We start from the raw sequence: 144,179 nt of genomic DNA, 5'->3' as shown, positions 1-144,179 counted from the left end.
ATTTAACTTTTCTCCTTGACTCTTCAATATCATTTTTGCTTTTCAATCTACAGGCCCTGCCCTTAACCCTGCGGCATACTGGAAAAATAATGTAACATACTCACACTTACCTTACCGAACCGCATCTGCCAGGCACCCAAGACTGATGGACAGTCCAAGAGGAATGCAGATGCAACTCCCAATTTGGCAATATAGTATTTTTTTCTCTTTATTCATCATTACAATTGGTGAGTTGTTTATGTTTGTTACTTTAATCCTACAGACATTTAAATGTTATTGGACTTCTTTCAAAGCTCGGTACAACAGTTACAGAACATAATTAAACTTAGATCTCTCTGGGGACAGACGGACAATTTGATTTGGTTTACCTGTACTACTACTCATCATCATGCATGCATTTCCTTTTCCTCTCATAACAGATTTATGAGGGTCGGCTGCCAAGATGAATGTGTTGTGTAGTGTTTATCTTTGTCAAAACATTCCCTCAAACCCCCCTTCTCATCAATTAATCGAACCCTTAACACTCTTCCCCTGGGCTGAGTGATCTATTGAGGGGTGACTAAATTAAATTTACTGTGTAGTTGAGTGGGCCTGCACACCTATTCTGTGTACTTATGTATATTAATATGAAAAATTATTTCCTGTGTTTTAAGCGTGCTTTCACGTGAAGGGATGTGAGTCAACGTCCCTATCAGTAACAATGAGTGGGGGAGGTTCTGGATTGACCAGGGCCTACGTGAATCACAGCTCGGACCCTCAGGTCTCAAAAAAAGTAAACCCAAAACATATACAAACTGTGCGAAGAATTTACAGTGAAGTTAGATGCTAATGGTAAAATATAAAGGACAGCAAACAAGTTCTGTTTTACCGTTTTTTTTGTATTGAAAAACAAGTTCACTAAAACAGAACTTGTTTGCTGTCCTTTATATTTTACCATTAGCATCTAACTTCACTGTAAATTCTTCGCACAGTTTGTATATGTTTTGGGTTTACTTTTTTTGAGACCTGAGGGTCCGAGCTGTGATTCACGTAGGCCCTGGTCAATCCAGAACCTCCCCCACTCATTGTTACTGATAGGGACGTTGACTCACATCCCTTCACGTGAAAGCACGCTTAAAACACAGGAAAGAATTTTTCATATTAATATACATAAGTACACAGAATAGGTGTGCAGGCCCACTCAACTACACATTAACTTGTTCCTATTGAGTCCCAGTGGACCAGCACCCGGCAATCATCATGTCGTGGAAAGACATTGCAGACTTGACTACTAATCAGGCATCTACGAAAGCCTATACATCTGATGAAGCAACATCTATCTATTCCCTTGTAAAAGAAACACGCACTTTCAGTTCCTCCACCAGAACTACAGCACAACAGCTACGACAACTGGAATACATCATGAGGAAGGAAATTAACCAACGTCTCCACGCTACAACGCTCATCGAGTACCACAAAGTTAAAAGAATTCCAAGGGGCCTTAGAATCGCGTTAAAACCTATGCTCTTTAAATTCAACAAACACTTTATGTCCCGTTGGTACGCCATCTTGAACAAATGCTCGCTGGATCTCATACTACTCATTGTGGAAGAAATCTCATCGATACTTCAGGAATTAGACCAAGATATCAACAAATTGAAGGATGAAATAATTGAACACATGGAACAGGAAGACTGGAATAAAGTTTTAGAAGACATCAATACCAGACTGGATGTCCATGCCAAGGAAGTACACGAGCGCAAAATTAGAAAATTTAAAAGGGACACAATCGATTACAAACTTGACGAAGTTTACTCTTGGGCTGAAGTTTACACACAAAAACGTCCTTTCAAAAAGACCGGTAATTCGTCTTCTGAGGAAAGCGTCGCTACTGAACAAGATTTGTTACTCCACAGACCGACAGTCGGGTCACACTCTCAACCTGATAACACAATGGAAGAACAAGCAACCACCTCTACTACTAAGCCGTCTTTTTTAGCCGAGGGCCAATCATCGAAATCTCCTCCGGACAAAACCACCACACCAGGAGACAACGCACCCGCAGGGGAAAAATCCAAAAAAACCATCGAAACGGGCAGACCTCAGCGGAGTACCAAGAAGACAATTCCCTAGTGGTAAACATCTCCAACAAACAACTGAATACTGATCAACTTCAAGTATTGAACAGAGGGATTTCGTTCATACCAACCTATACATCAAATAGCTTGGAAACAGAGATTGCATTCTTCAAGTTCATGCGTAAACTACGACTGAAATGGTTCTTCACGATCAATCCTAGAACCGAAGATGCGACAACCACCACGCATTCATTTCGTCCAAAAAGTAGATTTATGTCCCCGTTGACACACAAAACTCTTGACACCTTTGAGATTTTGGTCAAAAAGGACCTGGAGAGTATAAAGTACACCAAACCAAAGCACTCAAATCTTTCACAAAAAGAAGCACGTATCCTAAATGCCTTACGACAAGACATGTCTATTACATTTCAACCAGCCGACAAAGGTGGAGCCTTGGTGGTAATGGACACCGAGTTCTACGCAAACAAAGTTGATGAGCATGTAAATGATCTCAACACATACATTGCTATGGATCTAGACCCCACTAAGGATTTTTTGACTATTCTTAACACCATTTTACAGAAAGGTGAGGAAGATGGTATCATCGATGCAAACACACGCCAATTTCTTTTCCAATCCACACCAAAGGTTCCGCATATATACATGTTGCCAAAGATACATAAAAACAAAATGAACCCTCCGTTCAGACCTATAGTAGCAGGCTGCGGATCGATACATGAGGCAACAGGCCAATATTTGGACTACCATTTGCAACCTTTGGTTCAATCTTGGGAAACATACATCAAAGACACCACTGATTGTCTTCTTAAGTTAGAATCGATTAAAGAACATCCTGACACTAACTATCTCCTCTGTACCATCGACGTTGTGGCCCTTTATACATCTATTGCCCACGAAGAAGGTCTCGAGGCTGTAGAATGGAGACTCCTTAACTCATCAATTGCAAAAGAAAAAAGCATTTTCCTTTTGGAACTACTACATTTCGCATTGTTCCATAGCTATTTTTCATGGAAAGACAGATACTACCTCCAAATCACCGGCACATCGATGGGCTTTCCAGGAGCCCCAGCTTACGCGAATACCTTCATGGCCTACTTTGAGCACCAATTCATTTTACACAACCCAGTCTGGCGCGCCAATTCAATTCTCTTCTTGAGATATATTGACGATATTTTGGTTATTTGGAAGGGTTCCAGAAATCTTTTGGAACACAGCATCACTGAGCTGAATGAATGCAATCCGCGAATACAATTCACCCATGATATACAAGAGGACAAAATCCATTTTCTGGACATTGAGATCCTTAAATCTACTCAAGGTCTTATCACTACCATTTACAGAAAGCCAACAGATGTCAACAACGCACTGCATTTTAGCAGTGCTCATCCATACTCCCTGAAGAAACATCTACCGGTGTCCCAACTCACGAGAATAAAAAGGATCACTTCAAACGATCGACAATGCGAATTGAACATTAAGGAGCAACTGGAGAAATACAAAAACAGAGGTTATCCTGATAACATTCTTCTAGAGGCTGAACATAGGGTAGCACAAAAAAAACGAGAAGATTTGCTCATTACCATCCCGAAGGTTTCCCTTAAACGTGAAGTTTTTGTATTAAGACACTCGATGCAATCTAAAATCATCAAAACCATCATTCATAAACGATGGGACATAATTTCGCAAGAAGCTGATTTCCAGGAGTTGTTTACGGACCCCCCCTTGTTTGCGCACACCAGATCGAAGAACTTGAGGGATCTCCTCAAAAACAAGATCAAACCGCAAGCTGTGAAATACAGTGGGATGAAAAAATGTTACAACTGTGGCCAATGCGGCAACGTCATAGTAGGCAAAGTTTTCACTCATCCACATACAGGCAAAAACATCACATTACAACACACATCTGACTGCACCACTGAATGGGTTATTTATGCCATTAAATGCCCTTGTGGCTTGGTATATGTCGGGAGAACTAGTCGCAAAATCAAGACTAGAATTATCGAACACAAAAGTAGAATTCGTAACAGGAACATGACTTCCTCCCTTGTAACACACTGGATCAACACACCACACACCATTCCTCAACTTCGGTTTACCATTCTGGAACATCTCCCCATAATGTCAGACAGAGACATGAATACAGTTTTAGCACGCAGAGAAACACACTGGATCAAATTTTTAGGAACAGTGATCCCAGGTGGCCTCAATGACCACTACGAAATGTTATGTTTTATTTGAAATTGCTCGATTATACACTTTATTGTAAAGGATCTTGCACTCTCACTCCGCCCCTTTTTTACATACTCTTTTCTTTTTCTTCTTCAGAAAACACACACGCGGTGATCTGGTTTTTATTTCCCAAACCCAGGGCATTATGGTTATATGAGTTCACTTCATGACTAGACAATCCTCTTTTCATTTTGACTACTCCAATTGGACGTTGGTCCTTCGTTTATGTCTTTCACTCACTCCAGTTCCCGTTATAACTGACACGGCTTTCACACACACGCATGCGCTAGCAGGAGGCTTGCTGTTTGTTAAAACTTCGCGGAAAGACAGGAATACTTCTCGAGTACGGTAAGCCTCGCTCACAGTTATGGCATTCACAGACGGTATTACAACCACTTGGTTGTTTTGTTAACCCCAGCCCTTGCTCATTTCAGATATTCTTTGACCGGCTGACACCCTGACCCTGATTCGAATATCCCTGGCGTTTTAGCTGGGTGAGTCGCGGCTAGACAGTTCTTTCGTTAAAATACGGGTGGCGGTTTAGCTCAAATATGCACGCCTTTCACGTTTCTTAAACGCATGACTTCACTTGGTTGGTTGCGAATCCCGCGGCTACAGCATAGTTTATTTTACACACACCTTGAAGAGACTTCACGTTCTTTGCTGCTCTCGTTTCCTTTAACACAGTCACTCTCTTATTTTTGGTTACGGTTCTTTATCCCCTGATCTATTGTCGAGTGCAAATCCTATTGTAGCAATGTACATGCGATTTCCTTAATTGGATTTATGTGGCTTTTGTTGCAGCTCCGGTGTGAGACTGATAAGAAGTTCAAAAAGAATTACAACATTTACTATGATGGTTTTGTGAATGTATACATCCCCTGACGAAGGGTTTGAGTTTAACCCGAAATGCATTGGGACCTCATCTTTGTAATTGTTGAACGAAATCATTCATTGTGAATTGAAATACGTATTTTTTACTGAATGTATTGTGATGATAACAATACCCAGTGAACTTGTTTTTCAATACAAAAAAAACGGTAAAACAGAACTTGTTTGCTGTCCTTTATATTTTACCATTAGCATCTAACTTCACTGTAAATTCTTCGCACAGTTTGTATATGTTTTGGGTTTACTTTTTTTGAGACCTGAGGGTCCGAGTTGTGATTCACGTAGGCCCTGGTCAATCCAGAACCTCCCCCACTCTAAATTAAATTTACACCATTAATTGATCACACACTTGGTGAGCAGAACTTATGCATAGCTTCTGCTGCGAGGATTCTCCCAATGCAAGTACTCCACATTGACCTCGCAGCTCACATCAGAACCAACGATGTGCAAAGCTATAACACCACAGGCCCTCTCACCACAAATCTTTTATTGAGGACAGCCTCGACGATGGTGCAGGATCTCGCATAGTATCCTCACTTCTCTTTGGAACTGTTGCATCCCCTCAACTGTGAAACACGTTCTCGACGCCGGACTTGGCATCACAAGCCCTCGTCAATGGGATCCTTGATGGTGATGCAACAGGACCTTGCACTGCAGCCTTGCTGCATCTCCGAACCATTGCATCTCTTCAGCTGCGCAGTGCTTCCTTGACCCAGATCCAAACAATGCTCCGCAATCAGTAATTAAGTATTTACGGTACTGTTCACCGGGCCTAACTGGGTCCCTGTAGCAGGCCCGCGCTCCATCATGGTCAGCCTGAACTTGTGACTTGTGAGCTGGGTCTGGTGGCTAAGTGGACTAATGCGTCCACTGTAGGAACCTTTGTTGGACCTCATGGTCACAGGTTCAAATCGGCCTTTGATCCTTCTGGGGTTGATAAAAGGAGAACCATTGAGTTGGGTAACAATAAGTATCTGTTATCTAGCCCCAAGATACCCTCGGTGAATGGGTGCTTTACAGATACACTCGTAATGTTATGTTACTTGTCCTGGTACTGGGCGACCACATGTCCACAGTTGGCACTATGTGCTTTTTGATACTATTTTCACTGAAATAATTTAACCTATATATCTCTGATTCTATTGATTGGATTTTTGTCATTTTGGTCTTGTTTTATTTATTAAAATCTACTGTATTTGTCTAATTTGGTGTGGGATCATTTTTTGTGGTGCGTTTTCATTTTATCATTGTTTAAAGTATTGCACGGATACTTTACACATTACTTCTTAATTAAACCTGACATCTCGTTGTCTAGCTACCAGAGGGTTGAACACAGGTTAATTCGGAGTTTGCTTGTGACTTCACCATGACAAGGATTGTGGTTGCTGCTTAAAAGGGTTTTACCCCTCTAAACCAGTAACCCAGTGCTGGAGCAGAAATCAATTAAAAAAACAAAACAGTTTAACATCTCTATCTGACACCAAGACTGGGTTGATCCCCTCTCTCTGTTGCTTTATCTGAGTTTCACTTCTCTGCAACAGACTTTTTCAGTTGTGTATGAGAAAATCAGGAGCTCTATATCACGAAATTTGCAATCACAATACTGTTTTTAAGTTCAGTCAATAATGAGATTTTTGATTAGTTTTAAGGGTTTTATTTTCATTAACAGGTGTGGTAAGGGGGCGTAGCTTGACGCGCGACCGGGATGGCGGTGCCTTTGTGAGACTCCAAGGGACAGTGCTGGCTGCAGTGGTGTTTCGGTGGCATTTTGGCTTTTTTGATCTTGCAGATGACTGCTCTTCATGGGTGTTATGTAGTGACGGCTACATACACCTGTTTCTTCACCTTTGGAGCAGATTTTGGTGAGATATAGGTGCTGTGTTTCTTCTCTGTTGAGAAGCGGTCGCCATTTTGAAATGTTGTCACGAGAATGTTCCTGCACATTTTTCTCAAAAATGGCCTGAGGCACTCTAATATGACTTTTTCTGGCCTCAACCAATATATTTTTGGAGTGACAGGATATGTTTTCATAATGGCTTTCATCTCTGCATAATCTGAGCCTCCTGTCTCCAAGGTATTTGACTTATTGCTCATTTTTGGATTTGGCTAATTTATTGGGTGACCTGGTGCCTGCTTGTGCTGTTGTTTTTAGTTTTTCTTGTTTATTCAGAAGCTTTATGGGCAAATTGTGTCATCTTAAGAAGCCTCTCAGGTTCTCTTCTGTTAAAACCTTCAAGCACCTGCCTGCGCTTTTATCTAATACTGTCATGGATGATAATTCCTCACAAAATGTTTGTACCTCTTCTTCTAACATGGCGGGTATGCCTGCGCATCTTATTGGTGGTAAAGCATCGACCAAAAGGCTGATAAACATCCTCCATCTCCTAAAAAGACAATGCCTTTGATCTCTCTAAATCTTATATTAGATTAAATAAATGCTTTGCATTCCTTTCATGAAAAAGACTAACACCAGATTTCAGACTCTCAATGAAAGATGGGTACTTATTGAAAAACGCATCTCTAATGCTGAACAGCAAATAACCAATTTTTAATGCAACCTGTACTACAGTGGCTGTCCTTCAAACGCAGGTTATTTCCCTCCAGAAACAAGTTGAAGACCTCCAAAATCATAACAGACGCCACAATCTAAGAATATATGGTCTTCCTGAAGGGACGAAAGGGTCCCACCCAATTACCTCTTTCAAAACTTTCTTGTCTCAGCTTCTGAATTTGCCTGACGGCCTATACTTAATATTGGACGCGCACATAGGTTGGGTCATCTTGCTATGGCTTCTATGACCTCTAAAAAGCCTTTAGTGTTATCCTTTACTTTCTAGAATTGACAGAACTAATGCAGGTCATCTCGGCTGCGAAACAACTCAAACACATTTCTTCGTCAGATCACAACATCTACTTCTCCCTGGACTATGCTAAAGCTACAGCTGATCGTCTGAGACCTTTTTTGAGAATGCAACCTGAAATTCGTCCTATTGGAGCTCGTTTTGATCTTTTTCACCCCAGTCTTTTTAAGGTCACGTATAAGAATCAGACAACAGCATTCGAGGATCCATCTTGTTTGAGGACTTTTCTGGACACTTGTAAAGCAGAGACTATGGAAGTTACTGCATCAACCAGTTAATCTCATTGATATGTCATTAATGTAATTGCATGTTATGGTTTATTTATTGTTGAGATGCTTCTCTTCTACTTGTTCTTAATCTCTTTTGTATTTTCTTCCTATATTTAGTTGGTGTGATATTATGATTTGTATATCTTATGTATATGTGTGTGTACATTTATATGTACACATATTTATACGTTTTTGTTTCCTAATTGGGTCATTATTTTAACTGTTTTTCTATTTAGTGCAGATGTTGTTCCCCTATTGTGTCCTGCTACGCACCTTATTGTTGCTCCTGCACTGTGTCGCCCACCTCCAGTTTAGACGTGCTGTCTCATGATGTGGTCTCCCCCCCTCCTTCATCAAAATACTGTTAGATATGTTGCCTTTTTCGTTGTTTATCTTGTTTATTCTTTATGTTACTGTACCAGTTTCTTTCTTAGTCTTTCCTTTTATTTCCCTCTTCTCCTTTCTTACTTATTTCTTTCATTTTGCTTTTCCTCCTCTTATTTTAGTTTTCTCTTTTCATATTTTCTCTCTCATACTTAGAGTTTCTCTTCCCTGCATAAAGCTTCATTTTCTTTGGTCTATTTTCATGTTTGAATATATTTCTATTTTACTTCAATGATTTTGACAATGGTTTCATGGAATGTCAGCAGTCTGAATTCTCCAATCAAAAGACAGCGGGTATTAACACATTTGTCTAAGCTCAATGCTCTAATAGCTTTTTTGCATGAATCTCACCTTTCTGAAACCAAATTCCTGAAGTTACGTAAAGGGTGGGTTGGTGAGGTTTTTTCTCACCAGGAACAAGGAAAAAACATGGAGTTCTTGTTTTATGTCGTAAATCTCTAAATGTCCAGTTGATATCTCAAGAAAAAAATGATGATGGAAGATTGCTGTTGCTTAGATTGTGCACTGATAAAATTCCTAATGTTCTTTTTTTAATGTTTATGGCCCTAATGCTTCAGATAGTCAGTTTTGGTATCTGATTTCACAGAAGTTCATGCAATACCCTGATGATAATTTGGTTCTTGCAGGAGATTGTAATTTACCAGTTGAACAATTCCTTGATAGGCGATCATTGTCCCCATGTATTCCGAATAAGCAGCAAAAAGCATTCACATATACACTACATCATCATTGCCTCACTGACACATGGCAATTGTGCAATCTGACTTTACAAGAATATACATATTTCTCACCAGTACTTCATACACAGTCCCGAATTGATTATTTTTTCATCTCACATCATCTTACTCAATCTCTTCAATCGGTGGAAATTGGTTCTATTCTAATCTCTGACCATGTGCCAGTTTCCATGCGTTTGGATATTTTACCCAAGTCTACCTCACTTCACAGGTGGAGATGTAACGATTCCCTTCTATTAGATAATACTTTCACTTCCCATTTCACTACCTTTGCCCAGGAATATTTTCTTTTTAATTAGATGGAAGGTATCTCTTTTCATACAGTATGGGATGTGTTTAAGGTCTCTGCCAGAAATTTCATAATCAATTTTGTTTCTTAGAAAAAGCACTCTTCTCACACTCAATCTAAAAGAATTCTTGATGAAATAAAAAGACTAGAACATTCTTATTACACATCTCATTGACAACATTCATTACAGCAACTGATTAATGGCAAGCTTAAGTTTGTTAAGATTTCTACTGACAATTCTGCATCGTATCTACTAAAGTCCAGTGCTAAATACTTTGGGGGCCAAAATAAATCTGGAAAACTTTTGGCAAATTACCTTAAAATTAAACAAAGCAAATTATTAATTGAATCGTTTATTGATGACAATGGCTTCCCTTATCATAAAGATTCTGATATTCTTGTTCAATTTTGGAAATGTTAAATTGTTCTCTGTACACCAGATTCTAATCCCTATGATCAAGATATTTTGGATTATCTATCTTCCTTTCAAAAAACGAATTCCTCTCAGATTGATTTTTCTTCTTTGGAAGCAGATGTTACACAATCTGAACTTCATCCTACATTGCTCTCGCTCTCAAAAAAGATAAAGCTCCTGATGCTGCACCCCTTGAAGACCGACTCCTCGATGGATACTTACCAACGAAGGCCATCTCACTCACATATAAAAAGTTAGTGAACCACACGGGAGACCCCCTGTTGAGATTGAGGGAGAAGTGGGAAAGGGATGGCATAATACTAGACGAAGAAGATTGGGTGGCAGCGGTATCTTCGCCACGAGAGGTAGCCATTGCAGCAAAGCTGAGATTAGTACAACTCAAAATTTTGCACCGAATCTACATCACGGGGCCAGGGATGGTACTAATGGGTAGAGCACCTGATGGTAATTGTAGGCGGGGTTGTGGGAACGAAGGTACCTTCCTCCATATACTGTGGGAGTGCCCGCATATCCAGAGGTACTGGAAGAAAATACATGAGATTCTGAGCGAAGCGTTAAATCATACACTCCACCTGGAAGCTAAGAGATGTCTCCTGAATGTGTGGGAACCAATGGACCTAAACAGCACACGCATGACCTGGGCCACACTGGTACTAATGATAGCCAAAAGCAACATCGCCCAGAAGTGGGGGGCATCGCACGCACCGGCTGTGAGGGCATGCAAGAAAGACATGGATTGGTGCATGTTTCGGGAGAAGGATGTCTATGTAGCTAGGGGATGTCCCAAAAAGTGGTCCCACATATGAAAAGACTGGAACGCTTATAGGGAAAATCTCTGTACCCCGCCACTGATCCCAGCTCAAGATGAAATGTTGCAGACATGACACGAATCACCAGCTACCTTTGCATTGTGTATTTATAAATGCCTGAGAACCTTGTAAAGATAAGACATGATAATAATAATGTACTCTGCCTTGTGTTATTGATTCCTATTGTTAATAAAAAGAAACCTTAAAAAAAAAAATAAGATAAAGTTCCTGGCCCCAATGGCTTTACAGCAGAGTTCTATATTTGCTTCCCTAAATTACTCCTTCCTAAAGTATATACTCTTATTAATTCCTGTGTTCAATCCGCTTCCTCTTCGGCTTCATTTTTAGATACACTTATCTGTCTCATTCCAAAGGAAGGGAAGGATCCCCAGTACTGTAGAAATTATAAACTCATTTCTTTACTTAATTTGGACTATAAGACTTTTTGAAGCTTTGGCCTTTAGGATGAAACCTTTTCTCTCTGACCTTCTAGCAAAGGAACAATCAGGATTTGTCAAGGGAGATATCTCTCGGATAACACTTGTTTATTTTTTTATATTATCTCTAAGTCATCAAGTATGTCTGAATCTATGGCAGCTATTGCCTTTGACACAGAGAAAGCTTTCAACCATGTAAATTTGTCTTTTATATTTCATACGCTTACTTGGTTTGGCTTTGGTCCAAGAATTGTATCCCTCATTCCTTTTTTATATACCTCTTAACAAGCAGCTGTCAGTGTCAGTGGGCTGACATCTTTCTATTTCTACTTTTATAGAGGGGTTTGTCAATGTTGCCCTTTGTCTCCATTTCTTTTTAACCTGGTACTAGAGCCTTTCCTGTCTAGGATTCGACAAAACATGAATATTCAAGGGTTTACTTGTAATTCTCAGCAAGTTAAATTAGCAGCTTAAGCAGATGATATTTTATTATTTATGTCCCAACCTCTTTCTTCTCTTCCCCCTATTCTTCAGTTGTTTTCTCTTATGCATCTTATGCATCTGTTTCTGGATATAAATGAAACACTGATAAGTGTTCGATTTTACCTCTTAATAAATTCACTTTCAAGCAGGATTACTCTTTGTCAAATTTTACTTGGCAATCCAAACAACTTCAATTTACTCAGTCTTTCTCTTCTTAAATTTCAATTAATATGGATGCTTGTATTCATAGACTAACTTCCTTGACTGCTAGATGGCACCCTCTGTACTTGTCTTGGTGGGGTAGGCTGACTCTATCAAGATGATGCTGGTTCCCATTATTCTCTTTACTCTCTTGAAATTCCCTTAAAAATTCCTATGAAATTGTATGCAAAAATGTATTCTATCTTATCTTCCTTTCTTTGGAAAAGCAAAAAACCTTGTATGTCATTACTTAATTTGAAACTACCCAAGATTGAAGGTGAAGTAAATTTCCCTGATTATGTTCATTATCATAAATCCTTTTTATTATGCCAATCTGCTCATTGGATTAACTCCTCATCATCTCACACCACATTATGGGTAGATTTGGAACGTTCTTTTCTATATCCTTTCTCATTTGAAGAATACTTATCCTTTACATGAAAGCCTCGGAAACATTCCACTCCTATATTTAAGAATACGTGTAATTTAATAGCTTCTATTGTTTCTTACCGGCCAACTGATTTACACTCTTTCCTTAAATATACTATTTGGAATAACTGTTTTATTCAAATAAAGGGGAGAACTATTAACTGGCGCGCTTGGAGAATTAATGGCCTAATTTGGGATCAACCAATTGTTTCACCAGGATTCCATTAGTCCCTTTTCTCAGGCTCAGATACATTTCAACTTACCATCTGCCTTTCGAAACAGATTTGCACTTCTACAGGAATCCATACCTCGAGCGCACGATCCCTTAAAACAAGTTCACCTCCTTCTGCTTTATTGCCAAAACCTTTAGCTATTCATTTACACACACATCCTAGGGTGTCTTCTATATATGCACATTTACGAGTTGTTTCCAATATCAGATCCAAGTCTAATGCTGAATTGGCATGGGAGAAAGATCTTGATATCACTTTATCTCTATGTACTTGGGGACAGATTTGAATCAAAATTAGAAAGTCCCCTTGCGCAGCCAAAACAACACAATCACATTTCTTCATTTATAATAGACTTTTCATGACATCGATATTCCTCCATAAGTTTAAACCAGATAACCCAGATACCTAAGGTGAAAGCTCTTGGCTGGGCCTCATTGGTGACATGCATCAGAGGATGGTGATGTTTAGAAGACTGTCTGAACAAGCACTAGGGTGACCTCCTGTTCCCAGAGTGGCGTAGCCCAAAATATCTCCCACAGGTGTAAAGGTTCACTGGTTTTGGACCTGTAAGCCAAGCTTTCATTCTGAAAGCTGCAATATACCTTGTTCTTGTTCATGTATATGTGGCTCACTCTTTGCAGATTGATCATAGCAGCAGCCTAATCAGATCTGAATCATGATTATTCCAGGCCTGGAAGAAAGGTAGTAGTTTGTAGGACTCTGCACCTGGAACAAAATCTCAATTACATTATTGTACACCATCCTTGGATTATGTGGAACCCTCTGATGGTCAGAGCACCTGGTACCTAAGATCAATGGCATATTTTGCAACCTTGAGGACTCCCCAGTCATGAAGAAGCATGACCACTGCACTGAGAGGTCATTGTGGACTCTGGTTTTATCCTGGGCTGGTTTTAACTGGTACCTGTAGACTTTCTGACCACCACAGACAAGATTCAGTTTTACGAGCAATTCAGATCATGACAGGAAGAGGAGGGGGAGCTGGTAACATGCTAGTAGAGCACTGCAGCTACTTCCAAAGCTCAGTAACTTACACATCCCACTCAAATAAACACCAGTACTAATGGGATAGGAAGGACAACAATGTCGACATGCAAGCTACAAGATTCAAAATGACCCCTGGGAGGCTGTCCACAAAGCCAGCCACCATCTTGAATGCCACACACAAGGAATCCAATGGACTCCACCATGCACTCAGTCAGGTATATGCACAGAGCTTATGCTCACCTACAGACATAGACAGCCATGTGCATGCATACTGTATACATGTCCCAGACATGGTACAGATAAAGAACCCTGGTAGACTGGAGAGATATTTTCCCTAAGGGAGGATATTAGGCATGTCTCCCGAAGACTACCAATAAAGCTTGTTTGTAGTGGTAAACAGCAGTGGCCGGTGCAGGTAAGCGTGGTGGGGAGGGGCGAGGGGAATATCGACAGACGGCGAAATAGGGCAAATTAAATAAATAAATCCTATTCCGTTGTCTGTCGAAATCCTCCCCGCAGTGTCCTGGCACACTGTGCTTACCTGCACCGGCTGCTGCTGGTTACCACTACTTTTCGTACGTCATAGCTGGGGAAGAGAGGGCACCAGCTCCAGAGGGGTCCACTTTCAGTGTCTCCTCATCTTCAGAGCAAGTAGCGTTTTTTTAAAGGTTAAACTATTAAGATTTTTTAGAAATTATAAAACGATTTTGGAATTCACAAAGTTGTTTTTAAGCTTGAAAAGGGTTTTACGCGTACAAAGATTTTTTGTGACTATATGTACTATCGATTAGGGGTTGCAGTCGGAAAAGCCCGGTAAGATTGTGCACACTCACAAACTTACACGTTTGTGGCTATTGACGCGTGCAATGAGCAATGCTGCACTATGCACGATTGTACATGTGAAAATACATCAGCACAAGGTAAATGCAAATTCACAAAAGTGCTAGGAACGTTTTTCACGAATACGCCTGGAAACCTCTGACTATAAGTGAAACAGATGTACAGAGATTTTTAAATTGGACCCTGCATCTGTGTGCAACTCTGCCTTGTCTGCGTTTGTCAAATGTCTTTTGAACCTCAAGTTAAAGGCAGCTTGAGCCCACCATTAAAGTATTTACCAATGCAAAGAAAGACAGGAAATGTGGCATGCGCCTGGGACTGACAGGGGGTATTTTCCTTTTGGTGTTTCAGATGATGGATGTTTCAGATGAAACCAAAAGACACATCATGGTATCCCGCTAGAATTTGACATCTAGTTCCTGGCTGCTGCCTGCAACCACCAGTGATTGCATTTCAGTGGCTTCTGGTCCTGAGGTTGCTGACTTTGGTCTGTGTGTTCCATGTTTCAGACCCATAAATGTGATGGATCGCTCTCCTGAGTCAATTTCTGATTTATTTATAGATCTGTTGGGATCCCTGGATCGCCTGCCACAGGCACGTAGCCCATGACTCCAGACACATGGCGGAAACAGACCACGACCATACAGAGGCAGTGTAAATGTTTGATGTTGAAAACTTACATATTTTCTGATTCTTAAAAAATGTAAAGATCAACAAAGTAAAAAAACTACGCTTTTTATTCAAAGAATCAGTGAGTTACACTGTCTGCCTACTGTTAGAGTACTGTGTGATGGTGATGAGGGAGAAGGTCGGAGAGACTATATATATATGGAATAAAGTACGCCCCACATAGATTTTAAAGATATTGCAAGTCATAGAGGAGTTCCACAGCCACATACAGGAACGATGCTGAAGGCAGAGTTCCTCTATAAGGTCCTGGAATTCGGAGGGGACTTGCAACATCCTTATCTTACATGGCAGGTAGTATTTTGTCCCATAAAGTACATGGTATACCATCACTTTTCCCAAAAAACACTTAAATCCTTGGTGCGTAGCTCTTTCATATATTAGAGCGAACATGTTAGCAAAAAAAGAAGAAGAAATATAGAATCCCTAATGCAAAATTAAACACATCTAAAAAGCTGTTAGATACTTGTTGCAAAATATATTAGAATTAGTTAGTTAAATAGTTAAATACAAGCCACAGTAGCTATCATGTGTAGAAACATGCAGAAAGAGTCTAGGTTTTCTACAATTACCTAAGGAGTGCAAGAAATAAACTTGTTGCCATAAATATCTCCGTTTTGCTTGTCTCAACTCGAAATAAAGAGCTGAAGAAAGAAAAGCCATGTTTAATTTTCATTCGTTAAACAACTGCTTTTATTATGCTTCGTGAACTGACCTGTCTTTCCCCTGGGCTGCTGGCTTTGGCAGCAGGCTTTTGACGTCAGTACTCAACTGTAATAAGTTATTACAGTTGAGTTCTGACATAATTTCTTTATAAATGCAACCGGGTGCATCTCACGTCACAGTTATAGAGAAATTATAGACAAGTTAAAAAAAAAAAAAAAATCAACTATGCATGCTTATGTGCTCTCAGCACCCAGAGTTGAATTTCTTTGATTTTGGAATCTTTGAGAGCAGTTTGCTGGAGGGTGGTCAGCAGCTATTAGTGCTGTCACTGACTGGTGTTTCAAGTTTGGAATAAAGATAATTTTCACAACCTGCTGTGGAGTTAAACATTACGGGGCAGATTTATGTTGCCTGGCGCATCTCTGCAAATCAGCAGGGATGCACCAGGAAAGATGCGGCACGCAAGTTTACCCTTGCGCCAGGAATAAACAGATGCGTGCCGCATCTGGGGTGTAAAGCTGGCGCAGTGCTGAAGTAGTGTTGCGTGCGACACGCAACTCCAGCACTCTTCCAACTTGCCCTATCTGTAACGTGGTGCGTCAAGCCTTACGCCTGCTTCAAGCAGGCGCAGGGTTTTGACGCATCAGCGTTGGAAAAGCGACTCAGTGAAATTTTGTAGATTTCACTGAGTCACTTTTCAGGGGTGTTCCTGCGACGGAACGCCCCCCCCCTGCGTAGAAACGCCCACATGAAACCTGACGCAGGTTCCATGTGGCGCAGGGCTTTACACCGTGACGCATCTCCATAGATGCGTCACGATGTAAATAGGGCGCAACGTGGCGCAGGGTTTACGCCGCCGCTGCGTCACAAAAGTGACGCAACGGCAGCGTAAAAGTGGCGCAAGTCCAACATAAATCTGCCCCTACGTTTTTTTTATCCAGGGATTGCAGAATCACATGTATTATTAGGGTAATAACAGGAGGTATTTTCAATGTAAATACCTATTTTTCCTGGTGGTTGTGACAGAAAATGGCGGTAAGTGCCCCAGGGCGTCAATGATCTCATGGATGCAGTAACCCATGATCTAAGGGTGGCCAACTGGCTTGGTGAGTTAAACCCTTGCCTCTGATGTCTGCTGTGATATGCAGATCACAAGTTTAAATACCAGCAGGCCACGACTGGGTTCTATCTGAATTTGCTATACTGAGTGCCTTTAACCAGGCTAATTCTAATACCTGTTATTTACAGCCTTTAGAAATGGCAGAAGAGCAGAGTGAAGCACCATATAAAATAAGATTTATTATTCGTTTCTTTACTCATTATTTATGACCTGACCATCTTACAATTTTCTCCAATGTCAGAGGATGACTGCTGTGTTGACAATTCCCGAGATATTGGTGGGATCATGCCATTGTTTCTAGTGTGAAGCCATGGACAGTCTTTCTGGTTTTCATTTTTTGTAAAACATCTTATTAAGATACAGTCAACAAATAGAGCAAAGCATCTTTTCTAAGTTACAGCCATATGTTATTACGGAAAGCAAAGGCATTGATCGAATATAATATATATATCAGCCTTGAGAAAAAGCAAAGTTCTCAACTGCCACTGCTATTTTCTTTTAATATACCCATAGGTGAAAAAACAATGGAGCAGGGGAGTACAGAAAGAAACCCACAGGAAAGGGATTTTTTCTAAATTTTCTTTTTACTAATCAATTATACAATTAGAGGCTGATAACACTGCGGTTTTAAAAGGCTCCGACACTTGGTCAGAGCCTTTTCGACCGCATCGTAATATGCCGGTCGGATTCCTTTCTGACCGCCTCATTACAATGGAGGCGGTCGGAAAGGAATCCGACCGGTCATTCCGGCTGGCTTCCGACGGGCTTAGAGAGCCTGTCGGCTAGTCAGAATGCAGCCTGTAATCCCAGGGGTGGCTCTTTCCCCCTTGGGATTATGATGTCGGGTTTCGGCAGCCTTTCCGTGCCAGCCTTTCCGACACAGAAAGGCTGTCGGAACTTGCATTTGTGGGCCCCCAGCAGGGCCCCCTTGGGGGCACGGGCCCCTGTTGATCCCTGCACCCCGTGGCAGGCACCTCAAGGTACCTGCCACGGGGAGAAGGGATGAACTGTACCTTCCATTTTACAATGGGAACATGCATTCCGGGTGGCCCCCATTGTAAAATGTAGGAATGCGACTGAACAGTGTTTTGTCGCATCCTAATGTGATGTCGGTTGATCACATGACCGAGACGATGTCGTGCTGAGGCAACTCCGCCCAACATCGTAATCAGCCCCTTAGAGTTCCTGAGGCAGGCTTTTTTATTTTTACTTCCATTTTCTTGAAAAGTTCCAAGTTTTCTAAATATATCTTTCAGCATCAGGACAAGTGTTTCTACTGGCTTTCTAGTTCAATCTGAGAAGTTTTATTGTAATTGGATGGAGTGAGTCACCTGAGCTACAGTCTCTGAAATATTAAGTTATACCTCATTTTATTTTGACTCACATCCATAAGAAAGAAATATACTATTTGTGTATGGGGTTATAAGGCTGAATCTGTTTAATATTATTCCAGAATATTAATCACATTTGAAGAATGGTGCCAGTGTTTGGGAGGGCTAAAGGGGATGCACTTCAGTGATTTGGAATGAGGGAGTATTCCGAATTAATCTTGCTGATCACAGTTAAAAGATTTGTTGCTATGAATAGCCAGGATCTATTATTTAAATCGCAAGATGTGCGTGTAAATGATCCATCAGCCTCAGGCAAACAGTTGAATAATTGCTTCCTTCTGATCAAACTTATATTGCACATGGACATCCTCAGAAATGATAAGGCAGCTGGGCAGCTGGAACACAGTTCTCAGTTAGTTACATACTGAAGGAACAAGAGTATTAAGAATACCACTGTCTCTAGCCATTTACATCATGGAAAATCAAAGAGTAGAGAAACGGATAAGGTCCCAGATCTTTAGGTCTTCTCTAAGACAGCATATGCTGTGAGATATATTGCTAGCTTACAGTGGGCTTAGGGTCAGTCCATTGCTTATCATTGATTGGCTTCATTGTCACTCTCATGTCATTTGATTGCTTTTTAGTAATCAGATTCCGTAGGCGTTCCTTTCTCTTCTGATGTTTTTCCCTCCCCTGGAGCATGGAGGTTACCTTTGCCCTTCCACTGCTTCCTGTTAATGCTCTGTTTTGTTCTTATTGGTTAAGCACTCGACAAGCCTGCAAGCGTTTTCCAGCTGTCTCCCTTGTGTGCTTCATGTTCCTCTTTCTTGCCAGTGTGAAGTCTCATCACCCTCCCACCCCCACTCTCAGGGGTGGTTCTTGCTTCCTCCTCATCTGCTCACATCCCATTGCCATTTTTGCTTCCCTATTGTTGTCTGTGTGCTTCCCCATCCCTGTACACCCACCCTCCATTGCCTGTGTAGTTCCAATCCCTCCCTGACCCTTTGTCGTCTTTGTGCTTTCCCATCCCTGTAGTTACACCGTCTGTTCTCCACCCTCTATTGAGTTCTTCCCTATTCTTGGCTGATGCCAGGGCTTCCCCAATCCATTGTCTGTTCATCTTCCATTTTCTGTGTGCTCCCTCATCCTCCACCCTTGTTATCCGTATGCTTCATTATTGCTGTCTATCACTTATCCTTCTCCTCTCCAGCCCTCCCGACCTGTGTGTTGCCTAGTTTCTGCCCAATCGCCACCCAAACCTACTCTCCATTTTTGTTTTGTTTTATTTTTAAAAAGAAAGTGTATTAACACTATATCAAGAAGCCATACTACCGTTATAGCAAAAAAGCACACTTTATGCAACTTGTTATTAACCAATTGATCTCAGATTGGTACATTAAAAGAAAACAATTGCTCGTCTTTTGTAGGTGCGCCTATCTGTATTGGCGTGCACCTCCATAATGAAACAATGACTGAGTCATTGCTTTTTTTTTTAACAATATTTTCAGCCATGCTGCTGTGGAGTACGGCTAAAAATCACTGTGAAGGCCAAGAGGGTCCGGCGCTTTGTTTGCTTTAAGCCCCCAAGGTGGGCCAGGTCCTGGGGGCAATAGAAAAAGGGATGTGGGGCCCTGAAGCCCCGGGGACCACCACCTCCATGGGGTTTAAATTAAAAAATCAATGCGTGTTGGTGCTTCTGCCACCCCCATGCAGCCCCCGGGACCTCCACCTCCTCGGAGCTATGTTTTTGGAATGTGAGGGGCCACGCATCCCCTGCAGCCTTGGAGACCGTCACCTACCCAGGGCTATTTACATAATTAGGCGTGGGGGGCTCCTGCCCCCAACGCAGCCCCGGGGACTGCCACCTCCCCAGGGCTTTGTTCAAAATAATGTGTGGGTGGCTCAAGCCCCTCCACACAGCCCTGGGACAACCACCTCCCCGGGGCTAATTTGAAATTTGGAGGGGGGCCACGCAGCCCCCCTCCTGGAGCCATAAATTGCCCTGGGGACCACCACCCCTCAGGGCCGGCTACAGCACAGTCCCGGGGTGCCCACCTCTGGGATATTGCAGTTTGCTATGGCTTGGTGGGAGCACTGCTCTCGCCGAGCCATAGCAAACTCTGGTCTGATTCGAGAGCAGGAAAAATGTTCTTGCTTCCATGTATCGGAGCAGAATTAATTTTGGGCAGAGGGGGCTGCATGTTTGCAGCTCCTACTGCCCAAAAGCAGTGCCGGCTCCTGCAGGTGGTGGGGAACCAGCAGGGGCAGCGGGAGCTTGAGACCCCTCCACGGTCCCTAACATCGTGGCCTGGGGGGATGGGGTCCCCGGGGCAATATCAGCTTAGGTAGGGGGCACACTCAGGCCCCCTACCCATTTTTATTATTATATCAACAAAAAGGATAAGGCCTGGCAGGGGATGGGGTGCCCAGGCCAAAATTGGCCTCAGGAGGGGGCCATGCGGCTCCCCTCCAAAAAACGTTAAAAAGTACTGGGCTTCTTGGCGCACTGCTGGTGGACTGATGAAGTCCCCTTGTCTTCTGAGGGCCTCAGGACTAAAGTAGACTTCATCCCGCAAGCAGCAGTGCGCCAGGAGGTGGAGAAATAGGGAGTGGCCCGCGACCACCCCTCAGCAATCCCACTGTGTGGGGCTTACTGGAGGTAACTGGTAGGCTCGTTGGCCCCTAAGGACCACGAGCAGTGAAGGAGACTTCATTCCCCAACCAAGAGTGCGCCAGGCGGTGTGTTTGCAGACTGGTGGAGAAAGGGGGCATGGCCTGTTATCAGAACTCAGTAATCCTGCTATGTGGGACTTACTGGAGGTAACAGGAGGGGTAGTTGACCCACAAGGACATCCTTGGGGCCAACAACCCCTCTTGTTACCTTCAGTACGTCCCACACAGTGGGATTGCTAAGAAGTCTTTGGAGGCCACGCCCCCTTTCTCCACTACTCTACAACACACCTCCTGGTTCACTGCTGGTTGGGGGGTGGAGTCCCCTTCACTGCCGAGGGACCTCCTGTTACTGCCAGTAAGTCCCACACAGTGGGATTGCTGGTGGGAGTAGGAGGTTTCCTTGCCTCCTGAGGGCCTCAGGACTAAAGGGGACTTCATCCCCCAACTAGCCTCGGTTCTGCGGGATAATGGATTTGGGCTCATTATGTATGTAGCCAGGGGATAGAGTGATAGAGCCACACATAATATGTATTTGAAAGCACTAAATTAGACACCCACATACATTCAGGTGTGCCAGGATATTATTTAATCATTTTCCTTTGGGTATCAAGTGATGTGGGAGTTGTTTGCATTTTTCACATAAATGATTTGCCCAGAATCCCACGATTTTCAAAGACAACAGCTATACATCTAGAGCACATCTCAGAAACATGCTTAGATCACAAGTTATGAATGTCCTATGATCTGCAATAGCACAGTGAACACATTGTTCCTGTTAATTAATGAAAATATTAGAATTGTGAATGTCAGCTTTGGATGTCATGGAATACTCACAGTCTTGTAAAACAATAATAATTTAAGAAGGGGTCAAACAGGGACGGAACTTCAATTAGCAGTCACATTGACCTTATCTTTCAAGGTACTACTTCGCCAGAAGGTTCTGGAGCAGCTTGGGAGATGTTTGGATTACTGACATCTGACCATCATATGAAGGGTAGCAAGTAAGGTATCCTGTATAGGTCCTTGTGCTAGGGATGGTGTTAGGAATACTTGTGCCAATGTTTGTAGGATAGTTACATTTCTATATTTGTGCCAGAATTCAGAATACATTTGTAAAGTACACCTTAACCCAGAAAGTATTTTGGATCTGAAAAATGACCACTGTTTATCTTTACCTAACAGTGCTCATTTTATTGACCTAGGAAAGATGAAAGAGTGAGTTGACCCACTGGGATCCGTGCCTGTGGCCATGAGCTCAAACACAGATCCCTCCATTGGATGTATCAGTCCAGTGAGCCACTAGACCAAGCAGCTGGGAGCAGAGGTGCCCTAGATGCTGATTTTCCCAATTATCACCAACAATAAACAAGGCTTCAGAGAGGCAGAGCGCAGATGAAGGGGGCACAGTGAATATTGCTTTACACTTGGGCATAATTTTCCTGACGCTGGATTAGGACATTGCATTAGCCAAGAGAAAAGTGAGAGTTTTTGTCCTCTGGCCATCATCTAGAAGAAAAGTCCTGTGTTACAAAGTCCAGAAAGAGATTCGCATGTAGTAAGCACTTGTACAAATAGCCCATAATTTGAGGCATGTTATTTAATTAAATAAGTCATCAATTCTTTGAACCATCTTCGTGGTAATAATTAAAATGTGTGCCCGGCCCCCTTTTTGTAAAGTGTGTATGACAGATGTTGAATCAAACATGACATGTAATTGCATAAGCTGTCTGGAGTCTACTACTGCTTATTGTTAGACACTCCTCTTGTGAAAAAGTTAAAAGGCTCTCTTCTACGACAAAAGTCCTAAATTAAGTGCACACGTTAACTTTTTTACATCTTCATTTTTGGCTTCCGAACAGGGTTTGTCTTTGTTCCTGCCCGACATTGCTTTCCAGAGTAGCCAGTGTGTTTCCTCATTCCTGTGCAACTTCAATTTGTTATTGTTATAATTATGGTTTTAAGTAGCTTGTGTTTGTGGTAGAAAAAAACGGGGGCTGTGATAGTTAATTCCCTTAAAAACACAGAGTGTAATCATTGATTCTACTTCAGTGTTATTTAGCGGGATTGTTAATCTGTTGTGACCTGCTTAAGCATCTTGCCATACTGCTGTTTTTAGGTCGAGCCTGGGCAGCGCATGCTCTTCTCTGCAAGGCATGCTGTATTAAGGTATGGCATAGAAGCTCCGCCATTTCCCGCCCATCTTTTCAATTGGCTCCTGTTACTGTCCTTTCAAAATCTTTGCTTTTCATTCGTGAATCGGTTCAGTAGTCCCTCCTTGGTATCGCCTTCTCTGCATTTGTAACCTCCCATAACAACCGGACTTTTTACTTGTGTTGTTACATGGTCTGCTTTTTCTAGTCGCTGAGCACTATTTTCTTTAATGATCTTCCCTATTCCACCCATGACATCGCAGCACACCACCACCTTTTATATTATTATTAGTCATGTATTTCTTCATTTCCAGCATGGTCCGCTTTAACTATAAAGGCCGCGCTTATTTAATTTACGGCGTGGTTCCGCTTTCACTTTAGTGGCCGCGCTTATTTATTTAATTTACAGCATGGACCGCTTTCACTTTAGCGGCAGCGCCTATTTATTTATTTAATTGACAAAACAACCGCTTTCACTTTAGCGTCCACGCTAGAACAGCTTTATTTATTTATTTATTTTTACACTTTGTGTAAAAGCGCCCCATACTGTAGTGTAGTTCCTATTTCCCTTATAAGCTCTGCGCATTGGAATAATATACACTATCGTTTTTGCATAGGACTAAGGTCAGTATGCTCCCATCGAGGACATTAAACTTAATTACTTGTGTGTGCCAGCTAACACAGAGGTCACTAGAAACTTGTCAAATGAACAAGAAGGGATTAGTTTCTGACAACCGCATAAACATGACAACTTTGTTTCCCTTAGAATCGGAACGCGTCTCAGAATCGTGGAAACAATAGATAACAGTTTCACTCAGTCAATCGTGCATGCTTAGTTTCTTCAGAGTTACACAGAAATAGATAGACAGGCGTTTCAATAAAAGGATTTATTGAACAGTTTTGTTTCTCGTGTAAGAGATATGAGCTGTTGCAATCATTAGACAGTAAGCAAGATCTAATACGCACAGCGTAAGCAGTAAGAAGAAATAATACTGCAATAGCATTGTCTTTTAGCTAGGACATATATTCATATATACATACATAAATAACACAGACTAAAAAGTGAATACTCGTCTGGTGCTTCTAAATAGTTCTACCCCGGTGTACCTAACCTAAGTGTAGTACGAGGTAAGAGTAGGTGCTGTTTTCTATAGTATAGTATATACTAAGTTTGTATGCTAGAGTCCCTCTAGGTTTTAGTCTGCTCCATACCTTTAGAATGAGAGAGGTGAGAATCTCTTTGCGGGTCTCAAACTCTAACACCCTGCAAAGGGAGTCAGAACACTGGAAGCTGGATTCTCTGCGAGCAGGGATGACAGCGTCTGATCAGTGTGTCAGGCCGGGATATGGTCTCTTCCGAACTTGCCGTGGCGAACCGTGCAGTCAAGTTGTGCCGAGCCGTGGTTTGCCATGGTAAGGGAAGGTATATTTATATCTAGAGGGTGCTTAGGAATGCTAGCATTGACGTAAAGTCGGGCAGAGGAAGACGTCATGGATGAACCCCTAAGGAATAGTAGTTCATGCATAATAGAAATCAATAATCCTAGCTAGGGAAAGTCCCAATGGCTTAAGGGTCTGCTTTCTAAGAACTCGTTGTGACATGGGATGGACGGATGTAGGTGACCATGCTTGTATTTGGATAGCATGGCTAATGCCTAAATAAGGACTGGGATTCTATGCCTAAATAAGGGCAATGTGAATTGTGCCTATATAAGGACATGATTATGGGGAACCTATGTACGGGCATCTAAATCAAAACACAACAATACGCGCTTTCACTTTAATGTTGGCCATGCTCCTTTCTTTAGATGCTGTTCACTGTAACCTGAATACAGCGAGCAGCAGTCTAAAGAAAGGGGCACGGCCACCATTAAAGTGGTTTCACGTTTGTGAGAGTTTGAGCTATTAGCATTAGAAATGACAATGCCTTTTATATATGTGTTGCTTTGAAAAAACACATAAAAAGGCATTATCATTTACAATACCAAAAGCTTAAAATCTCACAATTGCGAGACTTATTGCATTGAAAATGCTTGTTTAGAATTTAAAGAGGCTGTTGCATCCTGATACAATACTATTTGAATAGTTTAATTTAATTCAGTATGTACACACTTGGATACGTGGAAGCACTCATGATTAAACCTGAAGATATTTACATCTAGCTCACCAACATCATTATCTACTGGATTATGAACAATTTGACCATTGGAAGGAAACTTCCTAGTCCACTATGTGGAAGCATGTCTTAATCCCTTGTACTAAAACCTCTCTGTACCAGCTGGATCAGAACATACCTTCAACTACAATAATGAATCACTCCTTATGTTTAGGGTCAAAATACGTTTTCATGCATTTAAGGGAAACACTTTTGTAATCCACTGGTTTACAACATGTTTTATCTAGTGGAGTTTAATGTCTTTACTTTGTTTCTTTATTTAGAAGACATTCATTAAGCGCACAATTCCCACGCCAGTTTACAGATGAACTAGGTTTGAAGTAATTTAGAAAAGGCTATGAGAGGGGGATAAAACACAGATTCGAGGAAATGAGTCGCACATGTCAGACAACTGATCCGAAAAGTTTCAAGCACCAATAGGGCGAACCTAAATTCGAGCACAGAAAGGAGACCTAAGGTTGGTCTTTGAGTGTGTGTCCGAGTGAAGTGTTACCCGACCGGTATAGCACCTAAGTACTTCTTCTAATTCTTTAAAAAATCCCTTTTTTAAATACATAATGACTCCTCCCTCATCACCTCCTTCTGTTTATGTTCCTGTCCGTGGAGTAGTAAGCACATTTTTAGTATCATTGAACCAGTAAGATTGTAGCTGGTTATGTGAATCAACGATGTGCATTTCTTAGATGCGCATTGGGTGGGGGAAGGCAACAAGGTTATCTGGTAGCCAGATCTCACGAGATTTGTTCTGGTTACCTTGTAACTGTATAAAAACAGGAAGTAAATGCAGCATTTATCACGTTGTGGTTCTTCCAATGGGAAATAATGGCGAAGCGTGTAGAGAAGCAACATAATCTTCAGCCCTATGAGCAAGGTGAATCTGAAGAATTATTGCCAGAGGGGATATGCAGTCCCTTGTTAGGGAGTCTGTGGATGTGGCCTTTAAGGAAAAGGAGCTTCCTACCAAAAAACTAAGGTTGGAGGTTGATCCAGAGAAGTCAGAGGACTCTAAAGGCAGATATATGCACCCTAATTAGCTTAAGGATATCCTGGCTCTTATTTGAGACTCACTGGGCTTTGCTACTCCAGCTTTTGATGAAGAATAGTTTCTGTCACAGTCTAAAACAGTGAACATGGACATTTTACTTTTACACAACGTCATCCAAAATATGCATTATAAAGAGTGGAAGGACATTAATAAGGCTACTATTTTATGCTTCCTAACAAACATTATATATTGGAAGGATTTGAATATCAGTTCCCTCAGATTCAGAGGTGTGGCGCCGCGGCTAGGGCGACTGACTCTGGAATCTGGGGATCACGGTTCGATCCCTAGCGCCGGCGGCAGATTATCCCAGCACTATGTGACTCTGGGCAATAGCTTGCTTAATCTTCTCAATGGCCCCCAGCGCCTAGAGACCCTTACAGGTGATTGTTCGCGCTTTACAAACGTGGATTATTATTATTATCTTGGCCTCTATGTCATGCTAATTCACTTTGGCGTCTAAGAATGGTTTGTTAAGTGATCCGGTGGATAAAAGTGTGGAGCGGGATTTAAAAGAGCATATACTGCCTCGGCCTCTGGTATCAGGGCAAACACTTATGTAAGCCTGGATGGAGTTCGCAGAGTTCTGTTATGCGGAACTCCGCAAAGTGCAAAATAATTTCTGCCGTGCTACGCGGAGCTTTGCAAGCGGTAGAGTGCTTTGGATAAATGCTGTTTGCTGTGATTTTCAGTGCCATGTGCTTGTCTGCACTGTGCAATCATCGCGAACAGCACCATGCACAGCACAAGCGGGCGCTGCTTCCTTTCTGCCATTCGAGTAGATTTTTACTCGAGCGGCAGCTTTCTCAACGCGAGCGGACAGTTCCTCAACGTGAGTGGTCGCAAGCATACGCGACCACTCGCAATGAGAAATCTGACCGCTTGTGTTGAGGAATCTCACCGGGAAGTTGATTTTCCTCACTCGCGCTCGCTAACTTGACATTGATGAAAGCGAGAGAGGGAAAAAACGACGCTCCGCGGAGCGGAGTTTTTCACAACTCCACGAGGTCCACGTAACGTGGAGTGCGGAAATCTCTGCAAACTCCGCAAGCGGAGCAGACTTCACCACCCACACTTACACCTATGCAACATATGCTAATCAAACTCTCCTTAAGGATTTTTATGCTCTGTTTGATTGTCTTCAGGCAAAAGAGGACCCTACTACTCTTTTAGCCAATATGGAAATGGGGTCTGAATTTCAGTCCGACTCGGTGTTTGAAAGTCTTTTGGTTTATACGTCTTCAGCAGGTGCTTCCATTTTGTGATGCAGAACTCTGTGGTTAAAACCATAGAGGTTGGAGGCTAGTCAGTGAGCCATGATTTATACACTGCCCTTCCTGGGTCCAAAATTGTTTGGTTCTGAATTGAGGGACATGGTGGAAGAATAAGCAGTGGAGAAAATGGTTCTAAAACCATTTAAACATATTCCAGATAAGAAACAGTTTAGGTACAGAAAGAGTGTTTTTCAGACTAGTGTCCCTTTCGAGCAGGGCCATACCGGGCATTGGGCATTTCCTCAGTCGGCTGGAAACCAGGGGGCTGATTTTCACGTAAGGGGGTGATTTTAACCAATCTGGTCACTCTCACTACAGGCTTGGACAGGTCACAATGATTCTAGCAGGGAAGTGCAATGAAAATACAAGACTCAGCACAACTGAACAGAACTGCCTGAGACTGACTATGCAGTGAGGGGGCAGGTCTGACAAAATTTGCCCAGGATGCTTGTGGCTCTCAGTCCAGCCCTGCTTTCGATGCCGGGTCCGTGGTCAGGGGGCTGCCTTCTATAGCAATTCCTGACCAACATCCTCATGCAGTCATGAAATCCAGAACCACAAATGACTATACGGTGGAGGGACGTCAGATCAAGTTGTTTCTACACCATTGGAGGAAGCAAGGTGCAGACTCATGGGTCCTTTTGATAGTGGATCTTGGCTATCAAATCAAGTTCAAAGATCATCCAGCCAATCCTCGCTCCAAAGTTACTACTACTCCAAAGTACCCTTTAAAGCTTAAGAGTCTAATCTTCGGAGTACAGGTACTCTTGCAGAAGCAAGCACTAATCAAGCAATAAATCAATCAGTAGATTTGTAGATTGCTGCTTGTCACACTTGAAGGTATCCAGGCTCTGGCAGGGTCCAGTTGCTTAGCCAAATAGCCAGGTTTTCATGGACTTTGGAACTTTGGAAGAGATGAAGAGGTCTGAAGATGACAGGGTAGCTCATTCCATGTCTTCACTGCTAGGCAGGAGAAGGAGAGACCTCCGCATCTGCTACGTCGAATGTAGGGAGTGAGGATTAGAGAGAAGGAGGTGGAGCGGAGGTGTCTGGAGGGCTGATGGAAGATCAGGCAGTAGTTCAGGTAGGCTGGTCCGCAGTTGTATAGGTCATTGTATGCTTGGGTCAGTAGCTTGAACTGGCATCTTTTCAGTAACAGGAAAGTGGAGTTCCCTGAGTTTGGGGTTGATGTGGGTTCATCTAGGAAGATAAAGGACGAGTCTGGCTGTGGCATTCTTTATAGTCTGTAGTCATCAGAGGAGGTGAGCTGCAATCCCTACATAGAAAACATTGACATAGTCCAGTCAGCTGGAGATGAGGGCTTGGGTGATGGTGCGTCTTGAGCTTTGAGGTAGACATTTGAATATCTTGCAAAGCATGTTGTGGGTGGAGAAGCATGAGGAGGAGCTGGAGTTGACCTGAATCTTCATGGTTAGCTTGTCGTCCAGGATGATGCCTATGTTCCTAGCATGGTCAGTGAGGGTAGGAGTAGGTCTGAGTTCAGAGAACCACCAGGATGTGTCCCATGGGGAGAATTAGTTTCTAAAGATCAGAACCTCTGTTTTGTCTGTGTTGAGCTTCAGGCAGTTGTCCTTCATTCAGTTGGTGACGTCTGTCATGCAGTTGTGTAAGTTGGTCTTGATGGTGTCTTTGGAGAGGATGAGCTGTATGTTGTCAGTGTAGGAGATGATGTTAAGTTTGTGTGTTTTAAAGATGCTGACCTTGGTGTCATATAAGTGCTGAAGAGGGTGGGCCTGAGCTAGGATACTTGCGTTACTTTACAGATGATTTCCTTGAGTTCAGAGGTGAAGGGGGTAAGGCAGATTTATGGTGTTCTTCCAGTGAGGAAAAAGGCAATCCATCTGAGAGTGGCTCATTGGATGCCTATGTTATGCAATCTTGTGATGAGAGTGTGGTGGGAACCCATATCGAAGGCTGCTGAGAGTTGTAGGAGGATCAGATAATTCCCATACCAATGATTCAAAGAAGATTTGTTTTTTACTAAAACCTGCCTCTTGTGCAAAAAACTGGATGGTTCCTAAGGCCTGATTTTCAATCAAAAAGCGTTAAATTATTTTGTTCTCATAGAACATTTCAGGATGATTTCTCTCCAATCCATCATACCCCTGCTCATGAAAGGAGAATATTTGGCGACATTTGAGCTAAAGATGCCTTCTTTCATTTGCCTGTGCGTGTAGAGAGCCAAATCTTTTTGAGGTTTGCAGTGGACGACCATGATTTTCATTTCCAAGTCCTGTGTTTTGGCCTGGCAACTGCTCCTTGCGTCTTCACTAAGGTTTTTGCTGCAATTATTGCATTCTTACAATTGAAAGGTGTTGTTCTGTATCCTTACTTTGATGATTGGCTTTTGACTGTCCTCTCTTTTTTCAAGACACACCAAGATGTGACTCTGGTTCTACAGTCCCTGAAGGATTTCGGGCTTCTGCTAAACCTACAAAAATCACATCTGACTTCATCTCAGGAAAAGACTTTTATCGGAGCTCGATTGGATACTTGCGCAGAAGCACCTTTTCTACCTATCGACAGAATGCAATCTCTCCAGCCAGGTGTGAGAGACGTGTGGACACTTTCACTGAAATCTGCAAGATCCTGGTTAAGAGTGCAAGGACTGTTGGCAGCCTCAACAGCTGTGGTCCTATGGGAAAAGTTTCATTTGAAACCAGAGGTAAATCACATTCTCAAACGCTGGGATCTCAGCTCACAGAATTACGAACTAATGATACTTCTTACAGATTAGATTTCTCAGGATTTCTCATGGCTATTCAAGACCACCTGTTGAAGGGGGTACCTTTCTACCTGCACCCTCCTGTGCTCCTGACTAAAGATGCCAGTATGTGGGGCGGAGGAGCGGTGTTGGGTCAATAAGAGAAGAAAGCTCCCAGGTCATATTGGGAAAGTTTCCAGCCCTCAAATTGAATGGAACTGGTGGCTATCAGGATGGCCTTGGTAGTTTTTCAGGACCTCTTAATAGGGAAAAATGAAATGGTATGAACGGACAATCAGGTGGCTAGGACATACTCAAACAGACAAGGGGGTACAAGGAGCATGTCCCTCAATCTGATTGCATCCCTGATTTATTCACAGGAAGAGATGCATGTTCTGGGACTCGGGGAGAGTTGAATTCCTGGGCAGATAGTCTAAGCAGAAATGTACCTTCCTCAGTGACGTATCAATTGTCCCTTCCTCAGTTTCATTGTGTCTGTCAGAGGTTTGAGAGTCCGTGGTGGGATCTATTTCCCTCCCCAGAGAATGCACAATGTCCTCTTTTGCACAGAGATACTGTCTCCTCTAGCATGGTCAGTTGATGCTCTGGCAATCCATGGCCTCTGGGGTCGCTGTATTCTTTTCCTCCAATTCCTCTCCTGCCAAATGTTCTCCTGAAGATCAGGATGGAGAAGGCCCAGATCATCTTGATTGCACCCTATTGTCCCAGACGTCATTGGTGTCCTCTCCTTGTAGCTCTAGCCAAGGGGTCTTTTTTCATCTCCTACATGACCAGTCTCCCCTTCAATATCCTATGCTGTGTCACCAGATGGTAAAGTGGCTGTGCCTGATGGCCTGGCTGTTGAACGAGTAGTGTTAGAGAATTATGGCTGCTCTTGACAAGTAGCTCTGGAGATACAATCATCTCGTAAACAATCTACCTTGAAATCCTATGAAAAGCACAGCGATTCTTTTTCAAAGTGGTGTTCTGCTATATCTGAGGATCCTACTGTTATTTATTCCTTTAAGATTCTGGATTTATTAAGGGGTAAGAGAAGGCTGGTAAAATCACTGTTTCCCCTTTTAGGCAATCAATTACGAAGTCAGGTGGCCAATCTTTTTCGACCAGTAAAATGTCATAACCTTTTGTGAGTTCCTCCCAAAGAGAACATTTTTAAATCTGTTCACGTCCCCTTCCAACTGTAGTTGGACTTCGTATACACGATGTGGAATGATTACCCTGGTATCCGGTGTTTCCACTGTGATATACTTACTCAGCGCTTCTCACACCGAACATTTCATCAGGTCCTGATGACCTATTGTGACTTCTGACTGACTGTCCAGCATCGTCAATGCCCATTCCCGTTCAGAATCAGAGTCCTCAAAATCTGTGGCATGCCTGACTTTTAGTCCAGCTAACTTCATCTTTTTAGATTGATATTTCGAAATTTTAGGTTTGTGTTTATGTTTTATTATGTATTCAGATGAGCGTTGTGAGTTCTTTCTTGATTTCATGTGCTGATCTGAGCTCTGATCGTCCTCCTTTCTCTGAACGTTTACCGAATGAATCCTGAATGGAATGAAAAGAACATGCATCAGTATCCTGAAACCTATCAGGTGGTTTAACATTATTACGATTATGTATATTCAAATGTTTTTTGGTAGATTCCTATGGAGTAGACCCACCCCGTGACTTTTCTTATTGTCTTCAGTTGTGGTTTTCCTCATCTGACTCCCAAATTATCTCCACCCAGTGTAGCATATGTTTCTTTGATAATTTTAGGTAATTCGCGCTCCTGCTGGGCAGGAGTCAGATCCATTAGGCATTGGCGTATAGCTAACACTGCTCCTTCTCCTTTAATGTTACTCAACATTATGATGGATACTGCAGCACAGTTGCCTGTCAGTTTCATCTCTAAGGCCTGGGTAGGTTCTGCCCCTTTCTCACTCTGTACCTGATTTAATACCTCCGAAAGAAGCATCAACAAAGGGGTACCGTGTGTTCTGGTATATACTGCAGGAAAGACTGTACCCCACAATCCTCTACCGGGGGAGCCCTCCCCATTGGTAAGCAAATTGTTAGTATTTTGTGTTTTTCCTGCAGGCCTGTGTGGGGAAACACTTCTTCAAGGTGGTTTGTTTTTTGTGTGATCCAAAACAGAATTTCTGCCCTTTTGGTGGAAATGTTTCCCATTACTTCATTCAATGTTTGTGGGCTAATGCCTGGTGTAGCTAATTGTGTACTACCGCTTGAACAGTCAGCACAAGAGCGAGTGTTAATGTTCGCATCATGAATTGTGTAAGACTTCTGTATGTTGTTGCTAGATTATTATATAATCCCCGCAGGTGTCCTGCGTTTAAACGATCAACACCAGAATGCAGTGTGTAACCGGCTAGGACTGGCCATGTCACCCCTTCATAGTTGAGTGCGCCCAGTCTCATGTTTTGTACACTATGGGGGGGGGCGCCTTTAAACCAATTAATATATTTTCTTTTGTTTTAATTAAGGGTGGGCGGAGTTTGTGTGCGTAATTCCGCAGAGTTACCTGAAAACTCCTTGTAATTCCGCGTAGTTCTGCTCCTCACGAAGTGAAAACAAAGTCCTGCTTGGTGACTCCTAATTGCTCTAAAACGCTGCACGCCCACACCTTCTCCCCCGCCCCTATCCTTGGGGTGTTCTGTACAAATGGCACGCGAAGTACCTGATCACGGGCTTGATAAGCAGATCCTGGAGTGCTTCCCTCACTGGCTCCTTTCACCACGGCACAGTGGCGCCGAATCACACAGTAAACCACACCCTTTCACTGTAGCAGTAATTTTTGCAGCAGCACCGTAATTATACCTGCAAAAGTAAATTGTGAAATTTATAATAATGGTTGTGGCTCTGTGCGAATGTTTCTCCATCTCACTATCGTCATAACCATCGATCCCGCAGCACCCTGCACATGCGCAATAAGGTCCGCGCTCCCTTTCCACTGTGACCCTGAGGCTGCTGCATCGCCATAATGGGTACTTACAGTTGGTATTCTCTGTTCTTGCGTACCAAGAGAGTCCATGTAAAAAAGAAATCATGGAGGCAGCAGCTGTGGCCATAGGCTCCAGACCGGGGCAGCGATGGCGGGCGAAGCACGGCTGGCTGCCTGCGATCACACATAGTGGCAGAAGGATCAGCATAACCTCCACAGTGAGTAAGAGCCAGGAGTCAGACTGACGTCAGAGCAAGCAAGCAAACCAAGACAATCACACAACAAGCTGTGTTGTCTTTGAAAAAAAGCCCCAAACAAGTCCAACCCACAAAGAAAACTGAGAGCACAACTTGGTTGGCCCTTAGTCGGCACGCTGTGAAACCCATGGGCTGGAGGAACTGCTCCAAAGAGATATTGCCCATGCGCTTGGGCAGTAAGCTCCGCTACGCCGGGTCGGCAGAGTTTTTGCCAAAACTCTGCACTCTAAGCGAAGTGCGGAGTATGCAAAATGTCAAGAACTCCATGAGCGATGCGGAGTTGACCGCCCATGGTTAGTTTTATTCTGTTTATTTACATTTCATACTGAGCAATAATAACTGAACAATAATAGCATGCACAATATAACCACAATAGTGACCCATTGGTATCGAGACTATAGGGCCATTAAGCATGCAAAATGTCATGCAAGGTAAATTCAAAAATCATACATTGGAGGATCACATGCCCTTAACAATTGTGACATAGGAGTTGCCATGTGGTACGTGTAATGCAGATAATCCAATCTGGTTATGTCACAGATCTGAACATTGGGAGTAGGGTTCAAAAGAATGGGGACAAAGTAAGTTGAAGGAGGAGAGGGGCTAACCACCATTGACTTGCTGCTGTGGTGCACTGCATTGGATATCTATCCACATGTATAAGATGTTGAGCATCCATGAGCTAGCTAGCTGACCAAGTAAGGTGGAAATCTGCCAAGGATATGTTACCGAGAACATACATAGTGAGAAGTATTCCCCCATTATGACATTGGAACTGTCTAGTCTCCTGCCCTCTCTTGAACCAATAAATATAGTCTTGGTAAGTTAGAGGGATTTCTATCTCCTCATAAGGAGTGTATTGCGCTGGTATTTCACCAACATAAAATTTATTAAATACCCGTGTAACATCTGCAGCAGGGAATTTAAACCAGGAGTAGAACACCTCTGTTTTAAATACCTCATGTGTCTTTACCATGAAGGTAAAATCCCGACCTTCCAGTGTGAGGCCATGTTGAAGTAATTTTTGAGTGACTGCATGTTTGCAGTTCTCGAAATATTTTGTGCAATGTTGTGTAGGAAATGAATTACAGAGTTCAGCTAACACAGTGTGAACAATATCCTTTTAAGCTTGAATTTAGCCACAGCCAATACATAGGATATACCTACTCAGCTGAGGAGGATATTCACTGCAACCATGGACTTCTCCGGGTTTAAAAGGTGCAGGGATCTCGGAGGAAGCACGATTGAACTACTCAGTGGATCAGTACAACATAAGAAACCAACCAAAATTAGCGGCGCCATGTCATGTAGTTTCCACTAATCAGCAGGAACTGCCCGTTTGCGGATGACATAAACTTTAGATGGTGCCAGACAGATTCCAAGCACCCCCACAGGATATGTTGTCCCTTGGACCAGCTAGCTTGCAGTGCCACCATTAGCCCCCACTAAGCTTAGGCAGGGAGCGAACAGTTCCAGCAAGTACACAATTAAAAGACAGCTCACACAAATCTGTTTGGTTAAAATCTCTAGAAGAACACAATTACATTTCAAAATTTTCCAGAGAAAAATGTGTCATCACTGTGTACTACAAAACATTGTTAAAACCAATGAATAAAAACAATATATTATCTAATTGTGTCTGAATAAACTGGATTGTTAAGACAATATCTGTGCTATACACTCATGTTTATAACTGTAGTTTCGAAATACTGTCAATGATATTAATTATTCAGGTTATATAAATAATTACACCAATTCACCTAATTTTCAGACCAGAGTCAATTTATAGAAGTATCAAAGTTTTTATCACACGTAAATTACAAATTATCAAATCATGATATGAATCACAAAAACATGTCGACGCGGCGTTTCGGTGGTTTGTTTTCGATTTGCTCCACATTCTTCAGGACAAAATGATAAAATCAATCAAGGTATATGTTGAGTCATCGGAAATGTCCTCTCCTTGATTCACACAGTTTCACTTTTTTTATCACTTTTTTTCTATTCTAAAACAGTACATTTGTTTATTGACTGTCTAGATGAGAATCAGTATAGATAATTACTTCTGTCGTCTGGTTCAACATTCGTTAATCAGTTTTGAATTACAGAGCATTATTTGTAATTCCTTTAGTCTTCCTTCATGTTAACCAGCAGTATCATATATTTCTTACACATCTCCTTAATCATACACCCGTTGGCGATTCTTATTATTTTTATGTTACGCCTTATATTCGGACTTTGTTTCTTTTGAGTCTTGTGTACTTGTTGTATTCTCATCAGATTTTATCGAGCCAACATAGCTGGACCTACCAACCTGAATAGAAAGTTGCTGCTGCAATTTTATCGTCCAGGATCGGTTCCCAAGACTGAACATTTGTGGGAAAGCTAACATAAGGGGTCAAGATGGAGGTACCCTGACCCCATGTTTGAGAAATGGTTGTGATCTTGACACAAGTTATGTGTCCAAAATTAATTTTTTTAATTGTGAGCAATATTCGCAACGACATTGTGACCAACAGGATAACCCCCATGTATCATCACAGGGATATTGCAAATATTGCAATGTCCTCGTAAATATTGTTGAAAATATATTTAAGAAAATAAGTGAATCATTAATACGCATTGTTATAGAGATAGCGAGATTCTGATAAATGTTTTATAGAGTTATCTAGATAGTGATTTAACTAGTGTGATGGTTAGCATTAATTATATGATTATATTTTTTTTAATGTGGTGGTGGCTATTGAATTCCTGCTTTTGCTTTCCGCTTTCCCAACGTATTCGCTGGGATCGGGAGTATTGACGTCACTGCGATGTCAGGTCTCACTGCGGAAACGGAAAATAGGTTTTAGAGATGGTTGTTCTAGAAAGACACCAGAAAACATGAGTTTTAAGTGTACAGTAATAAACCCCTAGTGTGTAAAATACTGTAATATGTGTTTTTCACTTTATGGAAAAGGTACGATCGTCACGGGTAACGTCACGGTTGCGATCGTCACGGGTAACGGCATTGTCGCGACTCCCCGAATAACCGTGAAAACAGAAAATAGGTCTTAAAGATGGATTTTATAGAAACTTAGAACCAAAACATGAGTTTAAACAAGTTTTTAAAGAAGCATGTATATAGTAATATGTATAGCACTATGTTTAGAATGGATTTTTTTACTTATTACGTTTGGATGTGCTGGTGGCCGAATGTCAGCTTTTGTTATGCGTTCTCGAGACGTATCTGTGACCATCGCGATGTTGTCGCGATAATCCCCAAAACCTGAAAAAAAGGATCATTTTAAAGAAAATTAACAATATTTCTGAAACTAGGGTGGCTCTGACAAGAGCCTTTGGGTTGATTGTGTGTATATAACAGCTACATGTAAGACCGGATGCAGAGTTTCAGTTTACTTAGAAATCCCCTGTTGCCTTCATCTGTGAAGTGCACTCCATCATTTCTATAAATTCCATGCATATCAAAACACAGATTGTTGTTATAGATACAGCCCATGCGATGGTCTCTGAGGAATGCAGAAACTGTTTTATTAACATTTTCCGGGCTTTGTCAATCTGTGGACAGGATTTATTTTACACTTCTATTTCTGTCTTTGGCATATATTAGAGTACGCCAAGACAGTGTAAGGGAAAAGCAACATCAGTTTTGCAAAGATATCTTTCATTAGGATTTCCAGGCCTACCACAGTCAATGTACCTAGGTCACTACCACCACAGTGCACAATGATAAGGTGAGGAGCTCGGCAATCCTCAAAGGATTTAACCAAAGCCAGCACTTGATGAAACTTTAACCCTCTCTGGCCAAACCAAGTAATCTCCACATTTGACAAACCCAAGTCCCTGTCAATACCTCTGATTTTTGAAGCCTCTTTAGCCCAATAAACATAGCTGTGACCCACAATCCACACTCTAAGCATTTTGAAGTGAAGGAGCAATAGCAGTCAGGTGAAGGCTGAATGAGGTAATTTTCCAAATGTAAAGTAGTTAAAATGGAGGAGTTTAAAAAAAAAATATATATATATATATTTTATTGGATGCTATCATCATGAAAGTGAATACAAATTAAGTAGTGTGTTGGATGCTTTAGCAAAAAGTCATATTATTGGCTTTTGAATCTGTGGAGTAAATTACACCTGCTATATCTCATTTGCAAGTAGCATGTTCCTTCTAGAATGTGCTGTGAACTTGTGACCTTCTGGTTCCACTGCGTTGCTAGGTACACTGAGCTAAGATTATATTGGGGGAAGGGTGTTAAAGAGACAGAACATTTTTTTTAAAACTTGAGGAGTAATAACACAATGTAAGTAATGGCAAACTTTAATTTCCAACTCAGGGCTATGTAATAAACTGTTGTGCAGTATTTAAATTTAAAAAACTGAAGCTAAATATCAGTTTGGACGAACACGCGGGGACATGAACCTCATTTTGAAACAGAGGGAAAGGGTTAACAGATGCTAAACATTCACAAGTGGAGCTAGTGTAGTCTAAAATGAAAGACATGGTTTCATTTGCTGCCTTCCTCGTGATCATAAAGTTGAAAGTTGACGAGGTTGCCATTGTATAGTTGCTTTGTAAGATAGTGGTGTACACTTCTTGTGCTTAGTTTTTACAAATCTTAACAGTGTCAAAACTATCCAGAAAAAGCAAAAACAACAATATAATCTACAAACTGAATTCACTGGTATGTATATAACTTTTTAATTATTTAAAAAATGTAGATTAGAAATGAAGATGTAAATGGGAGTTTGACAAAAACAGTATCACAGTGATATGAAAATAAATATATCAGATGAACTGTATCTGGCAGAGGGTATGTGTTGAAGATGTTAGTACTGTTGAAAGTTACCATGAGTAAAGCTTTTAAAAATGGCAATTTTTTAAATGTCTAAGCATCATGTGCAGAACAGACAGATCTATGTTATTTGCATTCTGGGAACTGTAGTAGTTTTAGTCACATTGTTAAATAAGATTAGTGTAGTCATGAATAAAACATAAAATGTGAAATGCCTGCATTTAAATTAAAAAGTAGAAATACTTGCTAGGTATGTATTAGGAAGTGTTTGTTAATGAGGTTTTTAACTTATATGACAGTTTCCATATATTTAGATAGTGAGATATTGTTTTTCTAGTTGCAGATATTTTTATATGTACGATGAGTCTGTTGAGTTTACTTAAAGATGGAGAAAACTATATATTTTTCAGAAGATGGCCCAAAGTTGTATATCTATTATGAAACCACATATATGTTTACATGGGGATCTATGTTCTGCAAGGCTGTTGAAAATGTAATGTATATAGCTCGGGTGGTGCATTTCTTTCAACATGCTCTGTTTAAAATTGGGGACTTAGTAGTGCAGAATGTTTTTTGAGAGTTTGTGTGCTAGCTTCACTTGGCATGTAACTTTTATTTGTGGAATGCTGAATATATTTTTTAAAGACACAAGAAATATTTGTGAAATTATGTAGGTATGCCGTAAAGAAAAGGTTTTGTGCTATCAAAAGGTGTGAATTGTTGTTTTAGAAACTTACTGATGCATGTGCGTGCTGAGTAACAGAGCAATGTATACTCTCAGAGAGGCATGTATGGAATTATATATCAAGTGTTATATCTAGACTTATTCAATCACCCAGCTACTACACATGCACTCTTCAGATCACATAGGCACTAATTATGTACTCATTGAATTATGCAGGTTACGCCCATGCGTTTTTCCAACCAGCCACATAGTAGCAATATAGTTATGTGAATACACAGGCACGAACTATGCAGATATAGAACCCCTGCTGTAGTTCCTACATACTCAGGAAATCATGCAGACAATACCTAGATTCTGAGGGAATCACCTAGTCACTATCTATGCACTCATCCAATCATCCAGAGAGTGCTGTTATAGTCAACCAGAAACACATGTATTTACAAGTTTTAGTGAGAAATATGTATTCTTTTAGAACCATTTGGTGAATTATATATGTAACCTGTCACACACTGTTTGCATGTACATGGAAGAATTAGTGAGCTGTATGCTGTGATACAGATTAATGTGCAGATTTGTATATGCAGTGTTTCTCAAAATTAAAAATGACACATGTAAGTAGAGAAGTACTGAAACACTAAATCTACCAGTGACACAGTGGTAGAGAGGCACAGAAATAGTCTTATGTTGTGTTTTCGGATTTACAGTATTGAGACACTGTATGCACTTTTGCACTTTGGATGATGTCTATTTTAAAATTACTACAAAAGGGATAAATTAGAAGATGATAAAATGAATAGCACATAGATATTAGATACCCATTTTGTAAGATAATAAAATACCTGCTAATGTAGAAAAATAATGAAGGGCCAAAACTAAAAAGAAATCAACATTTATGATTCTTTGCAGCATTGTGAACTTCTCTCAGCACTCACTACAGCTCCACAATCCATGCAGTATGATGCCATCTGGGAAAACTTTGGAGCTAAATCTTGAAGTTGAAATTACATCTCTGAAGGGACTCTCTGTTGTGGGGTTGTTGTGGCTGCTATTAAAGTTGATGGTCCTTCAGCCTCGCATTGCCTTCTTGCTGCTTTTAGACGATTGCCATGGTATGTTTTTAGATGGTAATGCATGGACATAGTCCTGCAAGACTATTTTTTATTTGTACCCCTTGACAATGTCTTGTCACATATTGTGCATTGCGCACTTTTAGTTGTAAAACTGTGTAAAGCAACAACATTTCTTTGTTTGGTAGTTATGTTCTATTCGTGAGTTCCAATGTTGAAAGTTATTTTTTGAAACTGTTGTTTTTTTTTCAAATGTGTTGTTAATATAAAATTAAACCATTATGTTACTAAACACCTAGACACAAGCTGTCTGTAAAATATGTCTGTATATCTGTTTTACACTTTGTCATTTATATAAGTGACTGCTGACGTCATTGCAACTTCCAGTGTTGCTGTGAAAAAGGAAAATGCATTTTTGATGTAGTTATTTTGACAAATGAATACAAAGGGGAAAGTTACATTTGTATCTTACTAGATAGCTACACTGACATTTAATGTATAATATGTCTATACATGTATTTTACACTTTGTCAAAAACACCGGGTATTCACAGTGTGTCCTTGGCAATTGCACTCATAGACCCATACAGCCGCTCACACACCCAGTCACCGACCTATACAGCCACTCACACAGGCACTCTCAAATTTTACGGGTTGCAGTTCAGAAATAAAATTTTAAATACCTTTGAAGTTCACTGAAAAAACCAAAGGTTACAGGGACGTTATAGTTAGGCAATATCATTAAAAAAACCTTAGAAATTCACTGAAAAAACAAAGGTTACAGAGACGTTATACTTAGGCTCAAGTTTCACTCGTACAAACCCAGAGAAATTCAGCCGTTATAGTTAGCTGAGTTACACTCACCTATACTGCCTTTCACATATGCAGTTACAAACCCATATACCACTGACAAATCCATTCACTCACTGACACAGCCATACACACACTCACTCACCCATACAGCCCTTTACACACACACTTACTAACCCATAGTCGCTGACTCACCCACTCACTAATCCATACAGGCAGTTACACACACCCTCACCCACCTACGTCTATTAAAATCCCAACATGTGCCCTTCCTTCCCCCACCGCCATTTGCATTATTGGCAGAACCTGTACTACCCTGCGACCGAAAGGAATGAAATGGCTGAAAAGGCTGGGGTGACTGGCTTTTTGTAATATTTTGTCCTTCCCCACCAAATAGACCTAGCCATGCTATTGTGTCGATGCGGTCCCAAGATAGCGATGGGTCAGATGCCTTAGCTCTCCTGAAATTCTTGTAATATTCCATCCACCACCCCCCCCCCCTGCAAATTTATCATGTGCCCGAACTATCCTGTTCTGGTGACAAGCCATTTGCGCCTGTAAGTTAGGGAAATGCTCAGCCATCACTGCCATGAATATGGAATAACCTCTGATCCAATTAATCAAGTTCTCCTCCACCCTGTTCTTCTGCAGCTGATTTGCCCACTCCCTAGGGAGCATCCAGTCTTTATCTTTTCTCGCATCCTCCCTATCTCTTTCGCAGATAAGCAAGGAGAACATATTAACGTACTCCCCAGACTAAATCCTGCTTTTTACTTCTTGCGAAACATGTCTCCCCAAACACTCCCGCTCTGAGCGGGACTCCCCTACATCCAGCATTGGCAATGTCGGCAGCTTACCTACTGCAGTGGCCCCAGCTGCCTCCGGCTGCTTCTCATTTGTCAGACTGCACCCTGGCAATCCCTTGCTGGTCTCAAGTGTGCCGACACCACCCGCTGAAATGACAGGGAAAGGTGCACCTGGTCCCTCAACAGTTTTTACCACCGGCACCATATGAAACTGAGAAACTATTCAGTTTGCCTCTGCTAGTGCATCAGTACCTTACCTATGTCCTTAGCCCCAACCGTTGAAGAGAGGATGCCTGCTTTCCCCAACCATGGCAGGATTGCCGCCAAGTGGGAAACTATGTCCTGCGGGATCTCATTTCCCCCTGGCAGGGGGAATACCGGAAGCTGTGGGCTTCCCCCCGGTGGGGCCTCCCCTGCGGGCCTGGGCTCCCCTGTGGGCTGTGTGACTGGCACAGGGACTCCTGGTTCAACCAGGACTACCCCTGTGGGTGCGGGTTCCTCCATGGGCTGGGGAGCTGGCACCGGGGCAGCTGGTGTCACTGGATGGGCTGGTACTGGCACATGGGCAGCCAGTGTCACTGGATGGGCTGGTACTGGGGCAGGTGGGACCCCTACCAGAGGTACAGGTGGCACAGGTGGGACTTCCCTTACGGGAACAGGGGCCATGGGCGCAACAGGTTCCTCCCCACCTGCTTCTTTGTTCTAACTCTTTTTGGGATAGGAGGAAATGCCGCCTTGGGGGACACAATGCTGCGCCTAGCCCTCTCTTCTGTCCCCTCCTGCCCCTCTACTTTCTCCCTGAGATCAGCGAGACCATGCCCCAATTCATCCACCTTCTTCATCATTGCCTCCATCAGCTTCTCCATATGAGAACGCTGGTCACCCCTCTTCGCTTTCCCAGCCATTACTATAAAACCTATTGCAGTATTACTGGAATGCGCCGGCTAACACTACAAAAAATCCCTACAATGGCCTGTTATAATCAGCCAAGAGGCGAGGAACATGTGTACAAGCCTGACTTAAGCACTTCCACGTCCTGTAATGATTTGGACCACAGTCCAATCGCTTACCTTAATAAGTTGGAGGTACACAAACCGGCCGTAAACATCCGCGCAACCAGAGCCCACCACTAGCTAATCCAGTGGGTCAGGTGATCAACTCCAAACCTGTGCGGCTCCCGGAAGCGCTGGAGTGCGGGCCTGTCTGTGTCCTCTTAGGAAACCTGTGTGTTTCAACGGTTGTCCAAACCCCGAGGAAGACTCTGCGGTCCTCTCCGTGTTCACTGATGTTGACTGGTATCTATAACATATAAATGAACAGAATAAATGTGTCCCACCCCCGTGAGGCTATGTTGCGCTCAGCACACACTTGTTAGGCAACTTGATTTCCTAATATATGCCACTGGTAACCTCTAATAAACCAGCAAAAACACAGCCTTGTTCAGGTGATCACTCCTACTTCTCAATTCTAGCAAAGTTCCCCACACAATTGCGTATTAAGAGTACACACTGAGACCTTAGATTCAAAACCAACCAGGCTCAGTGACCATAGAACAGAAACTCTGGGAATTGAACATTTAACCTTGGAAATACAAGTCCTAAGATCCCAACCATTCGGCCACAGTAACTCTCGCTGCCAGGCAATACGGGTTGTGAAAAGCACTTGCTGCGCGCACGATTTTACTGATGCGTGCAGCCTACACAATGCGGGAGAAGACCGGAGGGGTGAGCGCTCTAACTAAGCACAAGCGCCACCTCTACCGGGTATCTGTACCGGGCTCCACTTGCCCGTAACCGCTTCCCATTCTCCGGCAGCACTCCACTTCGACTTCACCAGCCCGCCCTAGAATGCACGATCCTTCCACCTACCTGCCGATCCCCGACGTCGTCAGAAGGCTGCTGGCGACAGACGACAATACGCAGGCTCTCCGACGCACAATCCTTCCACCTGCCTGCCGATCCCCCATGTCCTCAGAAGGCTGCTGATGACAGACGACAATACGCAGGCTCTCCAACGTCGACGATGACGATAAACCTGCAAAACAAAGAAAAATCAAATTACAGCTTCCTAGCGAGGCTGGTGTGGCAGGATGGGGAGCAAGGAGACTGACTCCTGTGCTCCCTAGCCTTTTATCCAGTTTTCATGGCAGGGAGGTTCTAACCGGCCTGGCGTTGGCCTGTCATGCGACCCGGAAGTGATTCCAATCACTTCTGGGTCACGCCCCCGGACCGGGACCAATTGCTGAGGAAGCGCGCCTGTCACATCACCAAAGTGCGCGACAGGCTTGCCTCCCGGTCTGGAGGGGGCCGGCACAACCGCCATACTTTTGGCGTGGCCGATGCCAGCCCCGCTGTTCTCTAGTCGCTGACTCACCCACTCACTAATCCATACAGGCAGTTACACACACCCTCACCCACCTACACAGACATTGAGACACCCATACACGTACTCAGACAACCAATCACTCACCCAAACAGAAACTCACATTCCCACTCACACACATATGCAATCACCTAGACACCAACTGACAGACAGATACAAACATTCACACAAGTCTCTCACCCATACATTCAGTGAGACACCTAATCACTCACTTATAAAGTTAGACACGCACCCACTAAATCATCCATACAGGCACTCATCGAGGGAGGCCATAGAGACTCCCCAGCATTCCTTTAAAAAAAAACCTCTGTGTGCCCCGGGATGGTGGCGTCCCTGGGGCAGAAGGTGAGCTGCACGGCTCCCCCGCCATTAATTTACATTTACTGCCCTGGGGAGGTGGCGGTCCTCTGGGCTTAGAATAGCCTTAGGAGGGGGTCCAATGCACCCCCCCTCCTATATATTTTACACATGCTCCCAGGACCTGTCCCACATGGGGGCCGATTACAAATGAAGCACGGGATCCATGCTTTGTTTTATTAAACAATTTTGACAGAAATCAAGGATCCAGCGCTATTCCCCCTGAATTCTTAGAAACTTTTTGGGCCCTGTGGGACCCCCGCCCTCCAAGAGGCATAGGAGGTCAGGGTGTTTCTACCCTGCCCCCTTTTCTTTTTTTCTTAATGTTTTTTCTGTGACTCTGTTCAACCGAGTCACAAGATGACTGCCAACACTTCCTGGCCATGAACAGTCGTCATAAATTATATAAATTCCGTTGTCATCAGTGATGTTATAAATGATGTCATAAGTGATATAATATGTTAGGTTATAAGCAGTGCATGGCGAGGGACCGAGTTATACTTACTTCACTTGCATTGCAACACATTTTTATTCATTGTAGTGAAGTGTGTTTTAAACCAACTGTTCAGAAAAACTTAAATCATTTTCATCCACTGGAGTGAAATGTGGTAATCTGCTGATCAGGCTGTGTGCATCATTTAAAGTTTGACACAGTGGGATCCCTGTCATAAAACAATGTGACTCCAACCCTGCCACATTTTATGGTTGCCCAATTCCTTTTAATCCCACCCACCACCTCTGTGCAAGACAAAGGGTGGAGTCATTCCACCCTCATCCTAGTGTAAGGGGAGAGAGGATGTTTACGAATACTAAAGAAACATATCTTATTTTATCTTTTGTAATATGTAGTTAGAAAAAGGTAAAAATAGAAACTTGTCCCGCACAAAGGATCCTGTGTTCCAAGGTCTAGTAGATGGAGAAGTGTAAGCAGATTCCTTCTGCTGCAACATGAGCTGCCAAGTGGGGCGAGCTTTGGACAGGCGAAGCAGGTCCATTTCAAAGATCACATCTGTTTTTTTATATTCCAGCCCTGTGAAGAGGAAGATGAGGCCTATAAGTAAATACGTTTCCATAATGTCTCTCCAAACAGATATAAACAAAAAAAATATTCCTACATCTGAGTTATGGAGTGAAACCCAGGAGACTGGAGTCTGCACCCGAAGTACGCAAAAGGGGACTTCACAGCATCTGTAAAAAGTTAAGGCCACGTATTGAGCCTCTTGCAGTTAGAGCAAACAGAAAGTAAACACTAAATTCTATGAGAGCTATTATATGCCATCCGAGGCCCCCAAACTCACAGGCTTCACTTCATAACTCAGAGGAAGAATTGTTTGTTGTAAATTTTATGGATTTGAATATACTCAACTTGTACATCACGCGTGAACTACGAAAACATCACATTTCTATGGAATGGGATATCATGTTAGAAGAATTCAAACAGATAGATTTCCTACCTATACACATCAATCCTACCCCATGAACTACCCTGTTATAAATAGGGTACACGAGCCGAAGACCCCATACAGGCTCTACCTACCATCCTACCGCACACCAGCAGCAATGTATAGATAATGATATCATGCTAGGCGTACCAGGTCGACAAACACAAGAAGAACGGCAGACCAGGAAGGAGGGTGGAGGGAGGGAGGGAGGGAGTTTCTGTTAACGGAGTAGTTCAAAATTACAGAAAGCAATCATCTTCTGAGTTTTATTACATCTTATATGTTTGTAGTAAATGTCCCTTATTCGTACTGACTGTGTAATGATATACTGTTACGTGCAACTCGACTTATAGTCTGTACAAAGTTGATATTTGTAAATGATTGGAACACAAACAACAAAAAGCACCGTATGTACTTGATAAGACACATTGCAACCAACTTAAGGTTTTCAATAAAGTTTGTTTTAAAAAAAAACTTGTACATCACTTTGGAGGGTTTTTATGCAATGGCGGAATGGAGGTTTTAATGCAATGGAGGAACCTTTCCACAATATTACAGAAAGAGCATTCATTGCCTTCTTTGCAAGCTAAGTCCAGATTTTTAGCTGTGTCCGGAATTACAAGCGCTTTGCGAGAGCCGAGAGGCCTTGCCTGGGATGTTTGTCTGTCCAGCCTGCCCGTGCCATAGCTACATCTAGCAATGCTAACTTTCGTTTGCAGGCCAGGTGCAGAAAGAAGTGCTCTTCTCTTGTAGCAGATTGCGAATGAGTCACAAAACTAATATAAACACCTCGGGGCTGTATCACAGATACAGCGTAATGAGAGTGGTGCACCTTTCAAACGGTGCACCCGGCAAAATAAGGAAAATGCTCTGTATTAACATGGATGCACTGCCATACCACCCCCGTTGCTCCTCCAGAGGGCTGCCATCAGGGGGCGCACTGATTGTGCACCTCCTTTTATGTGGCGCACTGTCAGAGCGCCTCCTGACAGCTTCTTTGCCTCTGCGCCCGTGTCTATAATACAGCAGGGATGTAGAGGCAAAAGGATACCCTCATTTGCCTGGGGCCACACACCTATGCAAATGAGGGAACGCCCTCTGATGATAGCGCTGGTGCATTATGTACGCCAGCGCTATCGGTATTACAGAAGGGGATGCACAAGCCTTTGGAGCCCCTTCTGTAAATACCTAAGTGCTCCAGGGGCGCGCAAAGAGGGCGCAAATGCCTGTTGCACTCCCGGGGCACTTCCGTAATATGGTCCCTGCTGTGCCAGGTTAGAAAGCTTTCTCTCTAGTGAATATTGGAGGCACTTAACAATAAGAACTAATATACCTTTTTTTATCTAATAAACTAAGTACATATCTTTGTTTTATGAAACACTGAGGCATCGTTAGCCACATTGTAGCTGATCAGCAAATTCAACAATATGACAGATTCTCTCTTGTGCAGTTTGCCAACTAATGCATGGAAGCTGCAGATAAGTGGATGGAAACCCTGCACGTGCCGTTGGTAACAAGTTTTTTTTTTTTTTGAAGAGCAGTCTTTCCCTGTGAATTCCCTGCAAGAACATCTTGGTGCTTGGCTCAAGTGACTGTTGATACAAGCGTGACTCATTAATCTCAGCGTCAGACTGTTAGCGGTTTTTGCAAGGCATCTTCAGCTGGCAGGAGTTCAGCTGGCAGTGCCAGATTCCAACAATGTGTAGTCGTCACCACCACAATATGTCAGCAGAGCACTCATGCGTAGCCACTGCTAGTAAAGTTACAAGGAAGTGAGGAGTCAGCTTTCTGTTCCTTAAAGGAGCCATCCGGTGAATGATGTCACTATAGATCTCAAAACCCCAAATGACGTCATCATACCAACATTCTAGAATCCCTACTGTTGCTTAGTGCTAGAGATGCAGGACCAAGCAAAAGGAACAGTTTTTTTCTCTAAGCTGGAAGGCCCCTTTAAGGATGGGTGCCTCAAAGCTTGGTGAAAAATGTTGTTACAGATAGGTAAGTGGCAATCAAATAATAGGGTATCTCACTAAAATTCCAGAATCCCTGTTAGTTTGCTATATTTAGCAAGCCGATTTTATGGCAAGATATGAGGCTAGCATTATGCATTAATCAGGTTTTCCCTACTCTGAGCAGCAACACTTCAAAGTTTCTAGGATTATAACATTAAATGAACAAGCAAAGAAATAGAACTTTGTAGTCCCATATAAACTCCATGTCCATCATCATGTCCATCATCATTTTCCTCATTTATTTGCTGCTAATGACCAATTAAGTGTGCTTCTAGTCTTTAATTATATGTATTATTTCATACTTAAGTATATTTTCGAGAGAATGAGAGTTTATATTTGATGATTAATAAATATATGGGTGTTGGCGTGAACGTTATTTAATTTAGGTTAATTAGTAAAGTTCTGCTGTTTAAAAGTAATTTAGGATGGATTGGAAAGAGGAGCGCTTGAGCTCATAGGAACTCGTGCTGTAAGCTCAGCTTGACGCATTGGTATGGGCATGTCTTGCTTGCTTAGCAGAAGAAGCATGCAGACAGCCATCTTTTAATAGGGCGTTGCCTGGCAACCCGATGTTACGATACGCCACGTTCGAAAGAAAATTGAGCTTAATCTGAGCATTGCTAGGACATGCAAATTTTGTTTTCAACCACAACTCGGGCACATCTGGTCGCGTATGAGAAATCCGTTCATTGACAGTTTCAACACATCAACTGTCCACTGATTTGAAAACAAAATGTGAGGACATTCGTAGGTAAAAAAGGAAGCGAGTTTGAAAGAATTGGCTCAAATGAATGGCCTTCTCTCTTTCTCAATTCAGACACTGTTTCCAGGGCTTTTACATTACAAAGCTTTACAACGCTTAAGACTCTGTCAAGAAGACCCTTGTAGGGAGACAAAGTAGTGGTTACATAAGAAGAAAAGGGGTTCCTTTAAAGGTTGGGAACATGGAATGGCTGTAAAGTAAAGGAGTTGCTTTGATGGATGGGAGCATGGAATGGCTGTAAAGTAAAGGAGTTGCTTTGATGGATGGGAGCATGGAATGGCTGTAAAGTAAAGGAGTTGCTTTGATGCATGGGAGCATGGATTGGCGGTAAAGTAAAGGAGTTGCTTTGATGGATGGGAGCATGGAATGGCTGTAAAGTAAAGGAGTTCCTTTGATGGATGGAAGAATGGAATGGCCTTGCAATATTTAGATCATTCACAGATTTGTTTTCATTTCAGTTTCAAGCAACTTAGATTGGGGTGCAATGTTACATTGATTGGAAATTGAAAACAGAAATGTTTCAGAAAATTCGAAGGTTTTGAGGTCCTTCAGAAGTAGATAGTTTTGCTTCCTAATTGACCTTTAAGAACAACTTCAGTTGGCATCCAGATCCAGGGACTTTGGCAGTAGATGATTTCAGTCGGAATTGGAAAGGAAGGAAAGGTCATGCTTTTCCGCCTTTGGTGATGATTCAGAGAGTATTGCCACAGTGGGGAGACAGAGATGTCAGATAATGTTGGTGAACCCATTTCTGAACAGCACAGGCCTGGTTTCCATCAATTGTGGAAATTATAGTGGAAATACCTTTTCTAATTCAGCCTGGCAAAGGTTTTCTGATAGGTATGGAGGTAGAGGAACATCCTTTAATAGAGTTTGAAGTGCTCAGCCTTCTAGTTTGGAAAATATCTGGACTTCTGGAAGATTCACAGAACGTTTGGGAGAGGCTTCGGAACTCACCAATGAGTTCCTGGGGACCAGGGACAAGGTAGATATATGTGTGCACCTGGAATGAGTGGTTAAGTGGGTGCTTGGCAAGGGATTTGGATCCTGCCAGAATTAATTAAAAGGGTTTGAGTTATAGATCAGTTAATAGTTGAAGGTCATCTGTGGCAACAGGACATTATTTTATAGATGGGATCTCTGTGGGCAGCAGTCCTTTGAGTTACAAAGATATGAAGGGAATTTGGTTAAAAAGACTGCCTAGGTCTAAATAGGTTTAGATAGAATTTTACTTTGATTTTCAAGTTGCATAAGAGATGACCAATTAATAGATTTTACAGTTTAAGAGAGTTAACTTGGAACTTAGCAACTATGCTTTGGTTAATATCTTTCAGTAGGGTGTCTGATGTGAAAGCCTTGAAAATGAATTATCAATCAATCTGGATTTGTATAGCGCTGTTAATCACCTATGAGAGTTTCCAGGAACTGAGGGTACTGCTGCAGGGGGCTCTTTTGAACAGCCAGGTCTTGAGTCCTTTTCAGAATACCAGCAGAGATGATGAGGTCCGTAGGTGAAGTGGGAGGTGGTCCCAGGACTTTGCCACGAGGTAAGAGAAGGATCCTCCTCCACTGTTGCTACAGTGGATGCAGGGAGTATGGGCAAGGCAGAGGGAGGCGGAGCGCAAGTGTCTGGAGGGAATTTGGAAGTTTAGACTGTGATTGATGCAGGCTGTACCCTGATGGTGAAGGTTTTTGAAGGTGTGGATCATCATCTTGAACCGGCATCTCTTCTGATTGGGGAGGCAGTGGAGCTTCTTGAGGTGGGGGTGATATCTGTCAGTTTAGGGAGGTCAAGGATAAGTCTCGCCATGAGTTCTGTGTTGTTTGCAGTCTTTTGAGGAGGACCGAGGTGATTCCTAAGTAGAGTGTGTTGCCATAGTCCAGTTGGCTGGTGACCAGGGCTTGTGCGACAGTGTGTCTGTTGTCGATGGCAAGTCACTTGATAATCCTGCAGAGCATGCGAAGGGTCAGTAAACAGGTGTCTGAGACTGTGTTGATCTGTCTTTTCATGGAGAGCTTACTGGCCAGGATGATGCCAAGAGTGCAGGCGTGATTGGTGGGAGTGGGTGAGGGTCCTAGTTCATGGGGCCACCAGGCATTGTTCCAAGAGGAGGTGTTGTTCTTGAAGATCAGCACTTTTGTCTGTATTGAGTTGTAATCAGTTGCCTCTCGTTAAGTTGGCGATGCTCGTCATGCTCCTGCAGAAGTTGGTCACTATGGCAGAAGGGTCTTCTGATAGTGAGAGGATGAGCTAGGTATTGTGGGCGTAGGACATGATGTTCACTTCATGCGATCTGACGACGTTGGACGGGAGTCAAGTAGGTGTTGAACAGGGTCTGGCTTAGGGTCGAATCTTGAGGGATGCTGCAGATGATGCTCTTGGGTTACAAGGTGAATGGAGCAAGACAGATTCTCTGGGTTCTTCCAATGAGGAAAGAGACGATCCACTTGAGGGTGTCTCCTTGGATTACAATGTTGTTAAGCCTTTTGATCAGGGTATGGTGTGATGCTGTGTTGAACTCTGCTGAGAAGTGGAGGGGGATCCAGGCTGCCGATTTTTCCTTGGTCGAGGAGGGATCTGATGTCATCTGTGGCTGCAATAAAGGTGGTTTTGGTGCTATAGTTGGTGCAGAATCAAGATTGGGAAGTGTCCAGAAGAATGTTGATCTCCAGGTGTTCTGTGAGTTGGCGGTTGATGGCCTTCTTGAGACTTTGGTGGGAATGGGGAGCAGAGAGATGGGGCTATAGTTCTTGACTTTGTTGGGGTCAGGGATGGTTTCTTGAGAAAGTGCTTACCTTCAGGGAAGGTGGCCATGGTGATGGATGCGTTGTAGATGGAGGAGAGCTTGCAGCTGATTGTCTTACTCCCGAAGTTGAAGAAGTGGTGGGGGCAGAGGTCCATGGATGCTCCAGAGTGGATGGAGTTCATTATGGCTATGGTGTCTTGCTAACTGAGCTGGTTTCAGGTGGTGAGCAGGTGGTCGAGTTCCTCATTCATGGGTGCAAAATGGCTGAGTATGTCAGTGGGTTGGAGTTTGAATCTTCTGTAAATGGTGGATATCTTGTTGCGGAAGAAGTTCCTGCGAAGGTGTGATAACATTTTAGTGCCAGAGGGGCTGGAGAACTCTCTGACGATGTTGAATAGTTCCTTGCTGTACTTGAAGCTTGATTCAAAGCATTCGGCCAGGGAACTTCTTTTCGTCCTTTTCAGGAGTTGATGGTATTGGTTGAGGACTGTTTTAAAGGTTATTCGGTCTGTGGGCTCCATTGTGGTGCTCCATTTACGTTCGTGTTGTTTGCAGGTGCACTTTATGGTTCTTAGTTCCATAGTGCACCAGCAGGCTTGCTTGGAGAATCTCTTGAGTTTGGTAGGTTTGGGGTGGGTGACCCTGCTGGTGCAGATTAAGATCCAGGCAGAGAAGATCTTGACTGCCTGTTCTAGGTTGGTTGTGGGAGGTGTTAAGGGCATCAGTCAATTGGCTCACTGTGGTCTAGTTCCAGCTGCAGTGTGAAGTGCTGGTTGGTTTGGGGGTGGTGCCGGGGATCCCGAGATGGTAAAGTGAACAATGGAGTGGTCTATCCAGGTGAGCTCAGTGACATGGCTGTACTTGGCTCTGTCGCTGGCCGTGAAGCTTGAGTGCAGTGTATATCCTCCAATGTGCATGGGGTTGATGCCAATTTGCATGAGCCGATGTTGCTCATGCTTTTGAAGAAGTTGTAAGTGTTGGTATCATTGGGGTCGTTGAGATGAAAATTTAGGTCACCAAGGAAGATGTGGTTTTCTGAGTCGATGGCGAGTGGAGAGATGAAATTGGGAATGGAGTTGCAGAAACTGAGACGAGGTCCTGGCAGTCTGCATGCGAGGTTGCCTCTGATGGTGGTTTTAGTGTCGGTTCGGAGTTGGAAGTGGAGATGTTCCATGATCGGGATGATGTCTGCGGTAGTGGTGCAGTGGATGGTTTCCTTGTGGATGATGGTGATTCCAACTCCGTGCTAGTTGATGCAGTCGTGGTATGCAATCTTGTAGCCGTCAGGTATGGCTGAGGTGATGTTGGGTGCCGACTAGGGTTTGAGCTAGGTGTTGGTGGGGAAGATGACTTCAGGGGTGAAGGAGGTGATGGTGTCTTAAATCTCAGTGGCGTGCTTACAAAGAGATTGTGCCTTGAGCAAGAGGCAGTGGTGATGGTCTTGGGTGCTCGTGGTAGGCATGGTAGGCATGGTGGTGGTCCCATTCAATCAATCAATCAATCAATCAATCAATCAGGTTTCTTGTAAAGCACAACTACTCACCCGTTAGGGTTTCAAGGCACTGAGGGGGCTAGACCTACCGTTCAGTCGAAGAGCCAGGTCTTGAGGTCCTTCCTGAATTGAGGCAGCAACAGTGATTGCCTCATATGTAGAGGCAGGGAGTTCCAGGTCTTCACAGTGAGGTAGGAAAAGGATTTTACGTCACCCATGGTTCTGCGGATCCGTGGGATGGTGGCCCGGGCGGGTTAAGCAGAGTATAGCTGTCTGGTGGGTTTGTAGAAGGGGAGGCCGAGGTTGAGGTATGTAGGTCTGGCATTGTGGAGGGCTTCGCAGGCATGCATGAGTAGATGAAAGTTAATTATTTTGCTGCTCGGGATCCAGTGGAGATCTCTCAGGTGATCGGTGATGCGGCTGTGGTGGAGGATGAGTCTGGCGGAGGCGTTCTGGATATTCTTCAGGTTGTTAAGGAGTTTTTGGGTGGTGCCGGCATAGAGTGCATTGACCTAGTCGAGTCTGCTGCTGACGAGTGCATAGATGACTGTTTTTGCATGCTGAAGCTCCAGGGTTTCAGTGCTGGCAGGTAAACAGTACTATTGTGGATCGGGAAGAGGTGCGGCAGCAGTTGTTGCTGCAAAGTCCTCGGTCCATGGCTTGGAGCTCAGTGGTGGTGCATCTTTGGGTGCTGTTTGGACCAGGGTTCATAGCGCTTGGCGAAGTCCAGGCTTGGACGGGCACATACAGGCTAGACTTTGGCACCCCAGGAGTGCGTCACTGGCACATCTGCACTGCAGCCTCCATAAATAGTCCTGGAACGTGGGAGGGACTGACAGGAGCCAGGAGAGAAATGGTGCAGGAAAAAGAGGTGGGACCAGAGTCGAAATAAATTCATCAAAGAAACAGTAACCAGAAAGCCAGGAAGTTAACAATACATGAAAACAAAACTGTAAATAATACAATAGATTACAACTAAACAAAACAGATAAGTTACAGTGCAAAAAGAGGATTTATTGTAGAGTCTAAAGTGACCCGAGTTATCCGCAAAAATGGGGGAGCAGCACGATGACCAAGACACCTGGAGCTACTCCATTTTACCAATCGAATGGGCCATTCTTTGAGATTTGGAAAAGAACAAAGACTATGACAGAATGAGTGCTTTATCCAAGTTTTGATTATTTTTTAAAATTATGTGTGGTGATAAGCATTAAGGAATATGAAACAATAGTCCAAGAGTTTAGAGGAGACAGAATAGATTAGATGTTGATTTAGTTTGTGAAACCCTAAGGAGCAGTGTCTTCAGCAACCATTTCTAAATGGGTTATGGTGGTAATGAAAGAGACCAGTGTAAATCTTGCAATATTAATAAAGCACATTCTGGAAGAAGTGCTATGGCCTCAAGTATTTTGTGCTGGAGAAAGCATAGAGGAAATTTTGAAAGCAGCAGATTGGTCTAATGCAGAGATTTTCATGATGTTTTATTACAAACAAATTGAGAAGGTTATGCTTTGAAATGCTTCAAACATGCATAATGCTAGCCTCCTGTCTTATCATAAAATGTGGATTCTCAGAGCTTTAATGTGTAGTGAATCGTAATTTCATTATAGACAAGGAGCCTAACATTATACCTCCCACCCGCTATAGTTGGACGGAGGGGAATGAGGTATATGAAAAAAAAGAAATAGTATATCTGTTGTATTATTAAGCTATAAAAGATATAATGATGAGAATTAGATGAGCTTTTAGGATTTAAGTAGTCTGTTATATTTACTAAAGGATGTTGGATAGTTAGGAATAAGGGACATTATTGTTGAGCAATATAGTAGCACTAAAAGAGGAAGATGATGATGGTCCTGGAGCTTCTGTGGTATTACAGAGTTCTATTTCTTCATTTGTTCATGTAATGTTCTAAATGTAGAAACGTTAAGGTGTTGCTGCTACGAATAGTTAATAAAAGATGTATACATAATGCTAGCCTCCTTGTCTTTAATAAAATCACAATTCTCTATACACTAAAGCTCTACATATTGGCATTCTTGTGTAGTTCAGCACCTCTGCTTCTTGGTGCCATCAGCTTTTCAGTTACCAGAGTCTGTCTATGGGACAGGCCCTAAAGGTGTTATGGAACCAAAACAGTGCTGTCTAAAGATTGCCTGATAAAAATAAGATGCCCTAAATATTGTTTTTAAAAAATATTGCCCCATAGCAGTTACTAATAGGAAATTTACACCCATAGGAGGGATATTATTGTACATAATATTTAGGCCAATATATTTTTGTCACATGATATTTAGACAATATTGTGACACAGAACTCAGTAGAGAGACTGGGTCCTCTAATTTCCCTATACTTTATGTAAGTTGAGTGTAACTGTGGGTGGGTCATTTCGACGCGTGCAGAGACATTATTGGTTTGTGCAAGGAAAAGTCCAGTGACTGTGTCAGTATCTCTGTCTCCCAAGACTGTTTTGGATGGTAGAGTGGCATCTACTGATTGCGGTTATGCCTACAGAAATTTAAGTCAGCAGGTGTGTGACCAGAATTTGTGATTTTCTGTAAGTATGAGGTAGCCTAGCTTTTGTACCCATTGTGTGGGTGCTGGTGGATGTCTTTGCGGAAGCTGCCAAAGTTTACATCAAGTCTAAAGCAGAAAATCGAGCTCTTTTTATCACCAGCAGTAAGGATTATGTAATGTCTCTTTGTTGGAAAATATTTACTTAAGGAGTAAACATTTGTGATGTCATTGACTCGATTCCTCCTTTAATAGGGACCAGAAAAAATAACTTAATGAAGTAGAAATTTCACTTTTATGTGCAATAGAAAGTGCTCTGCAATGGTCTTTGAAAAGCAGTACAGCAGAACGTTACTATCCTCCATGTGTGTTTGCTAAAGAACTTGCTATAATAGTTGGCTCTGGGCGACACATTTTGCAAAAATATTAAGATGGCAGGCATTTGCGGAGCACTGAGTTTGCCTATAAGAGCTTGAACACCCAAACACCGTGGCTTGCATCTGACAGCATGTTCCTTTATTGGGCTATCAAGATGCAGCCTACCTATCATTGCCTATCATGTAGCTAAAAGGGAGAGAAACTGTATTGTTTTTGTATGGGCTGCATGAATTCCAGCATAGGAAAAGGTCAACAAAGGATTGTTATCTGACCCTTGTGCCCCAGGAAAGTAAAAGTGGTCCACACTTCATATCACTTTCACTTGACAAATGGTTTCCAATCTTTTGTCCATTAATGAGGTCTAGCAAGTCAGTAACCAATCTGGATCTGCTTATAGACCCTTGTGTAGGAGGTCTTGCCTGGGAATTCGGGATGGACTGTTGTCATGAAGGCATGGCCAGTGCTGATTTGCATAGGGTGGCCCCCTGTCTATAGTTGTACAAGGGTCAAAAATCGATAGGTTGAAATGGTATCGCGAGTGCAAGCATTCCCCCCATCACATTTTGTGTGCTATATGGTTTCCCAATGAAAGGGCATTAGTGTTAATCATTACTTCTCACATCATAAGGTTTGTCAATGCTTCCCTAGCACAAGGAGAGGTTCCCTTGGAATCTAACAGTACCCTTGTCACCTCTATAATAGAAAACATAAATGCAGATCTAGAAATCTTGGTCAACTTCCTGATAGGATTCTTGATTATCTTATGGTGACACCCACTTCCTGTCTTACTGCAAGAGAAATACTCTACTGCCCTGATGCCGCATCCCCTAGGAAAACTGTCCTCACCTGTTCTAGGACTCAGGGCAGGGCCAGACTGGGAACCAGCCCTGGCAAATTGCTGCTCCATCGGCCCTGAGAGGAGGGGGGGAGGGGTGTTGGGTGGAGGAAGAGTGCTAGCAAAAAGCACTGCTCCCGGTTTTGTGATAGGGGGTCGATATTGCAGCATTGCTGCAAAACCGGCCCCCAGTGACAAAACCGGCCCCCGCAGCCACAAAAGCAGCCCCCACCCCTCTGACTCACAAGGGAAATGCCCTGTGACCGCTACGGCCAGACCAGCCCTGACTCAGGGACACAATACACCAGCTGGGTCACCAAGAGACATCCCCTGTGGATTTCAGGCTCCAGAGGGCATCATGACACCTGCAGGTCCTGCTACACTCTCCTGCAATTGGCTGTGAATAGGAAGCCAGACTTCACACAGTGCAGGCACACCACAGCCTTGGACTGGGTCAAGGGTAGAACCTTCTGTGAGAAGCTGGAAGCGATTTGGCCATGCTCTTTTCATTTAATTTCCTGTAATTCATATTTTATAACATTTGTTCTGAAGTGATAATATGAATATCATTCTGTGCACTGGCATAACGAAAGTTGAGGGAGCCCCCCCTTCAAGGTACATGAAGGGGCCCCCACTCTGTATTTAATATGGAGCTCTCAGGCCTGAGTATGGTGCTGAGGGGGCCCCCTGGAGCTCGGGTGCCCCCCCACACCGCAGGGGCTGCAGGGGCCTGTGTTCTGCCTCTGATTCTGTGCATATTAGGAGCCAGTGAATTTGTATTTTTATAGGAAAGTCATACACATCCCAAATATGACTTCCATCGTTGAATGTAGCATAAAGGCAACTTCTGTATTAAGGGATTTAAGTGGAGCCGTGCTTTCAGGGTGGGTAGATATATACACACCGTCCAGATTGCAAAAATACTCAGGCAGACACACCAAACACTGAACTATCTGTATCAGGGCCTGCTGTACTATCTCTCAAATCAGTGTCACATGATTGCTAACTTTGTCAAGCCTCTCTGCATTACCTCTCACCTAGACATCTAACCTCCTACCCTTACTGTTCTGTCCTTTCTTTTCCGGAACACTGTATCTTAAATTTGTATTGTATTGAATTGCAACATTTATATAGTGCTCACTCTCCTATGTAGGGCACTGAAGCACTTGCCTACAAGGGTAGCATGCAACACTGTGTAAAGCGTGTAGTTGGAAGTGTATTGTCTTTGATTTGATTCTGTGAGGGAAGTGCTTCCACGTTGTGCGTGATAGACACGAGGTGTGGCTGTCGTGTTATAGGACACAACCCTTGGCAATGTGATGAATAAAGAAGTGTGAGGAGTGGCGTGCAGTTTATGGTATTGAGTAACTTGGCAGATTTTAGCAGCTCTGTTGGTACTTTTATGATATTTCTTATGATTATGGTCCACTTAACTGGTTAATTCACTGGGTTGTCAATTCTGAGATATTTTGTTTACAGTTTATGGTCTTAGGAAGGCATACATTGGAGGGAGAAATGATGGAGAGATCTGTTGGGGCAGACTTTGTTAATATCAACCTATATCCGGTTGTCATTTTGAGGTGTAAAGAAGCGGTCATAGTGGGTAGCTTGGCAGGACCTGCAGTGGTGAAGTAAATTAAAGTCCTCCGTTGGCCAGCGACACGTGGCAGAGCTCTTCAGTTATTCTATGCCTGTTCAGTTTTTAATGGGTGGTTTAATGCTGTAAACTAGTAGACTAGTGAAACAAGCACATGAGCTACAGTAGTTTTGACCCATGTGAGTGTAAAAATGTCAAGTGTTATAAGGGGACTATTATGCAGCCTGTATGAGCCAGAATTGACTGCCTGACCACTGAGTGTTATTTTATTAGTATTAGTGTTGATAAGGAGGATTATATATTGTATTGTATTTGCATTTATATAGCACTTACCACCCTTGACAAGGCATTAAATTGCTTTATGATGAGCAGCACGGTGCTCCATAACTCAAGATTAGGTTTTTTTCCGTTGGTTATTGGGATTAGTCGAATACTCTTAAGGGAACCATTCCATGCATTTGTGCCAGTTTCTATGTGGTAGATTAAATTATTAGGAGTTAGGCGGGAGTGGGGTATGTCAAATCATGCACAAGTTGTACAATATTACTAGATGTTCAACAAAGGATTAGTTACTGTTGTGTTGCAGGGTCATGACTATTTAAAGGGTACTTTGTGAGCTTTGAAATAAGGTGTGGGCAATTTGAAGAAATAAAATAATTGGGATTAAAGCAAACATGCATGTGATTTAGAGCTGTGCTCGGAGAAAGGAGGCATGCAGAGAATGGAAAGTAAGTAGAGGGTCATTTGAAAGAAAAGGACATGCAATAAATCAAACTTTCAACCTCTTAAGTGCCTGTGTCAGCCATTGGTCGACACGGGGGAGGTATGTAAAGGTCCTTCATTCCATTTAAATCTCAGGCTACTAGGGAAGAGCTTCCCAAGCAGCCTGGGTGTTTTTTTCACTGTATTGGCAATCAGCATGCAGGACACACTGACGTCATTCCAGAAAGCGAAAGTGAAATAAACCAATGGGCTTGTTTTACTGTCACTGAATCAGTGCTCACAGGCATATTTCAGCCCATCGAGCACTGATTGCTTTGGGAGCATTATTGTTGGAAAGGGGAGAATCTCCACTTTTCAATGATATATCTGAGCAGTGGATCTCTGCTTGAAAATGCAGGTAAATACACCTGATATGCCCCCCCCCCCCCCCGGGGACAGAAAACTCACTAGACACCAGGGCATAATATGAAAAATATGTAGGGATGGGGGCTGCCCACCATGGGCATGGTCATGCCCTCTTCCCAACAACAAGACAGACTATTTTTTTGTAGAAAAATGTGATGTGTTCATGTTGCCTTTTGGGCCCTTTGCTGTCGTGGGCCCTCGGCCTACCCACACAAGTGAAGTACTATTTTTATTGTGCGACTTGGGGGCAATGCTATGTGGAAGGGAGTCTCTGCATGTTCCTAAAAGCTGGCTAGATGGTAATTTTGGCACAGCAAACCTTTAGTTAATGCCATTTTTAGGTAAAAAACAGACACTTTTTTGAGGAGAGCTTTTTTCCTGTTTTGCCCCCAAAACTCAAAATGTAGCTATATGTTGGCCATTTTCTTAGTCCCGTCCAAGGGAAACCATAAACCCTGGGTACCTTTATAATACCCAGCATGTTGGGGAAAAAAGGATGCTAATTTGACATGGATATCTTATGTGGAGTAAGTCATGGAGCCCTAAGCGTACCCCAAATAGTTAAAAAGTGTTCTGCACGGGGAGAGGGGGTCCGGAGAGGGTGTGTGGGGGGGGGGGGGGGTAATTGGGTCGAGCACAGCAGTTAAGGGGTTAAGCAAGGTCAATTTTCCTGTGACTTCAGAAGAGGTGTTTTTTGAGATGTACATAAACACTGCATTACTTTTATCATGTGCTAATTGTTAGGCATACAAGCAGGCATGACAGAGTGCTACATTCCAGCACTTCCAGCACTTCCTGCCATCTAGTGCAGTGTCTTTCCTATGAATATCCTTGACTGCAATGCTATAGCTCCCTTTGGCAAGACTTAAAAATTGGTTTTGAACCGAGTGAACTTACTGAAAATGCCTTTGCGTGCTTCCTCATGAATCGTTCGTCACCGCGGAGATTCCCTCTCTGCTGATAAAACCTCGAGCCTAGACTAATGAATATACAAGCAAGCACGCTTAAAGTGGGATGTGCAGGCCTGCTCACATGCTGCGCTCGCGCAGACATCTGCTCGGCGTGCGCGCGGAAAATCTGACCACCGCACTACTCAGTCTGATGCCATGTGGGGTCCCGCAGACATAAAGGTAACACAGGCGGTTTGATCATCCCAGTGTGGGAATTTTGATAACCGTTCCACATGTTTTTGTAAAGACAGAACTTGCAGTAAATTTAGCCCCGAGCTTGTTTCAATTCGCGTTGCCCGGGGCCTCAGCCAAGACCGCAAAGAGAAGTAAACTGAGGAAAAAATGACCTTTGAGTCATACAGCAGACAGACCACACGCTGCCCCGCTACCGGCAGTCCTCTTTCGAAGTGATTGACGTTTATCACCAGAGTGACCCTCTAAGTGTTTTCCAAGGCTCATTTCCGCCATTAATCCTACGTCAACTACCTCGTCTCCATCCTCTCTGGCATGGGGGATATTCTGAAGAAAGATGCCTCCTTTAATGGTAAAAGCATATTTTTATTAAACCCGGCCTAGTGTTTTCAAGGCATAGGTGGTAATTTCAGAGTTCTGAAAAAAATATTTGCTCAGCCAAAACGCGACTCTCCAACCAAACATCATGTCAGTTGTATGTTAGTAAATTATATATATATATATATATATATATATATATATATATATATATATATATATATATATATATGTATATATATTGTTCGGCGGAGTATTGTCACCGAATTGGAATCGAAGTAATATATATATATATATATATAATATAGTATTCATTTCTTGTATATTGGTTTGCTCCCTTTTTTTGTCTTTTCCAGTTCTTCTTTGTGGAGAGAGTTCATTTTAACAATGTCTTTGGACAGAACTCACCACACATCCGGTCTGTGGTCGGCAAATTTAGGCGTACCACTAGATGTCGGTGGGCCTCTTGAGTAGTTGGGACATTTCCGACAGACTGACATCTCTGAAAGGACAGCCTGACAGTATGAGTCAGCCAAGTGTTAGTTTCATATCGGAAAGGCCGGTAGGGCTGGAGAAGAGTTGGCCTGGTGTAAGGTTCTCTCCCGAAAGGATGGGTGGTTGGGGCAGTCAATGGCAATCACGTGTGACGCTAACCCTAGCGCAGACCTGCCCGCCTTTTAAGAGAGATCAGCGTGTCAGAAAATCCCACCAGCATCTACTAGAGTGGAAGCATAAACTGAGTTCTTTCAGAAAATATTCGTAATCACCATTTTAAATAGGGGCACAGATGACTATTGTTAGTGAGAGGACAAAGAATGTAGTTCTGTCTCCATGTTTCTGTTTGGGATTGTCAGATTTTGACACAGTTTTGATGCAAGGCCTAAAGGCGGTGGCTGCTTGGTAGATGATCTCTTGTCTTGGATGGTCTGTGTCAAGTTTCCATGGAGTCCTTTCTCTTTAGTTTTGTTGCATTGACCTTTTAGCCCCACCAGGGAGAAACTATTGTATTTGTATTACAAGAGTCAGACTGAAAGTTACAGTAAGCACAGGGGCATAATGGAGGCTCCTGACACTGCGGGGGGCCCCAAGCCTTCAGAAAGTCTAATTTAGGCCAAAACCAGTGAATAGCTGTGAGATATGGAAGATTAATGGGTCCCTCTTCCCAGTCTGCATTGGGGCTCCACAATTTTGCTTTATGCCACCGAGTATGCTTCTCATGTAAACAGTCCTTGGTTTATAGTCAATCATGACACGGTACATATTAATATAAGCTTGGCAGACAGACTTTTGTATTCAAATAAATCTTAACCCGAGCAGATGTTGTTGCTTTTACCTGAAGGAATGGCCAGCAGCAGAGCTTCTGCTGACCACCATGATGAATCATTGATAGCCACAGGGGACCCCCACCACACTGACTCACACATGAGATCACTTCCCTCCCATGCCATACTGTTGAGTGCTCCCCAGCAGTTTCCACTTTATCACAGTCTCTTCCTCTTCATCCATCCCATTCCTACGACCCTTCTCCTCCCCAACACTAAATATGCCCCTTTCGATCTCTGTTCATCTCCTGTCATCTTTTTATGTTTCTGAATGAAGTCTGCACAGCTGCACTAGTTCTTTGTGAAGGAATCATACACTAGTGTCTCTCATACTATGCCTGTTCTGTGTTATTGAAAAGAGTAAATCTCTTCTACTGTACAAAACTCTTGGCTTTGTCAATGTAAGATTTGGATACCTCTTCATAAAAGAATAATCTGTCTGGAAAGCACTGTGAACTTTTCCGAAATTAACTGTAGCTATTTTGGTGATATGTGAGGTAAATGAAATGTGCTGTCCCCACACAGGAATCAAACCTGTTCCATGCAGGTCACAAATAAGACCTCTACAGCGAATATTCATTTATAAACTAGGAACCCTGTAGTGGCGACAGGTTCTCCATGAAGAGAGTTGAACATAAGCCAAAGATATTGAGGGGAAGAAATATCCACAGTTCTCCACTTTCACCCAGCAGTGAAAAGTCTGATGTTGTCCTGATTCGCATGTGTTTTATGCCTCGCTAGTCTTGTATTAATATACAGTCCAGACTGTAGGCACATTTCCGCAAGAAAAAAAAAACATCAACCTAGTTGCCATGTTTCATCATAGGACTGACTCATTCACCAGAAATGGTTATGGTGATGAATGGGCTCCCTATTTTTAGTGAGTAATTTCTATGATGATAGTGTGGGATCTAGAACTGTGGATCAGAAATCTTGGCCTTCTTCCAAAAGATATTACTTTCTTACTGGAATACCATGAAGCTCAAACAGAGTCAGGATGCTTAGGAGCGTTATTCCTCCAGCATCGTATAGGTCACTAATAATTTCTGAAGAATGAGACAGCCCTATTTGGAAGGATGACCCCTAGATTGGCGTGTGAGGGCTTGCCTTACAATTTTTGAGAATTCTGGATGTTCTCTGGACACATACACATGACCCGCTAAATTTCTCATGCTATTGGAAATTTTCACTTGGGATATGTACAACTCTACTGTGAATGTCTTTTTGTTAGTTTAGCAATACATAAAGACCAAGAGTCTGGTCCATCTAACAGCCACTGAGCTTGCTATTTTGTGTAATAGGTAATATGGCAAGAAGTTTAGGTGTACTCAAATTATGTGAAATTATACAACTAGAACAAAATGTAGTTTGCTTGTAAATCACATGAAATCTTTATCGTACGGCATACATTAAATTAAAAATGTCACATGAGATATGGGCGGAGGAGGCTGTCAGCAAGATGGCTGATGATTGAGAGCGAAGTTCCCACTCCACTGCACTTATCCTGAGTGTTAACACAGCCCTGGGCGAACCTCTGGACTGTGAAGTAGGTGCCCTGTCTCATGGGGATCCCCTGCAGTCACCACAGCTGATGCAGACTGACGTTGGGACCTGGCTGTGGGCCTGCAAGAGAGCATGGCCGGGCGGCCACTGCTGTTGATGACCAGCACGGGGTGAGGCACGATGAGAGAGCAGGGAATACAGCAGCGACTAAGAGTTGTTGGCCCCGCTCCGCAAGGCCTGTGCACTCCCAAGGAGATTAGATTCCAAACCGGAGCAGGGTGGCTCTGCAGCTAAAGTGTCCATGGGAGAGTAGTGAGAGGTGTGACAACTGGTGGCAGTGGCCCCCACGAATATGTGATGAAGGCCAGGTCTACCCCTTGCGTGGAGAGGCTCCACTATACTGGGGAGTTGGGTGACTTCCCTCACTCCCTCCTTCCCACTTACTGGTGCTGCACCAGGGACACCCACTAGACTATTTGGGCACCCGGAACCAGCGCGAGCATCCCCGCACTATGTGGATGCAGCCTGTGCTGGGGTTAGGATGAATGAAACTGGAATGGGGTTCCTAAAACTGCTCCGGGTGCCACCAGAGAAGAACAGGCACCTCAGGGGTTTGGGTGTGAAAACTGATGCCCACACAATCTAAAGTGTACGACTTGACCAATTATTGTACACGCGGAGACACAAAAACAGAGACCTTTCTCCCTTTCCTTACTACAAACTCTTCCATATAACCCCTCTGGGGGCCTAAGAACTGGGCGACGGTTGGGCTGGTGGCGGCACAGGAGACTGCCCTACTGGGATGCACCCCATGCACCTATACATTAAAATGTGACTGGAATTGGTACCGCTGGCATGGGGGTGTGTGGCACAACCTCTGCCAGAGCCCTGGCTACATAACCTAACCATGTGCAAACTTGGCAAATAAGCCCCTCATGGGAGTGCACGAGAGGACTACCAAGAGATTCAAAGTACGGCTGAGGTCACAGCCCCTGAACTGTTACCAAAAAGAGCACAAAGAGAAGCAACTGCTGCAAATAATTTTGAGATAATTCTGCAAGCCATAGGCGACTCCTGAAATGCCCTGGAGCAGAAAATCAATGCAATCGCTACAGATGTGGGCTTATTATGGGCAAATCACTGAAAATTATCTGATAGAGTGGAGGAAAAGGATTCCACTCTTGTCACGCTGTGACCAATGGTATCTACGTTATAGCTTCAGCTGAAAGAGCTGTGCCAAGAATTGAAGACCTTGCAGGAAAGGGCAGAGGATGCTGAGGGTTGTTCCAGAAAGAATAATATCAGTGTGGTGGTCTTGACAGAGTGCGTCGAAAACCCCTCGGCAGAACTGTTTCTGGAAAATTGATTGCTCTCGACAGGGCTCATAAATACTCAATCCAAGTTCTTGGCTGACTGCCCCTCCATGTACCCTCTCAAAACCCTTGGTCACCAGGTTATCGAATTACTATAATCAAGATGATCTTCTAAAGAGAACCTGTTTCCATGGCCCATTGGACTTTGAAGGCCACAAAATACGTATTCCCTGACTACTCCACAGTGATGCAAAAGAAACGCCAAAGTTACACAGGTGTGAAGCAATCGCTCAAGATTCTGGGACTACCCTATGGCCTCCTTTACCCAACAAAGCTGAGTGTAACATTTAATAACAAAACGTTCTTTGTCACCGCCCCTGAGGCAGTCTGGACATGGCTCGAAGATGAAGGCCATGACCTGTCCTGCCTGCAAGTCAGCAGGACTGATAATAAGTGAGCACAACACCCAAATTGATGCAGAATGAGACCGAGCTCTCACAAAGGAAAAAGTGACGGAGACAAGAGAGTCTCTGCTGTCAGACGTTAATATAAGGAGAGAGCTGGGTGCCCAGTCAGGATCCAGTGCAGCCGAGGAGACAGAAGGTGAAACAGAGAAGATGCTACCAGAGGAACAGGAATCACCAATGAGGGGCCCACCAGTTACTCCCAGATTGGTCAATGAACTGCTCTGACCTCCCCCACACTAAGCAGGGATACACTGCAGGATGAACATCTGAGGGGGCGTGGAGGACTTTCTGTTGAGATGGAGGCACACTTTTGCTCTATTTGAATACAATTTCGCCCTCCACAGAACACTGCAGATGAGCATCTATTCATGGACTAATGTTATGCTGTTATTTTTGTTGGTATGGGTTTTTGTTGAGGTGGTCAAAGCATGTTTTGCATTCACCAGGGCAAAGTGGAATAACCACAGTCTGACGACAAGCTAATTATTATTACCTAGGGTGCACACCACACTCACTACACTCTGCAATGACTAAATGCAAAGCCAGAATTCCTCTGAAGTGGGTGCTAGAGCCCCTCCAAAGCAACCTTGCCACATGACGCCCACGGACATGGCCCAGAGGTACAATGTTTTCACCTGGAGCGTCCAGGTATTAGGCACCCCATCAAAGTGCCAACGAGGATATGCCTCTCTACTCAGAAGGAGGGCATACATCGCCTGCTTTCAGAAGACCCATATGGTAGATACAGAGCTGCAGAAACTAGGGAAATGCTGGCAGGGTCAATTATTTGGAACAGTTTACTCAGCATTCACGAGAGGCATATTGATATGGATAGGACCGGGTGTCCCCTCATGCTTCACCAAATGAGCATATAGGAAAGATACATAATCCTAGATGGAATATCAGTTAGGATATCAGTGTTGATTGCCAGTATATGCGTGCCAGGCACCAGACGACAACAGTTCCTAGACTCCGTAGCACCACACCACGCCTACTCACTGACCTCTAACAAGATATGGGGGTGACTACAACACTGTTCCCTTGAACATTTTTTACCGCCCCTCCCGTTGGGTCCCAGTATGCCGTTGGTCAGGGGGTTTCGCCTATGGTCAGAAAGATGGGAGCTGGCACATCTTTGGAGGGAGGGTCATCCAGTGAGCAGGGAAATCTCACATTACTCCAGGTTGCATGGATTGCACACATGCATAGACAAAATACTGGGATCTATAGCACTCATACCACGCCTGCCTAACACCGAATATTTATGTTGCACAGATTCTGATCACAGTCCCTTTCTGATGACATTGGAACGGGGGAGGATGATGACAGCAAACCTGACATGGCGACTACAGCTAGAGGCACATTAGACCGCCCTTTAATGGACATGATTGGGATGGTGATATATGACTATTTTAAGGAAAATTAGGGCATTCCTCCATTCCCACTCACACACGGAGTGTAACACCTTTAAAGTGGTCATATGTGGTCAATGCATTGCACCAAAAAGACTGTAATGGGCTAAGTCCTAGAAGTGGAGTGTAGACAGAGAGAACTGGAAATATCAGTGGTATTCCACCACCCACCCCAGGACCTACCTAATGCAGGCCACATCATGACTGCACTGCTTGTGCACCAATGGCATGCCAAAGGCAAGCAAGTCATGTCTCTGTCTGTCCGTGCCTGGACTGTGCCCAGTGCCAAGAACCCTGGCCTAACAACCATCCAACACAACACCACAACCACCACCGGAACCAACGAACACTGCCATTACTCCTCTGCCATCCCGTGACCTGAACAACACACTGGCAAACACCTGCTGCCACGCATTCTACAGCACCATAGTAGACCCTTTCTCCTACACCCATTGCAATTTCACTTGTGACATTTCAGACACCGACACCACTACCTCTAAGTAACTGATGCATGCCACCACCACCCACACCAACTTTATACCATGCTCCTCAATGTCCGATCCCTCTGGAAATATTCCACCAAAATCTGGGACCTCCTCAACAACAAAACACCCAACCTTCTCCTCCTGACCGAAGCATGGCACAGCTCAGCCTCCAACCCGGACAACGCCACAGCCATTCCACCCCCCTACAAAATTATACACCAGCATCGAACCAACAAATCAGGCGGAGGACTCACTATCATCTCAAAAACACGATTGACTGCACCACCTCCATGGAATCGGACACCAACCTCATGGAACACCTCCACTTCATAATACAAACTGATTACAATGCCACCCTGAAGGGAATCCTTGCCTACCGTCCCCCGAGCCCAAACGGAAATTTGCAACCACATTGCAGAATTCATCGCTCCCCTCTCCATAAGATCAACCTACTTCATCCTCCTCGGACCTCAATTTCCACCTGGAAGAAACCCAACTCCATGTCCCTCCTTGATAGCCTTGGCAACTTCAGACTCACCCAGCTAGTTTAAGGACCAACCCACACAGAAGACCTATTTTCTCCTCCAACAACAGAATCACCACCACCCACACAACCCTGCACCCATGGTGCGACTGCTACATCATATATTTCAAGATACCAGCCCACCAAGCCACCTGCCAGAAAAACCCTAAGCACCATCAAGACACTTGGGCAAAATATCTGAAGAAAATTGGACCATGACACTTGAGGAATACCCACCCAGCCACACCGAGAACCACAATTTTGACACCAAGCTCTTCAATAAATGGCTCAAAGACTGCATCAACCGCACCACTCCCATCAGAAACAAGACCTCCATAAAAAACAAACAACCAAGCTGGTACACAAATGACCTCAGGGAGTCCAAGCACCTCTGCAAACAACTTGAGAAAAAACAGAGACTAAACAGAAACACCACCACAAGATCCACTTACAAAGCCTCCTTCAACCTTTACCACCAACAACTATGGGATGCAAAGTAAAAGGCACTTACTCTCAGAAACAAAGCCAGCTCTATCAACGGCAAAGAGCTTTTCACCACCATCAAGAAGTTCTTCAACCCTGCAGCTGTCAACAACAACATCATCCCATCCCAAGCACTCTGCAATGACCTCCCAAACTTCTTCTAACAGAAGATTGACAAGATCTCCAACACATTCATCCCACAGCTTACTAATATGAACTCCCATCAGGACAACTCCCACATTGCCAAACAGCAGCTAAGCAACTGGTAGCTCCTTGCAAATGAACACACTCCCACCCTAATAAATACCATCCACTCAGGAGCCCTCCAGACCCATGCCCCTACTTCATATGCAACCTAAGAAGAACCATCATCTCCCCTGCATTCACTGCTATCATCAACACCTCTATAACCACTGCCACCTTCCCGTTGTGCTGGAAAAATGCAAAAGTCAGTGACCTATTAAAGAAATCAACGGCGTACCCCAGCACACTCAGTAGTTACAGACCCATCTTGCTCTTGGAGTTTCCAGCTAAAGTCATGGAGAAAGCCATCAACAACCAACTTGCAGACCAACTAGACCTCCATCAGCTCCTAGACAGCTCTCAATCTGTCTTTCACACCAACCACAGCACAAACACAACCCTCATTGCAGCCAGCGATGACATCTGACGCATCCTCGACTTATGAGAAACAGCGACACTCATCCTCTTCGACCTCTCCGCTGCTTTCATTATGGTCTCCCACAACTCCCTCATCAGAAAGCTTCAGCACTTGGATATCTGTGGACCGGCCCTTAGGTGGAAATCCTCCTTCCACACAGACATAACTCACTGAGTCAGACTTCCCCCTACACCTCAGAACCCAAGAAACTCATCTGCAGACTCCCCCAAAGTTTGTCGCTCTGCCCAACAATCTTCAATGTCTACATTACGCCCTTCGCGGATATCGTCAGAGCCCACGGCATCATCATAGTATCCTATGCCAATGATGCACAGCTCATCCTCTCCCTTATCAACTGAACCAGCACTGCACCAGAGAACTTTGCCCACTGCATGAGCAACATTGCTGCTTGGATGAAAAACAACTGCCTCCAGCTCAACACAGACAAAACCAAAGTCCTAATCTTTGGCAACGACCACTTTCCCTGGGACGCCTCTAGGTAGTCCTCCAAACTTGGACCCCCACCCAGCCCTGCAGATCATGTCAAGAGCCTTGGGATCATCCTGAACACCACTCCCCAAGAGCAGACAGTTCAACACCATCGCCTCATCATGCTTCCACAACCTGCGAATGCTACGCAAGATTTTCAAGTGGATTCCATTTAACACCAGACGAACAGTTAGCCAGGCTTTTCTCACAAGTAGACTTGAGTATGGAAATGCCCTCTACATGTGAATCCTAGTTCATGTCATACACCAAGTCCAAGCTTTGGGTGGGCGGAGCTCACGGAGTATCACTCAGCAGAATTCCGCGGGTTGCCAAAAAAATCCACCAAATTCCGTGGAGTTCCGCGTACAGGCAGAGTATTGCTTAGTGAACCCCACTGTTATGAGTTTTTCCTCACCCCACGCAGCGATGTGCAAAAAAACAAACCGCAAGCTGCGTGCAGTCAGCAGGCACTTTTGCCACCAATAAAATAGTGGGGCACAACACAGCTGTGCGAGCGGCACTGCAATTAACACACGCAGCCTTTAGATTTGTTGAGTCACTCACTCCTGCCTCTCAGGTTTTCTCTGTTGCTGTTTTGTTGTTTTGCCCTCGACCAGAGATTCCCCTCCCAATACCTCCCCACCCTTCCCTCACCGAAACCACAATTGATCTTGTACCTGGCTGGCTCAACCACTCTCCTCCTGTAATATGACCTCTGTGTTCCTAGCTAGGACCTCAGCTCTCCTGCTTTCACTCTGCCTCATTGTCAGGTTGCTCGGTTCCTCTTCCGGTGAGTTTCTCCTGTTCTTGTAAAGCACTCTGATGCCTTCGGCACATGTCCGCGCTATATAAAATAGCAAAAATAAATCTGCCTTCCTCAGCATCCTTGCTCCACTTCCCTGCTGTCTTCACATCCTTCGGCTGGTGCGTGTTCAGCAGCTCTCCCTCCACCTCTGTCCTTGCCTTGGAGCTGAAGTCCGTCTTCAATTTCTCCTGCCAGGGCTTTTCCCTGCCTCTGGGTCCTTCATTTAGGTTCATTGGCATTTCCAGTGCATCCGTTTTTGACTGCTATGGCCGATAAACAAGCAACACGAAGCCACTGTTACTGAGGTGAGTCGCCAATGCTCTAACGATGGCCATTCATTCTTTCTTGGATTGCATCTTCCCTGAGCGAAAACTGTAGGGCAACTGGGCCCATATCATATATACTTGAGAGCCTCATGCCGGTAAACTCCGCTATGCCTGGGTTGCCGGAGTCTTTGCGGAACTCCGCATTCCAAGCGAAGTGGCAAAAACTCTGAATTTCGATCACAATGCAGAATTTACCGCTCAGCCCTACTTCAAACCATCCAAAACACCACCACCAGACTCATCCTGAACATCCTTCAAAATAACCACAGCTCTCTACACCTCAACAATCTCCACTGGCTTGCGCCCCATCCTGGATGAGCAGCAGCTGTCTGAAGGTCAACTCGGAGAAGACAGAAGTCCTCGTTCTCGGACCCACCCCCTCAGCATGGGACAACACCTGGTGGCCCACTGCTCTCGGCAACCCCCCCACTCCCGCGGACCATGCCCGGAATCTCGGAATCATACTCGACTCCTCCCTCACCATGACCTGACAGATCAACGCCGTCTCCTCCACTTGCTTCAACACCCTCTGCAACCTTTGCAAGACCTTCAAGTGGATCTCCCCCGAATCCAGAAAGTTAGTCACCTACGCACTCATAACAAGCAGACTGGACTATAGAAATGCCAACTACACCGGAATCAACAAATTCCTGCTCCGCAAACTCCAGACCATCCAGAACACTGCAGCCAGACTCATCCTCTGCATCCCACAACATGAACACATCACCCAGCACCTTCGATACCTCCACTGGCTCCCTGTCGAGAAGAGAGTAACCTTGAAGCTACTTACTCACGCCTATAAATCCCTCCACAACACCAGACCCTAATACCTCAACGAAAGAGTCTCCTTTCACGTACCCAAGAGAGACCTCCATTCCGCCGTTCTCGCCCTCGCCGAACCCCCTCGCATCCGCAAAGCCAGAGCGGGTGGAAGAGCCTTCTCCTACATCGCGGCAAAGACCTAGAACAAGCTACCGCTCAACATTAGACGTTCCCCCCCTGCACACCTTTAGGAAGAGCCTAAAGACCAGGCTGTTTGGCTGACTCTGAGCTGCACGCCCCAAGCACCTTGATACACTCACAGGTGAGTAGCATGCTTCAAAAGTCCCTGATTGATTGATTGATTGATTGATTGACTGATCCCGTCTGGTGATCCGACTGCACACTATGGACAAAGAGGTGCTACAGAAAGGGCTGCTCCTGGAGTTTATTGGGAAAGCCACTAAAGTGGTGCTGCTGAAACACGGGCGGTGCCCACTTCACATTCCTTCATACAGACTGCTCTCCCTTTTGACCACTGACAACAAAATATTGGGGAAAATCTTAATGAATTAACTGCTCCCTTGTATGCCAGGGCTGATCCACCCAGATCAGTGCAGTTTGATCCCGCAACATAACACAAACACAAATGTTAACATCTGCGGACTATTGCATATTATGGACCAACTCGAGAACTGACTAAGAAGCCCCAGCAGCGGTTTCCCTGCACATCGAAAAGACCTTTGACACCCTATTGTGGTCATAGTTTTTTGAGGTGCAGAACATAATGTGAATCAAGAGTAATCTCCCGAAGTGGATACTCCTCTCATACTTGGACCCTAGCTCAGGTATGCACAGGAAAATCATATTCTGAGAGATGGTGGCTCCACAGGGGCACTCAGTAGTGAGACCCTCTGGCCCTTATCCTGCTATCCTGGCCCTTGAGCCCCAGGCTTGTTTGATACATGACAGAAGCCAGATGTGGGCAATCCAGATATAAGTCACATATCATGCAGCTGCACTTTACGGAATTGATGTGCTACTTTTTCTGCAAGACCAGAGCACAGCCTTCACCAGCTGAATTTGGAGAACTATCTGGGCTCCGTGTCAAGTCCTGTTTATTCTCACTAACAAACGTTCACACACCCAACCACCCTAACCTACATTGATGACTCCCTGAGGTGAGAACCTACTTCTTTCAGATTTTTAGGAGTTCAGATTTACCACACAGATCTAGATCTACGGAGCAGCAACCCGTAGTCCTTCCATATGTCCATTCAATTTGTATAGATGACAAGGTGGTTTGAGGTAGAAGCAGACCCAGAAGGACAGGACATCCAACAGGTTCTGGGCAACAGACACCTCTTACAGACATTGTATGCTAGAGAAAGTCCCAGAGACACTTACCCATGGGAACTAAGAGTCCTTAAAACTTGCTAGGACAAATATTTCAAAAGACTGGGCAGGGAAGTGCCATACTCACCAGTCTTGCCACTGTGGGTAATACCTAGCCAAGTATCACTTGCTAATATTCAGGCCATACAGACATGGAGTTAGGCCGGGCTGGCCATGATGGGCAATTTATACGTGAATGGCAAGCTCCTTACATTCAAGGAGATAGTGGAGGACTTTGACCTCCACAGAGGACAATCATCAGGCAACTCTGCTTGTCCATCAAGAAGTACTGGTGGTATGTTGTGCAGGGCAAGTGTGTCATCTGACTGATGGCAAGGCACATCTATGGAGGTTCTCAATGGACAGGGTGTGATACCAGATGAACTGCAGATTTTAAGAGGGTGATCAAACCACACTACCACAAAGCTAGGGAGCTGTAGTTTGAGATCAAAGGCCCTATTGTGAAGGCAGCAGTCAGAATTGTGGGACCTATTCACAAGCTGCATTTATTAGTAATGAAAGGAGTACTACAGTATTACTACTGACATACTGCAAAATACTATTCACAAACCTAAAGTCAGAGACCTCTAACTGCACTAACCTTTCTACTCAGAGATCTCTGCTTTGGTAATCAAGATCTCCACACATGCATGTGTATCTTTTATAAGTAAATCTGGGTGGGAGGGGCAAGGTTGAGTGATTGAAAAATGGTGGGTAAGTACTAAATGAGAGGAGTTTGGGAAATTTCAGGAGGTAATTAGGTAGGGGCTTGCTCATACAAACACCCACCCACAAATGAGTAAGATCACTGTAATTCACAAAACAGGTGTAAATATACTCAAGACCAACCCTGGAGTGAGTCAAGCACCACACACGGGTTCTCACACGTATTGCAACTCAGTCCCATAGAAAATAATGGAGGCAGGGAAATAAAAGAATACCTTATAAGAACTAATGATAAACAATGGTAAGTTAATTAAATGATTTTGACATTGAAAATAAATATATATTTGATATATATATATTTATATTTATACACACCGGGGAGTTCCAAGTTGAGTCGCACTCGAACACGTGCCGCCTTCCCCAAAGCCTTTAATGGTATGGACACAGTGTTGTATAAATCTATGAGCGGCCGTCCTGCCGCTGAGCCCACACCACCCCAGGAGAGCAATAACAGGGGGCCACGGAGTTCGTGATTTTTCGAATTATACTGAGGAGCATGTGCCATGGATAAGGACAGTGCTTTGCCGGGGCTCATGGTGAGCTTTTGAGACAATTAATATGAGTGCATCCATTCAGGATTTATTACGGACCCCATCGCCCAGAATGCAACCTATAGCCTCATACAGAGCAGCCCAATCAGGGAATGCGATATTGGCATATAAGGATGACGGAGACCGCCATGCACTCTTTCTTACAACATCAGCCTCTGATGAAGAGTGGAACTTGAAACGCATCAGGCTGTTTTAAGATGTCCTGTATGACTGGCAGAACACTGTGTCCATACCATTAAAGGCTTGGGGGAAGGCGGCACATGTGCGAGTGCGACTCAACTTGGAACTCCCCGGTGTGTATAAATCTATGAGCGGCCGTCCTGCCGCTGAGCCCGCACCACCCCAGGAGAATAACAGGGGGCCACGGAGTACGTGATTTATCGAATTCTACTGTGGAGCATGTGCCATGGATAAGGACAGTGCTTTGCCGGGGCTCATGGTGAGCTTTTGAGACAATTAATATGAGTGCATCCATTCAGGATTTATTACGGACCCCATCACCCAGAATGCAACGTATAGCCTCATACAGAGCAGCCCAATCAGGGAATACGATATTGGCATATAAGGATGACGGAGACCGCCATGCACTCTTTCTTTCAACATCAGCCTCTGATGAAGAGTGGAACTTGAAACGCGTCAGGCTGTTGTAAGATGTCCTGTATGACTGGTGGAACACTGTGTCCATACCATTAAAGGCTTTGGGGAAGGCGGCGCGTGTTCGAGTGCGACTCAACTTGGAACTCCCCGGTGTGTATAAATCTATGAGCGGCTGTCCTGCCGCTGAGCCCGCACCACCCCAGGAGAGCAATAACAGGGGGCCACGGAGTACGTGATTTATTGAATTCTACTGTGGAGCATGTGCCATGGATAAGGACAGTGCTTTGCCGGGGCGCCTGGTGAGCTTTTGAGACAATTAATATGAGTGCATCCATTCAGGATTTATTACGGACCCCATCACCCAGAATGCAACGTATAGCCTCATAAAGAGCAGCCCAATCAGGGAATACGATATTGGCATATAAGTATGACGGAGACCGCCATGCACTCTTTCTTATAACATCAGCCTCTGATGAAGAGTGGAACTTGAAACGCGTCAGGCTGTTGTAAGATGTCCTGTATGACTGGCGGAACACTGTGTCCATACCATTAAAGGCTTTGGGGAAGGCAGCGCATGTTCGAGTGCGACTCAACTTGGAACTCCCCGGTGTGTATAAATATATATATATATATATATATATATATATATATATATACATACATATTATATATATATATATATATATATATATATATATATATATATATATATATATATATATATATATATCCTTCAAACGTCAAATTTCTATTTTAGAAGGGTGTACTCTATACTCGATGCCAACAAACCGCTTCAAATGCGCATTTTACTTTATTGCTTCTGTGGCGCCATTAAGGATGCTTATATAACTTATTCAAACAGCATAAGCATAGATAAACTAAATTCTTTGTGCATTTTCATGTTGTTTATATAATTTCACAACAAATATTTCAATTGAAATAATAAGTTTCATAATTTCTTGGGGGAGCCCACCTAATCTGGGATGCAACTTGGTGGCCCCAATCATTAGGATCCTCACCTGCACCCAAACAGGTTGCAAAACACCTGGGCATTCTTATTGACAATGCAATAACCATGCAGGACCATGTCCACGCACTGTGCGGGAAAAGCTTTGCCACACTAAAACTCATAAAAAGGCTTTTCTTATGGTACCCTCTGGAATATAGGAAAACCATCACATAGGCCTTACTCATAACCAAACTGGTTTACGGGAATGCGTTCTTAGTGGGGATGGCTGACTATCTTTTCTCTCGTCTGCAGGTAATCGAGAATGCGGCTGTCAAGCTGGTATGCAACAAAGCAGGTATAGCTCAGCATCGGAATGCCTTAGAGAGCTCCATCGGTTCCCTGTGCGTCAAAGGGCCAGATTCAAGTTCCTGGGCCATGCACACAAAGCTCTACACCATCGTGATCCAAGAATTCTACAAGATAAACTCAAATTCTATACCCCTACACAAAATCTAAGGTCGTGCAACCAGGCACAGGCCAAAACCAAACACATTAAGAAACCCAGGGCAGGGGGCCGCTCTTTCTCCAACTTGGCAGCAACTCAATGGAATGAACTACCTCTAGATGTTCGTCTTATTGATGACTACATGTAATTTAGAAAAAAGCTGAAAACCCATCTGTTCCCCAGGGTTAGTTCCGGACTCAGTGGCCTCTAACATTATTTCACCCTCTCTCTGGATCTCGCTCTCCTAGCGCCGTGATATCCACTTCGGATGAATGTTGCGCTTATAAATAAATAAATAAATATTTCCATAGTGTGAACCTTTGTGTGAACCTTTGTCAAAATATTAGCATAGTGCTATACAAGTTAATTTTGCAACTGCTAATGCAGAAATAGGGAAACATTGGCAACTGCACTAAATTATTTAATGTCTGTGCTGTATTATTGCATCACATTTGCGGCAAAAGATAGTGTGCTATTGATTACTACCAATATATGATTTTTTCTATGCTGGGTGAGTTCCTATAAAGTTATTATACAGGCTATACATCTTATATGATATTCAGTATTCATGTGGCGGTCCCTCCTAGTGTACCTCTAAAATTGAGAGAAGTGTGTGTATCTAGTGCAGACAAACAGATTGTATGCATAGTGCTAATACAAAATTGTGTAAATCTTCTTCCATGTTCAATCCATCGGGTTTAACCCTATCACCTCCTCTTATTTTTAACCCTGGGCGTAGTTCGCGAGGCTTCGCGAAGCTTCGCGAACATGTACTTGCACTACGCGACCTTCGCGTAGCTTCGCGAGCTTGCGTAGTTGCTTGGTGCGCCCGTTCGCGATGGCTTTTTCTTGTTCGGGAGCGCGGTGAGCGTGTTCGGGGAAGTGTTTGCATGCTCGGGGGATATATCTCGCGATCTTACCCATGCGGTCGCCAACGGGCGCGGCCATCTTGTTTTTCTATTGTCCCGCCCGCTCGCGATGCCTTATTTCCTGTTCCGGGTCGCGGATAGCGTGTTCGCGATGTGCATTGACGTGTTCGGGAGCGCATTTTACTTGTTCGCGATGAATAGTACATGTTCGCAAGAAATATCGCGCGAACTTATCCACGCGGTAGCGAATGGGCGCGGCCATCTTGTTTTTCACTCTATTCTATGGTTCTGGGCCTACTTTTGTATCCTCCCTTTATCTGTTCAATCCTTTGTCTTTAAAACATTTATTCTGCCTTTTTTTAGTTATTATCTATCTCTCTCTTTGCCTAAGTTTATATTTTGCATTTTATTTCTACTTTTACTGTGTTTTTGTTACTTTTATAAAGTTCTTTCTATCTTCTTCCCCCTAACTTTTTTTTCCCCTTCTAACTTTTCTTTTCTGCCTCCCACCCACCCCAGAACCATGGCCAAGGGCAGACCGAGTGGCAAGGGCAAGGGACCTGCAGGAGCAGAGAAGGGCCGCCTGCCTTGCGGCAGAATGCGTCCTGCAGGGGTGCAGGCCCGGCAACTATTTGGGGAGGAGGAGGTGGCCGCCCTTGGTTTTTTCATCCAGCGCCACCTCCCCTTGACCTTGGCAGCAGGCGGCAGGCCCGGCTCCGGGTACGCTACCCAGGAGCGGCACCGTCGGTGGGCGAAGGTGCGCCGGGCCGTGTTCCGGTGCTCTGGGGTCCGTGCACCCACAATCAACTAGCCCACTGGTGGTCCGACATCCTGGACCGGGAGCAGGACCTGTTGGACCTGCTAGGTGTCGAGGTCGTCAGGCTTGGTGAGTAACTTATTGTGTATATTATTATTAAATTTGATGAACAAGATTACTGCTGCGTGCCAAGCGTTACTGGTAAATTAAGTTCCAAAAAGCAAAATGTTCTTTGATTTAACTAGGACCCAGGTGCTCGGTGGTACTCTTACTTGTTTGCAACTTAGTTTGCGCTAGCTTGTGCTGATTCTGATTATATAAGAGTTTATTTTACAGAACTGAAGTTAGGTAATGCGATTTGCTAGATAGACTCTAGTCCTTCCATTGTCCTATTGTGAAATAGTGGTGGATGGATATTGTATACTAGGTTTAGTTTGTTAGTATTAGTTAATAATTGTTTTATGCGGTCTGCCTGATGCCTCCTCTGTCACTGAGTGCTGCTTACCCCAGTCCTCTGTCGAACCTTTTGTACTTTGTTTAGTGAGTGGTAGGCTTAGCAGCATGGTCAGTCAGTAGCAGAACTAGATCAGAATCATGCAACCAACCCACAATTTGTTGTATGTATGTATGCACTAATGTATGCATGTGTCCTCCATCTCATCTATGCATTTGATGGCTGAAATAAAAAAGGAAATGCAGACTTAGTGAACAATTGGCCCGTCTGGAATAGGTGGTATAGGTCAGGTGGTACTTACTAGGCTTCGTTAGTATTTGTAATCAGAATGATTATGGAACACTGGAGTGTTCCTAAATAAGCAGACGATCCGTGAATGCAGGAAGAAGCCAGTAGTCGATCCATCTGATTAGATAGGTCAATTTTATTGCAATTGTTGTTTCCTAAAATGTTGTTTGACTTATTTTTCCAAATGATTCATTATTATTTCTTTCACAGCACTCCTTAATGTTTGTTTCTTTCTTTATTATATTTTACATGATCATCAGCACCACCCAGGGGCAAGAAGACGGGGTCGGAGTCGGCGGGGGAACCAGAGGACCGCTCCTCTACCGGGGCTCCTGCTGCTGGCCCCAGTAAGTCCTCCAGTGGTTATATTGACATTTATATTTCCCTAACTTTTATTGCATCTTTTTTTTCCGAACTATAAATTATGGTTCCACTTTCTAATTCTATTTTTTACAAAAGCTTACTTCTTTGACCTTGACTATCTGTTTCCAAATTCTGTTAATACCTGCCTCTAACTAAGTTGCTTCTAACTGCCTCTGCTATGACTCTCTGTACTACTACTACTACTACTACTACTACTATTATATTACTCTGTCTGTAGCGAAGCTTGCACAGTTGCCCACTCTTTATAGAAGGTTTTCTTTGGAATAATAAAACTCTGATTGACCAATAGCTCTAGCCACTGTGTCCTGTCCTTTGGGTTGTCCTCTTCAAGTCTTCTCAATGTTGAGGCTTTGACAATTACCACAAACAAAATGGCCAACCAGATATTTGACTAGTATTTTTGATCGGATAGTACATGATACTACTCTTGTCTAGTGATTCTGCAGAGCCACATACAGAACTATGCACAACAAAATAGGATGTTGCTGATGGGAGGTTGGACCTTACTGATCACACCTCAGTCCGAAGAACCCAGGATCCCCTGACCGACTAGCTATAATGTGAGTGTCTCACAATAGGGTCCCACTCCCGACCCCCCCCACGAAGAAGATACACGATGTTGATGATGACTGAGACAGACAACTCAGAACATAATAACACCATTTTGCTCACTCACTTGTGTAAGTCCACCCCACCACACCAAATACCACAGAGTCTATGCGTAAGTTCAAAAGGTTTATTTGAAACAAGTATCAAACTCTGTACATCGTTAATATGAAATTTAAGTTACTACAGCCATAGTCAATAAGCCAGCAAAAAGCCAAAGATTAAAACAGTAAACATTTACAAGTGCATGACAACAAGAACAAGAGCCAAGATCTTTAGAATCCTGGAAGACCCCTCACCGTAGAACGTAGAAATACTGGTTACATCATCTTGCATCATAACATGTTCTGTAAATCTCTGGTTTGTAGAAGGGAATCTTCTATTATATGAGAAAAATGCTGTGAGTTAGTCGTTAGATAGTATACTGGTGAATACTAGCATTTTGCAGTCATGGCAAAAAGTGTAACATGTATGTGATGGCTAAGCAATATGAACTAAACAAACTCAATAAGTGTTTTTTTTTCCGACCTCTTCACTTGTACGCAACAGTCAAGTGGCCTCAAAGGCATCTACTGCACATGTCAATAAGCTGGCAGGTATAATTAAATATGCGCAAAAAGAGTAGTAGTCGACATGATGAATCTAAAAGGGTTGCACATGGCTCAGGCTAACTTTCAAAAGAGTAGAGTAGGACGAGATGACCCTAGGAAGTGGAACCATAGCACTACTACTAGTGTCTGTCTACTGACTGTACTTACTGTCTAGTGCTGATGTATGTTGTATTAACTTTTTTTTTAATGTTCCAAGTGAACACTTAAAATAGGGGGAGGTTTCCAGGCATCTAAAAATTTGTGATGTTTTTTTCTAGACACACTACCATCCACCAGTGCCGTCGGGGCCAGCGATGCGGCCATTCCGGAGGGGGCAGGCGAACTGGCAGCACCTGCAGGAGAGACAGGGGGAGATCCAGCAGCAGTGGCCGGCGGCGGTAAGTTATATTTATTACTTCTTGACATTACTACTGGATGGAAGTGTGTTCACTATTTCACTGTACTGTGCGACTTATTATTATACAACGGTTGAAGAAGACACCCTTTACATAGCATTAGCAGCGTAAGTAGAGTAACCAATGGCCTCTTCTATTTGACTCCAAAATCAGCTGTGAAGGTTTTATGGAGAAGACAAACTCAGATCAGATGACCTTGATGGATGTGTTGAACAAAGAGGGAAAGAACTAAGGGTGGAAGGACGGGCGAGATAAATAATATGACTAACTGGCAGAGAAGGATATGTTGTTGGAAGCATGCATAGGTGGCTGATAGTAATCAGATCAGATGCATGGGTTGTTGAAGGATGGGTGGAAGGTGAAAGATTGCCTGCCTGAGTGGGCGACACAGTATGGGTGGATAGTGCTAGATAGCAAAAATCAGCGTTGTTTGGTTCAAATTCAAAGCCAAGGCAAGCAAGGAAGGAGCGGAAGCATGGGTGGTTGTTGGTGAAACCAACTAAGTATGAGAGATATAAAAAAGAAGGATAAACGTTTACTTTAATGGATGTATGCCTGGGTGTACTATCATCAATATAGACAGTATAGGTGGAAAGTGTCACTGGAGATTCTTACTTTGAAGAAAATGTAAAAGAAACTGCGCGACAGTAGCAAAGCCTAGGGGAATATAGGTAGTATTTATCAGAATGCAGTAGTTTGCAAGCACGTCATATATATTTATGTATATATATCTATCTATTATCAAGCGGAAGCCCCTTTCTCCCACTCTGGGGACCACTCCCTACCTAATATTATTAATGTATGTTCGATTGGGGCAGCCAGCCTGCAAAGGGTGGGCTATCTGTTGTTTATGGTTATTGGTTACACAATCAATGAAAGCAAAGTACCCTCTGCAGTAGCGGTTGGTGGTGGGAGTGTTGGCGAGCGGTGACATGGGTAGGGGACTGGTGGGTGGCACTGGCGAGTAAACTGTGTATTACGGCCAAATACAGGTAATAATCAACATAAAAATAAAGAAAATTATTTTCAATGTGCGCACTGCACCGCCGAATGCGATGCAGTGCATGCAACAATTTTTTTTTTAATGTATTGTTTAATTACCTGTGATTGTCCTTTATCCATAGTTTACTATCCCCACCCTGCACCTTCCCACGTCACCGACTCACCACCCGGCAGCACTCCCACCACCGACCGCTACTGACCTGATGTCGTATCGTATTAGCATCTATAATCTGAATATATAAGCAATGATCATTGGATCAGATAAATAATCAGCCTTTTTGTAGTACCCATGGCAGGGTGTAAGTGAAATTGTGCATGCCATTTGCCATCATGTAACAGAGTATGGCCAGTGCCAACGGCCGTAAGGCGGCATACAAAAATATGAGCTTCCCCACCTGCAGACAGTAGTAGTAAATAAAACTAACGTGAGTGTGCATCATGTGGCTCATATCTGTTTCTCTTGGGTGCAAGCTTAGCTGACTGAGCTGGCATGCCGGCTACAACAAGGTCATGTAATTGGGCTAAACTACAGATAAGAACAACACGACTGGTGTACCGGAGTACATAGTACGATTATATTTATAATGTCGGAAACTCCCACAAATGTTAGAGTCCAAGGAAGTAGGAGTAGAGATACTTACCACCAAATCACAAATGTTATGAACTGTGCTTGCTAGTGATACTGTGACACTATGTGTTGAATGATTTTAGTGTTTCTGTTTTGCTAAGAGTATTGGCTACAACATGTTCTTTTTCTTTCTTGATATAGATACTCCTTCCACATCCACTAAACCATCAAGGAAGGAGTTGGCCGCTAGGGCCCGGCGCCGGAAACTAGAGGCCATCTGCGAACATTATCGCCGGCTGGTGGCTCAGGCGGAGGAGGAGGAGGAGGCGGCTGCAGCTGCAGCCTCCTCCAATGCCCCGGGCCCCAGTCAGGCCCTGCCTCCACTTTCACGGCGCCGTGGTCCGGCATCTGCCCGCCGCCGCGCCTCGATCTCAAGCACTGCTGCCCCCCACCCTGCATGTAACTGCAGGGCATTTCGCCGCCAGCTGCTCCGCCGGATGGCCCGCTTAGAGGAGAACATGGAGGAGCGGGTAAAGATCCTGGTCGACAAACACCTTAAGGCCCGCCGACAATAGAGGACCTCGTCATTTGCCCCTTTTTTAATTTCTTTTGTTGGTGGGGGGGTTTTTGGGCGTTGGGGATTCTTTCGGACATTTGGGACTCTTCAACTTTCGGTTTCGTTTCGGACATTGGGTGGGGTTAGGGAGGGGGGTGGGTTAGGTCAGAGTGGGATAGTTTATTTTTGTTAGGGGAGATTAAATTTTATTCTATTTACTTATACGATGTTAATGTTTTGTGGTGGGTTACAGTTTTCAGAATTCAATCTAAGTTACATGGTTTGTTACTTTGTTTCCGTGCTGCTGCATGCCCACAGCCAGTGTTTGATTTAAAAGATCTGCCGATTTTGTAACACCCAAACCGATAGATGCAGTACCCCTCACTGACTTATTTTTAATTGTCATAATAGTACTGTCAGTCTCTCCTCCTAGTCCATACCTCCCACCAAACTTATCTTACCTGTGATTGATGAAGTTCGGCACACTGATGGCTGCATGGTTGGTTTCCCAAATTAACGGACAAGATGCCATTATTGTGGTGGTAGTAGTAGACACTGGCAATAGCATTTGAAAAAAGAAATAGAAAGTCACTTGACTGAGGGACTGTGGGAGGAGTAGTAGAACAGAACACAAAGTAAACTACAGCATGGGTGGGCAATCAGAAGAAGATCCTTGCCCTGCCTTATTTGAAATTCAATTAGTGTTGCTTTCACCACATCTGCCCCAGCAAGCGCGTGATCAATTGGTGTACATGTAGCATGACATCACACCTCAATATAAATCACACAGCCCGGGGGAAGAGGGTTAGGGATTGATGAATGGATGGGAAGTGGGGTTTTGGGAAAGGTTTGAGAAAGAAAAACAGACAGTATGCATGGACACAACAAAAGTAAAACACAATCTTGTAAGACGAGACGACCATGATCCATTATCAAATAAATCAAAGTATAAAGTGAGAAAAAGCAAATGCATGCATGCTGAGGAAGAGAACTTGATGGTTAATGAGAATGAGTTGTACTTACAATAACTACTATTACCCAATGAGACAGTACAGTCAGGGAAGAAATTGAAATTTGCCTTGCCTGTCTGCCGCCCTCAGACCTCAGACCGAACCCAATTACATGCTGTACCGGGCTTACTTTTATTTTTCAAGCTAGCAAAGGAAATTAAAAAATTGTTGTAGGGATCAATTACCAAACAAACCACAACACACAGTCGTAATGATTGAAGAGAAAAAAGCAATCAAATAAATTTAAAGACGAATGATGAATGATACTAAAGTTACTGTATTATCCTGGTCCAAATGTGGAGTTGCATCATTCTCGTCATTCCTCTTGGTCCTCCCTTCCATGGACACTCCACACATCAATCTTGGGTACCACTGCCTGCCTGATGTGGATTGGTAAGGTAAGTGTGAGTCGTTTCTCCCACTATAGCACAGGTTAAAGGCCGGCCTGTAAGTGTAGATGGAAAAACAAACGGGGTATTGAAAAATTACTGTATTTAAAACAATAAACTCAATTACAGTGGAGTGCAAGACGAGAAGACCACACTCTGGAGAGAACACTTTCAGACTGAGGCAGCTTGGATAGGATACATAGTCTCTACTCTACAGCATTAAGGTACAACAACAACGGGACAGGACTCAGGAGCCAGCACAGCCACAGAACAGGAGAACCGCGGCACAGGCCAGGCACCCTACCCCTTACTTACATTTTGACCGAGCCAGAGAAATGTCATATGCACTGCAGCAACCTAGCATTTTCCAAATGAAGTGACTAAATCAATGCGCCACTGTCCCTCATACCACTACACTCTACTCCAGTCCACACCACTACACGCACATCTAGCCTAGGTCTGCAGTGGTTCTTGTTCAAACTGTTTACCTTTTAAGTCAGGCCATGAAACGCAGTTATTCCATCAATTTTCTCCGATCCAACTGACTGTGTGCAAAGATAGTATGCTCAGCAGCATCATGATGATGACCATGTGGTACGTATTCTCCAACACCAACTCAGTCTGTAGTGACTGATTAAGTTTATAATATATTCCATATTACAAAATTGCAACGGATATTGGCCGGCACCTGCAGTGGTAGGAGTACAATGTGGTTATTATTAAACAACAAGGGAACATTAACTGTCACCCCACCCAATGCATGCCACCATCATTCACAATAATCACTCATTACCTGTCTTGGTGTTCTCTTTGGCTGTCTGATCTGATGCCTGCCTAGCCTTCTGGCATTCAGTGATGAGTTTCTTTCGGCTTGGAAACAAAATGGAATATAGCTGGAGTCACGTTTCACTTCTTATGGAGGGACTGTTAGAGGCAACATGTATTGTACTATTCTCCATCTCCATCCAATGTCTGGCTTGCTTGAAATGTACTTAGGGAGAGTAAGGAAGATGGAGCAGGACCCTGAGGAGTGGAGTGGACAGTTATGCACAGACGTGCAACTCCAATAGGGAAATAAAAAGAGGAGACTGTTGATGGATTTGTTGTGATTAGATTTTGAACCAGAAAAACAGATACACAGTCACACACAAATAAAGGAAGGGAGAACAATTTGAAAGCCTAGTTGTCAGGGAAGAGGAGCTCGTCCTCAAACTCTGGTGGTTCGGACAGAAGTACGTCTAACAACCCACTACTTATGTCATCGAAGTCGCTCTCCTCTTCCTGCTGTGATTCACGTATTTTGTACTCCGGTGGTATAAAGTGTTGATTCATTTTGATCATGGTTAACCTCTCAACGCTTTTGGGCGAGAGACTGGTCCTTTTGACAGTAACAATGGCACCAGCAGCACTGAAAACACGCTCTGAAGAGACACTTGCAACAGGGCAAGCCACATACTTTATCGCCAGCCTGCTGAGCACCGGCCATTGGCTTCTTTTCCCATACCAATACACCAATGGGCTTTGCTCCAGGAAGACCTCTGTTGTGTCATCTAGATAGGCCTGAACCTTCCGCTCAATGTTCAGGGGTGCTCCGATTTCCTGGGCCTCTTTTGCCTTTGCATCAGTCATGGACGTACAATACCCTTTCCGTAGAAACCGTTTTTTAAAATGTGCCTGATGATCCTGTTGGTGCTGTTGATGTTATTGCTGGCAGTGTTGTTGACTGCTGGGAGGCAAACGCACTGCTCTTGGACTCTGAAGTAGAACTTGACTGTCGGTGCCCTGCAGTACTTTTTCTGCCCTGGGGGGGCGGGCCTCTAATTAAGATCCTTTCGTTTTCAAAGTCAGTGGCTTCCTCAGCTATCAAAGTTTTGTACTGGGCAACATCCACTTCTGAAAAAGGAATTACTTCATTACTGCGCAGCAATAATTTGTAACGTGGATCCAAAATTGAGGCAGTAATGTAATGTGGATGTGACACAATGTTATTTTGAATCCTTGTATTGTCAGATAAGCGAGCGACTAAGGTGTCTGCCAAATAATATGCGTCTACTTTGTCATCCACACCTGCGTACATTTCTAACACCTCCTTCAGCTCTTGCTCTAGCATGTACAACAATGGGATAGCTTGGCCCATAGTACAGTCCTCCCTGCTCACTTCACGTGTGAAGACCTCAAAAGGAAGTAGCATCTCTGTCAGGCATTTGACGAGGTCCCATTGGGCCATCTCAACTCTCATGCCTTTCACAGTAGGATCCCCTGACCTTTTCATGACATAAGCATAAAGTGTTATGTACTGCTCAAACAGACGCTCAAGCATGTAATACGTTGAGTTCCAACGTGTTGGCACCTCCTGGATGAGTGCTTTGACTGGCATTTTATGCTCACGTTGAATGACCCTCAGCTGCTTCCGGGCTTTAAAAGAATGGTTGAAATGTGTGCATATTCTTCTGCAGGTGGTCAGTAAGCTGCTGACTTTGCTTTCATTTTTCAGAAAGTCCTGAACAACAATGTTAATGCAGTGTGCCAAACATGGCACCCTGAAATAGCCACCATCTTTCATGGCCCTAACTACCTTACTGCCATTGTCCGTGGCAACAAAACCAATGGTAAGCCCTCTTGGTCGCAGCCACTCAAACACCTTGCTGTTAAACTCATCCAAAATGTTTGCAGCAGTATGAGATTTCTCCATAGCAAACATGGCTACAGTTGCATGTTTGCGAGTGTCTTTAAAAATCTCAGCGGTGTCAACAACACCGTCAGATATCTTATCTTTAACACCCGAAAAAGAGACCCAGTGTGCAGTGATGCACATGTAATCAGTGGCTTGGCAAATGGTCCAAATGTCTGTTGTCAAGTGTATACTCTGAACAGCACTCTGTTTTAAGACTTTTCCAAGCAATTCCAGCACGTCGTGATGTAGTGCTGGAACAGCAACTCTTGCGAAATAGTAGCGGCTGGGAACTTTCCATTTTGGGCAGATGGTGGTCACAAATTCAAGAAAACCCACCCCTTCAACAAAAGAAAAAGGGAGAAGGTCCAGTGCTAACATTTTAGCCAGCTTTGCATTGTACAAACGTGCTATCGGGTGGTTGCGTTCGTACTGCCCCTCCGGCCTACTAAACATGCTAAGAATGGTAGGCTGCATGGTATTCCTTCCTGTGGTCAACATCGCACTTTTTTGGCCAGCAGTACTCCTTGGTGTCTCAGGCTGACTCTTACTCTTGTGCCAATGAGATGTGGCTGAGGATGTGGGCGTTACCACTGCAGTGCTGGGGACAGGGCTACTTTGTGTAGCACTACCACAGAGAATGTCTCCCTCTTCTTCCTGTTCCACCGTGAGCGGACTTTCTACTCGTTTATGCCCAACAGCAATGGTTCCACTTTTGATAAGACTAAGGTGCTCCTCCCACTGGATTGCGTGGTGTTTTTTCAGATGGGTCATTTGGCCTCCGGTACCATAGTTTGTACCAAGCTTACCACGACTAACAGAGGTATGACAAACGGAGCATATAGCAATGTTCTCCTCCTTTCCGCTAACCGTAAAGAAGTCCCACACTGGGGAGCTTAACTTTTGTCTCCTGCTGGAGGTGCCACTCCCACTTCCAATGCCGGATGAACTGGAGGGTGTGTGTTGAATTTGACTCTGTGCAGTACCACTACCTACTTCTGCTGAGGTGGTGCTTGTGCTGGATGTAGGACGCTGCCGGCCCTTTGCTAATGTAAATATGGAAGCTGGAGGTCGTGTTGGTGTTACCTGTGTTGGAGGTATGGGTGCTACATCCCTCGCAGCCATTTTGGATAGTGTAAAAATGTTGGTCTCCATCTCCTCAGGCCCGGGAGTGATGTTTGTGATGACTGGTTCATCATCATCATCATCATCCTGCTCTTCTACATCAACATCCATAAGTGTAAGGCTTTCTGGAACCTTCCTTTTCCCATGCCTGCTCTTGTGATGTGTTTCCCTCTCAGACTCAGTTTGTGGCTTCCAAGTGGCATCTAGATCATCAGAAGGGGGGCTTGGTGAAGAACTTGATGTACTAACCCTCCTTTTCCTTGCTGGGGATTTCGAAGCCAATGGAACTTCTAAAGGAGTGGCTTGCTCTTCTTCCTCTTCTTCCTCTGCATGAGGCTCAATTTCCTGAACTGCCCCTACTTCGGGAGGAACAACAGCTACTATTACGGGCGGTGGCTGCGGCTGTTGACCACTTATCTGCTGTGTTCCCTCCTGCGTTGATTGTGTACTACTTTGAGATAGCGATAAGTTTAGTTCAGGCTCAGCATCACTGCTTTCCACCATAAGGCTGGCTACCTCTTCCACACTCATCTGCTTGGGCCTGGGTTGGTGGGTTGGGCCCACTGATGTGGAGGTGCTGCCCCCAGCTTGGACCCCCGACACCGCTGCTGCAGGCGTCATTTTTGGTGTACCAAAAAAGGTTTTGGGAGGCACACCAGACTTAAGTAACACTTCCTTCTTCTTCTGTTCCTTCTTCTCCATGGCAACTTTCTTGGTACCGGAGGACCTGCTACCTGCTTTCTTTGGGGGCATCTTCAACAGATGTCAAAACAGCACTCAGTTGCACAAGTTGCAGAGATGCCTGGTCAGGTCACTGACACGTCACGTTGTGTACAGCAGCAGGACGTCGGTCTGGCACCACAACGGTGGATGATGATGACACACCTCCTCTGTCTTTTGTGCACCTAAAAGCAAAAAAGCCAGAAGAACATCAGTCAAAAGATCCATAATATAATATATAATTTATTAGTGTCTGGTGGGTGGTCACAATTATCAAATTTTATGAAGTCAGTGAACAACATCAGTATAGCCAGCCATTAAGAGACTGACAAGGCCAGGGATCCTGTTGTATTTGTACTGTGTACACTCAGGAAGAAGAATAGCAAAGAACAAAAACATAAATGTAGTCTAGCCTGTTTGCCCTAAATAAAAATGTGTGCGTCTTATGGGATGATGCAGCATCAGGGAGCAACAACAACAAACATATACACAAAAACTAAAAGCATTTATTTACAACACCCAAAAAGTGAAATCTACCCCCGTAAAAACAGTAAAGGCCACATTTTACAATTCAATCCAAAGCCATACATGATGTTGAAATTTAACGCACAACACAAAAACTGTTGTTTAAATTCCATGCACCCGTGATGATTGATGAGTAGTACCCCTGGGCCTACTGTACGACTAGGCCACAAGCTTGGAGGCCTATGCAAAAAGCACAATGCCTGCCACCCACCACAAATAACCAAAAAGTGATTACAAAGGACAGGAACAGGAAGTTGTAGTGTCTGTGGGACTTACTTCCTCTCTCAAAATTATTTTTAAAAAAATAAAAGCTTCTCCGTGCTCCAAAACTACAGCTGAATGACAACCTGAGTAGTTTTTTTTGCAAAATGCACAAAATCAGCGTTTTCGAGAAGGGTATATGTTGCTCGCGAGATATTGTTTGCGAGATTGCAAATGCTGCGTGTTCGGGATCACGAACTGTACAAAAAGGCTTTATCGCGAGCGCGAACACGCATATTGAGAGCGCGAAAATGACGAAAACTGTAAGTCCGCGTTGTCGCGCTGTGCAGAGTTACCAAAAGTACGCGAGCTGAAACCCTAGGGTTACCTACTGGCTAAAAAGCCCTATTTATTTAACACACACCCAAAAAATGCTATTCCACCCCAAAAAAACACCTTTTGCAATAAAATCCAAAGCCATCCATGGTGTAAAAAAAAAAAATCAACAGACAAGACAACACAAACTGTAAATTTAAATAACGCACCAAAGATTTGAGGATGACTACCTCTGGGCCTACTGGCAGACTAGGCCACAAGCTTGGAACAGAATGGCAAAAGCAAGCACACTGCTTGGATGGCTCCACAAAATGGCCGCCACACACCCACAACAACAAGAAATGGAAGACAGTCAATGTACGCCTATGGCAAAAGCACAATGCCTGCCTTCCTAAAATGGCCGCCACACACATGCTCAGGCCACCCACCACAAATAACCAAAAAGTGATTACAAAGGACAGGAACAGGAAGTTGTAGTGTCTGTGTCCCTAGGGTTACCTACTGGCTAAAAAGCCCTATTTATTTAACACACACCCAAAAAATGCTATTCCACCCCAAAAAAACACCTTTTGCAATAAAATCCAAACCCATCCATGGTGTAAAAAAAAAAAATCAACAGACAAGACAACACAAACTGTAAATTTAAATAACGCACCAAAGATTTGAGGCTGACTACCTCTGGGCCTACTGGCAGACTAGGCCACAAGCTTGGAACAGAAGAATGGCAAAAGCAAGCACACTGCTTGGATGGCTCCATAAAATGGCCGCCACACACCCACAACAACAAGAAATGGAAGACCGTCAATGTACGCCTATGGCAAAAGCACAATGCCTGCCTTTCTAAAATGGCCGCCGCACACATGCTCAGGCCACCCACCACAAATAACCAAAAAGTGATTACAAAGGACAGGAACAGGAAGTTGTAGTGTCTGTGTCCCTAGGGTTACCTACTGGCTAAAAAGCCCTATTTATTTAACACACACCCAAAAAATGCTATTCCACCCCAAAAAACCACCTTTTGCAATAAAATCCAAAGCCATCCATGGTGTAAAAAAAAAAAATCAACAGACAAGACAACACAAACTTTAAATTTAAATAACGCACCAAAGATTTGAGGCTGACTACCTCTGGGCCTACTGGCAGACTAGGCCACAAGTTTGGAACAGAAGAATGGCAAAAGCAGGCACACTGCTTGGATGGCTCCACAAAATGGCCGCCACACACCCACAACAACAAGAAATGGAAGACAGTCAATGTACGCCTATGGCAAAAGCACAATGCCTGCCTTCCTAAAATGGCCGCCATACGCATGCTCAGGCCACCCAATCCAAATAACCAAAAAGTGATTACAAAGGACAGGAACAGGAAGTTGTAGTGTCTGTGGAACTTACTTCCTCTCATAAAAAAAATTTCAAAAAAATAAAAGCTTCACCGTGCTCCAAACCTACAGCTGAATGACAACCTAAGGAGTTTTTTTAGCAAAATGCACAAAAAAAGCGTTTTTGAGAAGGATTTATGTTGCTCGCGAGATATTGTTTGCCAGATTGCAAATGCTGCGTGTTCGGGATCGCGAACTGTACAAAAAGGCTTTATTGCGAGCGCGAACACGCATATTGAGAGCGCGAACATGACGAAAACTGTAAGTCCGCGTTGTCGCGCTGTGCAGAGTTACCAAAAGTACGCGAGCTGAATCCCTAGGGTTACCTACTGGCTAAAAAGCCCTATTTATTTAACACACACCCAAAAAATGCTATTCCACCCCAAAAAAACACCTTTTGCAATAAAATCCAAAGCCATCCATGGTGTAAAAAAAAAAAATCAACAGACAACACAAACTGTAAATTTAAATAACGCACCAAAGATTTGAGGATGACTACCTCTGGGCCTACTGGCAGACTAGGCCACAAGCTTGGAACAGTCAATGTAAGCCTATGGCAAAAGCACAATGCCTGCCTTCACAAAATTGCCGCCACACACATGGCCAGGAGGACACAACAACAACAAGCATAAGCCAAGGGGAACAAAGAAAAGAAATGCAGGCCTTTATGGAAAAAGAAGCACAGACTACTAAATTACCACCACAAAATTGCCACAAGCCACATGGGCACTCACAGTCACAACAGGCCATGGAAAACAATGAACTGAAGCAGGCCTATAATATATGACCGGACAAAGGAGGCCTGCTAAACAACACAGCTTTAATACAAAAATGAAAATCAACAGGGCTACGAAAGGATTGGAAAGAAGTTAAACATCAAGCGCACACATCCAACAAAGGTATTTCACACACACCAACAGTGAAATACACCACAGCCACATTTAGCATTTCAAATAATCCTATGCCATCCATGCCACACATGATGTTGAAAATTCTACAGACACCACGAAACATGGACCCATGGGTACCCTAATGGCTGAAATTGCAGAGAAAAACAACTAGGCCCCTATTGGCAGCACAGGCCACCCGCCACAACAATAATTTTAAAAAACAATGAAAAACCCAGAAAAATGTAGGTAATACAAGCCCCAATGAAACAAACACACCAATTCTCCAACTTACTTGTAGTAAATTAAATCTCAAATCAAAAAGTGCTCAAATAAATCCAATCCAATGGTATGATGCAGCAGACAGACACGAAAAGTGATCCTTCCAGCTCCAAATCCAAATGAAAGTGAACATCACATGCGCAAAGCACTGGGAGGAGCCTGCTGGACAGGAACAGGAAGTTGTAGACTCAGGGCCACTTCCTTCCTCTTGAAAAAAAGAGTTAAAAAAATTAAAGGACTCCTCCTTACACAAAAGACTACAGCAAAATCACAATCTGAGGAGTTTTTCTGAGCAAAATTATCATTTTAGAGAAGGTTTTATGAAGACCGCGAGATATTCTTCGCCAGATTGTAGTTTTTGCATGTTCGGGATCGCGATCTTACCAAGACAGCTGCCGGAAGTCAGCTTGCACACTGAATGACGTGTTCGCGTTCGCACACTCTCGCGGGCTTGGGCAGCCATATTACAAATCTCGTGGCGCTCGCGAACGGACAGAAAAGCAAGTTGGCGATCGCAGAATCACGGTAAGACGTTACCGCGCGCGAGAATGAATATTGAGCGCGCGAGGAAGCTAAACCACTACGCTACGCGCTAGATTGCGTAGCAATCTGCAACTTCGCGCTCTGTGCGAATCGCGAAGTTGCCTAAACTTCGTAAGCTCCGCAAACGGAGCGTAGTTCAACGCCCAGGCTTACTTATTTTAAGTGGTACGGTGTTTATTACGTAGTACAACATTTGTGCTACCTCACTGTGATGAATCCAGCACAGTGCCGGGCTACAGGATATGTTATATCCTTGTTATTTATGGCCTGCATATGTTGCAAGATGCGTTTGTGTACTTGTAATACTGTACTGCCCACATATCTTAAATTACAGCTACAAGTTGACACATATACTGCAAAGTCCCTTTTACAGTTGTAGTTGCCTGTGAGTAATTTTGGTCTGTGGGATAAAGGAGTGAGATATTCCTTTGTGTTGACACTTATAGAGCAAGCGCTGCATTTAGTGCATTTAGTTCCCACTAGCCAGCCTGTTCTCCTTATCTCAGGGCTTGATTTTATCAAATTATCTCTCATTGATCTGGCTCTTCTATAGGTTATTAATGTTTTGGTTGGGACTATTTTTTCTATGATCGGATCAGACTGTATTATATGCCAGTTTTTCCTGATCATCTTCTCTACGTTTTAGTGTTGATTGCTATAAGTTGTTACCAATCTAATTTTATCATCTGTTTTTGGTTTACAGTTGTGTTTAAAGAGAATCTGTTTTCTGCTTATATGGCTGATCTTGTCATGCACTGTAGCGATTGACTTTGTGTTGTGTCCCCTTTGTTTGAACCTGTGTGTCATGTCCCTCTGACAAGCTGTGCTATGTTGTGGTAAACTGCAGTTTCTTTTCGCACTCATCAGTTCACCATAGGGAATGCTCGCCACTAGATGACGTGGATGAAAGCTGGAGGCATGCAGCAAAGAATTGCCAGCTGTACGTTTCCTATGTAGGAGGGTCTCTATTTTTTCATTGGCTACAAAATCCTCCAAGTCTAAAAAATAAATCTTCTCTTTGCTGACCTCCCCTGTGAAATGTAAGTTAAGATTATTGACATTGCTACACTGTTTAAATTCATCAGCACTTCCTGGTGACCCTCTCCAAATTACAAAAAGGTCATCAATGAGTGACCATACCACTACATTTCCTTCCAATTCTTTGGAGCAATCCACTTTGAGAACCCGCTCCACCCACCAGCCCATGTGTAAACATGTTTAGCTGTGGGAGAAACAGGCTCCCATCGTGGTCCCCTTATTTGCTGATATATACAGTTGTGAGAAAGGAAACAATTGTTTTATAAACATTCCTGAACCATATCAATTAGCATTTGTGTATGTTGATGTAGTGATAATGGTATATTGTTCAAATAGTATTCAGCTGCTCGTACACCATCACAATGCCTGATGTTTGTGTATAATGATGATACATCAAAAGACATTAGGACAAAGTCCTCTTCCCAAGGCATATCATACATGATTTTTGAAACTTTCCTTTGTCTGTAACATAAAATGGTAGATTTTGAACGTGTGGCCGCAAACAATAATCAATATACAAATTATTTTCTTATAATCCTGCAATATGCTGAATGATTGGACGTCCTGGTGGATTCACAGAATCTTTGTGAAACTTTTGAATTATGTACATGACTGGCATCCTGGGATGATCATTGCGTAGATAACCATATTCTTCCTGTGTTAGAAGTCCATTGTTACGCCACTTCAACAATTTTTCTTTAATGTTAGTTCTTACTTGGGCCACTTGTTCCTTGGTGGCTCTAAAATAACACGTATTGTCCCGTAATTGGCTTTGGACTTCTTCCTTGTATGCTGTCATATTCCAAAGGACGATATTGCCCCCTTTATCAAAATTAGATCCAGATCATTCTGTTTCTGGAGCTTTTGGATTATCGAAAAATATATCCTGTTTCTGCCACTCTGATTTGGATGTTTCGCTTGTTGTTTGCCCATTCTTTTGACTTCTTTTATTAAGATGTCACTGAATACATTGGTGATGTCATGCGGAGTGATAGGTAGGAACTTGGATGTTGGTTTGAAAGGTGTTTTCACTTCACCCTAAATTTCTAGTTGTTCTTATGCAGCTAGTTCTTGTTCCTCAATCGGCGAATTTAATGCCAAATGTTGATTTTGTAGGGCTGTCAACTCCTTAAGTAATAAATGCAAAAAGAACTATTGATGGACAGAATGCAGAACAATGTCATACATTCACCCCAGTACAAAGATGTGGGCCTAAATCCATCGTTTTTTTGTTCACCAAGCCATTCCAGTTTGGACCCAGCCATATGCAAATCAGTCTTAACCCTGTGCCCAATGGGAACAGTCCAGCCCGAACTGCCAGACCAGGTCCTCCCTGGACTGGATACAAGCATCCCAGGACCGGTTCCGGGGTTTCACCCCTCTTCAGCCAGGATAGCTTGATTCCAGTGGCATGGAGAGCACGGGACTCACGTCTGAGCAATTCCTCCTTGACTCCTGAAGTAATATCATGTCTGATACTTGTAATCCCATTTGATGTATTGGTATCAAAGCCAAGGAAGTGGATGTTATTTGTTTAGATTTTTTGTTATTGGCATGATACTTCATAAGTTTTAATTTCCTTATGAATTTGTATACGTCAATGCATGTTTGACTATATTGAAAAGTACTTTCTGGACAAAAAGATAAACCTAACACTAAGATCTGTTCCGCTTTCTTCAAACTTAGTGATGTTAGGTTTATGATCGTGCGCTCAATGTCTATTTCGGTTGTAGCATCTTCCTCCAATTCTGCTGTTTGGGGATTCTGTCTTGCAGCTTGCTATCTTTGTATTTTTTCACAACTCTTTGCGCCTCTGACATTGAGATTTCTTGGTCGTAATGTCTGGCGGTGATCCTGCCATAAAAAAAAACAGTTCCTCTATTAATGTGGCTCTGGCCCCTGTGTTACTTCTTGGGCCTTGTTGTTTTTTGGACTCATTATCAGTGTTCAAGTCAGAGATTTACTGAGTCTTAGTATCTGTAACACTTCTATCCTGGCGCGATCTATTGGTATTAATAAGCTGCTGTTGTTTCAGATTGTAGAACCAAGTCACAAGAAAACAGAAAAAAAAGGTGAAAAAAAGAAAAGGGGGCAGGGTAGAAACACCCTGACCCGCTAGGCCTGCTCAGGGCCCAAAAAAACATTAAAAAAAAACCAAAATTGAGTGAATTCGCGCTGGGTGCGCAAATTCGGCCGAGAAAAAAAAAAAAAACGAAGTATTTAAGCCCCTGGGTGAGCCAGGTCCCGGGGGCATTGATAATAAATATATGTGGGGGCCCTCAGGGGCCCCCACAGCTCCGGGGACCACCACCACCCGGGGCTTTCATCAAATTATGTGCGGGAGGGCACTCGGTCCTCCCGCAGCCCCGGGGACCGTCAGCCCCCGGGGCTTCTTTTTTAATGTGTGGGGGGGCCTCCAAGGCCCCCCCCCAAGCCCCGGGGACCACCATCCCCGGGGCTTTTATTGATTATTTGCAGGGGGCACACGGCTCCCCCACTGCCCCTGGGACAGCCACCCCCGGGGCTTCTTTTTTAGTGTGTGTGGGGGCCTCCAAGGCCCCCCAAGCCCCAGGGACCGACACCACCAGGGCTTTGAAATGATGGGAGGGGGGCCACGCGACACCCCTCCTGGAGCCCTTGATGGCTCTGGGGACCGCCACCCCCCAGGGCCGGCTCCTGCAGTGTCCCAGGGTGCCCGCCCCGGGACACTGCTGTTTGCAATGACAGGGCGGGAGCCGCGCGGCTCCCGCCCTGTCATTGCAAACTCTGCTTTGCTTGATTGAAGCGAAAGCAGGGAAAGCTGCTCTCGCTTCAATGAAGCAAAGCAGGATTGCTTTTCCATAAGGGGAGCTGCATGTCAGCAGCTCCCCTTAATGAAAAGCAATGCCGGGTCCCACAGGAGGTGGGGAGCCGGCGGGGCCGTGGGGGAATTGGGTTCCCCCCCACGGTCCCCAATGGATAGGGCATCCAGAAGTGGCCCGGGAGGGGGGCCACGTGGTCCCCCTCCCCTAAAAAAGAAAAGCCAAAAAAGGCAGGCCTGCCCCGGGGGATGGGGTCCCCGGGGCCATAATTGGCCTGAGGAAGGGGGCCACGCGGCTCCATCCCAAAAAATAATTTTAAAAATGATGGCCAGGCCCCGGGGGATGGGGTCCCCGGGGCCAATAGAGGCCTCAGGAGGGGGACCACGCAGCCCCCTCCATAAAATTAATAAATAAATGTGGCCATGCCCCGGGGTATGGGGTCCCCAGGGCCAGAATTAGCCACTGGAGGGGGGCCCACACAGCCCCCTCCCGTTCAGATTTTTTTTTCTTCAAACAAAGGGGTCAGACCCTGGGGGATGGGGTCCCCAGGGCCCAAAAAAAGCAAAAAGAAGGGGGGCCACACCGCCCTCCTTCTAAGAAAAAAAGAAATTAAAAGAAAGACCGGCATCGTGCCAGAGGCCCCGCCCCCTCCCAGCCCTGTGGTGCGTTTTAAGTTGGGGAATTAATTCTCCTTCAATACTGGGGGTCCCTGGGGGCAAACTAGCCCACCAACTACCTCCAGTATGCACCACAGGGCTGCGTTGCAGAGAGGTGTTCAGAGGCCATGCCCCTTTTTACACCTCTCTGCAAAGCAGCTCTGTGGCACTTACTGGCGGTACCTGGTGCTCTAGTTGGACCCCAGGGACCCTCAGGACTCAAGGGGATTCCATCCCCCAATTTAATACGCACCAGGGGGCGCGTTTGCACAGTGGTGCTGGGAGGGGGCTTGGCCTGATATGACAAGTGTGCGAATGCGCCCTGTAGCCCGTTTTAAATTGGAGGATTAAGTCCCCTTCAATCCTAAGGGTTCTTGGGGGCCAACTAGCCCACCAGGTACCTCCAGTGAGCGCCAGGGAGCTGCGTTGCAGAGAGGTGGTCTGAGGTCACGCCCCTTTTTACACCTCACTGCAACGCAGCTCTGTGGCGCTTACTGGATGTACCTGGTGGGACCCTCAGGATTCAATGGGAATTAATCCCCCAATTTACAACACACCAGGGGGCGTGTTTGCACAGTGGTGCAGGGAGGGGGCGGCGCCTGACATAGCAAGTGTGCAAATGCAGCCCCTGGCACATTGTAAATTGGGGGATTCATTCCCCTTCAATCCTGAGGGTCCCTAGGGGAAAACTAGACCACCAGGTACCTCCAGTATGGGCCAGGGAGCTGCGTTGCAGAGAGGTGTTCAGAGGCCATGACCCTTTTTACACCTCTCTGCAACGCAGCTCTGTGGCGCTTACTGGAGGTAGCTGGTGGGCTAGTTGGCTCTCAGGGACCCTCAGGACTCAATGGGAATTAATCCCCCAATTTACAATGTGCCAGGGGGCGTGTTTGCACATTGGTGCAGAGAGGGGCGGGGCCTGACATAGCACATGTGCAAACGCTCCCCCGGCACTTTGTAAATTGGGGGATTAAGTCCCCTTCAATCCTGAGGGTTCCCTGGGGGCGAACTAGCCCACCAGGCGCCCGGGAAATGCATTGCAGAGAGGTGTTCAGAGGCCGCACCCCTTTTTACACCTCTCTGCAACGCAGCTCTGTGGCACTTACTGGAGGAAGCTGGTGGGCTAATTGGCCCCCAGGGACCCTCAGGACTCAAAGGGATTTAATATCACAATTTACAACGCTCCAGGGGGCGCGTTTGCACAGTGGTGCAGGGAGGGGGCTTGGCCTGATGTGACAAGTGTGCAAACGCGACCTGTGGTGCATTTTAAGTTGGGAAATTAAGTCCCTTTGAATCCTGAGGGTCTCTAGGGGCCAACTTACCCACCAGGTACCTCCAGTATGCGCCAGGGAGCTGCGTTGCAGAGAGGTGGTCCAAGGCAATGCCCCCTTTTTACACCACTATGCAACGCAGCTCTGTGGCACTTACTGGAGGTAGCTGGTGGGCTTGTTGGCTCCCAAGGACTCTCAAGACTCAAGGGGACTTAATCCCTCAATTTACAACGCACCAGGGGGTGCGTTTGCACAGTGGTGCAGGGAGGGGGCATGGCCTGATGTGACAAGTGTGCAAACGCTCCCTGTGGTGCACTTAAAGTTGAGGAATTAAGTCCCCTTGAATCCTGAGGGTCCCTGGGGGTCAACTAGCCCACCAGGTACGCCCAGTAAGTGCCACAGAGCTGCGTTGCAGAGTGGTGTAAAAAGGGGGCATGCCTCTGAACACCTCTCTGCAACACAGCTCTGTGGCGCTTGCTGGAGGTACCTGGTGGGCTAGTTGGCCCCCAGGAACCCAAAGGATTCAAGGGGAATTAATCCCCCAACTTAAAACCCGCCAGGCGGCGCATTTGCACAGTGGTAAATGGAGGGGGCGGGGCCTGATGTGACATGTGTGTACTTATACAATCACTCCGCCAAAACCCAAGCACTTATAAATTCACCATGCACTCTACTTGCAGTACTCTAATCTTCCAGTCACTACCCATGCACTCATGCAATGACCCATGCACTAACTTATGCACTTCTACAATACCCTGAGAAGTACCCATGCAGTCCAGCCATCACCCTGTCACTACCCATGCACTCCTCCAATCACCCAGCGTGCACCATGTACTTATCCAATCACTCCGCCAAAACCCAGGCACCATGCTCGGTCCTTGCAGTACTCTAATCTTCCAGTCAATACCCATGTTCTCATGGAATGACCAAGGCACTAACACATGCACTGCTACAATCCCCTGTGCACCTCCCATGCAGATCTCTAACCACCTACACAATACTGATTCACTCCTCCAATTACGGAGGTTGTACCCATGCACTCCAGAGACTCCTTTGTCACTACCCATGCACTCCTCAAATCAGCCATCCAGAATCATGTACTTATCCAATCACTCCGCCAAAACCCAAGCAGTTATAAAATCACCATGGGCTGTCCTTCCAGCACTCTAATCATCCAGTCACTACCCATATACTCATGCAATGACCCAGGCACTAACTCATGGCAAAAACAGAGGAGGTCAGAGGAGGTCATGATAATAACAGGGGTACCTCAACGCATAGTGTTCCCTAGTGTATGTAAGTGTTTTCACTGTATTCTAAGTGTCTTTTAGCATAGCACTGGCTCCGGTCCGGGTTAGTCAGAGTCAGTTACTACCAGTACCTGCCACTAAAAAGTTGGGGGCACAGGAGGACTTTCTGCTGCTCTGTTGGTTCTTTCTGCACATCTCTTGCTTCTTCCTGCACTTTTCTTCGTCTTTCTGGACTTCTGTTGCCTCTTTCTGCATTTTTCTTGCTTCTTTCTGCGCTTTTCTTCCTCTTTCTTCACATGTCCTAACTTTGTAGGCATAGTTAGAAATTAGCATTTAAAAAACCTTTGAAATTCACTGAAAAAACCATAGGTTTCAGGCACGTTATAGTTAGAATTTAGTATTTAAAAAACCATAGAAATTTACTGAGAAACCATAGGTTTCAGGCACGTTATAGTTAGAAATTAGCATTTAAAAAACCTTAGAAATTCACTGAAAAAACCATAGGTTTCAGGGACATTATAGTTACTTGGACATTTCACTCGTACAAAACCTTAGAAATTCCCCCGTTATAGTTAGTTCAGCTAACTATAACTCGCGCCCCCGCAATGCACTGCTGATGACGTCACATATTACATCTTTCATGACATGGTCAGTGACATCACTGATGACATCTCAATATATATATATATATATATATATATATATATATATATATATATAACAAGGGTTGAAAGATAAGGTATATTAAGGAAAACTTCATTTATGTTTGCTATACAAACCCAACTTAAAATACACTAACATATATCACAAAGTTTTTGTTGTATTTTTAATTTAATAGTTATGCACCACTTTCAAATTAATATTTCTTATTTATACCTCACATTATACTTATGCACCACCTTAAAATTCATATAACTTGTGCACCTCCGTACACAGGCTTCTCACCACACTTGCCACTCTGTATTAACAATAACACAGTGGAATGGCATAGAGTAAATTAGGATACAGTACAGTAGCATATACTGGGGTGGTATAGAGTGTAGTGGCTTACACTACAGTGGTATACAGTGGGATAGCATAGAGTGGAGTGGAGTAAAGTGGAGTTACATTTTGCGAATATGGTAGTGTGTATTTGCATCCACTGTTCTGGTTTAACTGGTGTACAGTGGAGTGCTATAGCTTGGAGCATACATTGGAATATCGTACACTGAAACAGCATATAGTTGAGTGGCAGACAATGGACTCTGGTGTAGTTGAGTGGCGTAACATGGACTTGAGTACACTGAAATGGAATGCAGTGGATTACCATACAGTGGGGTGGCATACAATTTAGTGGTGTACAGTGGGCTTACATACAGTTAAGTGTGGTACTGTGTAGTGTTGCAAACAAGAGTTTCGTATAATGAGTAGCATACAGTTATGAGCTGCACAGTGTAGGTGTGTCCAGAATCTGTCATAGACAAAAGTGTAATAGAATACAGCGGTGAACAGTATAATAGGGTAGAGTATAGTCTTGTAGACTGGATTGGCATACAGTGGAGTGTCAATGGAGTAGAGAGGGATAACACACCCTATATTGGTGTATAATATAGTGGCATGAAGTGGAGGAGCATACTTCAAATAGTCTAGAGTGGAGTGCTGTAAAGTGAATTGTTATACAGTAGAGTGACATAAAGTGGAGTGTGTAAATTGAAGGAAACTTAGGGTTAAAGTGTGCGAAAGGATGTCAATTTTATATCTGCAAAATATATATTATAATATGTAAATTTTGTGGTTGTATATGTAAATAGTGTAAGTAATGTTAAACTTATAAGTTCTATAAAACTTACATATATATTGTGCTATGGTGTACTGTGCTAAGTTCACGCTATGCCACGGTACATGGGGTTCACAACTGGGCATGTGATTGGTTCATGGCTGTGTTTATCAAAGGTAAAAATCAACCATATAGTTTTTACCACAAATTTCCATTATTGTGCAGTCAGCATGTTGCTAAGTTATGGCTTAGGGTGTTATGTATCATTAAGTATTATGTTTTATTGTTATTTCAGTGGTAATAGGTTACCTTTTTTGTTTATAAATGTATATATATTATAGACCTATAGATTTAAAAAAATATTTTCCCCCTTAATAATTTTGGACCCATTTGCCGAATCTCAGCAGAATTTGGCATACGTGTTCCACCCATTTCATTGTGGGAGGAGTGTAGGTTTTGTGGCGTTTAGTCAAGAGGGCCCAAAGAAAAAAGGGGTTCCCAAAAGTTGTTTATTGCAATGCATTTCACATGCACTTTGTATTTTCCACTCCGCAAAAAAAGTCAGTTGCATTTTCTTACTATGTGACAGGATTACATATTATAGTGCTCACATGATTATTTTGTGTAGTTCAGGTAAGTAGTGTAAATAAGTTATATGTTTTAAGGTATTTAAACCTAGTGATATCTGTTGTTGTTCAGTGAAATATGGAGGTACTTCACGAAAGTACCACAGTATATAGCGATTACAAGTCATTAGCCGATTGTCTAATTATTGGCTTTAGAAAAGTTAAACGCAGCAATGTTGTTTGTGTTATGCCTTCTGATGTAGGTAAATATTATGATTGGTATTTTTGCCCGAGCTATTACCACTTTAGTAAAGGAGTACTGCAGTATCCCAATTTTTTCTCCAAGGTTGACATTTTTGTGCATATGTTTTTCTACTTTTTTTATGGTGAAGTGCAGTCGTTTTAGTAATTACTGTGCTACTCTGTACACCTTTATGTGTGTATCTAAAGGTGTAAAAAGTTGTAAAACCCTCTCCAAGTGGTAATAGGTATGGGAAAAATACAAAACGTAATACCTACATTCAATAACATAACACAGAACACAGGGAAACTCGAGTTAAAAACAAGATGCCTGCTCTTCACTTTTGCAAAGGCAGTCATTAGCCAATCGGCTAATGACTTGTCATCACTATTTACCTCGGGAGTGCTGTAATACCACTGTGGCAACAGATATAGCTAATTTAATCCAAAGAATCACCTGCACACCAGAATATATAACACTTCCAAATTTTGTAAAAATATGACTGGCGGGTTTTGCGCTGCGTGAAATACAGAAGACCTTGTAAAATACATTAGAATTTGCACCCATTTTGGGACCCCCATTTTTTCACCCCTTGACGAAACAGCATGAAAGTTTCAGGACTCCAAGGATTAAATGGGAGCTGTAAGTCTGCTGACAAGTCTCAAACGGGTGTAAAGTTATTAAGAGATAAAAATTCTAAAAAAATCCCAATCTCCAGTCACCCTAACTATAACTGCAGAGTAGTTCCAGCCACTCTTTAACATCTATATATCTGTGTAGTGGGAGCTTTCAGTCGCTGTCCGTGCAGTGGCAGCCAGGTGGAAATTCTGATTGCATGGATTTAATTTTTCACACCTGCAGGTATCAGTGGCGGCTGCAACAATGAAAAGATGGTGGGTGGCTGGAGGGGGCACAGAGGAGCATGGTTGGAGGAGCGCGGGGGGTTTAATAATAAAAATGTTTTAAAAATAAACATTTACCTGGAGCTGCCACCCGACTGGAGCTGCTTTGCCCTTCCTGCTCCCAACAATCACTGGGGCAACGTCACGGACTCCCTGTGCAATCCCCGTGCTGTTCTCATACTATGAGAGTAGCACAGGGTGTGGCCTGAGTGGGCTGGAAAGTAGCTCCTCTCAGACAGGGAGTCTGTGGGGTTTCTCCAGCCCGGCTGCTCAATGCAGGCGGGCTGTAAAAACCTAAGAGCGCATGTGTGCTTTGGTCGGCCTGAGACAGCTGGCCAAACACATAAATGCACTTAGGGAGAGCACATAGCATTCCTCCTCCCCATCCTGGCCCCTCCCTGCACAAACTAGCTCAGAACCGGCAAATGAAAAATAAAACAAAGCTAGAACATCGTTTTATTTTTCATCTGCTGGCTCTGAGCCAGTCAGTCGGACGACGCACCTCCGCCATTGCGGAGAAGATGCCGCTGGCAGATATGATAAAAAGGGAACGTGGGACCAACAACTTCAGCTTATCGCAGGTGCAGCCTTGCTTAGGAATTCTGGGGCATATTAGCAACAACCGGCGATAATCATCGCTAAGCACACTTAGCGCTAGGAGAATTATCGCCGGCTAGCGTGGATTTTAATCTCTGAGATAGCGTGCTATTAGCAACGCTTATCTCAAAAGCGATAAAAATCCTAGCGCTAACTGCCAAACGTGAGATTATCGCTGGAAACCCAGCGATAATCCCACGAAGTTTGGCGATAGCTTGCTGATAGGGCCTCACATACTTAGCCATGATATCCGCCTTACATAGGATATCATGGCTAAGTCAGTTTCAAAGCCGGCGTAAGGAAAGTAGTGATAACAGAGGTTATCACTACTTTTCTTGTCGCTATGCTGCTTTGCGTGAGGTTTGATAATAGGAGAAATGTCGCTTAGCGACATTTCTCCCGTTATCCTGGGGAGGAACGCCCACTTTGCATCTCATTACAGATGCAAAGATGGGCGTTAGGAATTCAGGCGCAAAGGCAAGGTTTCACGCGATAGCGTGACCTTGCTAATATAGCGTTAAAATTATCGCCGCTTTTCGGACGAAAACGGCTGCAAAAGCGGCGATAATTTTATATCGCCGCCTTGTAGATATGCCCCACAATGAGAAGGGGAATGAAATGCTCCCGAACTTGGTGGAGGCTTGGTGAAGGTTTTTTTCCATCGTTTCCTCCATATTCCAATGTACACAATTGTACAACATATCCCAGGGCACCTTGGAGGTATTAGTGCGATGTACAAATCTAGCAACATAACATAAAATAACATGCAATTCGCGTTGTGGAAATGTTAACACCTATTTTTTTAATTTTATTTTTTAAATTATTAGTTGAGTTACAAATGATCTCAAAAGTCAATTTGACATTTTACAGTGATACTCATCAGAGTATTAAGCAGAATAGCAGAAGCGTAACAATCAAAAGATTAAGCAATAATCATCAGAAATCAAACAAACTGCCCCAAATATATTTAACACGTATATGGCCCTCGGTGCCTTTGGCACTAAGGATGGCTGCTTCGAGTTCGAGAATCTGGCAGAAGAGAATCCACCACTCAAATACCAAGAAGTGGGATTACATGTTTTTTTAAAAGAAAGCGGAAATGCTAACACCTAAAAAGCGACATGACTTTTTCATCAGTACACCTCGATACTCACACCTACTGAAGCTTGGAAGCAGCGCCTTTGGAAATTATTGCGAATTGCAAATTAAATGTAAAGGTACATTTAAGAGGGAGCGCATTTTTACACTTTTTAATTGAGCCAAATTGTGTATATGTACGTTGGTCTGTGTCTGGTAACAACTGTGGGGCAGCTTTATAATAACTAGCGCATCCCTGCAGATCAGCAGGGATGTGCCAGTTATTTTGCGTCACGGCAGACACCTCTTGCGCCACCATGGATGCGCCGCATTTACAATGCGGCCCACCATGGGGCAAGAATAGACAGATGCGTGATGCATCTGCTGCCGTAAAGGTGACGCATTGCTGGAGTCGCGTCGCAAGCACGACGCAGCTCCAGCAAGGCTCGGGGTGCCCCTATGCCTAACATGCTGCGTCAATCCTTACACCTGCTTCAAGCAGACGCAGGGTTTTGACACAGCATGGCCGTAAAAGTGACTGAGGGAAATCTTGTAGATTTCACTCAGCCACTTTTAGGAGGCGTTCCTGCGCCGGAACGCCCCCCCCTGCGCCGGAACACCCACATGTGGTGCAGGGCTTTACAACGTGACGCATCTCCCTAGATGCGTCACGTTGTAAATACCCCGCAGCATGGCGCTGGCTCTGCGCTGCTGCTGCGTCACAAAAGTGACACAACGGCGGCGCAAATGTGGCATACGGGGCTAGTAAATCTGCCCCTGTGTATTTTATAACTTTTAGAGGCGCAAGTCACATTTGCACGAGGACAAAGCTTTGTGAATTGGGGTTTTAGTGTCTCAGCCTTTGTGCCCCCAGTGACCCGAGAGACTTCAGGGAAGCCTCTCCCATATCACTACACTCATCAACTGTTTTCCATACAGCCAGCAGACATCACTAGAGTGTATACCTCATTTGCATAAGAATCTGTCCATTGCATGGATGAATGTCTTATTTATCCAACGGTCCATGGCAGTCAGAGTAAACCAGGGGAGGAAGTAATGAAAACAGTCCAAAGACACAACACACAAAATACAGAACATGAATGGCACCTCTAACCAGCCTATCTCTCAATGTTTGTGTGGGCCATTGTGAGAACCCAATAAACTATTTAATAAAAAATGCTATGATTTTTTGAACGGATGGATGGACAGGCTATTTAATAACAAATGCTATGATTTATTGAATGGATGGATGGATGGACAGGCTATTTAATAACAAATGCTATGATTTATTTAACGGATAGATGGATGCATGGATGGATGCATGGACAGGCTATTTAATGACAAATGCTATGATTTATTGACCGGATGGATGGATGGTAGAATGATAGAAAGGTTGGGTCGATGTTTGAATGGGTGAGGTGGATGGGTTTCTGATTGGACGGATGAATTGAATAGTGCTATCATAATATAATGGTGCATCAGATAACGCGGGTCAAGAGTTTCGCATTTCTTGGCTTTCTGACCTTAAATCAGAGGACAGCTAAGCACCAGACCACGTGTACAAATTGACCAATGGGAAGCCAACAAGAGGAGCTGCCCCTCGGTCACAGCAGAAGTTGCATTGTCCGGCACTGGTGACGTTGAATGAGGTATTGTGGCTAATGTAGCAGTCAGTCACAAGTGCACAGTTTACAGTTCATTTATTATTATTTGGGACTCCGAAGAGTTTCACATAAAAAAAAAAGATACATTAAAAAATCAACATTACACTCCGTAAAAAGAGAGACAGTGAAGTGCTAAATTCATCATATCATATCATATAAAAACAGGGCAAAAACGTATATATGGGACCCATTCAATAAACTTTCAAGTGCCAAGAGGATTGATCCATAATAAATCAGATTTCCATCGATGGGTATTTAGGAGACTTTTACGAAGATTACAATCTAATGCTATCATAACAACTTTCAAAATTAAAACCATATAATAAAGTGCGGGGATTTGTCAATTCACAATACAGTACAAGATAACCAGCAGCATAACCAAGTTGTGAAAAGCGAGAATTTGTCAATTCACAATACAGTACAAGATAACCAGCAGCATAATAACAGTGCAGGAATAATTCAAACCTCACAGAACAATTTTCAGCATACAGTACTCGATAGCTAGCAGCATAAAAGTGCAAGTGCTTAAAAAAGTTTAAAACAAACAAGTTCAGATGGAGGTGCCAGCAGACAGTTACGGGCTTCTTCTGCTGTGGTGATGTTATACTTTAAAAAACAATTCCTTAGGTATCTGCGACGTACTGGTTGTAATGTGGGGCAAACAAATAGGGCATGATTTAAGTCTTTTATACAGGAGTTACATAAGTGATAAAGTCTTTCCTGTCTAGCAATGCCCTCCCAAGCTCCTGTTACCATTCTTAGAGGGAGTAAATTCAGTCGAAGCAACAGAATAACTCTACGTACTCCATGTTTAAGATTCCATAAAACGTATGGTTGGGGTTTTTTGTAAATACTACTACCCACAATACAATCATTTTTACTATTCTCTGCGCACATTTTAGTATCTCTTTCGTGAGAAACCCCATAGATTGTTTATTTAATTCTGATTTTCAAAGCACGTTTACAGAGTACCGCCACACTATCCATATCAAAGCCGAACATTGTCATTGCTTTTAAATAATTCCTAAAAAGAGCACTCTTTTCCTTCGTGCTGACAAAGATTTCCTCACATAGTGCTACCCGTAATATATTCTCGGAGCTGTTTACCAGTGCGTTGCTCCATCTTATGCACGCAGCCATAGATAGCACATAAGTGGAGAGTAAACCGAAATCAAGCCTAATCGCTGCAATAGGAGCAGCGCAATTCAAATTACATATTTGGCGCCAGATCCGTCCCTCCACTTTCTCAAATTTATCCCACTCTAGTTGTTTCACAGGCATAGCTCAATGCTGGTGGTATCTTTATTTTATAGACTGATAAAATGTGTGTGAAGTGTTTTTTCCCGCAGTGTGTATACAATCGATTAATTGCGAGGGCCTGTGAGATTGCCTTGCCTTTACAATGATCCATATGATTACTACTGGAACACCTGTTTGTAAAAAAAATTCCTAAATATTGATAAAACTTTACTAATTCCAGTTTCTCGTTTCCCAAGAGCCAATACAGTTTTTTTCTGAATTCCCTGGTATCCCCATGGTGACCAGTTTTCTCCATAATGTCCCCCGATCTACCCGGTCAAATGCTGTAGAGAAATCTATAAAAGCCGCATATAACGGCATTCTCCGGCTCACTGGATATTTTTCGGTTAAGGTTTGCAAGGCGGTGATGTTATCCAAGGTACCACTGTTTGAGATCGTTTCCAAATACCCAATCTTGCAGATGGGTAAGGATGCTCTACGCAAATAATTTGCCAGTCGCATCCAGGAGAGAGATCTGTCTAAAACTGGCAGGGGAATTTTTTTGACCCTTTTTGTATAGTGGAACAATTATACTTCCCTTCCAGGGATGTGGGATGCCGCCATGGGTATAACAATGAACAAACAGTGAATGTAAACATTTCGCCCATGCTTCACCATCCTGTTTTATTATGGCTATTGGTACATCATCCGGGCCCATCGCACTAGAGTATCTGGCCCTTTAATATAACCCACTATTTTAAGGCACGAAGGTGCTCCATATTCGTCCCCCACGGACGGGGCAGAGGCAACATCTTGATTCCATCCAACTGCAGAATTTAAAGCGTACAGCTGGGAAATATACGCAGACCACTCTGCATCTGGAATTAATATGGATTTTGACTTCTCTCTCCCATCGCAAAATTTTGCTTTCAGCGCCCAATATTTCCTAGTGTCACTGGTTTGAGCAACCTCTCGAAGTTTAACCCAATTTGAGTCTTCGCCCTTCTACGTTCCAATACCATTTTCCTTTTCTGTACCTATTTAAGTCTGTTAATTTCCCTTTGACTTGGTATCGTAGACACCCTATATCGTTCTCTAATTAAAGCATTAATTTACTGATTCAATATTTTGATTTCCCATGGTATAATCACTGGTGGTGCAGAACTATTAACCTGCTTTTTTCTTCCAAAATTCTAATTGCAGCCAGGATTCCCTCAAACCTGTCAATAGGGGTTTCTTGAGTACAAGTAAAGGCAATATTTTCAAAGACTCTCTTAAATCTTGGGAGAAAATTATTTGACCAACAAGTGCGCCCATTACTGAGATTATATAAAACCTTTTCATCCCTATGATTCCAGAGTTCAGGCTTCCCGATTTCTATATGAACATTAACAGCCAGAATTCTGTGATCACTCATGCTTGTTGGAAATACCTTAAATTGTGTACATGCACCAAACAGTTGGTAAGATACCACCATGTAATCAATTAGTGAGTGACCATATGGGCCCCGGTAAGTATAGGAGGCTGGGGAATCCTTTGGAAATCTGCCATTTAACATTACTAGGTCGAACATTCTCAAATTATGCAAAAGTAACATGCCTCGTTTATCTGCTCTTAAATGATTGGGCAGTAAAGAATCTGGAATGAACCATACTTCCTCCAATTCAGGGTTTGAAAAAGACATGACTGCACCGTTGGATAATTTGGCAATAAAATCACCCACCATCATAATCCGCAAGAATACTTCAGTGCTACTTATCCTTTGTACATAAGTACAGATTGAATCAACCAGTGAGTTGGATGCTCTCCCTGGGGTAATGTACACGTTTACCAGGAAAAGAAAAACAACTTGCCCTGATTCATCTTCACCCATCCTCAACTTCACTCCCATACAACACTTTGAGGGATGAATAAAAATCACAGGATCTCATCTTATGGTGCAGCTAAGTAAAATAGCTAAACCATCACTAGCATGCCCTTTTACAGATGATTTTGCTGCACAACAATATACATAAAAATTCTCATCCTTCCAGGTTTCCTAAAGGCAAATTATTTTAGAGTCATATTCTAATAACGATATAAGCTTACTATTGGTTTTTCCCACCCCGCTAAATTCCAGGATAGGATTCTTCCCAATTGGCTACCCCCGCAACAAGGGCATTTTTGTTGTTTCTTTTGAGCCATTCAGGGTACCGGCCACCCAGCTCCACTGGGCCATCTCATCCTCCACAATGGGACTACTGGGCCTTTGAACTTGGGGACCTATAATGTTAATTTCTCTATTTCCTAGATTTCTCTCTACTATTATTTCAATGTCTTTAGGCATTTGGGGTTTATAGGGATTATAACACCCATGGGAGAGGAGAACCCGCTACCTGGCACCTGGTGGTTCTTTCCTGAACTTTCAGACGGAACTGGGCAAGGGTTCACACGAGACAGCACATCTATTCCTCTCTTCCTAAAGGAATCTACATTAGCTAATACTAACATTGAAACGACCCCTGACGTGAATGTGACTCTAGTGCTGGGAGGGGCACTCCTCATGTCTAAATAGACCAACTCTAGGTCTTTGCTTGTTACAAGTCGCAAGTCCTCTATTTCTGATAGCAACTGAAGAAGGGTACTTCTATTCAGTAACATTGAGTCAGCGTCGAACAGGGAAACAAAGAGCAAAGTCCTGTTCACCTGCCCGACACCTGGCCCTATATGCCCTGCTGGCCTTTTACCAATCGGCCCCAAGACCGATCCCCTCTCTGACCTAACCCTATTACTGCTACAAACTGTGATTAAGTCCCCCTCCCCAACTCTCCCCTGGCCGTGATCAAACCGTACTGGGAAAGTATCCCATCCACAAGGATGAAGAGGGGCACCTCCGCTATCTAAACCCTGTTCTAATAAAGAGACATGTGAATGATTGATTGATTGATATACTTTATTCGATAACAAGGTATCATAAAAGTAGATACAATGCAGCATAAGTAGACCCATAAAAATTAATAAAAACATATACAAATTTGCGTAAAATTTTCTTAAAAGTGAATAGCTAAGAATAACAGCACAATACGTAAAAAACACAGAGAACTAGGGGAATGAAGACAAGCAGAAGCATATCAAATAAAAAGGAGCTATTTCATATAGTGGTACAGTTACACAATATTGCAGCCTAGAGAATACTTGGTCCAACAAGCTTAGTTCGAATTTGCCATGCTTTCCCAAGATATTTAGCCACCCCACAAATTACCAACGTGGATGTGGTATCCGTTGTTAGGATACGAAGGGCCACTGACGACTGCCTGGTTCCCAGATTTCTACATACTGGACTTAACCAGCGTTTTCTGGGCGCCCTATATGCCTTGCAGGCAAACAGAAAGTGGCCCAATGATTCAGTTGGATTAGAACATCCCGGGCAAGCTGTATAATGGGGTTTAGAATTTTTCCAGCTGCTTGTGAAAACGTTTAGGGGTAATGTGCCTAGCCTCATTTTGAGGAACAAAGCTCTATCCCTTGGTGAAGAGATAAAATCAAGAAATGGTTCCCACTTTGGTTTTGGCTTGCAAGTCAAAAATATATCAGTTAGGGTGCCCAACTTTGGGTTTTTCAGGTCCGCTGCTTCTATATTTGCCCAGTATAGTTTCTTGATGATATCTTTTTGCGGGGGCTGCTGTGAGAGCCATTCTTCTTTTAGACCTAAGTTAATTGCCAAGTCCCTTAGATTTTTCAGCCATGAAATCACCCCAAAACCATTTAAAGCGATGAGTTCGTCGAGGACTGCGGCATAGTTACTAAGTTCCGGGGTCCTTCTAAGACGAACCCAAAATAATAGGGGGCGAAGCCCAACAATATCTTTGATGGAATGACGTCCCAGATCATAAAATAATGGTTTGAGAGGGGTGGAGACTGGAAGGCCCACAAGCTCTCTCATAAATTTGTGTTCTGCTATAACTAGATCAGCAACTCTTTCAGATCCCCATAATTCAGAGCCGTAGGTAGCGGCAGACAATGCCTTGCCCTCATATACTACTAAAGCGGGGCTAATAGGCTTAGTAGAGGATAGACGGTGATCTCTAAGGATTGCTCCTGTCACTCTCTTAAAATTTAAAGACATCTTAACAATGTGGGAGTCCCATTTCATTTTGGAGTTAATCCTGACCCCTAGGTAGTCAAAGGCATCTACTTCCTCCAGCGGGGTGCCATTTAATGCGATATTAATTTTCTTATGTTTTTTATTTCTGGTTAGTACCATCAATTTGGTCTTAGTGGTATTAACAATAAGGCCACGATTATCGCAGAAAGCACTAAACCTATCAAGCAGTTTCTGGAGACCCATCGGAGTTTTGGACATAAGAAGTGTGTCATCTGCAAAGAGGAGGGTGGGTATTTTTTCCCCCGCCAGGGAGGGGGCATCCGCTGGGTCCTCCCTCAAATGGTCTGCCACCCCATTAATAAAGAGGGAGAACAAAGTCGGAGCCATCACACATCCCTGGCGGACCCCCCTCTGAACAGGAATTCGGTCAGTCAGTTGACCTTCGGTCCCCCATCTAATTCTTGCATATGTACCATCATGCAATCTTTTAATAAACTCCAGAAGATATCGTGGTATCCCCATTTCATGTAGTACCTGCCACAATTTAACCCGAGGGACGAGGTCGAAAGCGGTTTTGAGGTCGATAAAGGCCAAGTATAAAGATCCCCCGCCAATCAGGACGGTCTTCCAGTAATTGGCTACAAATCTGAATACTTGGTCCATAGTACCTACTTTCTTCCTGAAACCTGCTTGTAAGTGTGTTAAGACGTTTCCCTCTTCAAGCCATGTCCCCAATCGTGAATTAAGAACCCTGCCAACCACCTTTTGGGTGACATCAATTAGGCTTATCGGTCTGTAGTTGGCAGGGTCCTCTCTCGCCCCCTTCTTATAAATTGTGACCACCTCAGCACCCTTCCAGGAATCTGGGACTGCATGGCCACATAACAATAGATTCATCATATTAAAAATAAGACTTGCCCATACTAAGGGGTCGTGAAGAATCAAATCTCCTGGCAGGCCATCTGGGCCTGCCGCCTTCCAGGTGCTATGCTTTTGATGGCGATCTGAACCTCCACAAGTGTAAAGAGATCTGTTAGATCAGGCTGTGAGAAGATTAGGTTGGAATCTGGGCTAACAATCGCGAGGTGGTCGGGCTCTACCTCGTTACAATATAGTTTTGAGAAGTGCGCAGACCACTGCTGCTTGGTTATGTTATTGGGAATTGGATCAGAGTCTCTTCTGGTTAGTTGGGTTATTAGAGTCCAGAAGGTACTAGAATCTATTAAAAAGGCTGCCTTCTTTAACGCTTGCCAATGATCCTCCTCCCAAATCCGTTTAGCCGCTTCTATAGATTTTTTGTAAGCTTGTCTGGCCAGCCTAACTGCTACAGAATCTCTTTTGCGTAGGGCAAGTGAGATCGCCTTTCTCCGGGTTCTGCATTCAGTAGTGTACCATGGATTGCCTCCCTTAGCTGGGAGATATGCACCAGCCTTTGATCCTTTTATTTTAAAATGAGAGCCTATGTCCTCGATGAATGTTTTGTAGGAATTATTAAGGTCTGCACAATTTGTCTCTACCGACGTGGTATTGAATAGAGCAAATTCTGCAGCCTTAGTGGCCACTTGAGAGTTTATGGAAGCTAGGATGTCCTCATGACATGATACTTTGTGCCATTTCAACTTTCTGTTGCAGTTTGTAGGGATTACTACTTTTGAGGTTAGATTCAGATTTGAGGAGTTTAACCTTGTATGCCATTTTAAAACTGCACAGAGAGGATTATGGTCACTATCTGGCATCTGTTCTACCTTCATGTCAACCACATAGTCCCAAGATTTTGCATCTATAATGATATAATCAATGCGCGATGGCCCGTTTAATCTATTAAAGGTCATAGCCCCATGAGGATCAGAGAGGGTTCTTCCATTTAATGCTCGGAGGTTGAATTCCAGGGTGAGACCGGTAATCTGTAGTGCCCTCGCTGTCCATCTCTTGATGGAACTCAGATTTAAGGGAGGGATACAGTTTCTGGTATCATCCTCAGTGAGACCCAGAAGATCTGCGTCTCTTAATGGTTCATATGTACAGTTCAGATCGCCACCTAAAATAATATTAGAGAGTGGGGGAGTACCTGACAAGGCATTTTCCAAAGTGGAGATGATAACAGAGTTTTGATTAGAAGGGCCTCCTCTAGCGTATACATTGAAAAGATCAACTCTAGAGCCATTCCGGGGCCGTTTGAAAGATAAGTGGAGAATGTCTGCTGACTTGACATTGTGGACTTTGATATCCAAATTCAGTGTGACCTTAATCCAGATGTGTAGGCCTCCCGAAGGGTGGCCCACACCCTGGTGCACTGCCGGTATGTGGAAAGTGGAATAACCGGACATATAAAGAGGGTCCAGGCTCCAGGTCTCCTGAAACATACAAATTTCATATTGGTTAACAAAGTCGAGCCAGTCCGTATTAACCAAGTGCTTCTTAAGGCCTGCGATATTCCATGAGAGTATTTGAATTGTTCCAGAGTTGCCCCCCCCACTATCTAGTACAGCATTGGGCAAAGCTAGAACACAATGATCTCTAGCTGGTTGTGCATTCAATGGGCCACAGGGAGGGTGCTGAAGGTGGTCTTCTGGGGCGAGTCAATCAACATCTTCCAGTCCTCTGAGTGAGGAGAAACGATTAAAAATTGGTAAATTAAAAATGAGGGGCCCTGCCTGTGTCCGAGAAGAAGTATTGGGATGTGTTGGGTTCCTGATTAGTCTTTGTGGATAAAAGTAGGTTAAATCAAAGGTTCTGATGGCGCTCTGGTGTTGGCCTTGAAACCAGTTAACTATGTGTTTAGTTGCTCTATAGTCTCTAAAGTTAACAACAATTACGTCACCTTCGATATCCTTAGGCCGTGGGCCCACCCAGCCAAGCCTACGAACATTCAGAAGTTCACCATTTATGTTTAGAGGTAAAGGTCTATTCTTTCCCAACCAGTGTAGGACCTTATTTTTTAGGTCATAATAACCCTCTTTCCTTCCTACCTCTAGTGCAGGAACTCCTGTCATAAGTACAACATAGGGTGCTGCCTCTGGCGGCAGATCTATGTGATCAAGACTAGCACCATATATTTTATTTGAGGTGGTGCCAGGAAGTACATTATTTGCGGGAGGGTGGGAACCATTGAGAGAGGAGGGAGCGTCAGTTGAATTTCGGTTGGGTAACAGGTTAGTTACATTTGGTAAAGTTGGTACAGTTTTAACTTTAGAATTCTCTGTGCTACTTTGCCTGTCATCTAGCGCTGAGAATGAATTAAGGAGAGAAATACTATTTGATGGTGCCAAAACCTTGGGCGATGTATCTTTTGGTTGGACGACATTTTTCACAATCAACTGCTCAATTACACCAAGTTGGTTCGACACACCCTTCATCCTTTCAATCAATGGAAGAAGAAGTGATTTAACTAGTGTCTCGAGTTGGTGCATAATGTCGTTTTGTGGAAGTTCAAAGTTAAAAGAATCCGACTCTGTTGCTTGATCTACTAGCTGCTTGGCAGCTGACGTAGAACGGTTTGCAATATTTTCCACCCGATTATATTTAACATTACCCAGATGGTTCGCTTTATTGTGTTTTTTCCCTCCCTTCTTCCTTTTCTTTAAAGGGGGCGGACCTGTAATATGACTTCTCCTTCCCAACATTTGTGGGCTGACAAGAACTTGTGAGATCGATGAGGTGGAATCCATAGAATGATTATCAAGAGAATTAGAAGCGGGCGGTGTTGGATGTGTATGAAAGTGTGTCACTATCTTACTAGCATGAGCAGGCGGGGAAGATGGGCAGGCAGTCTGGCTGTTATTTAAACAGGAGATGGGTGGGGCCAACGCCGGTGAGACGGCCAACTGGATAGGGCCGAGCGAAGATCTTTTAGGTTGCAAATGATCGGCCGATAGGCGACGTTCTACCATAGCAATCTCCTTTTCCAGAACAGAAGCAGCTCTTGTAATAAAACTGTCCAGCGTGCCTCTAACTGAACCTCCCAACATAGATGGTTTGCGCATTGGGGTTTGTTTTGACATAATTTTAATTAATTAAATGGCAAAACCCGTCAATGGGGGTCCACAGAATCACACACCGCAAATGTAAGGGACACACGAATACTGTGACGCAGGGAGCAACTGATAGTCAAAGTGTACCACTTGAGGTAACTTATATACAGACAGTACCTTAGAGTATAATATGGTGAACTTAGAGAGTGGGCCCAGCCCTGCCTCCTCCTGCTGGCCACAGATGGTCCCGCCCTTGTCCCGGCGGAGGAAGCACCGGTCTTTTGAGCGCCTCCTGGCGCGTAAACGGCGTCAGCGGCTCCCCTGCCGCACAGGATCTTAGGAAGTGTAGTCCTTCCCCGCACAGCGGCCGCTGCTGGAGATGGCGGCAGCGGGGGACAGAGAGCAGCAGCACCACGAGGCAAAGAACACAAGGGTAGGTGGAAGCGCAGGCACACAGCCACAGATCAGCTAACGGGAACCGTGTCAGCCTTATTCAACCTGTCGCCGCCAACAGAGGAGCTCTCCTTTTCAAAAAGAACCGAAATCATGCAGCAGCTGCTTTAACCCTCTGCAAGCCTTAGTTTCTCTTCTGCTGGTGCCTCGTAGGGAAGAATTCTGGGTCAGACCGCCATCCTGAGAGAACGGAGGAGAACAGCCCGCCCCCGGCACAGCCGGCACCGCCCGGGTCTCTCAGCGCTCTCAGCAACAACACTGAACGCCGAGCGAGTGAAACAAAGCGGGGGCCGAAACCAGGACGGGACCAGAGCAGCACACTCGCCTCCTCCTTGCAGCCCGTAATATCCAAGACAAACCGGCGAAATTACTGCCCGCCGAGTTCTCTCTGAGCCTCGCGCCGTCCTTCACACCGCCATCAATCCAACAGTCCGGACCGAGCTTCCAGGTGCAGGCGGGGCAGGTTTGGCAAGCACGTACACACACAGGTAACAGATGCCCCCCAAAAGCAGAATTTCAGAGAATTGGGAGGGGCGGGTGCCCCGAAACTTGTTTCTAACAAACGTTGGCCCAGCTGTACATTTTCAGCACTTAAGCTCCAGTTGGCGGGGCGAGCACTCCCTTCTTCTGAGCAGTGATTCTAAATTGTGAATGTATCAATACATTTCCTGGTGTAGGGTCTCTACTTGTTCCATAATTAGCTAAAGTAGTGTTGCGGGGAAAACTCTGATTCATAATGTCACCTATGTTGACTTTAGGAGTCCCTCTTTCTTCCTGACCCTCTTGGCTCCGCAGTTTAATCAGTTCCAAGTTCAAACAGGTCGGCTGATTACCATTATCTATCCCTGCATTATGACCAACATTCAATATAGATTGCCCAAAGGGCCCAGGAACTTTCCTACTTAATGGTGATTTTGTACTATTTAACTCCTCTATTATGGAATGGAACCGCTGTTTTTTCTGTTTCTGTTTAGGGATACGTCGAATCCTGTACTTCTTCTTTCCCCTCCGACAATGTCGGTATTACTTTCTCTCGGTGGGGTGACCTCCCCTAAGGGTACAGTGACTAAAGTATCAACAGTCTCTTCAGTAAACTGTGATTTAATCGAGGGACCTGTCGTGCGTGAGTTGTTTGAGATACTTTTTTTAAAAATAGGGTATACCTGTAATGGGGACATAACCGAGGTTACTTTTAAATTTAAATTTAAATTTCCCCCTTGACTAGTTGTTTAACAGGGAATGAACTTACCAGGGGACTACCTCTTCTGGGCAGTACACCTATAGAATCCTCCTTAACTTCCTGCTCCTCTATCTTAGTTCCCCTTTGAAACACTCCCTTACATGTCTGGCATGAGTGGCTATCTATATCAGGGACCTTTGCTAACGTATTTGTTGGATGATTAACTTGATTAAATTCTTGAATGCCCATTAAAATAGGAGAGAGAACTTCCAATACATGATCAGAGTTTACCATACTTTTTTCTAACAAAGATAAAATTGATGATAGAATTCTCTCCAGTGCATAAAAAAAGTACTCGCTCCCGTACATTCCCGACTGAGTTCAAGATGTTATCTGCTCCCTTATCCAAAAATGCTACAGATGTCCCCATATTGGACAATTCTAGTGAACGAACATGAGAAAAACTAGTGGGGTGCTGCTGTACTGGGCAGGCATATGCGAGTGACTCGCTAATAAAACCGGAGACATTCTCGATTCCAGGTCCAGATCCATGGTACTTGTTTTTCTCAAATGCGCCTTCAAGGCTTTGTTTCTTTCCAATGGTATAGCAATGTCCGGTAGGGTATAGTCCTCCATTTTCACCAGTACAGGGCTATGATCTTTGAGCTGTGGCGCCTACTCACACAACTTCATCAAAGAAGGACCAGAATTACATTCAATGACACTTCTTGGAGTGGTCTGGGGTTTTATCAAACAAGGATAATAACCCTGCCAATGGTGATCATTATGATGTTTCCTTTCTATCCAAATTCTCATTCGGGAAGACTTCTACTCAGCTAGATCCGTTTCCATCTTACTGTCCTCCACTCCTGCTTGTAAAGCAACTCCACCAAGTGGCTGTGTAAATGTAAATGTGGACAACTGAATGTTTTCGTCTGTGTTCTGGTGGTGAATAATTACGGCGGGATAAGGAGTCACTTTAAACTCTGGTGGAGCGGGCTGGACGCCCCTCCTCATTCACTGATTTTACATGGGTGTCCATCTCCTGGTCTTCCTGGACCTCCTTTTCCCCTTCCTTTGCCACCTTACCACGTTCGGAGCTCCTTACACCCTTTGTGAGCATTGACATCACCGATGGGTACGTTTTCAGATGTGAGAGGTGTTCCCTATTTCTCCTTCGACGGATAGTTTTTTGGAGTTTAAGGGGACTACAGTGGTCTGCAGAGCGACTTGCTGCATTTGCCGATGGCCCTGACAGTCCTGTAGCTGATTCTACTGGTGCATTTGAACGCAAGCACCTGGATGGCATTACAAAAAAGCCCCTCCTGCTCCCTCTGCTCTCTGGCAAGATGAATTTCTAGGTGGTGGAAGAAACAGGGAAAATGTTGCTGGTCCTTCTCCGCAGCTTCAACACTGCAACACCACTTCAACAACGCCACTGGCTGTAGGTTCTCAGGCTCTCATGAAAGATGGTTAAAGCACAAACACAATCACAGCCACTTTGTGGCACCACTTGCTTCCTCAATATCGAGGCGTTTTTGACTTTGACTTTAGCTTTTTGGCTTTTGGCTCTGTCGCTGGCTCCAGGCAGGTGACGCAATGTGGACAAAGAGCCAGGCATCTCCGCCGCACTCTCCACAGGCTCCATAGACCCTCCGAGAGACCCAGCCTCGCAACGCCTCTCAATGCCCACAGTAGCAACCGCAGTCACCAACCACGCCCAGTGCAAGCCACTATAACTTACCGCATGAGGGAGGCAGTGGAGCGGCATTGGAGAGGTCAGTGCCCTCAGCTGGGAAGTGCCGCACAGAGCGGGCCGCCAAAAAGCACAGGCCGCAACGCCTCAGCGCCTCTCACTGCCTCTCACTGCCTCCAGTTCCTGACTCGCACTCGTCTCCACTCTCCTCTCCTCTCTCCGCTACCTGCAGCTGCAGCTACAAGCTACAGGGGGGCCACTGGAAGTCCCTGAGCAGCGATGGAGCTTCACCCTGAGGGCAAACGGGTTAGCGGCAAACGGGGATGACGAGAACCGTGAACAGAGAACAGTGAAGAGCGGAGAGCAGCGCAGCGTCTCCCTCCTCACGCTCACTCTCACACAGAATGCAGCGTCAGCAGCTATCGTGAAAACCTGGAGCATTGTGCTGCTGCTTATTTTCTAATTGCAAATGCCGCTGCTTGCTTCAGATGGGGGGGCTCCTTATTATAACGATTGTGGCGACGGCGGCGTGATTGCTGGCGGAGTGATTGCTAGCGGCATAATTGGTGGTGCTTGCGGCCACCGCGGCTCCACAGGTCAGTACCTTGACTACTCAGATCAGCTCCTCGCTTCAGCACGGCACGGCTAGGCTCGGTCACCCGACCGCTCGGCTCTCGGCCCAACCTAACTCCAGCACCGGTTTGCCGCGTCTTGCTGCTGCCGCTGCAGCTCCTCTCCTCACCGCCACTCTCCACCGTGCTTTGCTGATCAGCTGCTTGGCGTGTCACTTGACCCATGAATTAGCAGTGACCTTCCACAAGTGCACTACCGGAGCTGTTCAAAGTGGAGAGCGCAGCACTCAATTGGCACAACTCCAGTGATGCTGAAACAACACAAACACCCCCAGACTCACAATCGTACCTGCATTGCAGCTTTAATACAGGTCCATGTATTACCTTTTACCCTGTCTGCCCATCCTCCACTCCAGCAGCTAATGACTCGACGCATTCGACATTTATTTCTGATGAATGTCTTCAAGTTACGCTACTGTGCGTCTGGAAAACGCGTTATCCTTTGAGGCTCGGGGGAGGGCATGCCCAAAACATCCACAGTTATGAAAATGCTGAACTTTCGACACATTTATTAAATGGCACCACATTGAACGAGAATGTCTGATAAAGGGATTTTCTACGCATTCCATTGAAGTCCGCATGCTTGCATCCTGGACCAACCTGAATCCTTGCACACTAGCTGAATCAGTAAGGATTTGTTCCTTGCGGCATTACCTCATCATGGATTCAGTCCCAGAGTTTTCTTTCTCTTGTCCGAATCCTTGCATACTTAGTGCATCATCAGAAAGGATTTGTTTCTTCTTGCATTACTTGGTCTTAGATATAGCTAAATTGCTTTCTTTCTCCAGACTGAAACCTTGTACACTAGCTGAATCATCAGAAAAGATTTATTTCTTCTGGCATTTCTTGGTCTTAGATATAGCCACATGGCTTTCTTTCTCTAGTCCGAATCCTTGCACACAAATAGAATCATCAGAAAGATTTGCTTCTTACAATTACCTGGTCTTAGTTCTAGCTAGATGTCTCTTTTTCTCTAGACCGAATCCTTGCCCACTACCTGAATCATCAGGTAGGGCTGGTTTCAGCCACCATTACCTGGTCCTTGATCCGATTTTAAAGCTTTCTTTCTGCAGACCTAATACTGAATAATCAGATCAGCTTTTTTTCTACCACATTACCTGGTCTTAGATCTGGTCTGATAGCTTTCTTTGTCTAGACCGAATCTTTGCACCCTAGCTGAATAATCAGATAGGATTTGTTTCTTCTGCCATTACCTGATCATAGATCCGATTTCATAGCTTTTGTTCTCCAGACCAAATCATTGCACAGTAGCTGAAGTTTCAGATTGGATTTGTTTTGTACACCATTAACTGATCATAGATCTTGTCTCATAGCTTTCTTTCTGTAGGATCAATCTTTGCACACTACCTGAATCATCAGTTCGGCATTGTTTCTTCCGGCATTACCTGTTCATAGATCTGGTCTCATAGCTTTTAATCAATGGACCTCCATCTTTTGCCCTAGATGTTTCCTAAAGCACTTTCGAGCCTTGACAAGAGGTGTGAAAGGGCTATACAAATGCTAGAATAGAATACATTAGTAAAAGACTAAGGCCCACCTTCCTATCTGCAGACATGGACTTTGGTAGAAATAGGCACTTGCAGATCGGGTCCAATGAAAGAACATCAAGTCGTTTTAGTTCTCTATTAGGAAAGGCCAGGCCAGAAGATGGACCCAGAAGAACATCAATGGCCTTTTGAGCTTGTATCCAAAGTAGGTGAAGAAGGGGGTGTCTTTAGTGGTCATTCCCAGAAGGCAGGTGTAGCCCATCACGTCCCCTTTAAACGAGATTCTTGTAAGGCAATTCCTGATCTCCGAATCTTCCCTTTAATGAGGCACACTTTGAAAGGCTCACCATTAGCAATGACTTCATGGAATGTATTGAGATTTATATAGCGCACTAAACCCGAGGGAATGAAAGCGCTAGTGCATACTTCGGAAAACAACAGAAACAGACCAAGAAACCATACTTACGGGAGAGAGAAGAGCCAGGTTTTAAGATGCCTGCAAAACACAGAGAAGGAGTCCAGGGCCACGATGTGCACAGGTAAAGTATTCTACAATTTAACCACAACCACTGAGAAGGAGAGGCCACCTCATCTAATTTTGCAGAATCTTGGGACCCTCCTGTGAAAGAATGAACTAAGCATTCTTTTAGTTATTGGAAGGATGTTCTAAAGAGTGCAGGACCTTGATGGTGGAGAGCCAGGAAGACCATGCACATTTTTTTATATGCTACCCGCTTTCTTGCAGGCAGCCAGTGTAGGGAGCGAATGCCATCCCTCACCGAAAGATGTTTAGTCCCATTTAAAACCAGGAGGGCAGCTGCATTCTGAATACCGTGCAGCCTATTCAGCGAGGAGTTGTTGATGTTCAGATAAAAAGCATTGTTGTAGTCTAAGAGAGATGTTATCAAGGCGATGACCACTGCAACTCAAAGTACAAGGTCCGGATGATGGAGAGACAGGAGCTGACAATCCGACTGACCTGAGAGTTAAAGTTGAGAGAATTATCATAACTAACCTCAAGTTTTTTGCTGATTCAAATGGAGATGGTATAGGATTGCATGTCTCTGACCACCAAAGCTCGGACCACACCGAGTGCTGAGCCCCAAGGACCAAGAACTCTGTTTTTTCAACATTAATTTTTAAACAGTTATCCTTCATCCAAACACTGATGCCATTCATGCACTGTTTAAACTTTTCTTCTACCAAAGGCAGATTGTCCAATATCGAAACAATAATTTGAGTGTCGTGCGCATAGGGTAACAAGTGGAAACCAAACTAGCACACCAACTCAGCAAGGGGGAGATGTACAGATTGAAAGGAGTGAGGGAAGACCCCTGCAGGACCCACAGGGCACTTGGAATCTTACACTTTAAACATTTCACAACTAGCTGTTTGGACCCTCACCCCCACTCTTTGGACCAGGCAGGAGGGTGATATACTTTCAAATGCTGCCAACAGATCCAGCATCACCAAGGGAACGGCACCCCCCTGGTCAACCTGGTAAAAAATCGAGTCTGCTGCAGCAACTAACGCAGACTCCGTACTATGACCACATCTGAACCTGTTCTGAGACAGATCTAGGAGATCCTGAGGATTAATTGATTTGACCAACTAATGGTTAATATATGTTTCTAAAAATTTTGCCGGAGTGGGCAGTAATGACATGGGACGGATGTTTTAAAGGTCCTCTGGATTCCCATTCATTTTTTATTTGCAAAGGAATGACAATGGCTTCCTTCCAAAGACTAGGATACACTCCTATTTCTAAAATCTGTTTGTAAACTTTATGCAAAAAAGTCACAATCTGATCAGGAGCAAGTTGCAGAATACTAGACAGGCAAGAGTCATCAGGGGAACCAAATTTCATATTCATAAGACAGTTTTTGACTTGCAGAGAAGAGATAGGTGAAAAGGCAGACAAGAGTGCAAAAGGATTTCAGTCAGCAGAGTCTAAAGAGGGCAAGCGTATTTTTCATTAATATTGAAGTCTGAATGCATTTTAAGGATCTTATCTCTGACATAGACAGCAACTGTATCGCAAAAACTATGTGACTTCTTCATAGAATTTTGGAAAGGATGAGTGGAAAGCTTCTTAACCACCTTGAAGAGTTTATTTGCGGAAATACTAGCAGATCTAATTTTATTAACATACAAATATGATTTGGCAATGCAGCCTTCATGGATATATTCCAGCTTCCTTTTATGTCCTTTAAGGCCTTCCTCAGTTTATAGAGTCTACAAAACCAGTCAAACCTCTACATTCACAATTTCAAAACCAAAATCAGGGATTTCAATTGAACACAAAACCACTTCATACCTCGGAATTAGATTCAAAGAAGTCAGCATTGCTTCTTGAGTGGTGAATAGTATTGATCAGGTCTAGTGGTTAAAGAACCAGAAACCCAGAATTCCAGTCCTGGGTTCCCCACTTCTAATGTAATACATCATCAGATACCAGGAGCACCAAGAAACCCTCTGCAGGGCTTAAGTGTTTTATAAAAATGTATGTGTTTTATAAAAATTTACATTTCTTCTTGCCTGTCCTCTAGGACGTTATGCTCCCCCTGTATTATTCTCCCATTAATTCTTTCTTCTTCCTTGTGAGCCTGTCATCTCTTCCATCCCACTACGCTGTCCAAATACTTTTTATATATAATAATAGTGATAAACCATTGCTTGTCTCTTCCCTTAATTGTTGAAATTGCTTGAAATTAATCTAGAACACCTTTAACAAAAAAATGGTTTCAGGGATTTTAGACGAGATGAGATCCGTAACAATGGATACTCATAAATACCCCAGAGTGCTGTGTACAGGTGAAATTTAGGATAATTGTTTTAAATAAATGAATGTCATGACCTAGATGTTCGAGATGCATTTATTTTTTAGCTTAATTTTGCTTGTTTTAAGAAACTGGTAATTTAAATGCAGATAAAAAAGGTTGTAGGTAAAGTTAGAAATTTGAGATGTGAAAGAAAGCTAAACCAAGCATGGTCATTTCTATAAAGTGTAAACAGATATTGGCTATTCAGTAAGCAGGCATCACAATATTTCCAACATTTCAAGAAGGCTTTGGACAGCTTTCTTTATCTTTCTGTATATTTTATCCTGGAGATTTCAGACTTGTTTTTATATAATAAACTACCTCCTCTACTCTCTAATTTAAGGTAGATTGAGTTGCCATCATACATATAGGTAGTTGCTGAAACCGAAAAAACAAATTAGACAGAATAATGATTTTAATGTGTTAAGTCTACTAATTGATGTTAGAAGATACACATTCTGATTCAGTTGTTCCTTGAGTTGTTCTCATTAATTTATTTAATTAGACTGATAAATCTCTTCTATTTGATTAGGAATTTGAGCCTCAAGATATCTGATGTTTTCATTAATCTTAGTTAAAGTTGAAAACTGTTTGACCCTATGGAATGGAATGTTCAGTATCATAGCAATATTCATTTTATATCCTGAAAACTTCACAAATCTTGTAAAGAGATTTATCATTTCTTTATTAGTCTGCATTACTGACTAGTAATAAGTAATCTACAAAGAGTTTGATTTTCTTTATTGATGATCCCAACATACAACAATTAAATTATAGTTTTATAGCCCGCCGTAGCAGGCTATCCCTGTCACTAAAGGCCCTCTCCAGTGTTAAAGGCATGAGCCGAAGGCAAGGTCCTTTAACAAGGGACTGGGCCTTTAATGGCCAGTATAGCCCAGCTACGGCGGGCTATAAAGCTAGTAGAACATACTGCCCCATCAGGGCAGAATGTTCTAATTAGTACAACAAAGGCCTCATGGTGTCCGAGGGGGGTGAAATCCCCTCAGCTCCTAAGCCTTTATTTACAGCTGTGAATGTTCTACAGCTAACAACCGCATGCAGGGCCATGTTGTTAGCTTTTGAACATTCATAGCAAGGGCTGTAAAAAGGGGCTGAATCCAGCCCCTGGTTCTCCCTTGCTTGGCTGAATTGCTTTTTTGTAGTTCAGTCAAGCCAGGGAGATCAAGGTGCTGGGCAGCATTCACCCTTCCCTCCATCTGAAGCCATAGTACCACTGAGCTAAAGGAGTATGGAACGTTGAAGGCTGTGTGTGTCCTTCTGCATGGCCTCTGCATGAGGCAGAGGAAAGAGAAAGGCAGAGGCTGTGTATTAAGACATTGAAATGTTGAGAGCAGCAGGCCTAGAACAGTTCATACAGGCCGCTGCTGCTCAATTTTCTTCAAATGAGCTCTCGACAGTCCAATGTTCTAATTTTCATTGAAGAAGTTTGCTATTGGCTCTGTGATGATGGAGAGCAGCCATTGAGGAAGTGGCCATTCCTGCCTTGTCATTGGAATACATGGAACGCTGAGTACCGTCTATAACCAAGAAAGCCTTCAGACTTTAGCACAGGCATGGTATTGCTTTGAGGTATAGGGATGCTTAAATCTGGCCAGAACCTCCAAAATATATTTGTGTTTTACTGATTACAGTCTTTCTATGCACCTGCAAGCATAACTTCCATAGGAAAAGAAGTTATAATTGAGGAGCCTCTCCAGGCCAATAATGCTGCCATATTCTTACCTATTCTGCGAAGCCTTATAACACATCAAAAGCTGGGGTGGGAGAATCATGTTTGTGAGTGTACTTTGTCATCTTTTCACTAATATTTTGCATAGTTTTTACTTTTGGTATTGGAGAGTGAAATAGTTCTATATGGAAAACAAATTGTGGCATCTTTCTTTAGCTGGTTTATTAAAAATCAAAATAGAGGCCTTTGCCATAATTCCGGAGTAGTAGCCCATAGAAAATCTTTCTGGCAGATGCCATGGTGTGGTACTATGAAGTGTTGTAGTAAATATTTTCAAAGATCCACAGACAGAACCTCCAGATACCTTCCCATTCTACAGAGATGCAAGGGGAAAATTATTTCTACATAAACTCTTTTGTTAATAAAATATTCTCATCATTTCCATTAAAAGATGCTGCATACACCCGCAACCAAGGAGCGTAAGGCTCCGGAATGCGTTGGGAGTTTGTTGGTAGCATTTGGAATAAACACGCTTAACACATTTGAGCTGCGGTACTGTGGTTTTTGTGGTATACATACACATATATATATATATATATATATATATATATATATATATATATATATATATACATACATACTATATATATTATCTACTGGCGGTCGCCAGTAGATAGTTATAGTTAGGACCGAGTTCCCATAGGAAATCTGAAAATTCTATTTTGAATAACTTTGGCGCCGGTTGACTTATCTTCGTGAAATTTTCAAAGCTAATGGGGCACTCCGCTCAGCTCCTACCCTGAAAGTCTCGGGGTGATTCGTCAAGCGGGGGCTGAGAAAAAAGGGGGGTCCCAAAACGCGTTTTCCCCATTCATTTTCCCATAGGACCTTTAGTCGAACGGCTGAACAGAATTACTTGAAATTTGGCAAAGAGGTAGTCCTCAGGTCAGGCATGTGCCTCTTGCATATATGGTGTCAATCTGTTCAGTAGTTCCTGAGAAAATTGCAGTTAAAAGTACATAAATATCTATATGCGCGCACCGTGCGCGCACCGTGCGCGCACCAAATGTCTGCGAGCGTAATTCTGATTGGTGGTTAGATGTCAGTCAACATTCCAATCGGTCGAAATCAGGAAGTGTTGGACGCCATTTTGTGTGTGACAGTGAAAAAGAAAGGTGGAGAACGTGAAAAGGGGGCAGGGTAGAGAGTTCCTGACCCCCTAGCCTTTGACAGGGGGTCCCTGAAGGACCCCGAAGGGTGAAAAAAACATTTTTTTGTTTTTCAAAAAATCGCGGGGTGCACGCACCGTGAAAAACCCTTAAAAAAAAAAAACATTTTCAACTGTTTATAAGTTTATAGAAGATATTAACTATGCTGTTTAACTTTATCCATAAGTTTCACACACGTTTTAGTTAGTAATCAGCTATTAAAAAACCTTGCAAACTCACTGAAAAAACCATAGGTTTCACACACGTTATAGTTAGGAATTAGCATTTAAAAAACCTTGCAAATTCACTCAAAAAAACATAGGTTTCACACATGTTATAGTTAGCTGGACATTTCACTCGTACAAAACCATTGAAATTCCCCCGTTATAGTTAGTTCAGCTAACTATAACTCACGCGACCGCAATCCACTGCTGATGACGTCACATATTACATCACTGTATTCACTAAGATACTGTTAATAAGTCAGTTATACAGTTAATTTTACAAAAAAAAACATCCATTTAGACACTTATTTACCCATTTATTCTTCCATTAACCTTTAGATATACATATATAAAAAATATTTACTTTTCAGAAAGACACATATTCACTGGAAGATGTCATCAGTGATGTGATTAGTGATGTCATTTGAGATGTCATCAGTGATGTCATGAGTGATGTCACTGACCATGTCATGAGTGATGTAATATGTGACGTCATCAGCAGTGGATTGCGGTCGCGCGAGTTATAGTTAGCTGAACTAACTATAACGGGGGAATTTCAATGGTTTTGTACGATTGAAATGTCCAGCTAACTATAACGTGTGAAACCTATGGTTTTTTCAGTGAATATATGTATGGCCTGCTGCGAGGCTCCGTGGCCAGCTGTGTGTGTGGTGTGGGGTTGGGTGAGGAAATAGCATTTTTTCAGTCCCAAGGTACTGCTATGAAAGGACATAGGGGCAGGGCTAGCAGGGCTATCTCCTGCTGGAGCACCGCGGGGACTCGCAACAGAAATAGAATTTTTATTTTGACCTGGGGGGTCCATTTGGGATACCCCTACAAGTGCCAGGGAGTCACGGTACCCCATCCGCCCCTAATATGTTTTTTTTGCAACAAATTCTGAGCCCTGAAATAGCTCCTACAACAGTTCTGTTGATGTTACGACCAGCCAATCAGATCCCTCGGCCCTTGGGACAGAGACAGCCCATAAGGAAAAAAAGCCCTCTCAGCTAATCAGAATGCTGTATTTTCTGAATTTGTGGTCCCACAGGACTCTCTTGCAGCCAACTGGCAATAAATCACTCACATTTGAACCTTAATTTCTCAAAAAACACTGAATCAATGTACACCACATCACAAAAACACACTTTCTGAGTAAAGTTCTAGCCTTTTGCCAAAGTTGGCATAATTGTATTTGGCCATTTTCTCTGTATCACTGTCTAAAATTCCAATTGGAAATTAAATATGGGAAACATGCTTTGGGAACCACACTGTTTCCCAGCACTGGCTTGATGGATCACACCAAATCTTTCCAGGAAGGAGCTGAGCTGGATGAACCTTTTATTTGGCTAGTTTAATGATAATTTGACAAATAGTGCCAAAGTTTTTGTCAATATGTTTTTGTTTGAGATATATAGATATAGATATTTATATGAAAAATACTAATGTCTCTTTAAAAAATTAGAAGTTATTAGGTTTCAGAGATGGATATGGGTAAAGGACAGTCAGGGGTTTATACAGTGTTATTAGGGATAGTAAAGGGTAAAGGGCAGTAAGGGTGTTTTAGAGGTCTGAGATGTGTAGAGATCAGGATATTATAGGAATTTTAGGGCTCAGGGTTGGGTTAGGGTAAGTGGTAGAAAGTGTTTTTAGGATTTATGGATAGATGGGGTAATAGGGAGTAAGGAATTTCTTTATGGTTTAGGAATGGGGGTAATAGGGAGTAAGGAATTTCTTTATGGTTTAGGAATGGCTTGGGTAAGGGGTTGTAGGAGTTCAGAGTTGGGTAAGCAGGAGTGTAGGCTATTTTAGAGTTTAGGGATAGGTTGGGGACAGCAAGGGTTTTGTATTAGGATTTAAGTATCAAGAGAGAGTGTTTTCAATAAAATGTATTACAAATAGAAATAAATAAAAGACAGTCAGATAGATAGATAGATAGATAGATAGATAGATAGATAGATAGATAGATAGATAGATAGATAGATAGATAGATAGATAGATAGATAGATAGATAGATAGATAGATAGATAGATAGATAGATAGACAGAACACAGTGGCAGTGTAGTTATAGTTAGAGGGTTTTCTGTTTTGGTAATAGCTTTGGCATCGTTTGATGAAACTTTGCACTCCGGAGTAGAAACAATGGCTGAATGGAATTACATCAAATATGGCAAAGGGTTAGATTTTTACTCAGAAGGTGTGCTTTTGTTGTTTGGTTTGGTGTAAATTTGTTATGCCATTTGTGAGAATATAAGGTTCATCTGGATGGTGGTCCCGCTGGACTCCCATGGTGCAAACATTGTAAAGAATGAGGGCCCTCTGATTGGCCGAGGGAGATTTTTTTTTCGTTGGCCAGTTTGGTACCACAGGTGCAGGACTGGTCCTGCAGTACACAGAGATTAGGTTGGCTGGCTGCAAATCAGAGTAAAATGTTGTGGCCGAATTGCAGGTTACTGTCCCCATGTCCTGAAAATGTTTCAAAAGTAGGGTAAAAAAGGTCAGGGTAGAGGCACCCTGACCCATAGGCACTTGAAAACAAATAGTTTTTTGTACCACGAATAGTGCTGTACTTCCATGTGACCCAGATGAGTCCACCCATGGCAGCTGCTGTTCAATAGTGCAGTACTCCCATGTGATGCAGATGAGTCCACCCATGGGAGCCACTGTTCAAGCTTCACCCTCATAGTACCATGGTACTCTGCAAGCTTCCTAGAGGGAAATGTGGGTAGGGTGTCAGCGAGGGGATGGATGTCCACGTGGGGCCAGTTTGGCTGTGCATAGCAGATGGTTGGCTGGCCACAGCGGGATGGGCTAAGGGCCTGGGCAGAGGTCAACCTCCCTGCCCTCAAGTGCGTGGCTGAAGGCAGTGCCCAGTGCTAGAGTTGGCCACCCATCAAGAGTTGAGTGCCACATGAGGTTGGACGCTATGCATTGAAGGTGCTCAAGACCAACCATGGTGAAGGAGTTGGCTGAATATGATTTTAAAAAACTGAAATTCACTGGGGTTAATATGGTGTTATAGTTAGGTCGTTTGAGAATGTCTTTACAGCTATTATTGATGATGTTACTTAACATGCCATGAGTGATGTAAAATGTGGGCTCATAAGCAGTGCATGGCAGGGGCACAAGTTATATGTAGCTCAGTAAACTATAACTGGCGAATTTCAGTGTTTTTTGTTTTTAAATGGTAGCTTTTATCATACTTGAACACCTAACTATAATGTCACATTAACCTTTGGAGGCGCATTTGCAGAGTGGTGCAAAAAGGGGCGTGACCTCGGACCACCTCTCTGCAGTCCAGCTGTGTGGCGCCTACTGGAGGTACCTGGTGGGCTAGGTGACCCCCAGGGACCCTCAGTTTTCAAGGGGACTTAATTCCCCAACTTAGAACGTGCCAGGGGGTGCATTTGCAGAGTCATGCAGGGAGGGGGCGGACCTCAGCGAGTTGCCGGTTACTTTTTTCTTTTTTCTTTTTTTCCTATTTTATGGGAGGGGGTCTGCCTGGCCACCCTTCCCTGGGCCACTTGTGGCCCCAGGGACCCCATCCCCCAGGGCATCGCAGCCTTGTTTTTTATTTAATAACATTTTGGGGAGGAGGGCTGCATGCCCCCCTCCAGAGGCCAAATATGGCCCTGGGGACCCCATCCCCCGGGGATGGCCTTTCCGTTTTTAATTTTTTGTTTGTTTTTAATTACACGGGACGGGGCTGCGTGGCCCCCCTCCCAGGCCACTTCTGGCCCTGGGGACCCCATTTCCTGGGGCCTGGCCTGACCATTGGGGACCATGGGGTGAGCCCCAAAGCCCCCATGGTCCCAGCCATGGGGGAGCCAGCACTGCTTTTGCACAAGGGGAGCTGCTGACGTGCAGCTCCCCTTGTGCAAAAGCAATCTGTTTTTTTTTTTGGAAGCGAGAGCAGGTTTCCTGCTCTTGCGCCCAAAAACCAAAGCAGAGTTTGCTGCCCTGCCATAGCAAGCAGCAATGTCCCGGGGGTGGGCACCCAGGACATTGCAGGAGCCTACCCTGGGGCATCAAGGGCTCCTGGAGAGGGGCAGCGTGGCCCCCTCCCATCATTTGTAAAGCCCCAGGGATGTGGTGGTCCCCGGGGCTGGGAGGCCATAACAGACCCCCACATTTGAATATTTAATGCCCCGGGAGGTGGTGGTCCCTGGGGCAGCGTGGGGGGGATCGAGCCCCCCTACACTAACTATTAGTTATAGCCCCAGGGAGGTGGCGGTCGCCGGGCTTGCAGGGGGCCCTGGAGGTCCCCCCACCCTCATTTAATTAAAGCTCCAGGGAGGTGGCATTCCCCGGGGCTGCGGGGGGACGCATGCCCCGTGCATAAATTATGAAGCCCCGGGGAGGTAGCGGTCCCAGGGGACGTGAGAGCCCACACGGGCCCACACACCCTAATTTAGAATTGCCCCCGGGACCTGGCCCACCCGGGGGCTTTTTAACAAACGAAGTGTGGGAGACCGCGCTTCGTTTAAAAATATAATTTTGTCCAAATTCGCGCACCCAGCGCAAATTCGGCAGAAATTATAAAAACAAAATGCTTTTTTTGGGCCTGGGGATCCTTGTGAACAGGGGGTCAGGGTGTTTCTATCCTGCCCCCTTTTCTTGTTTTTTACCGTTTTTGTTTTTTCTTGTGACTCGGTTAGCGAATCACAAGTTGGCTGCCAACACTTCCTGGTTTGGAGTGTTGGCAGCAAATCAGAAGTCAGCTCGTGCTAGGGAGGGTTCGCAAACCCTCCCCAGTGCTCAGATATATATATATTTTTTCTTGAATTTCTCTGTAACTACTGAACGATTTACACCATTTGAAAAAAAGGGCACTTTCTGAACCAAGAGCTACCTTTTTGCCAAATTTGGTGTAATTCTGTTTAGCAGTTCGGGCTGTAGCCTGTTCCAAAATTTAACATGGGGAAAACGGGTATTGGAAACCCCCTTTTTTCTGGGCCCCCGCTTTACGAATCACCCCAAAACTTTCAAGACAACAGCTGACCGGAGCGGGCCATTAGATTTGAAATTTTCGCGAAGATTCGTCAAACGGCACCAAAGATATTGGCAAAAGAAAAAACGCTTTTTGAATAGAAACAAGGTCCTAACTATAACTACCTACCTACACACACACACATGTTATGCATTGTAAAATACCGCGTTGTAACAACAGGTATTCCATTGTTATTCCGTGGAAAGAGCATTTGCGCATGTTTGTATTTGCATGTGCTAACTTTTTAAAGCCAGACCAGTTGACAATTGGACAATTGGAGAAAGCAATGGTAATTTATACAGGTGAATTACTACAATAAATAACAGAAATGGAAACTCAAGAAGAAAGATATAGAGATGAAAGAACAGAGGGGTAAAAGAGAGGCAAACCCTACATTCAACACCGGGCTAAAACCTTCAAAAAGTCTTCTGCAGTTAAAAGACAAAACAAAAAAGGAATTATTTCTGTTTTCAGTGCCTGTATAAGATAATTTAGTGAGTGATGAGATATGAAATTGCCCCTCGTGATTTGTAATGCATTCAATCTATAGTCTGAATGATGCACCAAACAGCTACCAGCATGAAATGAGGAAATCCTCCTCTGAGAAGAGCCAAAGCCCACTCTGTGTAGTTGATAGAATTGGTAACAGTAGGCCATGCAGCAGCTTCTCTGCCAAGCCAGGCCCAAAAAGGGTGAAATCGGTCCATAATGCTTTAAAGATGTGCTGGTGTTTCAGCGATGACAACTTCTATAGAAACACATTTAACTATTGATAATGTTATGCAATTCTTAGCACTGAAGACTGTATGTATCTCCAGCTATGACTGCTTAGTCTGTGAAAGTGGAGGTCTGTGCATCACCCATGTTGTGCGCCCTTCCTCTGTGACTTTGGAGGTTCGCGAAGCTTGACATTTTGGTGATTTCCCCACAGGGTATTAAGTTTTACCCACACACGCTCCCTGGTTTGATGTGACCCTCTGATAGTGACATTCTCCAAAATGAGAATTTTTTACAAATAAATGTAAACCCTAATTTTTGCACCCAAGGGATTTCCTGCAATTTTCCAGAGTCTGACAAGGAATGTAACCCTGTGCTTCTGTTTATTATGTTTTGATTCCATTGCTAAATTAAATCATTCACTTGCCAACACCCGAGGTGTAATTCCGAGAGCAACCCTTCCCAAGATTCATTCTGATTTCATCTGGCAGTCTGTAGTTCTTTGTTTATTTTGCCATGAGGTTTTATCCAGCAGGAGCTCCTTGAATTATGTGCTATAAATGTCTGAATAATGTAAGTATAAATCCACTGAAAATGTTTATTTTCACATTCTATTTTTGACTGCTGTGTTTCACTGTATAGTGTATTCAATGTTATGCTCCATTCATTCATCATTGATCAAGTTTTACAAGGATTCCAGAGATTTCCCACTCCCCAATTGCTATTTGAAACATGCCTTTCACTTTTTATAGTCCTGCCTCGCTTGTCTAATAATGTCTATAATTGAAGCTAGAAACCTGAATATCTGTCTGATGATTATATTTTACAGCTACAAAGCAATAATTTATGCCCCTCTAATATTAAGGTATTAAAATAGATTTGTAGTTGGCGAAGTTAATTTTATGAGCATATTTTTTCACTAAAATGCACATACGTTGTTTACATATTGCACAATGCATATTTATATATTTCATTCATTTGGGACATATGGAAAAAGTTATTTCTACATTCAGTAATCAAATGTATGCATGCATGTGTCTAGTGTTTCTATAGTGCAAACCTAACAAAAAGCTAACGGAGCATTGTACATGTTCAAAGTCCAGCATAACGTCAATGAGTGATAGGATAGGTAGCTGATTTGTTAACTCGATGCATTGTGATGCAGTGTTCTTTAAAGAGATGCATCTTTCCTATTGGAAACAGAAACGTTGCCCCCGGTCCTGGGAAAAGACTGGCTGCTTTGTTTTTTCTTTGTTACCCTTCTTACCCTGCAGCCAGATGGTATTCTAGCTGTGGGTGTGTCGAGAGCCATCAGGGATGGTAAGCTTGCTTGAAAAATAAGTAGGGGTGCTGGTCATGATGACTTTATAAATGATGCAGCTGTGTTTGAAGAGACGGGCCAGAAAAGGGAGCCAATGGGATTCCATCAGTATGGGGGTAATGTGATCCTATTCTTAGGCCCGGGAGGAGAAGTGCTGCAGAGTGCAGGATGCTCTTAAGAGGTGCAAGTGTTGTGTCTGGGAGGGCATGGAGTAGGGTGGCCTCCAGCCAGATGCGAGAGTAGCAGGGCTTAAACAGCAGTTCTGAAATAACTTTCTAAAATAAACTTTTTCACTTTTTTTTAGAAGAAAGAGCTGGTACCAGCTGTCTTAGTATTTTTGGATATGTTTTTTTTCTGGTTGGTGTACAGGGTGAATCCATGTGACTTGGCATTCAGGGAAAGTTTGGCTTCGACAGCATTAAGATTCATGCCATTGAGCCAGGTTTGTACTGTTTAATGTTTGTTGTTCTTGGAAAATAATAGGAATTTTGTCTTGGTGGGGTTGAACTTCTGGTAGGTGCTGACAGTGTTTGAGGCATTGGATTTCTGAAGCGGAGAAGACTTTCAGGCATGTTTGTGACTCATCAGCACATTGGTGAATATTGATATTGTTATCTGTTGGAAGAGTACCAAGCAGTTTCATGTGGAGGTAGAAGATGGCAGGGGGCAGTAGGGAACCCTGAGAGACTCTGCATGTGGTAGGGGACTTTTGGGACCTTTAGGTGCCCAGGCGATCAAACTGGTGTTAGTTGGAAATGTAGAATGAGAACCAGTAAAAGACATTGGCTGTGAATCCCATCTGAAATGGGGGTGAAATGGACGACTATGTCAAAGGCAGCTAAGAGGCCCAGCAATATCAGGAGAGATGGATCATCTTTATCTATGGTTGGGAAGGCCTTGTCTTCAAGGTACCGGTTTCTGTGCTCCAGAGTGATCTGAAGCCAGACTGGTTGTTGGGCAGTAGATGGTTAGCATTAATATGATCTTTGTGTTAAACATGAACGGCTTATTCAATGACCTTGGTAGTTGAGAGATGGGCCAGTAGTTGGTGGGGTCATCAGGTTCTATTGTAGGTTTCTTTAGGAGTGGAGGGATATGGCCTTTCTTGAGAACTTTTGGGAAGAATCCATGAGGAAAGGAGACATTGACAATGGTGAGTAGGGGTGAGCTAGCTTCCCCATAGAGACCATTGATGAATGACAAGGGTAAGGCATCTTCTTTATAAGAAGTAGCTTTGAGGGAGTTCAGTATGTTGGTGAGATCTGGGAAGGGAAGGATTTGAAGGAGGACCATTGCAGGATTCTACACAAAGGGGTGGATGTGGGAGATGAAGCAATCTTTGTGTGATTAATGTGCTGTTGGAGTTAGGTATGGGTGTGTTGGGCAGGGGATTAATTAAGTGCTTGATTCTCTTGAAATGAGTTCTGCTTCTGCTGGTGGCTTCAGTGATGGGGTTGGTAGAGTAACTGGGGTGTGGATGTTCACTTTGATTTCCCCAAAAAAGTGTTGGGAGATAGGGATGGGGAAGTTGTTGGTCCAGTCCAGGCGTATATGGGTTTGTTTTGGATTATTGGTAATGTTATAAAGACAAGGTCGAGGATATGGCCTTTGAAGTGTGTTGGTTGTGTGACATGCTGTACCACACTGAGGGGTATATTCTCAAGAATGTGTGATAACTACCACAAGAGTGGCTTATGGCAACTCACCACATCGCAGTCCATCGTAGGAAAATAACTCCCTGTCACCGTGGTTTTCCCAAGCCGGCGGCAACATGCGATAGTCCCACGACAACGCGTCAAACCAACGCATTAAAACCAACGCGACACCGCAAAAATGCAAAACACCAACGCCAAAAAAGTCGCGATTTCACCAATCGTGATACAAAAATCAGCGAAAACCAGCCACAGGCCTGCAATCCCCACGCGGCATGCAAGAAAATGCACTACAAAAGGGGAAAAAAACATATACAAAAGCCAAACAACAGCGAAGCACAATGGAGTCAGCCGGAGCAAGTGCAGAGGACAGCCAGAGCCCCGCAAGCCCCCCGGAGGACCAGCCTGGGACTTCGGGGCAGGGAAGGCCAAGGAGAAGAAGAGTAGGAAAAAAAGGTTCAGTCCGCAGGAAAACAGGATCCTGATAACGGAGGTGATAGAACACCATCAACTACTGTTCGTCACCTCCACTGTGTCACTGGGAACCAAAAATGGAATATGACAGGCCATCGTGGACAAGGTGAATGCAGTCGGAGTACTGAAGAGGACAATGGACGAGGTCAAGAGGCGCTGGAATGATGTCAAGCGAAAAACCAAGCAGAAGCTCGCAAACAACCAGAAGGCAGCAATGCAGACTGGAGGTGGCAGTCCAGCACCACAGGAGGAGCTGGATGAGATGGAGGAAATGGTGTCCACAATCAACAGTGGGGAGATGGTGGCAGGAGTTGGGGGACAGGACACTGCTCAACAGGACCGAACACAACAGCTACAGGGTGAGTAACGACCAGGTACTCGGGGGACAGGGGGAGATGGGCACAATGGCACACATGCACAAGTAAGCACAACACATCATCAGATAAACTATGCCCCAGACCCCCAACTGCCAACAAGATACCAATGCACCCAGGAATGCCACATACCAGCACTGTATAAGCACAGAAGGCAGAGGCACACCGCATGTAAGGGATCTGGGGCAGCCAACTCAAGCTGCAGGGGCGACTCTCCCAAAATGCTGCACACACATCACATGCAGAGCACCACAACATTGACAACAACATGGCAAAATCCGTAACACGTCCACAACAGAACAGGGGGCACAACTGGTCCCGCTTGTGTGCAGTAACTGGCCAATCACATATGGCATCGCAAGGAAATGTGAGTTGACAATGTAAAAGTACAAACACACATCCATGAAGTGGTCGAAATGTCCACTGTACCACATCACATAGGCAGCTCCCCACAAACAGTCACAATGTACACTGTCATTCAGTCTGCATGTAAACATGTTCAATGCGTCAACATTAACCCTGGGCGAGACACTACGCTTCGCCCACGTAGTGTACGTAGCGCTGCCTGCTTCGCAGTTTTCAAAGTAGGCGAAGCAGGCTAGCGCTACGCACACCCAGGGCGAAGCGTAGCTGCCTGCCGCTGCCACCCGCCTCCCGCCCGCCCTCCTTTTAAATCAAACCCCCGCATTTACAATAAATACTAAATTAAAGAAACTTACCTGAAACGCGGCGTCTCCGGGGCTCCCTCTTCCATTGCAAACTTCTTCTGACAAATGCGCATGCGCGGAAGCCCGCGCATGCGCATTTCTTGCGAGAAATGCGCATGCGCGGGCTTTCGCGCATGCGCATTTGTCAGAAGAAGTTTGAAATGGAAGAGGGAGCCCCGGAGACGCCGCGTTTCAGGTAATTTTCTTTAATTTAGTATTTATTGTAAATGCGGGGGTTTGATTTAAAAGGAGGGCGGGCGGGAGGCGGGTGGCGCGTAGTGGGGCTACGCGAAGCACGTAGTGTGCGTAGATTTGGGCACACTACGTGCTGCTTCACGTAGCCCCACTACGCCCACTACACCCACCCTTAGTCAACATACATGTGAACACAATGTTAAACTGCATCTCCCCTTCACATTGCAGAAGGACATACAACACCTCCTGCAGAGCAGTCCCAACCTCTCTGCTCTGATGACGAAGAGGACAACCAGACCCCGACGCCCTCCAACAGCTCGTGGACAGCCTCTGCACCCCACCTCCAGGTGCAGGGCAGCCCAGCTGCTACGAGGAGAACCCACCCCCTCCACAGTACACACAGCAGGTAGCACCCACCACCACGGCTGACTCCCAGGACCCCCACGACCAACACATAGCCTTCCAACTCCGTGTGTTGGGGTGCCAGGAGAAGCTGGCCGAACAGGTACAGGTGGGGTTCGACCGCATGGCAGACAAACTAGATGCCATATGTGGGTGTCTGTGCGCCATCAGGGACCACTCACAGTCCTGAACAGACACCGACAGTCCGCTCCATGCTCTCCAACGAACCATGTCTGACATCGCCAGGGTCAAGACTCAGAGGCAAGAACGACTGTCCAGTCATAGTGGCTCCAGCGAGCTCGCCCGGGAGTTGGGACTCATGCGGAGGCTCATGGAGGACAGGGAGCATCAGCGTGTGGAAACAAGGGCTGACATGGCTGCACACCAGCGAGAGTTGGCTGGGTCCCTCAATGCCATAAAGACCATTCTCATGGCATTGCTGCCACAAGGCCTGGCACCGATGCATGCTGCTGCTACCACTCCATCCACATCTCCGGCCTCTGCAGTGTCACTGCCACACAGTGCTGGTGACAGAACACTACCACCCATATGTGAGGCACCTGAAACAGCAGAGGACAAAGATGCGGATGAATCTGGCCTCGTGGTCATAAGGAAGCGGTAGCATCCATGTCCGCCATATGGCCTGTTAATGCTTGGTTCTGTCCTCAGCATCATTCCCTTCCAGTGTCCCCCGATACATTCTGCGACACTCACCTTGGACCTCGACATGGACTGCCATATTCTGTCTGGTTACCCATGACACAGACTGAACTCCTCCACTACTGAGGAACATGTCATTCACAGAAGGACTCTGGATGGCCCGCCACGTGGCGATGCTGCAGGGGTGGCCTTGCATGGCCCTGTACTGCTCTGCATACAACACTCCATTAAATATGCATTAAACATTCATTTTCACAGCGATTTGTCATGTCTATGATCTTGCAAGTGTGGAGGCATGAATGCATGTAGGGTCATTGATTGCACCTTACGTCTATGTTGCTTATGTTAGGGGACTTGGGTCACAGGGTGACACATTGTCAATTGTGTGCCGGGTAGCGCCGACACTAGAATGGGGAAATACGCATTTGTTACTTCTTTGTCCAGGCCAGAACAGAAGCACGCACACAGCCCCGGGGTCATTGTTCACACACCTACACTGGACTGGCATATACCAGGCAAGTCCATTCCGCTCACGCTCACAGGGGGGGACGACAACGCTACATGTCCCAGGTCTTCCCTGTAGGGATCTGCTGCTCACAGGTCTAGTTGTCTGCATGCCACGGCCGCTCCCTCATGGCTGGTTCACACTCACACCCCACCCATTCGGCACCGGCATCACAGGACATGTGACCGTGCCAATAAAAAGGGCCTGGCGCACGTGCTGGACACCATTTCCACTCTACAAATGGGTGTCTCCATGTAGGTATTCTTCATGCATGACGGCCTAGGGCCCTACCACGTCACATTGCCCAGTGCCGGTGGTGACATGATGGCGTCCGCACCATGGGACTCAATCATAAGGGGTCCATGGCTAGCGGTGCACAGACTTGGTGGCACTGGATGCACTGCGGCAGGCACAGGCACATGGGACGGTGTCTTTCGTTGCACTGAGGTAGGGGCACCTAAAGTGCTGAGCGGGGATGCAGCCTGCGATGATGCGCCGTCCGGGCATTCCGGAATGGTGGAATTGGTGTGAGCCCTGCTGGACCGCAGTGTAGGCCTGAGCCAGCGGGCAGTGCGTGCCTCCCGCCACGTGGCACAGTTCACAGAGTTAGTGGCACCTATTGGGCTGAGCGGGTGTGCAGCCTACAATGATGCCCTGTACACTGATGTGTTCTCCGCCATTGCGAAATCAAGACCCAGAATCATGTGTGTGACGTGGTGGCCCGCGGTGCGTGGCTGCTTGATGTGGAGGGTGCCATGGTTGCTGCCCACAGGCTTGGAGATCCCACAGGCCCGTGGTGTGCCCTCTTGGAGACACGCTGCTGGTGGAAGGTGAGCAGTGAGGCCTAGTCGCGCAGGGGCGGGCAGTCTCCACTGGGTGGCTGGAGGGGCTGGGGTGCAGCAGCGTGTGTGCGCAGGGGCGGGCAAGAGGTGATGGCGTGTGCTACTGTATGGACTCTGCCATTCATGTCTCTGCCAACTGTTTCAGATGAGTGACCTGGGGGACTGCAGTGTGTGCCAGCACGTGGCTGGAGAGACACCGGTTGCTGCAGGTGAGCAGTGGGCCTGGGTGCGCAGTGTCAGCACTCTCTCTCCCTCTCCCCCTCTCACTTTCTCTCCCCCTCCCTCCCTCCCTCTCTCTTTCTCTCTCCCTCTCTCCCTCACTCTTTCTCGCTTCCTCTCACCCTCTCTCTTTCTCTTTCTCTTTCTCCCTCTCTCTTTCTCTCTCCCTCCCTCTCTCCCTCCCTCTCTTTCTCTCTTCCTCTCTTTCCTCTCTCCCTCTCCCTCTCTTTTCTTTCTCCCTCTCTCTCTCTTTCCCTTTCTCTGTCGCTCTCCCTCTCTGTCCTTTGATGGGCGCATGACACACCTTCTTATCTGTCTTTCTTTCTTGCAGGCTGTGACTTACGGAATGCCCGGAGAAGACACGCAGTGCCTCTTCATGATTGTTTTTATTTGTTTCATCTGTAATAAAGGTTTTTTGGGTTATATGATGTGGATTTGTGTTTCAGTTTTTGTGACCATACCTGTCTGTTAGGTGTTGTGGTTGTGCGACTTCAGGCGATTTGTTTGGGTCAAGCTTTTGTGGTATTGATTTACATTCTCCTTGTCAGGAGGGAAGGGGGGGTGGTGGGGTCCGGGGTGGGGGTGGGGGTATGTGTTGTTACCCTCTTGGTGCTCCGGGCTGCATGTTCAGTTGCTCGGGGGCGTCTGTTGTTCTTCATGCTTGGCTATGGACTGTGCTCCCTTGTATGGTGCCGGTTGTCGTCCGACTTTGCACCAGGTCAGAGCAGGTGTTAATTTCCTGCTGCTAACGCGCCTTATCTCCTGTTTTGTGTTCTTATCACAGATCTGTCTGGTCGTTGAGAATGTTGTGGAGTGGTGTTGTCGCGGCTTTTTGCTCGGGAACGCCTACTCTGCATCTCATTAGTGATAGTTGCCGGGGTCATCCGTGGCGATGTTTTTTGAGGATGCTATCACGGAAAAACTGGTGGTATCGGCAGTTTGCACCGGCTTGTGAATGGGGCGATGGATTTATTGCGACTTTGGCTGCGCTAAAGTGCTGTTAACTTGGCGATAGCTCCTTGAGAATATGCCGCTGAGTGTGTCAATAAGGTTGATGATGTTTGAGCTTGATTTGTCAGGGAATTGAAGTCACCCAAGAGGTGGTGTGAGTATGTTGGCTAGGCAAGGTAGTGAAGAGATCTGAGAATTAATCAATGGAGTCCTTGGTCTACCTGGGAGGGCTGTAAATGAGATGGAAGGTGGCAGTCTGTGATGTTGAGAGTTGGAAATGGCATGTCAGCAGCTCCATGGAATTGAGTGTTACTTGCTTGCCTGGGGTACAAGACCACAAATCCTTATGGATGACAGTGAGTCCTCCTACCACCTCATGTGTAAAGTCCACATGATGGATGCTGTAACCTGTGGTCAGAAGGATTACGAGGATGTGCAAGGATGTTGGGGTGATCCATGTTTTTGTGATGAGGAGGGTATCAATCTTGTGCTAGGGTATGAGGTCAGTGATGGCTGGTATTTGAAGGTCTGCAGAGGGAACCATTACGAGCATGAGTTGGAGTATGTGTTCTGCAGTTAGTGGGATGTATAAAAGGTTGAATCTCTGTGTTGTGCAATTTCTATATGAGTGTCTGAGTTGTCCAGATTTGGGTCTGATCGTGGGGATTGACAGTATGAGGTGCTGGGCGAGAAACATGAATCGAACATGTTTGAAGACAAAAATAAAAAATAAAGGATTTAAATGTGTTCCCTTTGAAGAAGAGTTTCCCCATCTCTTTTTTACAGTGGTTTTACTACCTACAATTCTTTGTCACTTACACACACCCCTCATTAGACAGATTCCCACATTCCTTCATTGTGCTTATCCATATAGAGTTTCTATTCTTTTCCCATTGACAAAAAAAAGCTTATTGGTGGTGACACATCACAAGAGAAAACAATTGGAGTGCATTCTTTCATTAAGTGTACCAATCGCCAGGAAGCAATTTGGGCAATCATATTTCCTTATGTTGGCTAGTGAAAGCCTCCATTTCTCTGCATAGATGTAAAGCATCCATTTGTTGGAAAGGTATCTCTGTCATGCTTTTTAGAAAAATGGCTGGCCACCATCTTAGAATGGTATTTGCCTCATTGTGTAACACAAGAGACATAACTATTGTTGTCAATGTTGTACTTGTGTTCTTTTAAGTAGTGTGTTGTGAGCGACAACACCTGAAACCTCTGCAGAGTGATGGTAAGGTTGGAGCTTGCTGGTGCTTATTACACTCTCCCTGTCCCATTGCCTGTCTCCTGTTCTTCTTTCATGGTCCTCGCTGCATGCACCTTTTGTCCATCAACTCCAGCCCATCTGGCACCTTTATCCTACCTTGTTAGGTCTCTTCATCTACACCCATTGCCAGAGTACTGTTAACCCCCTCAACATGTCATACTCTGGCCCTGGCTCAGGGTGTGTGCCACCTATATCCGTCTCCCCACTGCTTGCCAGTGTATCGTTTTATGATGCCACATCCCTCACCCACCGGTCCAGAGCCCACCTGCTTTTGGCAAAATGTGAGAGTGAGCATGGGTAAATGGTGCCTAGCTATCCACTTCTCCTTTACCCCCACAAGAGCCCCAAGGGTAGATCTTCTGTGCTGGGGAGTGGAGCGGGCCATCGACAGCTCTTGTCACCATCTCTGATAAAGTTTCTTGGTTATGGCCAGCTGCAAGAAACAAGCACACATCTAGCGTGCACCAGTCTCTTGCAGCCTATCACGTCCATGTCATTGTACTACTGCTTGCCTTACTGCTGTGGTGGGGGGTTAGGAAAGAGGGAACAGCCACACTCGCCCTCAGATCGCACTGCTCTCTCTTTCTCGTGCTACTCCTCCTCCACCTCAGTTCTTACTAATCACCTGTGTCTCTGTGTCACCACTCCTGTTGTGCCCTGTCCTTCTTTTTCTTCCTTGCAGTGTCTATCTCCTGTGCATGATGATTTATTTGTGAATCAACAAGGCACAGTTACCGCCATCCATGCATTCACATTCATGGAATGCCACCTTGTTTTGCTATTAATAAAGCCCCGCTTCCTCAAAGGGACAGGGCCTATATTCTGAAAACAAAAGTTGGCAGTCTGTAATTTGCATTGGGAGAAACATGCAGTGATCCCATGGACCCCTATCTACTACCCCCACTGGCAACAGCTTGGGACTGCTTCTACTTTCTGAATAGTGAGCAACCCTTCTCGGGAGTTGGTAACCTGTCAATGTTTTGCGACCAGTTACAGTCACACATCATTGATGTATGGAATAGTGAATCAGAATGAAGACGCGGATTCCACTTTCGCACCCCTCCATCTTCAAATTCACAATGCATTACAAAATGTACTTTGCAATTGGGAAAATTACACCCTTTGTATATAGTCACTTGTCTTTTTGTGCCTATCTCATATTAAACAGAGAATTCTGCTCTACTTTGCTATCACTAAGCTTGCAGGAGAACGCATTGCAATGCATACCCAGTAGGTATTGTCTCTGATACTCCAGGAGGAGTGACACAGATCACAGGTTTTTTGAAGAAGATGCAGCAGCCTTGCGGCACCACCTCCCCTCTGATGACTAATTCATAATTGCTTGAAAATACGATAGTGTCTCAATGTTGGGACTTCCCAGAATTCTCTGGTTGTTTTGATGACCTTGATGCCAATTTCCACCACCATTGCAGCACTAACTCAGAATCATTTTTTTGCTATTCTATGTTGTCAACATTGTACAGCACCCTCTACCGTTAGTTTGCCATTGTAGTGCCTTTTTAAACTACTTATTCGTATGGTTCTGGAATCGTTTGTGGATGATAAGTTGTTTGTGGTT

This window comes from Triturus cristatus, chromosome 12, assembly GCF_964204655.1.
Source record: "Triturus cristatus chromosome 12, aTriCri1.1, whole genome shotgun sequence".
Classification (NCBI taxonomy): domain Eukaryota; kingdom Metazoa; phylum Chordata; class Amphibia; order Caudata; family Salamandridae; genus Triturus; species Triturus cristatus.
The sequence above is the reverse complement of the archived record's forward strand: the minus strand, read 5'-3'. Positions refer to the sequence as shown.